This window comes from Alosa sapidissima, chromosome 3, assembly GCF_018492685.1.
Source record: "Alosa sapidissima isolate fAloSap1 chromosome 3, fAloSap1.pri, whole genome shotgun sequence".
NCBI classification, from domain to species: Eukaryota; Metazoa; Chordata; class Actinopteri; order Clupeiformes; family Clupeidae; genus Alosa; species Alosa sapidissima.
This window is the reverse complement of record NC_055959.1, coordinates 5,959,098-6,094,646: the sequence shown is the minus strand read 5'-3', so window position 1 is coordinate 6,094,646 and position 135,549 is coordinate 5,959,098. Positions and strand designations below refer to the sequence as shown.

Genomic DNA, 135,549 nt, shown 5'->3' with positions numbered 1-135,549 from the left:
TATCTTCCTCCATGGAATATATATTATGTGTGAATAAGACTACAGTCACAGCTTACCTGTCTTTTACCTTTTGCCTTTTGTTATCTACACTCCTCAGAAGTGGCCCTCATAAAGAGACCATCCCTTCTCCAGACCTCCACACCCTTTCTCTTTCAAGTCTTTTTTTATTTCTCTTTATGTTAATCTTTCCCTCACTTTCCAGCTGTTATTTTCTTTATCCATATTTCTCTGTATGTCTGTTCTCTCATCCCTCTTTCTTTACCACTCCATGTATTCTCTCTCTTTCTCTGTCTCTCTCTCTCTCTATCCCTCCCCTCTTCCTCTCTGGTGCAGGCAAGCAGTCCTTGATCAGACTGTGTCCTTTCCTGCACCTTGTCGGTGGAAGGGCACACCCAGGTTTCAAAGGCCATTGATGCCAAACAATCGGCCTGCCATATTTGTGTAGCCTGGGAATCCCCATACGAACGCAAATACAATTGCTAATCAGTAATTTTACAGATCGGAGTTTACAGTAATGTACCAATTCAAGTTTACAGTAGTTTCACTGCTAGTTACGCCCCTGCTGGAGGTCGTAAGTCAATGCACCTTTTCCAGACCCTCTCCCAATTGTACAATTATGAAGTTCTGGGTGGGGTGTTTTCAGGCTAATATTTGTCTATCTGAAAGAGAAATCCTTCACACTAAAGCCATGAATTCACATCAAATACACACAAACACATACACACACACTTACACACACACATAAATGTACAGAGAGTGTTAATGAGAACGTCTTCACTGACAACAAATAGGCAGCTTAATTACAGTGGAAAACTCGTCTCTTTCTTATGTAAGACCACAGTTGCATTTTTATCTGCAAATACAGGGGCTTGTGGCTCTTCTACATCCACACTCTCGTCTCAGGGAATAATATGAGGCTGCATCTTGTGAGAGCCACAAAGAGAAGTATGGCACCTCTTATAATAGTCTCACCGAATGTCGCGTAGGATTAGAAAATTATGCTGAGGCTGGGAGAATATTCTCAATACTGTAATGCACTTCAGACAGAGAGAAGGGAGAGAGAAGAGGGGGGTAGGGAGGGAGATTTGGCAGAAAAAAAGAAGGGACATGGAGTCATAAAAACTGAGCGGCAGGGACAGAAGGAGAAGTGACAGCGCACAGGAAGCAGGTCTTTAGTCAGTTATTATGTGTGTGTGTGTGTGAGAGAGTGTGTGTGTGTAAATGACTCTCGAGTCAGTCATTATGTGGTCTGGGTCAGGAACTTAGGCTCTCTCTGCTCCCTTCTCTCTGCTCCAAATATACTATATGAGAAACTTGTCGTAGAGCGTCTAAAGGTGATGATACATGTCACAGGATTTTAAGCAATGTTGCCGGCATATCACTGCACCAGTTCCTAAAATTCTGATTGGATGATCAAACAAGAAGTTGCCTGCTGATTATGTAAATTCTTCAGGTAAAAAAATGTTGGCCTAATATTAATAAGAAAGTATCCACTGTCATATCATCAGTCTAATATGCAAATATGGATCTATAATTTGTACACATCCACCCACACAGACAAGACTCTCTCTCACACACACACACACACACACACACGCACACTCAGAGGTAGGAAACCCAACCTTAGAAAATAAAATGTCAGACCCTCTAATGGTTCTACCTGCAGCTTAAACAGGTTAGATTACTACTTACTTAGTTCAGAAAAGTTGAGTTAATTATAATCAGCTGATTTAGTGAATGGATGGAAAAGATACTTGGTAGGTCTTTTACTTGCCATGTTTCTCATCTCTTCACACACACACACACACACATTCCACCACAAGACACAAACAGTCAGCACAGTAAAGTACAGGGCAGTGGAGTGACTTGTAATTTTAACTTGATGTAAGTAGTTAGTTTAGTATCACTATGCACTACAGTTGTAATATCAAAGAGCACGCCAAGAAAACAAAAAGACATAAGAGTATTTGTCTTGTCACTTCGCACTTAGCATCTGTTTTGATAAATGAATTCTTTGTCAAAGGAGACTTTTGATGGCCTGTGGGCGTTGCACGGAGATACGTCCCGACCGACTGCATGTCTTAGATATGGAGGCACAGATCCAGCCAAGCAGGTTCCCTAGTTTCTCTCATTCCAAGGGTGGGTGGGACCAGTGACCTACCTGTTCAGGTGACACAGCAGCCACCGCCTCGTCCAGTCAGTGCAGGTGCATATTAGGTTGAGTTAGGTGTATATTAGGTGGGTTTCATTAATTTCTAGTCGACTATTAAAACTTGGTGTGATAGGCATCGCATCAGTCAAATAGTCATGGGAAAAAATGGCTAAAGGGTAAATGGGCTAGACATTCCTATTTATTTATGGAAGTAGTGATACCTGTTCCACAGTAGCATGTAAGTTGTGTACATGTGTAAGCTACTAAAGTACAATAAGAGCATGTCTGCTGTGGATAAGCATCTAAAGCTGATACACCCACTGCCTACCTCTAGCACTAGCAGCAATGTTAGCACCAGCACCGTACTGATAGTGACTCTACTAGTTGAAAAACCTGTCAACTAGAAAAAAAATCAGCAGTCTTGAAACCCCCAGTGCATACCCAGCTGTAAACAACAACAGTCAACTACGCTATAGGTACCCATGCCAATGTCACCCACACTATAGGTACCTATACCAAAGTCACCCACACCATGTTCATCCACACGGTCACTCTCAACATAGTCACCCACTCTCTGAGCAAGAGCCCCATAGTTACTCTTATCTCTGAGTAAGAGCCCCATAGTTACCCTTCTCTCTGAGCAAGAGCCCCATAGTTACCCTTCTCTCTGAATAAGAACCACATAGTTACCCCTCTCTTTTAACAAAAAGCCCAGTTACCACTCTCTATGAACAAGAACCCCTCTCACCCATAGGTAAGAGGCCCAAAGCCAAGAGGCACACTGGCCCCACAAAATATTTATTTTATTTTCGCATTTTAAAAAGGCAACGTTTCGATCCACACAGGATCTGGCACATACCTGACAAGTTTTGGATGTGCGCACTCACTATTTTCTTTTTCCGAAAGAGCTCCATTGGTCACCCAGTGACCTGTCCCATTGGCACCCACACCAGAGGCATTACCCAACAAACCCTGCAGAAGCATAGCACTCATACCAGTGACATCAGTCTGCCAAGAGAAATTAAAACATGGCTGACAGCAACTGGAGGGGGCTTTAGCACAGCATTGCAGCGAGGTGGGGTGTGGGGAGTATTGCTTGGGCTGATGGCTGCTGATATGGAGCCTTTGTTTGTTTGATTACTTTATGATGTGTGTGTGGGGGTGTGTGAAGGGGTGAGTGGGGGTGAGGGTGGAGGATTTGCAGCCATGGCTTGTGTCCTGCTGTGCTAGGTTGGCCACGGTTGGGACATCGCAGGATTGCGGCAACACAGCAGTTTCTGTGTCAGAGGGGGGCTTTGGGTCCGGCTGAGCCTTGGGTCAGTTCTCTTTGTCCCAGATCTCAGGGCAGATCCGGGGAGCTGGTCAGCACCGCTCCACTCCATCTCTTTCTCTCTCTCTCTCTCTCTCTCTCTCTCTACCACTCTCTCTCTATCCCCCCCCTCTCTCTCTTTGGGCCGGTTCCCACTCTGCAGGGCGGTGGGCCTGAAAACACTGTCTTTCCGCAGGGACAGGGTCATCCATTGACCCCTTGACAACCCCTCTGAAACACAAAGCTGTGTGTGTGTGTGTGGGGGTGGGAGATAGAGAGAGAGAGAGAGAGAGTTTGAGTTTGTGTTTGCAGGCTAGAGAACGCACAGAAAATGCCATCCAGCCAGCAGAGCTTGAAGAAGTTATTCAACAATGGCACTGTGTGAGTGCGAGAACTGCCCTACAGTTCTCATTATTCCTATGTTCTTAGTTGAGCAAGCTGTTTCAAATGAGCAAATCACCAGCTGACCCAGTGGAATAGTGCAGCCATGGCAACAGAGAGCCCACACCCTCCCTGCTCCACACAGGCACACACTCTATGGGTCAGCTCTGCGCAGTGGTGAACTGACATGGGTAAAGATAATATTTAACAGCCTAGTACTCCACTTACTAGAGCTTCAACAGTTATCATAAGGAGTCTTTCCTTAGCCTTGTGTTATTTTCAACCATTACTAGAGCTTCAACAGTCATGGCAAGTCATCCACCGAACAACTAATTAATGATAATAACAATAACTTTTTATATTGCCTTTCAGGAAACCCAGGGTTACCTAACAAAATGAGGGGTAGGGGAGGTGGGTTAAAGGCTAAAAGCCTCAGTGAACAGGTATGTTTTTTTTGGGGTCCTTTTTGAACATGCCCAAAGAGGGGGCATTCCATCGAGTGGATGGCGTTACATCGAGTGGAGTGGATGTAGATGTTCCATCAAGTGGATGGATTAATAACTGATAAACAAATGCATGGTATTCACGGCACAAACTACTAGATAAATGAATGCATTGCATTATTGGAATGGCAAGGCAAGTGTCCATTAAAAACACCTCTCAGGTCAAAGACACAGTGGAAAGTGACAAGTGTGATCTGAGGAGTGTGTCCTACTCGTAACCAAAGAATGAACCCACTCAGATTTCTGGACGGCTCACATTTTTTACGTTTTTTTTTTTCTCAGGCATTCCTCAGATTCAGTGTATGTGACTTTGGACACACCCTGGCTGGCGTAAGAATAAATGCCTGTGCTCATGTGGTCTTTGGGAGGTGACACTGCTGTCACTAAGAGATTGGTTCACACAAACACCCAAACAAAACAGAAAAATTCTCTAGAATTTAAACAATTTGTTTGAAAAAAGACTTTGGTCGTGCTGATAAGGCATGTGGAAATAATGTATTGTTTACACTAAAAAGTGACAGATGTCACTTGTGTGCTCTTGAGCCCATTTTGAAAACATTATTAGACCTAATTTTCCTTGGAATTTGTTATGTATGCAATTCAGGTGATCCCGCATCAAAGGGGACGCCTTAACTACTGAGAATGTCTCCAGAAACCATCGTATCAAGCGGAATGTGTCTGCTGGCATACCTGTCGCAGAGCTTTGGGACAGAGCCACACCTGGACATGGTTCATTCATGCTGCAGAAAGGTGAGTGGTTTAAAGATGGTCCCCACCCCTCTGTCTTTCATGGAGCGCATGCATGCGACACCACCCTGAGGAGGAATGCCAGGGCCGCGGAGGTGAGGTGCTGAGGTTTGGCTCGGCAGGTATCCCTGGCAAACAGGTGTGTGGTGTATGTGTCGTGCACACAAGCACGCCAGTCACACTTCACTTGGATTGTTCTCTTTAGACTATCTACTGAGTCTTGGATTATCATCAAACTATCTGATAACTGTCACACTGTTATCTAAAATGTATGGTTAAGGCTAGGGGAGGGATTTAAGTTGATGTTCAGTCATTTTTCAACAGCAATATTGCATACTAAACTTATCTCAACAGGATGATACAGTCTCAATTGGCAGACTATCAAAGTAAAGTGTCGACAGGCTGTCAACCTGACTGACTGCATGACTACTTGAGAGAGTGGGTGTGTTTGTGTGTGAGAGAGAGAGAGGGCAGACACACCCAAAGAACCAGCCTCTCCCGTGGGAGGAATGTACTCAGTACAAACACACACACTTTTTCTCTCATGTCTCACTACTCTCTCTTGCGCATGTGTGCTTTCTCTATCTTTTACTTATCTCTCTGTCTGTCTCTCTCTCTATATGTCACTCTCACACACATTTACTAACAAATTCACATTCACACACACATAGATATAATCAAACAACTACAGACACTCTAGCAGTGTCCTGGACCCTGAGCATCAGTGATGCCAGTAACACGTTACTAAGTAACGCGTTAGTCTATTTTGACCACTTTTTTCGGTAACGAGTAATCTAATTACAAACCAGTAATCAGATTAAAGTTACTTATCTAAGTCACTGTGCGTTACTATTTTTGTCATTTTCCTTAGTAAAAAGATATATTCTTTGCTTTCTTCTTGTCTCGGGGATTAACGTCATGTAGGCTATGCCAACCTTTTCAGCATGAGGACAACTCACGTATAAAACCACGCAGCGACACAAACGTAAACAATGGAGGGAGGAGAGAGATGCACATTTTATCTATACAGCTTTGTTAGCGGCGGTCATAAAATGATTGTCAAAGTTTTTTTTATTTTTTTTTTCCTTTTTTTTTTTTCCGTCATCTACTTCCTGAATTTTTGGTCAACGATACCGGGACACCGAAACACCGGTGCACATGAAATTTGGTGGGTATGTAGCCCCACTAGACTTTTACGGAAAAATTTCGTTTCGTCCCCGGGGGCCACTCCCCCCCATGCTGGGCCCCCCGAACCGCAAAAAAAGCAGTTTTTCCTAAATAACTATCTTCAGTTACAGTTTTTCTCGATTGCTTTTACCTGCAACAAGTTGTAGTGTTTGAAGGCAAGATTTGCTTTTGCTGCATGTTTTAAGTGTTTTGAGAGAGTAACAGCCTTTTGCAAGCAAAATGTGTCATTTTGTCCAGAGTGCTTTTGTTCAGACACGGGTGTTAACTGTTTTGAGAGCTGACACAGGTATCAAAACGATTGAGAAAAACTGTAAGATGTTCAGAACTGCACCAAATGTTATGTGTATGATTGACCTGGCATTCTCTGGGGGTATGCCAAGTTTCGTAGAATTTCATCCATGGGGGGTCTAAAAAATGTAGGTTATGTGTACATTTAGTGACTGTACACTCATTGGCCTGTAGATGGCGGTGCACACATATACACATGCACACACACACAGGTACGCACATACTATCGGTATTAGAACTGCCGATACATAATTACAAATTCAGTAGGATTAAAAGAAAGCCAAATATTCATCATCATCATCATGGCTGCATTTCCAGTATTGGCGATAAGTAGTCGTTTGTCCACTAGATGGCGCATCGTTGCAGTGAAACGTAATTTTGTTGGAAGTTAAAAGTGGGTTGGAAAAACAATGGACGCTTCCTACAAGGACTGTAGTTTACCGCAGAGAACGTCTAATAAGGATAGGACGATGTTCACATGAAATGTAATTCCCATTTCTTCTTGAAGCCGAAATAAATCTGAGGAAGTTTATCGGACATGCTTGGTTTTTACTGCAGGTACGTTAATCTTATAATATCAATAAGGACCTAGGTACAATAATGTTACCGTTAGTGTTGGTTGAGTGATGGAGGCCAATTTGATTGCATTTGTAGAAAACTATAAATGCGGTTATACCAAGCAAATTGATAGCAGCACTGTAATTGTATCTTTCGACTGTCATTTGTTGCACGTGCTACAAAAATCATTCTGTGCAATGGAAGATTTACCAACGTTACACCGGACTGATACAGTTTTGCCTATACATGCGTGAGACTGAGGGGCTGTGCACATGAGGTTTTGTTAACGGTTACGCCTTGCATGTACACGACGCCGGCAGTTTAGGAGACTGAAACCGATAGCTTTTGAAACCGGCTTCCGAAGTGGGAACTTTTGAAACCGCCGGCTAACTTTCGCCATGTAGACGCCTGTAGGTGCGAAGCCGGCAACTTTCAGCCACGGCACTCGACCTGACATGTTGCTTATCAAAACAAACCAAACCATTTATTAATCATATTAAAATGTTTTTCTTTCCCGTCATGATTTATGTGCACAATGTAGCCTATCAGCTTTTAGTGGCTAAGTTAGAAGCACACGTTAGCTTAACTTAGTGCATGTTAGTGTTTTCTCCAGTGGTGCTCAGACCTAATGCAATGCGTAGGCAAAGCATTTGAAATTTCACATAGCAGTCACATACCTTGAAAATGAACATTATTAGTTTAACAGTTGAATTGAAAACCGAATTGTCTGTAGTCTCCTTATTTCATGCGACTGCTTAACCAGAGCACTTATTAGACATTCTCTGGCTTAACAAACTGTTTCAACAATGTTTTCTTCTACGCGATTCACGCGAAATTATCGTGAAGCTTCTGCACAGCGGCGCCATCGACTGGTCTGGCATATGCACTACAGCACATTTAGCCGGTTACACCTCTGTGTACACGCGAGGTTTTTTCTTGCCGGAGTCGTTAAAGGTGTGAAATCGTGTAAACGGCCTCTGAGACGCCTGTTTATTTGTTTGAAGTGCGTGCAGGGTGTGAGAGGGGAATCGATGTGCTTTGATTCCAGCTTGGTAGTTGTAGTCTGTGAGATTAAAAAGCACGTGTGTGTGAAGTATCCAAACAATGACACCTTCTTCTCATGGCTGCTTTAGCAACACACTTAAGCTACTGTGTAGTGGGTCCCATTTAGAAGTGGCTTCCTTGACTCATGGAGCTGCGTGAATGTTATTACAACTTTTCGCACGATATGGCAGTTTAAGTCCGCTTGATACTGTAAGGCATAAGCCATTGGTTTCCAAAGGAGATTTTATTTGTGTCGCCAGCATAGCCTATTGACAATTTATGTTGTAAATAGGCCTACCTTAGGCCTACCTGTAGTTTAGGGAAGCTAACAGCTTTCTATTAGGATCTAGTTTGTTAGTTACAGTTTTGTCATAACTCTCTGATGCATTTTTGCATTTAGAATAGCCAGAGCGTGGATGTCTCAATCGGAAAATTAGACAATATCGGGCGCCTATGGACTAGGCTGGGTGAACCCAACCTGATCTGCCCGCTATTTATTTTTTGATTTTTTAAAAGATTGAGCTTGGTCTGGTGAAAGCCAGACAAGCCATATACCTCAGTTACACAATGCAAGGGAACATGAATCAGCCTATATTTGCACGAACAACAACGGACAACAGCTCTTCAACTTTGGCCCGTTAAAATGTGTAGGCCTATGCACAATCTAGCGACGCATTTCATCTAGGCCCATTTGGACATGTCAGTTATTTGCACCACTGGTTAGATGTAAAACAGCATTTCGTTTCAGACTACTGTTACTTAATTTGTGCATTGACAATAAAGTATCACATGAACTAAAAATGACTAAAATCTTATGCAGAAGAAGAAACATTCACAAAAAATCCATCTATCTAAAAATGACCTTTGTTTTTGATAGCTGTTGAAAACGGCATGGAACTGACAGAGATGTTTTTGTTTATTAATAAATAAATACATAAATAAATAAATATATTATGCTGATACCTTTTGCTTTTCCCAAATACAATGTAGCCTACTAGGGATGGCACGGTTTTTGAAAAATGCTCCGAACCGTGCGGCTGGCATGTCACGGTTCGGAGTGTGTGTTCGTCGTACGGTCCTACGGTTCAGGCTAGTTATGGCATGCGCAATTGATTCCCATGTGACAATGTGTTTCCCTTTCGCGCAAGAGTAGGAGTATAGTTTTGAGTGCTGCGCGCGACTGGAGTCTTTAGAAATGGCAAGTGCGAGAGACAAAGACTGCCGGGAGTTGCAGGATGCGCCAGCCTCTTATAGGTCTGGTATGTGGGAACATTTCGGATTTGAGGTTACCTATGATGATAGAGGAGTTAAGACGACAGAAAAGACTGCGACTGTGTGCAAACATTGTGCAACACGTGTTCAGTATGCTCTTGGCAACACTTCGAACATGCTAGGTCATATGAAAAGACGTCACCCCAATGTGTCTGTAGACAATTTAAGGAAGAAAGAGCCGCAGGCTACCCAACAACTTCTGTCCTCAGCATTTAAGCAGCCTCTCAGTGATAACTCGGCCAGGGCAATGGCCATAACGAAAGCAATCGGGATGTTTATTGCAAAAGATATGATGCCATATAGTGTGATTGAGGGTGAAGGATTTCGTCAGTTGATGAAAATACTCGAGCCCCGCTACAACATTCCCTCCCGCCGACACTTCGGCACCGCTGTAGTTCCAAAACTATACGACGAGACACGAGAAAAACTTGTCAAAGAATTGTCCGACACGGCCCACGTAGCTCTCACCACCGATGGATTGCATTTATTGATAGCCACTAGCCAGCATGTTTTTTAATATTTAAAATATTACAGTGGCACTTTTACTTTAGATAAGAACTTTATGTTTCCAAATACTGCACTTTAATTTAAGAATTTAATTTAAGCTGCAAGAGTTACACTTTCTTTCTTTGTGTGCCAAAAAGGGGCATACGTTCCTGCAGATGGCAATAGTACACATTCTGCCTTTTATGCCAAATAAATGAAAAGATTGTTGAAATTATCAATGTCTTCCCTCTTGCTGTATCAAAATCTCAACTGTAGCTTAACGTTTCCTCAGACAATAATGTGCTTTATGTGAAGTCAAATTCAGTTTGTGCATTATTACATGATAACTATTCTTTAAATAGGCCTAGCCTAATTGTGGATGATTAAGCTATATGCTGAAATATGTTGCTGGAGTGTGAAAGATTAAAAGAAAAAATAACAACAAGAACCGTACCGAACCGAAAACCGTGATACGAACCGAACCGTAGATTTTGTGAACCGTGCCACCCCTATAGCCTACAGGTGTAAGTGACCTTTCATCAATCCAGTTGCAATGGATGAACTGTGATGAACTGCCCTACTTGTGATTGTTCAGAGATTTTAAAGGTTTTATAACAATGCTACAACTTCTTTGGCTATTCTACAATCTATTCACCTTTTCAGCGCCAGTAGGCTACTTTCTGTGCAGCCGCACACACACACACACACAGGCATGCCAAACAAGAATACACAAAAGTTTCAAGAGTGGGGGATGGAGTAAAAGATGGAGACAAATTGATTAGTGTGATTTATTTTACGCGGAAAGGATGTACAGGGCTGAGCGGCGGTCATATTTTGTACCGCTATGCGGTACATCTAGTTTTGAGTTTGTGTCAGCTAAACATGACAACATTAAGGTACATTGTACATTCTGTGCTGGCGACAAAGTGCTGTCTAGCTAGACATCCCAAGCAAATTACCTACATAAAATCTCCCGGAACCTAGAGCGAACAAGAGCACGCAAGCCAGACCGGACGCGTGTGCATCTGAGTTAAACGCGCACACAACGGAGAGGGAGAGAGAGAGGAGTGGTGCGTGTGTGCCTGCAAGCGCATCCAAGACAGAGAGCATGGTCTGTTTTGCTAAATCAACCAATCAGTTTTCAGTGTAGGTGGGCTTAGCTTATATCTCTTTTCTCCCGAACTTAATTAATCAGTTCAGTTAGTGTATCTAGGAACAGGAGCGTCATGGCAGAGTCAGTGCCCCTCAAAAAGGAACATTTAAGACCCATTTCACATCAGACTACAAAAAGTGTACCCAATTGTCTCATAAGAGTAAAACATAATGATAGTCTTGCACACTGCACTGTTTGTAACAGTGACTTTAGCATTGCTCACGGCGGGTTAAATGATTGCAAAAGACTTGTTGAGGTGAGTTTAACAAGTGTAATTTCATTTGCATATTACTCAGGCCTATACTAGATGGCTAGTTGCCAAGGCTACATGAAAAGGCCAAACTACAAAATCTACATATTTTACTATCACAATTTATATCAATAGGCCTTCCTTATTTGGTGTACTGACTAGACATTATTGAACAAATATCTGAATTTCAGTATCTAAGTAGGTTAGGTTGGGATGTCTGCTATATGTCTGCTGGGATGGGCACTCTGGACTTGTAACCGGAGGGTTGCCGGTTCGAGCCCCGACCAGTGGGCCGCGGCTGAAGTGCCCTTGAGCAAGGCACCTAACCACTCACTGCTCCCCGAGCGCTGCTGTTGTAGCAGGCAGCTCACTGCGCTGGGATTAGTGTGTGCTTCACCTCACTGTGTGCTGTGTTTCACTATTTCACCGATTGGGTTAAATGCAGAGACCAAATTTCCCTCACAGGATCAAAAAAGTGTATATATATACATTGTTGGCATTACTGTTAAAATGCACTTCCATAGTGAGTATTGGCCGAACCGGTTTTTATTTTTATGTTGAGGCGGTGGGGGTGTTGTTGGCAGCTGCTGAAAGTAACTTGTAATCTAACTTAGTTACTTTTAAAATCAAGTAATCAGTAAAGTAACTAAGTTACTTTTTAAAGGAGTAATCAGTAATCGGTAATCAGATTACTTTTTCAAGGTAACTGTGGCAACACTGCTGAGCATAGAGCCGTAAACGGGACCTTTTGCCCGAATTCTGCAATCCCTCTTTCTGTCATAATCAGGTCTGGTATGCTTTACTTTCTTCCACTGACTGTAGGGCTTGTGAAGAGAATAACACAAGCTTTGTGTATTATATATTTGTAAAATTAACACATCATCCTTATCTAATTCCTCATTCCAGTGAGTGGCGTATCATCAGTCAATTGATCATGTGCCTATTTTTGGCATATTAAGAGCCTTAGTCAGACACCTCCATCTACAAAAAAATGTCACTTTATCAGACTGCAGAATGTGGCAACACTGGTCAAAAAGGAAATCAATGTAGGCATTCCTTACACTGGGTCCCGATACTCCACTTCTCACCTATTTGCATGATTAGATTTGTAAACTTCATAGATTTATAGACTATAGTTGCGTAATACAGCACATTATGCAAATTTAGACTTTAAATGGTAAGCAGAAACAGAAAACACTTTTATTTAACTTTCACATCCATTACTTAGACAGTAAAAAGACATATAACACATTCCACGTCTTGGCACATTTACTACAGTTCTGGAAAGCAGAGATTGCCATTTGGCAATGCGGTTAATTTTTAAACCTCTGAAATGAATGTGGCAATTTTTTTTCTCCAGTGACCTCTATTGCCATTTTGTCAAATAAGTTTATTTGTCGGTATGTCAGGGTGTGGTGGGTGAAAAATCAAAGTTAATTTATTGATTACTAATGACTGCTATTAAATGGCATGTTTACTCATTTGGCAGTAACTTCAACTCAGCCATAAAAGACTGTATATCATACAAAACACAGTGCTGAAGAGTATTTCAGTGCTCCTCAATATCAACCTTATTTTTTTGAGGAAACTAAGCTTTTCTGGGTCTAAACAGATATGACTGGAGGATTCGTGATACATAAAAGGAACATTCAGACTCAGCATGGTTATTTATATTGTCAGCAGAGGATGCATGTACCCTCTCTCTCTGTCATGCAAACACACACACACATGCTGACACACACTCCATCTCTCTCTATCTCTCTCTCTCTCTCTCTATCTTACACACACACACACACACTTTGTCTCTCTCTCTCTCACACTCATACACAGATGCATTTCAAACACCCTTGACATTCATACATGCATGCTGACACACACATAGAAAGATTTTAGTTGTTTTTTACAATTTTCTCTGTCACTCATGTTTACCCCACCCACTCATGTTTCACCCCCCCCCCCCCCCCCCACCCCACACACACACACACACCTCCCTCCATACAGCAGATCTGATGATATATTTGGGCTGTGAGTGAAGACAGATATTTGCAGGGCCTCTAGGCAGTGGCTTGGTGTCTCAGGTATGAGCATGTTATAGGATCCAGAGCTCTGTTTTCCCCTGTGGGTTCATATGTGGTGGTGCAGCAGCCCAGAGGCTTTGTAATGACTATTTTCTGCATCAGAAAAATCTCTCAGAGGATCAGGTGGTAGTTACATGGGGCAGCTGTGGCCTACTGGTTCGGGCTTGTAACCGAAGGTTTGCTGGTTCGATCCCCGACCAGTAGGAAAAATGTGAAGGGGAAGTGGTTGAGCACTGCTCTCCCATGCCCACATCCACACCTGAAGTGCCCTTGAGCAAGGCACCTGACCCCTCACTGCTCCCAGAGCCCTGCTGTAGCAGGCAGCTCACTTCTCTGGGTTAATGTGTATTTTAGTATATTTAGGATATTCTTTATCTTCTACTGTCCTTATTGCTTAGTTGTGTTTTTATATTATATACTTTTAATTACTTTTTCTGCTGTTAGTGAATGTGTGTGTGTTGTCTGTATGCTACTGAGACCTTGAATTTCGCCTGGGGATCAATAAAGTATCTGTCTATCTATATCTATCTACATATGTCCATGCAAGTGGCCATACAGTGAAAGAATGTTGCATGATATTTGTTATACTTCAATGCAGGGAACATGGTCTGTCTGTAAAACACATGACATCAATCTTTAAAGAGACATGCATGTGTTTGCATCACATGACTTAAATGTGAAAATATCAAATGTGAAAAATATCAACCACTGAAACTGCCTTGAAGTTGATAGCTGTTAGCTGACAAATACTTATAGATCTGTTTCTGAAACAAAAAAAAATCACTGTGACTGATTTCTAATCATTTGTTCCTCTTTTGGTTTGGGATAATCCATGCTTGGGGTGTCATTTGACACCTGCTGATTCTGGCCTGCAGACAATGGCAAAAACTGTTTCCAATGGCAAAGACCTTGAGACCAAACCCCTCCAGGAAATAATATGAGGTTTAACTGAACACTCTGCAGTTGCAACAACATACTTATGTGCAGACACACACAAAGTCACTTACACTCACAAGTAACCAGCATTGCAATGAACTGTCATATGGAGGATCCTTTGCAACACAGTTATGACACAAGTTATTACAGTAAATGTTATGTGTGTTTTGGCCTATAGGCCCAGTTACAGCTTCATGCAAAGCCTCTGACAGGTTGAACTTGCCCTGCTAGAGCTGGTCTTTAAACAGCCACACCCTCCACTCAAGGAGAGAGGCGGAGAGCTCACTCTCTTGTTGGAAGATTTGCCGCCTCTAGTACATTACATGACATTACATTTAGCTGATGCTTTTTAACCAAAGCGACTTACAAAAAGGAAAACAATCAAGGTAGAGTGCGATGAGACCTCTGGCAGGTGTCTGCACTGTCCTCTGGCTAGGACTAACAGGAGGAAGGCTACCTTTCCTTTTGAACTTGAATATGCTCCCAGCCCCCTCCCCTCCCTCCTCCTTACCCTGTCTGTCCAGGTGGTAAGTGCTAGAATTAGCATATCTAGTAAAGGTGCCAGTCTCTATGTAAATGCACCTGTCATTACTTGCCAACCTGTCCTTTTCTGCCACTTTTCTGTGCCAGACGTGTTCTCTGGCTGCGTGACCTGGGATGGTTTAGAGGGAATGATTTGATGGGTCATAATCTGCGCCACATATTTTGATAATGGGTCATTGGGGCAAAATAGCATTTGATGATGATGATGCCAGTGCGAAGACCAGCATACAAAACACACAATCTGTCAGAAAAAGAAGACTATTTTTGTGTACAGGTGTATCAACACCTTTGGGAAATAAAACGGTACATAAGAGCATGCTAATGATCATGGTTTATATTAGCAGACAGGTGTTAGTAGCCTACCCCCACCTTATTTACTGTAAATACTGAAATGACATGATACATATATTCATGCCAAATCAAATTAAAGTTTTATTGCATTTTTGATGGCCCCCCATCATTAATTATTACATTGTATAGTAAGTCACATTATATGGCTATAATGACTGTATGTCGTAAATGACCTTCGCACTATTAGTGCGCCATATCCAAACAAGAAGGGCCCACGCCCATTCCACGGAGTGACAGCTTTGTACCACCAAAAGGGGAGGATTCCACATTATATTTAAGCGAAGTTGCAACTGTATCCAATGAGTTGTCTGTGACAGGAAGTGCCACTTGGGAGGTGTCACTTGGAGGACTGACGACACGTATACTCGGACATACCTGTTCTTAGCCAGGTGTTTAGAGAGAAAGGGTAGCCTACTCCACAGAGCAGAGGACGTCAAAGCCCCGTCGTGTTGTGCACCAGGATAGACAGAGCGTGCCCAGTTGAAACAGGTGTTGGAGAAGCCCTTGATATTTAATCAAGATGTTTAAGAAAAAGACCGCCAAAAGCGCTACCATTACGCAGAAAAGGTAAGTGTAAAATGCAAAAAAGTAAACTTTTTTTCTAAGTAAGCTGTGGAAATAAGTGAATAACAGATGAGAACTGTGAGCCCTGAAGAAACGAAGACAGTGGAGGAAGATGAAAGTGAATGAACTTTTCTGAATGTCTACTTCTACTGAAGTTCAACTTTTGTTTCTCATGTGTTGGCGACATTGTTTATAAAGCATGGTACATTTCAAAGCAAGTCGTCTGCTTTTCATCGGTCTCTCGCTTTTCTTTTTTGGAAAACTTTTTCTCTAAAACTCAAGATGTGGTTGTAAGATGGACGTATAAATCGCTACTACAGTAGCCTACGCATCGCATTTTTTAAAAACCAGAAATTTCTTAGTATAGGCTACTTCATGTGTTCTCTGTTGAAGTTTGTATCGCTATGAAGGGTGTGGTGAGGAATGGACTGTCATACGATAAGTAACTTTGGATGTTACGAATTCGTAGGCTACAGAGTTCAATTTTCAGAGAAATAAGTTATATGGCATATAACATATGGCAAAATCCGCAATACTTCTCGGATCAGGGCTGTTTGGCGTTTCTGACCATTTGATAGGCTACTTATCAATCAAGCCTGGAAATGTATTGAATAATTCTAAAGCACTTGTAAGGTTTGTTTAACCTGTGAGATAAGAGAGCACTGGCAATGTTTGCAGTAGGTGTCATAATCTTTTTATGCACACTTAACTCTTAAACAATGTTTCTCACATTAATTTAGTAAAGATGCATGACATCAATACTTATAGCTCTTTGATTAAGGATGTATGTTACCCTTAAGGTACTGACTGTGTAAAAATGTTGGTCACTTCTCTTTAGAATGCATTTGCGATGAAAGCCAACTGGCTGGTTTTGCAGAGTAGGTTTGAACTGGCTCATTCAGCTCCTGTATGAATGCTCATTTAACATTAGATAGTACAAGCTTCATATAAAATGTTAGAAAACCACTAAGCCTCTAAAAAAAATTAAATTAGCATACTGTGCTAAGGAGCGTGTTAAAACACAGGTAGCCTCTCTGTTCCCACAAGGCAAAACTTGGCCAGGCGCCCGTATGATGGTATTGGTCGGACAGGTTCTGTTGCTGGACGATAGTTTAATACCTGGCACCTCATGTAAAGGACTGAGTTGGGTGTGTGTGTGTGTCATGGAATCTGAACAATGTGGATTATCCCCACCCTCCCCATTATAGTCTGCACCCATGTGGCTGTCCTTGTTTGTATTTGTGAACATTTGACATGAAAACATTAAACACCAAGGCTACACACAATAAATCATTCCTCCATCTTGGGTGCTGCTGTGAGCTGTCAACTAATCTATGTTTCGACCAGCTCAGCAGGCAGAGGAAAGGCTGATGACGTTTATGTTCTGTAAAGAGCATCGCTCATTTCATGTCTTACATGACAGACACACACAAAGAATTGACATTCATATATGTTTGAGCTCAGTGTGTTGTCACCAAAGGAATAATTTCTGTAGTAGTAAATCCAGTCGTTTAAGAGTGACTGTCATGCCAGTTGATCTGGGATTTTAAATGAATGCCCAAGACTTTGTTAATGTGTTACAACCTGGATAGGTGTGTCTTATCTGTGAGGGCACTCTCCCCCTTGAGCAAAGCATCCCTTACTTGGTGAAGGGGATTAGACAAACTTTGGACCTCTGTTTCCCAATAGAAATAGATATGTTTGTACATTCATCACCAGTTATCTATGATGATGGCAAACACAGCACGCGGGTTTAGGTAATTGGATTGGAATGATCAGAATGTTCATCCCGAAACTAATCCCGAGGTGTGTTAACCTACCCTCAGACTAGTGTTTCCCGCAGGCATGTTGTTGCCTCCCTTGCATTCATTTTCTGTGTTTTCCCTCAGACTGATTATAACTCTAATACGTGTTTGGGATCTGGTGAAATTACATCATTGAAACCATGTGTGTGAGGGGAAGGGTCCCATGCCTCGGACATATTTCTGCATTTAGGTCATCAACAACACTGCACACTGCCTGTGGTCATTGAGAGTGTGCTCTCGTGGATGTGCTCTTTTGAAGGGCAGATCACTCAGTGTGTGTGTGTGTGGTCTTTCCAAACTAACAATCATCAACAGCAAAGATGTGTGAATTTATTATTTATTTTTTATTATGTATAATTGGTTTACATTTCCATTCACAGATAATGTTATTATCAACTCCAGCTCTTGAATATCTCAGTATGGATAAATAGTGCTTTCTTTGTGCTGTCTGTGGTTTTTGCTAAGCCATAACCATGTCTTTAAGCCTGGTAGGTTTACTTAATGAGCCGGACTTGAAAACCAGCAATGCACTTCTTATATAATAGTAGTAGAAAACCGGTCCAACCTGTTGGGAACCCACATTGAAATTTTGCTGGCAGTGCCCTCAACTGTCTCAGTGTTACCCAAGGTCCAAGGACCACATCTTGGCTCCTCATTGTGGTTCTCTACCCAAACCATATGGATGGTGGATAAGGACTAGTATTGACTTGGCTCTGCTGCAGTGCACTCTGACTCACTATGCTGCTCTGTCCCACATAAGTGAAAGCAGGACTACACTGGTGGGAATGAAGGAAGAGCCACGGAATGAGAGTGGCTGACTCATAGGTGGGAGCATGTGCCAGTACTGCCGTGTGGGATTGTTCTGGTGAACTTTAATAGCTGCTTGGGATGATGGTGGATCATGCATGTTAGCTCTTGTCCGCAATTCTAGCTAAAGACAGCATGACACGACATCAGATTAATGTTCACATCAATGTTGTGCAAGAGTGTGTGTGTGTGTGTGTGTGTGAGACTGTGTGTGTGTGTGTGTGTATGCGTGCTTGTGAGTCTGTATATGTCTCTGTGTGTAGGTGTATGTGTATATGTGTGTGTGTGTGCATGTATTTGTGCATGCACGTGTGTGGACGTGTGTGCATGAAGGTCTGTGTGTGCGTCTGTGTTTTATTGTGTGTGTGCGTGGGTGGGTGGATGTGTACAAACATTAAGTCATGCTGGTATGTCCATATTTGCATGTCAGACTGTAGTACTATAATTTCCTCTTTCAATGTGGTTATCATCTGGCTGGGCTTAAGTCATTTGTAGCCCTGTGCACTGACTCATACTCTGTTGTTTATGCCACAGTTGACTACACAAAGTAAAACAGTGGGGTTGATGGGTTGGAATAGCAGCAGGTGTTGTGGCACTACACTCGTGTACACCTTTTCCCCCCTCTTATATTATCCATGTAATAGCAACAGTAATGGCATGTTACTATTACATGTTGAAAAGAAATACTTCAGCATTGCTTTAGATACATGTATATTTGTACAAGCCAACACTGTGTTCATGTCTTTTAATATCAGTCATGATTTAAGATTTGAATATCAGCCAGAATATTAGAGCCACATACTAAATCTTCAAATGTTTGATGCTTAAAATGCACAGAATATATTGTGATCCCTTTTGTGTCAAACATAACACATCCTCACATTGTCTTATGTGATTTTTGATTGTAGTTTTGAATGGTATCTTGAAATAAGTATATAATTGGCATAATATGTGTTCCTTACAGCAGCACCAAGCCTGCCAGTGAGTTGACATCGCTCATTGAGAAACTTCAGAAGAATGCAGACAAAGTGGAGAAGAACATTCTGGAAACTGAGCAGAACCTTAACCGAGTAAGCATGCATATCTACACAATGAAAAGTTGTACTACTCTGTATACACAAATAATCAGTGCACTGTTTAAGCTGATCCTGTGGGGTGGCCTTTTGCCCCATGCTATATTTATATAAAGAAAAGTGGGGGGGCAAGTGGCTGCACCGTACCACATGTGAGTCTCCTCGCCCGTGGAGACCCAGGTTCGATTCCGACCTGCAGTTATTTCCCGATCCCACCCAGTCTTTTCCTCGTCCCACCTGCCTCCGGACTCTCCCTCCCACCCAAATATACTTTTAAAACAACAATAGAAGAAAAGTGATACTACCCCAATTTACACAAATAATCAGTGCACTGTTTAAACTGTTCCTGTGTGGTGGCTTTCATTTGCCCCATGAAACACTTCACACACTGTAAGTTCAGTGGTAAGTTGGGAACAAATCAGCGCAGTATAAAGTACCTGCAAACTGCCCAATATTTTCTTTGCTGCTTTCGATTCAATGTAAGGACATGTCTGTCTGTGCCGCAGGCACTTTTATATCTCTTTGGATACTTTTCAGTGGAAGCCATGCTTCGTAGGAAACAGGTTGCCAGGATATGTTTTCATGGCTAAAATCTCAATGCGTGCAGATTTCCTTTCACTAGTCTTTGTTTTAGAAACCCTGCACCCAAAAGACCTTTTGAATAAGAAAGTGCCATTGACATGTTTTACTACTATCTATGTCACTTACTTGACAAACAATGTTGATGTGTCCGAAGTGGCCATATAGAAATAACCATACTTTACATACATAATTTACATGAGTTAAATATGAATTAACTTAATTAAATATTAAATAACTTTAATATTAGATATTATGATTACTAATTATTAGTATTAAATAAACACTAAATTAAACATTATTACTGAATAATGAAGACACACACTTAATGAAAGAGATCACACTAATGAGAGATTGAATAAACTGAATATCCCCTGCCCTTTGAGCCATTGTAAGCTTGTGGCATGGCTTGTGGCTTGTGTCACCAGCATAAAGGTGTGTGAATGCCGCAGCAGAAAAGTGAAAATAGAAAAACTGAATGAAAAATGTTAATACCTCTGCAGTAATACAACTATATCATGTAAACTAAATTGATACTTCTTTAGGATGTGGCCAAAATCAACGAGGGCAAGCAGCCACTCTACCAGGAGGACACCAACAAGCGCATCCTGAACTCGCTGGAACTGCTCAAGGCTCTGGACGATGATGCAGCTGCCGCTGTACGCCTTCAACACCCCCAGGCTGAGATGATCGAGCAGGAGTGAGTGTAGTACATTCCTGCAGCTGTGCCACACTGTAGTCTGGTCTGCTATGAGAGAATGTGTTCATACAGGAATTATTATGCAGTTTTTATTTTTTTATTATTATTAAGGACAGCGCTCATCAGTTTAGATTAAGATTTTTTTTTTTTTTAAGTGATTTGATTAGTGGCCTTGTATTTACCATCACAGCCTCAGTTAGTTAAGCAGAACAAGGGAGAGAGACCATACACAATTAGTTGAAATTGATAAATTGCTGAAAAATGCAAAATACTCAGGATCACAGGAACACCAGGCCAAGAAAACCAAATGCAGCAGTAAGTGCAAAGCTCTTTCATGTACAGATATAGATCTTAGTAGGAGCGACACTACTGTATCATCTCTCACCACTGTTTTGTAAAATGTGGCTGTAAGCAAATGAAGGACAGTCGATTGACAGTGGCTACCTTTTTTCCCCCATTTGCCGGAAACAGCATGAAGCAGCTCCGTGACCGCGTCATGAGACTCAGAGAGGACCACGACAAGATCTACCACCAGACGCGAGGAGAGGGTGTGCCTATGGTCAACTGGGGCAATATTGTGGATGAGAAACTGGTCAGTGAGCCTCTTTAGCATACAACAAGCTCACAGGAGCTCATCTCTGTGAAACACAGTGTTTTACATCATGCTGTTTACAGTGCATAAGCATTCACTAATATAACGTCTGGCCCTCCACTTTAAATTGCGTGAGTAATTCCGGGTCACTAACGATCATGTTTTGTCTTGCGGTTTCACAGTCAAATCTTAACAACAAAGGATTCGGACAGGACCTGCCCTCCATTGAGAAAGATGTGGAGGAGCACAACATCTTTCAGAGCGAGGTCGAGGCCCTGGCACCTTACGTCACTGAAAGCGATGATAAGGTGAGATGGCTCTACAGAATGAAAGCTTTTAACTACTTTAATGGATAGTGATCTTCATGTTAATAATTACTTACAGTTCTTACATTGTAGAAAACAATGCCCCCCCCCCCCCCCCAAAGCAGAGCATTTAGCTTTATATGATCTCTTATAGTCTCTCTCTACCTCTTCCTTCCTTTCGCATAACAGGATTATGTGGGAGGACTCCAGATGAAGTACAATAAACTGCTGGTAAGAAAAACCGATCTCCCTCTCTGCTTATGTGCTCCTTCTGTAGCATATTGCACAGCAGTAGCTCAGGAGTTCCTCAAGTCACTATGGATTTACATTTACATTGGTAAATATAGTAGGTGGTGTTAAGTGATAAAACAATGCTGTAACAGGCTACTTAATAAGATGGGGAATCCTTGGGAATTCTACTATCTTCTACTACCTTTTACTACCTTGTAAAGAAACTAGAGTATGAGTACCTACCAAAGATATTATTTGCTCTTCTGAGTCACACTGAAATCAGTTAAGATGTCATCTGAGAAAGCCTCTTCCAAGTTATCCTGTGCAATTTGACAATGGTTTTGACAAGACAGTCATATAGAAAACCGTATTTTTGCATTGGTAAGTTCAGATTCTATACGGTTATGAAGGGCAATATAATGTACTCAGTCACAGGTATATTGGGCTTTATTTCAAGTGAACAAAATGTTCACGTGAATACTGCTGAATGCTGAGCATTATTGACCCAGTGTCACCCCCACCCCCACCACCCCCCCACCTCTCCAGGCCAACTCCACTGCCCGGCAGAAGCACCTGCTTTCCCTGCGTGACTACATGCAGCGCTGCACCAACGAGCTCTACTGGATGGACCAGCAGGCCGAGGAGAGAATCGGCTACGACTGGAGTGACACCAACCTGGACTACCCTGCCCGCAAGAGGCAGTATGAGGTACAAGGATATATAATTAACGTTAAATAACATTTGAGATGACCATAAAAAGGTTATGTTTATGAGGTTTTGTTTATGAGTTTGTGATCTGATGAATTCAGGGTTAGATAAATATTATGTTTTGCAAAAGATTATTGAATTGGTAGTTAGTGTAATGTACAAGCCAGCATGCAGTCAATTGGGTAGCATTACAAAACAAACAACAACGAGTGAATCTGAACATTCTTAGATTAGAGTAATAACAAAGGGACCCTAAGGTATCCTTGCCCTAACATATGTTATAATGTAATAATATGAACTTAGAACTTCATCGGCAAGTGCCTGGAGAGCAAGGAGGCCACCATCACTAAACTGAATGATGACGGGGAGAAACTCATCGCTCAGCAACATCCAGCAAAGAACGTCATTGAGGTACAGTTGTATACATTTGTAGTAATAGTGTTAATTAACTATTTGCAGCTCTAGTGCATGGTTCATTGTGTTTGAGGCTAAAATTGCTCCCTCTCTCAGGCTCATATGGAGGCTGTCCACGCTGACTGGAAGGAGTACCTCAACCTGCTCATCTGTGAGGAGAACCACCTGAAGCACATGGATGAGTACCACAAGGTAAGCACAGCAGTGGATGTCTGTGCTGCTGTCGGTCTGTTTGAGTACACTGGTGTGGCTATTGCATGAGATTGTTGTTGTAATTCATTTGTAATGAAGAGGAGTCATACTTTTGGAACTCTTACCTGCTGGTTATAATAGTCGTGTTATTCAATAGCTACGCCTGGTATGTGTGTGAGAGATCTCCTTAAGACTTTATCTTCCTGCTGAGGGAGTTTTTTTCATGACTTGACACTGAGAAGAAATGTCTTTAGAAGTCTCTGAATGACAATAGGCATTCATATACAGTAGGGTTTCCTTGGGGCTCTCTGATGAGTATGTGACTCTGTGGCTATTTTTCTGCTGAGTTTCTACTTGGCTGCAATTAGTGGCAATGTCAAATTACAATGCCCTCTCCCTCTCCGCCCCCAGTTCCAGAAAGAGGCGAGAGACACCCAGGACTTGTTGAAAAGGCTGGATACCGACATCAACCAAAAATACAACCCTGAATTCAAGGACATGTTCCAGATGGAAGGGCTTATCAGTGACTTGGATGTGAGCCCTTTTCCACGTTCAAGTCTCACACAGAATATATATTTAGCATAGCACCATTTGCCAATTATGTCTTTTCCCCTACATGACTTGTTTTAACTTTCACATATATGCATATGTATTTGTATATGTACAGTATGTATGTGTGTATATATACATATATACCTATATATTTACATTTACATTTAGCAGACACTTTTATTCAAAGCATATGTGTATATCTCTGTGTTTGATTGTTTGTTTGTGTCTATGTGTATGAGTAGGACCAGGCGAAGGCCTTGGATCACTTTGATGATCGCATGAAAGCCCTCCAGAGGCGGAGTCTGCAGGTGCTGCCTCTCAAGTACCGCCGTGAGCCTCCGTCCAAGCTCCTCCCCGTTGAGGCTCTGTGTGAATTTGACTCCGAAAAGGTACTGCAGAAGCCTTAATTTACCATTTTCACACACACACACACACACACACACACACACACACACACACACACACACACACACATACACACACACACACACACACACACACACACACACACACACACACACACACACACACAACTAGGGAACAGGTTAGTTTCCCCACCCTGTCTGTAATCACTCTTTATCTCACACCCATCAACACACATACACACACCCATGCACACATAAGCATGTAGACATGCAACTACACACACAGAAACATGTAGTACACACAGACACAAACACATTTAATATGTATGCAGACAAACCCATTTATATTTGCTAAGGGCTCCTTCTGAAAAATGTGTGGCATTTTGTAAGCAAGCACTATTGAATGTGTCAAATTTCCCCCTGACATCTCTTAAAAGTACTCAAACTTTCTTTTACCATTCTAATGTATTTAAATCCCTGTGAAATACCAACTGTGCTTCCGTGGAGCATCTTATTTTTAAAACCCCTACTGGAGATTATCCCCGGGAGCAGTGGATTTTTGGGGATGGATTTCAGGGATCTGCAGAGTGTTTTTAGGCATTTCCAAGGTTTAACTATCCAAGCAGGTCACGAACTAAGAAGCAACCATCTCTCTTGCTCATCTGCCTCGCCTTTTGTGTGTGTGTGTGTGTGTGTGTGTGTGTGTGTGTGTGTGCGTGTGTGTGTGATGCGCAGGGCCAGATTGCGCGCGACGAGAGGTACACCCTGCTCAGGAACAACGGGAATAAGTGGGATGTGAAGGACCAGTCTGGCCACACGCTGACAGCTCCCGGAGCCTGCTTCTTTATACCCCCTACTGACCCAGAATCTGTCACCATCGCCGACAAGTGAGTTTCCTGGTCAGCGCACTCGGTAGATAACACACACACACAGGCTGTGTCTTTGTCAGCAAGTCATATGTTGCGGTATGCTGCTGCTTTTCTATTCCTTTCTTGAAGGTCATTAAATGGACTTGTTTGCGTTTGTGTCACTTTTAGCCTCCTCAACCAGCAGGCGAACATCAAGAAGAAGGTGGCCACCAGCAAGGGCACTCTGCAAACCCGACTGGGTGAGCTGAGGAAGGAGAGTCCAGCAGTACGTGGTGAGTGTGCAGATGTGAAGAGAGAAACAGAGACTCCAAAATGACAGACATTTGTGCTGGTATGGCATTTGTCAAGGGGTGTCAAGGTGATGATACATGGGGCAACTTTTGGAGCTGTGTTGCTGGGCAACCACATAACCAGTTCCATTTATTCTGATTGGATGATCATGCTGATTTGCCAACTGATAATTAAACTTCTCCGGAAAAGAATATATTTCTGGCATATTTCTGGAGTGAAAGGTGTTTGCTCAAATCCTTTTTCTCACTGTGGCTAAAACTGAACTAAGTCTAAAGAGTAACACAGGAACTGATCCAATCTATGATTAACATGTGATCACAGATAAGGAAGAACAGCAATGTCGCCAGCTGATGGCCGGGCTGGACAAGGTGGTCAATGATCTGGACAAGCAAGAGAAGGCCATCAATGCTCGAGTGCGCCCCCCTCTGGAACAAACCCGTCCACTGCAGGACAGTGCAGACCGACTTCAGGAGATGAGGGTCTGTTTTACTTGATTTTCATCATGAATTTGTTGCAGTGTGATATCCACCAATGGGGTTTAAAATTTGTTCTAATATGTGCAATGCGGTGATTGTATCAGAGGACTAAGTTAGATTTAAATTTACAGTTGTATTTACTAACAGCTTGTTGTATCATTTACAGGATATTACAAATGCTGTCAGGAAAATTGAGCCTGAGAAGGTCTCCAAGACCAAAGCGGCAGAGTCCTTCCTGCACTCCAACCCTAAGTGTGCCAGTGCCCCACTGCTTTACTCAAAGGTGGACGAGGCTGATAAGAAATACAACAAAGTAGACCTTCTGCTCAAGCTCTCTGATGAGAAGTACGTGTAACTTACATAACAGATATAATGTATATTGTAAAATTAAATATATTTATAGCATATAATTTTAGGTTGATTAACATAACCCTAGGTCTTTAATAACAGAGTGAAGTGTTTGACTGTGGGAATCGCCTTGGGTGGGACCAACTATGGAAGCTCCAGTAACAGACAGGTCAAACTTTGCCTGGGCTTTGTCAGGTTGCCCGTTTCATCTTCCTATGGACAGAGTGTGGTGGACAGTTTTTGGCCACATGGCCCTGGGTTAGCTGCTCTTGCACACCGACTAGGCGATTCATTTAGCTGGGCAAGGAGATATGGGTGGAGGCATATATTGTGCGGCAGTTTGCATTTATTCATTTAGCAGATGCTTTTATCCAAAGCGATTTACATATGTCAGTTATATTACAAGGGCCATTGTCCTCAAAGCAACTCAGGGTTAAGTGCCTTTCTCAAGGGCACAACGGTGGAAGACGAGTACTGAACCCACAACTTTTCAGGATACTGCATGCTAGCCCAGCTCCTTAGCCACTATACGCTGACACCGCCCACCGGTTTGGGTCTAGGGCTCTGATTAGCCCCAGCTCACCTATTCCCTGGATACCTATTCCCTACTCTTTAAGGAACTGTACCAGTAGCACCAAACCTCCGTCATGCAGGCAGGGACTTGTGTGGTGTCATTGGAGCTTCTGTAGTTAGTCACACCCAAGGCAATTCCCATAGTGAAACACCAAACAAAGTAAAGAATAAAGAATATTATAACAACATACATATGTATACTGTGACAACAACTTGAACAACTTTTACCTTACCATACCATCTCTGTTCAGATAAGTGAAGAGAGTTTGTGCAATTCTATTTTCCTCTTTTTATCAAAACATTTTCATTCATTGCAATTGTCTGTTTCAGGCTTCAGAACTCCAACCGCCTGGAGAACTCTCTTCAGAAAGGAAAGAACCTTCTCTCCACCTATGAAAACAAGTTGGCCAGAGAGGAGGTTGCACCTGCAGACTCCAGCTCTCTGGACAGAACCCTGCGTGAGCTAGCTGTAAGTCTCCAAGACATTGTGATCTCTCTCTGTAAATCCAAAACAGTACAAGGCTTTTGGTACATTACAACACTAGAATAGAATATTAAAAACACGCTGGAAGTAAGATCTGAGAGTTCAGTTAAAGAAGTCAGAAATTCAAGGCAGATATGAGAAGTATGATGTTTTAAAAGTTAATATCCCCAAGACACTAGGCTACTATATAATGTCACCAGGTTTATGACAATTGTGTCTTCTGTGTTGTAATCTGCACAGGATATGGGATCAGAACTAAAAGCCAAGAAAGGGGTTGTCACAGAGGCCGAGGAAAACCTCAGAGCTGCCAGGAACAGCTGTGACAACATGGCCGCTAAGCTCCAGGAGCACTGCCCTGATATCGAGAGGCAGGAGCAAGAGGTCAACAAGCTCAACAAGCGCTATGACAACCTGAACAGACAGATTGACTCCAGGTGAGTGGAGTTTTGTGTGTGACACAGATTTTATATCATATAGAACAAAGCTACAAATACTAGATGTCCTAGATGTTTGGCTTATGTTTAGAGAGAATAACAGACTGTGTATGTAGAGAGAAAATTATTAGATAGATTTCTCTAGATGTGCTGTGTGTGATATGTGATGACCCTGTGTCCCTTCAGGCCTTCTTCTGTCAGTGCACGGGCAGGGCTGGGCCTGGTTGGGCTAATGCCCTCATTGATTACACCTATGGTTAGGGTGGGGCTATATTAGGGGTTTCCTATCTCTCTCATTAGGCACTTTTCTTCCTTCTTGCAGGCCCTCACTTTGAATCTCTCACACTTGCACTTTGCTCTCTCCCCTCATTTGTATCTCTATACCTCTCTTTCTCTTTCTTTGTCTATAGGCCTTCTTCACTAGCTTCTCACGTACTGACCCTCTTTGCATCCATACATCCATACACGCACACCACCACTCCCATTAATTTGCCCCTAGACATTTTGCTATTGGTAACCTTGTGCTTTACTTTAATAAATTAATATATTTGGTTTGAACCTTGTTGTCCGTGTCCCTCTTTATGTTACGGCCTGGGAATGAGCTGGCCGTAACATAAATGATATTTTGGTGTGATATAATTTATAATGATTTCAAATTACATATATGTTCTTTGGATGTTTGAAAAATTAGTATCAGAGATGGCCATATTGCGTTTGCATTCTGTTTTGTGATGTGTTTTTTCGAAAAAGTAGTACCAGACATTTCGTTTTGACACTGACATTTTGACATGGTGACAAGGTTTCAGGCTTTCATGATCTGGTTTATTTGCTTTTAGGTCACAGAGCCTGCAGAAAGGTAAAATGGCATATAACAACTACCGCAATGATTATGACAGTCTCAATAACTGGCTGTCAAGGGTGCCAAACTATGAGCCACGTGACACTGATGATAAGGCTCAAATAGATTCCAAGCTGAAAAACCAAAGGGTGAGTAGTGAATGGAGAAGTCTAGTAGCTTAACTCACTCAAAATCATGATATTAGACTCGATCAGTCGCGGACAGGAATGATGATTGAGAAATTTGAAAATGCTTCTTTTCACAGAACCTGCTTTCTGATATAACAAGGAAGGAGTCTGATCTCAACAATGTCTCTAAAAATGCACAGCTTTATCAGCAAGCAGTGAAGGTAAGCCATCCCTGATATTTAAAGAATTGTATCATATTTCTTGTGTTGTATAGGCTAGTGCAATGCCTGTACAAAGGGTGCCCACAGGCACACAACACCATCGGTCACCATGTTGTTGAGGTGAATATCCACTAAAATTGCCTGCATGCACACAGTGTCCAGAGGCGGTCATCGTTTTATTAAGGTCAAGAGCCGCAAAATGTTGTCATGTCATTTAACAACATAGCATTTTCCATTCAAATAACTCGATACTTGATACTGCCCTCTCTTGGGTAGTCAATGAAGGCACTTACCTAGAATGAAGATGGTTGGATGAACAGTTCGAACGATATTTTAAGAAGAAGAAACACACACTCAGACAGAGAGACTGACTTGACTTGTCAGACTTCTAATGTGTTTCCCTATGTTTGTTTCTCTGACGTTCACTCTCACACTCTCCTTTTGTGTTTAGGACTACGAGAATGAAAGTGAGAAGTTCAAATCCATTCTTGACCTTGAGGATGGTCTTGTTCCTCAGACCTACAAGAGAAGCAGACTTGAGTCCCCTGCACAAAGAGTGAAAGGAGAGGTATTTAGCCAAAACCCCTTAAACGAGATGTCCGAGTTTTCACATAGATTTCCGTTTCTTGAGGTCAGCAAGTACTGTCAGATCTACGTGAAAATTCGCCGGATTTCTCATTTAACCACTGTCCTTGTGACAACATAAAATGCTATTTCTGTTTCTGGAAATTATCTTGCTGCCCTGTGCTGCCTTTGGACAAATGCAATTTTATGAATACTCTTCTTTTCATTTTTCTGTTAACAGGAAGCTGCTATTGACTCCAAATTTACTGAAGTGCATGCAATAAACAAGCAGAGGTTGCAGAATCTTGAGTTTACTCAGAGTCTCCTGAATCAGGTAACATATAACTGAATACTCACTCAGTGTAATATGCAATGAAACTTAATACACTGGATCCTTATATCTACACTGTTTATCACTATTACAGCAACCGGAGGTTCCAATCATCACACAATCTGTCCAGACTGTGAATGCTTCAGCCCCAGGACAAGAACCTTGGAGAGTCAAGAAGCAGCTGGATGAGGAAACTCAGCGACGTGAGCAACTTGAGAGAGAGATCCAGACTATCCAGAGCGACATCTATGTTCTCGAGGGCCAGAAGCCTCAGGACACCATTGTGAAGAAGGAACTCATCAAGAAGTTGCCAGACCCACAGCTGGACGAAGACATCCACAAGGTCCAGCAGAGGCTGTCCGATGAGCGCAGGACCACTCGCCTCCTGGAAAGCGAGTTGGACACCCTCCGTCTGAAACTACGCGGCCTGGAGACAGAGGTGAAGGAAGGCGCGCAGCAGTACACTGTCAAAGAGGTTCTTCGCATTGAGAGGGACCGCGGGCAGGAAGAGGAGGTGAGGAAGGTGAAGGAGGAACTGGAGGAGCTGAGGAGGCAGAGGACTTTCAAAGACAACGAAATCATTCAGATCAAGAAGCAGGTCAACATCCTATCAGAAGAGAAGAACAAGGAGCAAGAAATCATCACCGAAGAAGAGGTGATCAAGGTGCAAAATGACCCCCGGCTCGAGAGTGAATACAGAGATCTCTTAACGAGGAAGCAAAAGGAAATTGATGGAAGAGCTCAACTGGAGGATGAGCTCAAGTTCTTACAGGAGAAGCTGAAGAGGCTTGAGAAGGAAAAGGCCATGGCTGAGGAGAAGATCTCCATCAGAGAAGTCCTGAAAGTTGAAAAAGACATGGCCTTGGAAAGGGAGGTGGATAATCTCAGAAATCAGTATGAAGACGAGAGGGCTAAACATAGGTCATCTCAGAGGGAGAAAGTTGATCTTGAAAGGAAAATCTCAAGTCTTGAGACCGAGAAGTCAAAGGTCATCATCCAAGAGAAGATGAAGGAGATTGTCCGGCCTGACCCCAAAGCAGAGGCTGAGGTTGGCACGCTCCGTATGGAACTGGTGGAGCAGCAGAGGAGATACAAAGATACCGAGCTCCAACTGAAAACTCTGCAGGATGAGCTCACCATGCTGAGAAATAGGGGCCCTCAGGTTGAGGTCAGAGAAATGATCAAAGAAGTCATCAAATACAAGACAGATCCTGAAACTGAGAGAGAGCTGGAAAGACTACGTAATGAGATAGTGGATAAAACTCACGTGATAGAGAGGTCCGAGGTAGAAATCCTCAGAACTAACAATGACATTATGAGATGGAAAGATACCAAACCCCAGGTGCAGACCAAAGAAGTGATCAAAGAGATTCTTCAGTACCGTGAGGATCCCCAAACCAAGGAGGAGATTGAGACCCTGAAGAGAAAACTCGCTGAGGAACAGAAGAAACGTCTAGACCTGGAACAACAGAGATCAAAGAATGAGGAAAAGATCCGTATTAAGAAGATGGACCTTTCTCAAGTGAGAGAAAAAATTGTCCAACAGGAAGTTGTTAAGGTCGAAGAGGACCAGCTCCTGAGGTCAGAGTGTGATGACTTTGTCAAGACCATCAGCAATGAGCAGAGACAGAAGGAGAGTCTGAAAGATGAGCTTGCAAGGCTTCAGCGGCAGAAGGCAGACCTGGATCTTCAGCTTGAAGAGATTGAACGTGAGCGCAGAGCTCGACGAGACGCAGAGCTGGAAATCCAGCGCTTGAGAATTCGTCTTAATGAACTGGAGATCAGAGACAAAGAAAACCGTGAAAAGGTGACGGTGAAACAGAAGGTGGTGCTACAGCAAGATCCTCAGCAAGAAAAGGAACACTCCATTCTCAGGTTGCAGGTTGAAGAGGAGCGACACAAACGCACAATGCTGGAAAGAGAGCTTAATGTCTTGTTGGAACAACAGTCATCACTTGAAAAGATGGAGGTGAAAGAAAGAGTGGTGCGCTCTGAAAAGATCCAGGTCGAGAAAGATCCCGAGGCGGAAGTGGAAATTGAGAGACTCAAGAAAAGTCTTGAAGATGAGAACAAACGCCGACGCGAGCTTGACCAGGAAATCAATGAGCTCAACTCTAGGCTGCAAACAATGGAGTTCACAAACACAAAGTCGACCAAAGAGCTTGATTACATCCGCGACGAAAGCAACAGATTGCAGCAGGAGAACCAGCGCCTCACAAACGAAATCAGGAAGCTTCAGTCAGAGATTCAGATTACCAGCAAAGAGACCAAACACATCACAGAGTCCATGCCGTTGGAGAATGGCAAAAACCTTGAGCTGCGTCTCACGTCACTTCAGAAAGAGCTCTCGGACCTCAGACGCATAACAACAGATAAAGATGTGGAGATCGAGAAACTCCAGAAGAGCTTGTCTGCGATGAGAGTGAAGAGGGAACAGCGGGAAAGCCACCTGAGACGGTCCATCGTCGTCATCGATCCAGACACGGGCAAAGAGATGAGGCCAGAGGAGGCTTACAAACTCGGACTGATTGACTGGAAAATGTTTGTCAACCTGCAGAGCCAGGAGTGCGATTGGGAGGAAATCACAGTCAAGGGTCCAAGCGGGGAGTCTTCAGTTCTGCATGACAGGAAGTCTGGCAAGAAGTTCTCGATCGAAGAGGCCCTGAAGGCCGGGCACATTACAAATCGTCAGTTACAGCAGTACCTAAACAAAGAGATAAGCATCCAGGAGTTTGGTGTGATGGTGTCGGGCAAAAAGTAAACAAATTCCAAAAAAATATTCATCTGTCTTTCTAAATATATAAATCATATTTCCATGTTTTCAGAATACTTTCAAGAATACTACTTCTCTGTAGTTTTCAGTTTAACACTGAAAAAATGTTTTTCAGCCATTGTGATATTTTCTTCTCACAACACAAAACTGTGTTTATTTATAAATACTCACCTTTTGCACAACTTGGTTGTGCCATGCTGTAGGGCTGTATGGTGAACTTCTCTATGGTCATATCTAAAATGCACACATATGTTGGAGAAAGCGGTTCTGAATGTATGCAAACATGGTGTGCTCTTAACTGGGTTCAGGATATATTGGTGTTATAACTCACTATTCTGAATTCTCTGCCCTTAGTTCTCTTTTACACTGTACTTGTACGCTGTACACTGTCCTAAATAAAATGAAAATGTATCTGAAAATGGTGTTGTGTGTGATGACTGTATGTGCTATGCAATACCAATATCTGGCAGTAAGTTAACAAGATGCAGGCAGAGACTGTATAAGGGATGAAGGTAGGCTACAATAACAGAGATAAGAATTTGAAGAGTGTGGTTCCAAAACCTTATATCCACCATTTTGTTTTCCAAGAAATTTCAGAAGAACTGTAATTGGGTATTGTTATTTGATTTATTTTTACTCAATCAAACAGCAACTGCAATTTGATTGATATTACCTGAAATGCACAATTAAATAGCCTGACTTTTTAATGTTTTTAAAAACGTAGATACAGTAGGCTATAGCGTTTTGGAACCAAACTTTTCATATGTAGGCCCACAAGGATGGCACCAACAAGATTTTAGGTGGCTTGTTCAGCTGCTTTACATTTCTTGGGATCGTTTAAGCTATGTTCATATGTGTTTATATAAGCTATGTTCTTCCAAATTGTCTTCAATTGTCATCACTGATGTACACAATCAGGAAAAGTCTACTGATTTCCACAGGAGAAACTGAAAAATCATATTGCAATGGAATCATAGGATTATGATGATGTTATAAATTAATTAAATGAAATTGCTTTGGACAAAAGCGTCTGCCAAATCCCATGACCATGAATCAATAGTATAGTAGGCATACTTTCAAGCCTATATAATAAATGTAAAAGTAAAACAATCATGAATACCTTTGTTCCTTGACATTCAAATAGGCTAAGCCAGTTTTGTTTTAAGTATAGGCAGTGTTACTTGTAAATAGGCTGCTCAGCAGATATCCATACTAGATCCACAAAGCGGTACAAAATATGACCGCTGCTCAGTCCTGCATTCTCTTTTCAGCATAAATGAAATGCTTGTCTATTTGTCTCCATCATCTACTCCATCCCATACTCTTACAACTTTTGTGTATGTAAATTAGTGTGTGCATAGTGTGTGTTTGTTTTTGTGTGTGTCCATATGTGAACGTGTGAAGGGGGGTGAACAGCCTGACCAGGTGCTTGGCCTTGACAGTGCAGGCTAATTTTAACCTGCTGGTTTTAATGTCATGTCATAATATAAAATAATTTATCTGTCAATTAAATTTGTCTAGGCCAACGCCTATGGATTCTCATGTGAGGGTTTACTCGAGGCGTGAATGTCTGCCATACCAGTGTTCTATGTAGGCCTATACGGTTGTGATAGGTCTTTTTGATTGTTATCTGACATTGTACATTTCACCAAAACATGTTCCTCATTTAGGCTAATTTAAAAACACAGCATGAACCTAGTACGAGAGTGAGTAGACTGTATGCTTTCCAATACTGTATCAAATATTTTGTAAATTCAAGTGCGCCGTTGTTTGTATCCGCTTGGGGTCACACCTCATGTGATCTTTAAGTGGGTGTGTTCTTACCCTGGATTCAGTGCGACGTTTTCAGTACATTTTAAGATGGCGACGGTGCATCTGAGAATCGGGGATTTGGTATGGTAAGATATGCCCTTTCAAAGTGTTAGAATTAAAAATGTACATTATAATTAAAATGTCGCATTGAAAACTAGATTAAGATAAGGCCCTTGAAGGTTTTGGATCGAAATAGTCTCGTTAGGAGTAAAGAAAAGCTGACATATTACTTCACGAGTCAACCCAAACAAATGCAGTCAGCGCTTCCAGATAGGCATAACGTTAGCCGAATTGCTAACCAACTGGTTTGCCTGCTATTTTGGTCGTTAGCTGTGTTAGCTAGCTGTGTGCTTTCCATAACTTATTTTAAGATTTAATAGTGGCCCACAACTTGCCGCACCCTATGTGGTTTTAAAGTATTTCGTATCTCTTCCTTTTACAAGCATGCACATAACGCTAATGTAAAGAAGACCTTGACACAAATCTATCTAAAAGGTGGCGATTTGCTGTGTTAACGTTATCTCTAAATGCAAATGGAAACGGAAGCTAGCCTTGCTAGGCTGTTACATGGGTGTACAACTTATACAAACTATCCAGTACTTTGTTTTATAAAACATACCAACGTATATGTTGTTGGTACTGTAATGGTTGGAACTATCACGATCGTGTATTGACTGCGAGGAATATGCCCAGTATTTTGTTTGCTGTTATCATCAATGTCGCATCATACTCCTGTCCCTGTGATCTCTTTCAGGGGGAAGCTCGGACGCTATCCGCCTTGGCCAGGAAAGGCAAGTTTCTCCTGACCTATCGATTGCCCATTGTATTTGCCCATTGTTTCGGGATTCTCAGCCCAGCCCCCCCGTCTTTTAAATGCTATTTTTAAATTGGGCATTGGCTATATATCTATACATTTTAAGAATTCCACGCGCTGTTTGCTTGCCTAAGCTTTTTGTGTCTTCCTGCAGATTGTAAGTCCACCAAAGGACTTGAAAAAGCCAAGGGGCAAAAAATGCTTCTTTGTGAAGTTTTTTGGAACTGAAGACCAGTGAGTAGAGTTATCAAGCTCAATCTTTGTTTCATGATTGTCTGTCCTAGGTCTTTATCCAGTTTGTCTTACAATGTTCTCTCTGTCTCCCTCACTGCCAAGTGCCTGGATAAAGGTTGAACAGCTAAAACCTTACCACCCCCACAAAGAAGAGATGATCAAGATAAACAAGGGCAAACGCTTTCAGCAGGCCGTAGATGCGGTGGAGGAGTTTCTAAAGAAGGGCAAAGGGAAAGACCAGGTAACTAGTATTCTCCGGCACGGTCACAACACAGTCTTGAACTCTAGCACTGATTTCAATTAATCCTAGTTTTATTGATGATTATGATGATGATGATGATGATGATTATTATTGAATTATTGACAATGAGATGAAAGCCTGTAATCATGGCAGTTGTAATGATGGATGTTGGGGAGGTGAAGATGACCATCATTGGCCACCCTTACATGCTTCTGTTGTCAGTTCAGCACTGCTCTGGGGTGGTGGTGCGCCTGCATGCTTGCATCCTACCGAAAGCATGCTGCCCTCAACAGAAGCATGGTGATTTATTGTCGCAAGTTGGTTGGTGTGCAAGGTTCACAGTTCACACAGTAACGCAGATGACAAAAAGTCCACAGAATCAAAAGGCCGAAAAGCTCCAGCCAAGCCCATGAAGATCATTGAAGAGGACGACGAAGATCCTTTCAAGGGGGGCTCGTCTGACAAAGTGAGTACATGGGACGCCATGTGCATCGTTTAGGCTGTTGTGCAGACAATGTGGGAGGTGATTGTGGCATGAGTATTGGTGGGGGTGGGACAGGTGGCTCTTGTGTGCATGTATTTAAATAGCAATGGCAGTTTGTCTGAGCTGTACTTTAGAGGCCATTTGTTCAGCACCTGCTGTGGTGTGTTGTGCCTTCCTGTGTGTTTTTCAGTTCCAGCCTGATTGTGTAGGATCCCCTCATACCCGTAACTGTGAACCTGTCCATGTTTTTTGCTGGCGTGTTTCATATATATTTTTATACATACATACATACATATATATATGCATCATGACTTTCAAACTATTGCTGGTGGCCATTTGCAAACAGTTGAATGAAAGTAGACTGGACTCTCCTCCCCTCTATTTCTTTCTTCTGTGGTGTATTTTTATTTTTGTATGGAGATGCCATAAAGCCAGAAGATCCTCCAGGTAAACGTATGTCTCTTTCCCCTTAAGGAGTTAACTGACTCAGACCCAGAGCCATCCTCCGCCCAGCGTCTGGTCGCGGGAACAGTCTCAGGATTCAAGTGGGAGAGCAGTGTAGGTGACACTCACCACAGCTTGCTTTGCCTGCACCTATTGCTGTCTTAACCGCACAAAGAGAAGCAGATCTATGCACTGTATGCTGCTGGGTTTTTTTTTAACATTTTTTTTTTTTAAACTTCAGTAAGCATTACTGGCTTTATGCTGAAATGAAACCCAACTAGTATGATTATGTTCTACTGTAGTTGTGCATAGGTGGTAGATAACCTTCTCCCTTCAGGGAAGATTATTTCACTCCTTTTTACTCCTAGTGTGATCTAGTATGATCTCTTTGGCAAGTTTTATTTATTTGAGCACTCGCTTCAGAAATTTGTCTAATTTCCTCTCCTAAAAAATGTGAGCATCCCTTCTTTTCTCTGCTTTTGCCCCCTATGCATCCCAAGCCCTGGCACACACACACACACACACACACACACACACATATATGCAATCCTTTACTAGGTCAGCCAGTTTCTCTGGAGAATAGTTTCCAATTTAACTTTTTTCCATTGTAGCCAGTAAAGGATGACCCACATTTCCACCACTTTCTACTCAGCCAGTCTGAGAAGGTAAGTGGGAATGGCTTTGCTGGGCTGCAGAATGCTTTTAAAGCCTTTTATTTCTATTTATTGTTTATTTTTGTTAGCGCTATCCTCCCTTTCAGACCTGTTTTGAGGTGTCTTGGACATTGCACGGAATACTCTCTCCTTCCTCCTCTCCTTTCCTAACCTGTTCCCTTCCTTGCAAATTTATCATGGTGATTTTTATTATTTGATTTTTTGACACGTCCACCCAACTTGTGTGTTGTGGCACTCCAAACGAGTCCCCCTGTTTAAACGTACATATAGAAATTCAAGTTTGCGGCTAGAAACAGTCAAATAGTGTGTGTGGCTGGTATGGGACCTCTAAAACTGTGTTCTTGCCTACACATGCATGTTGTGGACTGGATTGATGTGTGTTAAAATAATTAGCAGAACTTGTAAAAAAAAAATGGAATGATGTAAAAAATAAATAAGAAGTGTACTGGTGCTGCCAAAGATACATTCCAACACATGAGTCCTTATTCAAATGACAGTCAAGCTGTCACGTGCATAAACTAAAGATACGTTTTGGTGAGTAGGGTCATTGTATGGATCCACCCATTGCTGAGCTCAGGATCTTGGTCATCAAATGAGCAAAATGAATTTGCTGAGCTATTGAATTATCTTTCTTTAAAGATTTCTTTTGTAAATTTTTTGCACCTTTGCACGACTTTGCACTTTGTCCACCATTTCAATTGGGGCCCGTGCTCACTTAATCTGCTGTGTGTCACTCTCCTCTGGTCACTGCAGCGCCAGTGTCCATACCCCTCCTCTGTCTCTTGTCAGCTTCAGTTTGACTCAGTTGTGCAGATTAAAGTCAGCAAGCTAGGCGTGTCTATTATTTCCCCGTTTGAAGAACTGTAACACTGCCCTTCACGTCACAGAAAGTCCACCATCTTGTCTCGTCTGTGCCCCCCACTGTGTGGTGGGACTCTAACGGCTCCTACACACAGTTCCGTTCCGTCAACGCATGCCAGTGGGTGTTCCCGACGGTTGCTATGCAAATGACTTGAAGTATAACCGTAATTTCATTGGTTGGTGCCGTCCGTCGATTGGCTTGATTGGCCGGTGCCGTCTGTCGGTGCAGCATCTGCAACGGATGACGTGAGCCCATGTAAAGTGAATGGGATGCGTCTCCAGCAACGCACGCAGCTGTGTGTAGGAGCCGTAACTAAACTCTTGGTCTGTTTGCTCTAACTGTAACACAAAGCATATGGTTAGACTGATAACTGGTTTACAGTTCCAAACCCCCCCCCCCTCTCTCCTTTCTTTCTTTCTTTCTTTCTTTCTTTCTTTCCCCCCCCCCCCCCGCCCCAGGCGACTTTACCAGATCAGGCCCATTCTGCCCATGTAACTGAGGATCGCCGTGGCTAGACAACCGTCTAGGCAAATGTCTGTCCTTTTAATGTCACACCAGAGCATTATATTGTTTTTCTTGGCCGTCTCTCCTTGATTGACTAGCTAAATCCAATGCGCAAAGGTAGCTTTGAGAAGAAAACCGTGTTCCAGTCTCACTAAACAATCTGGCAATGCCTCTGATAGAGATGTTGATGCAAGACATCTCGCAGAAACGGTCCATTCGGAGTTTGTTTATTGACCATACTGAAGCTGCCAAAATATGGAGGCCCCGGGTAGCACCGTGTGTGTGTGTGTGTGTGTGTCATCCATGTGGCTGTGTTAAGTCCCTTTCTTAATTCCTAAACCGAAAGCCTTAACAATTTTTTTTCCACCTGTCTCCCTGCAGCCTGCTTCATCCATTGAACCCATCAGCAAACGTCTTAAAATCATCGAGGAGGTGAGCTGCTCAGAGATGGAGCTGCCAGGCAAACAACCGGCAGAATTCAGTGTGACTCAGCAAATGGTGGCCTAATTGGCTGTATAGGTTTTTAATTCCAACCAAATTTTGCCTGTCTTTCCTATCTGCTTGCAGGATACAGGGTCCACCTCTATTCAGGCAGCTGACAGCACCGCACTGAACGGCAGCATCACGCCCACAGATAAAAGGTAATTAAAAAAAGGCCGGGGGGGGCGCGTCTACGGGATAAACGGCAGCAGTTGGATCATGTTATGGTCTCCCATCACATTAGTCTTTTTTTCAGCCTGTTTTGCCCTACTTTAATGTAGGTTGTTGGATTTTATGTGCTTTTGGATGTCAGTTCTAAGATTCTTTTTGATGGACAAGCCCCCCCCCCCCCAGTTTAATTAGGATGAGATGTAATGTGCAATTGAGTTGGTCCTGTACCTGCTGGTCCTGTACAAATGAGCCAGCACATTCAAGTTGAGCATTAATGCAAAAGCAGGCTGTTTTTACTTAACAAGCTTTGCAGCACTTGCCAGTAGGATATGTCTTGAGAGGGAATTATGTAAATAGTCACATTACCATTTTCAGGTTTCTTATTTTGACTTGCAAATCTTTTCATTTGATATGTTTTTGACTGCATCATGCCCCCCCCCCTTCCTTTTAACAGAATAGGTTTCCTTGGTCTGGGGCTTATGGGCAGTGGAGTAGTCTCAAACCTCTTAAAGATGGGGCATGTTGTTACAGTGTGGAACCGCACAGCTGAGAAGGTAAAGTGATCGAATGGAGCAGCAAGTGTGACCCTGTGTGTGTGTAGAGTTGTGTTAAAGGAACGTTCCGGTTTTTAGCACTTTAAGGCCCTTTTCTGGTTTGTTTTGGATGAACTAGAGTGGTGGACACCGACATTTTGACAATTGGTCCTGTCTCGTCTTTTCTGACTCGTTTTGAATTGAACCACTCGGTGAGTTGCACAGTTTTGAAAATGAACGTTAAGGGTTGTTTTAGGACATGTTTGAGTAGCCTACTACAGTATGCCCATTGCCAGCCACCCTGAGAAGTCAAAGGTCAAAACGAGTCAGAAAAGTAGAGACGGGACCAATCGTCAAAATTTCGGTGTCCACCACTCTAGTTCATCCAAAACAAACCAGAAAAGGTCCTTAAAGTGCTAAAAACTGGAATTTTCCTTTAATGTAAACTTCTCATAGTCAGAAACAGCTGGTTTCAATCAGCTTGGTCTTTATGCTGCAATCAATGTTTTACAACTCTGTTTAAACAATGTGGCCAGTAATCGTTTATTGTGAATGTTGAAACCAGTCCTCTGGCAACAAGAACTTAGTTTCCTCCCACGCTGTGGCCAATTATGAGTGTGAATGGTGTTTAAAAAGCAGGGAATGCTAATTATATTTGGGTCATTCTTTGTTGTGTGTGGGAGGGGGGGGGGGGGGTCCTTGTGTTTTTTTTTTTTTTGGCGCAGTCTGCCTTTTTGGCTGATCTTTCTCTGGCTGGATGATGGAGCCTGAAAGAGTTTGACTAAAATGTGTGTGTGTGTGTGTGTGTGTGTCTGTATTCATGTGTGGTCTTTTTGCAGTGTGACCTGTTCATCCAGGAAGGCGCTCGGTTAGGGCGGACGCCAGCAGAGGTTGTGTCCATGTGTGACATCACGTTTTCCTGCGTGTCAGACCCAAAGGCTGCTAGAGATGTAAGTTCTGTCCAAAGCTCTGTTCAAAGCCTTTATCACATGTGGGGATTTGGATTTACCCTCTTGGATTCTGTAGCTTTATAAAAAAAAAAAAAATAGATATATAGATTATATATAGATTGTTTTGTCACGTCAAAAGATTACCACCGGTTCTAGTGGCTTAATATCCCCAGACTATGTGGTCTATGTTCTCATAACTGTGTAAAACAGATTGGAATCTTGGCATGAAGACTTCCATTTTCAGCTATGCTGTACTGTAAAAAAACATAGTGAAGGCTCATGAGGGTGCTGTTACTTTAGCCATTAGGCACCAGTAGCAGCAGATTAATATGACCTTGAAAAGAAAAGTAGGGATTGCTTTTGGTCTGTTCGACAGTTCTTCATCGCTTCATATCACTTCTCTGGTATGTCTTGAATGTACGTTAAGCTGCAGCAGGATGTGAGTCGTCTAGAGCCACATTTTGTGTAAAGGCCTGCTTTTCCATGGTACTTAAGCAGCTCCGTGCATTAAAGTAATAAAATGAACTAGAAAACGCAATTCCAGGGAATTACCAGTGCATGAAAATGCAAAACATATGGTGTGAAATATATTGTTAAAACAGATGATGTGCTAATTGGCAACCAACATGAGGTTTAATATAGTTGAAATGACTGAACTAGGTAGATGAGGTTTAATATAGTTGGAATGACTGAACAGATAGGTGGATAGTGTAAAAGGTTAAATTATTTGCTAGGTAGATGAGGTTTAATATAGTTGGAATGACTGAACTAGGTAGATAAGGTTTAATATAGTTGGAATGACACAACAGTTAAATAGGTGGATAGTTTAAAAGGTTAAATTATTTGCTAGGTAGATGAGGTTTAATATAGCCTGGCCACCTGGCCTAGGATTCTAATTGCTTAACGGCAGTCTTAATAGAGCCATATTATATGCTTAAAGCCTGAGACAGAGTATATAGTTTTAAAAATGTAGATAGTGTAATGGATGTTGATAGACAGAAAGTTGAATGGATGTTGATAGGCAGATTGGTTAATGGATGTTGATGGATAGTTTAATGGGTGGATGAGTGAATGGTTTGAAGAGGATGAATGGATAGAAAGTTGGTTGAAATGTGCCTTATATCCTTATAGAATGGAGAGACACAGAGAGAGTTGGCCTAGTTCAGCAGAAAGCAGTTGATACAGGTGCAATCAGTTGAACTGATTCTTTGATGGGGCCTAGATGAGCAGCTGGAAGTTGATACAGGTGCAAATCAAGTTAATTAGTCCATTGGGATGTCATCAGCCTAATGTTAAGTCTATGGGGAAATTTTGAGTAGTTTTTAATAAATAGTTTAAAAAGTATAAAAGTTACACAGATAAAAAATACATTGCCCAGATGTCCTAAGTAAGACCTACGTAACATAGTTTGAATGAAGTTTCTACGTTAAACGGTAGAGAAGAAGCCTAGGAAGAACAGTACAGTGCATTTTCATGCACTGTAATGACGAGTGGAATTCCGGTTTCCTCTGGCTTTCTTGATCTATTGTCCTTGAGTAGCCTCTTGGAAACTCCCCCCTTTCCCCAGTCTCTTTCCCACTCTCCTACTCTTGTATTACTATTACATGTCTTTATGTCTTAACATATTAATACATTAAATCGTTTGTTGTTTCCCATGTACTCACGTTGTACTCATGTAATATCCCCCGCCTGCCCTCTGTCTCATGCTTTGTGTTGTTGCATCATATCCTGTCCCATTGACGTCTGTCTGTAAGAAATGTGACCTGTGTCTCTCTGTCAGCTGGTGCTGGGCCCTAGTGGGGTGCTGCAGGGGATCAGGCCAGGCAAATGCTACGTGGAGATGTCCACCATAGACCCCGAGACGGTCGCAGAGCTATCACAGGTAACTGTGGACCACTTTGACACCAATGTGTCAGTGAAGTTTGGTGTGTATGTCTGTGTGATTTACATTTTAGGTGCTTCTCTTGTTACTCAGCTTGCATGTCAACCTTAACTTAAATCTTCAATTTTGAAATGAATGGGGAATGAATGAATGAATTGAATTGAGTGAAGTTGTGTGTAGTGAAATGAATGGAGAATGCTGTGGGGTAATGGGTTCTTGATTATGGAAGAGTTGAAATGAAGAATGTTCATACCAGAGGTTAATCTCTCACCTTGTTGTTTTTTTTTTTTTTTGGACTTTGCATTTGTTTTTTTTGTCCAGGTGATCACATCCAGAGGTGGGCGTTTCTTAGAGGCACCAGTATCAGGCAGCCAGCAACTGTCAAACGAGGGCATGCTCGTTATCCTCGCCGCCGGAGACCGCTCGGTCTACGAAGACTGCAGCAGCTGTTTCCAAGCCATGGGCAAAACCTCGTTCTTCTTAGGTACACTCCCCTATACTGTTATTTGGAGTCCCTCCAAACACTGGTCTAGAGCCTGCTTACCTGAGCGGTAAGGTACCTGTAGCCATGGCGATTTCTTTTTTCTGGATTTGTAATGTTTTGTTTTTGATTGGAATGAGAGCTAAATTTGATGCGTCCGGATATTGAACCATGACTTGGTTACTACTAGGCTACTACATGCTGGCCCAGCTCCTTACGGTGCTTACACTCCGTTTTGTTGCGTGCAGTGCCGGAGACTCATCTCGTTCACTTTACATGGGCTTACATCATCTGTTGCCCAACTGAATTGTGGGTCGGTGTGTCGCGTTGCTTCCGTCGAAAAGTTGAGAAAAGTTTGACTTTAGCAACACACCCCTAACCGTCGGGAACACCCACTGGCATGCGGTGATGCAACACAACTGTGTGTAAGCAACGTTAGCCACTACACTGCCCATGCAGTACAGCAGCACTGAGGCAGATGCATACTGTACACTGTTGGCCATGAACATATGGCATGACATTGTGGTAGCTAATGGGGATCTGTCATTGTTCACAGAATGTGCTACAGTATGATGCAAGTGGAGAGACCTGCTTGATCAAATCCAAGTCGCTTTGGATAAAAGTGTTTGCTAAATGAATGAACTATAGTAAATGTAGATGGATGTGTTCTTTTACACAGTATCCAGGCATGCGTTTCTTTTACTGCTATGACATGAGTACTAATACCATCTGGACGGCTGTGGGTTGAGATTTATAAAAGCAAATGTTTGTTTAGGCAGGTGCTGCACAATGTACACACAGCCTGACTGGGAAGGTGAAAGCATTGCCTCAATTTGTTTACAGTTTCATTACAGCTTCATGTAAATGTACAGTTCAGAATCAGAACCTGTAGGTTCAGACATTTAACAGACACTAACTGTGTCACTAACAGACACTAACTGTGTCACATTTAACACACTACTGGCCACACGATCACCCATCGATTCAGTGGAGATACACTGACCGTACAGCTGTTTTCTATTATGACGTATCAAAATCACCCAGAAAAATAGAAGGGGGGCGATTAGAGCGACACGACGGCCGTTGTTCCACTTTCCGCATGCGTTGCCCCATTCACTGCAATAGATTCTATTCAATTTTGCCGGTCGCCAGCCATAAATCACCGTCGCATTGCCGGCCGTGTGTGTAGGCCTTAAAACTCTCAAGTATTTAATTTACCAGAATGTCAACCGCTCGTATAGTACATGTTGTAACAGTGTTGCAGCATTCTAGAATAGCAAGAACCACATTGAGTTGTCATGCATTAGCTCTGGTGGTGTACCCCACGTAAACCCTGTGGACAGCAAATGTTGGATGTCATTGAACAATAATACAAAATTTGCCTAAGAACCAGAGAGACCTTACAGCTATCACTGTTTTTCTTTTGGGAATCCCCATGAGGTTTGTTTCCATTGTTAGTTTAGTGTCCATATGTTACCCTCCAAAACATCAACAAGAATAGAGCAGGCCTTTTCCCCGACCAGTGCAGGACTTCCCAAACACTCATTATTTCATCTGTCATGAGGCATGCACACCTTAGTCATACCTGTAAAGTGTGTTTTAAACAGGTGGAGTTTCAGTGGTCTCAATCAATGGTCTTCCATTCAGTGAGGTCTATAACTCTCATGTTATAAGTGTGTTCCTATGGAGAGTCCCCTATATCAAAGTGAACAAGCTGATTTTGACATGCCAAAGGCCTCTAGATAGGTTTCTGTGTGTGTTTGATGGGTTAGTTGTGATGGCCAACTCGATTGAAGGCAAAACAATGACAGAATATCTATTTTTTTTTTATGTTGATTGTGATGGGGGGGGGGGGGGGGGGATAACTCAAATAACTTTGATAATGTAATCTAATTTTAGTGTTCTGCTGTCTCCTTTTCCACATTCTGTTTGTGTGTGTTGTGGTGAGCAGGTGAGGTGGGCAATGCAGCGAGGATGATGCTCATTCTCAACATGGTCCAAGGAAGCTACATGGCCACCATCGCCGAGGGCCTGACCTTAGCTCAAGCCACCGGCCAATCACAACAGACCTTCCTAGACATCCTCTGCCAGGGACAGATGGCCAGCTCCTTTGTGGACCAGAAATGCCAAAGTATGTTCCTGCAGAAGTCAAATGTGTATGTTCCCTCTTGATAGGTCTGGCCTCTTAAGAGCAAAGATAGTCACTTCTCTCAGTCTGATTGGTATAATCAAAAGCCATACTAGAATTCCTAAACCACATTTTGGTGTGAACCAAACTAGAGAAATTCCTGATTTTATGATGAGCAGACCAGAAGGTCAAGTCCATTTTTATAGCACATTTAAAAGCAACAGCATTGCACCAAAGTGCTTTACATAAACAACAACAACAAAAATAAAATAGTAATAGGCTAAATAAAGAAAATAACAAATGTAAAATATCAAAGAAAGCAACAGATGGCCCTTGTATTAATATTAATGAACATAAAAACAAAAATGAAAGAAAATGGAGTTAAAATAACAGAGAGAGAAAAATTGGGGGAGAGGTGAAGGGGTCAGTGAGTGTAAAAAGCTAGGGAGGAAGAGGTAGGTCTTCAGGTTGGATTTAAAGCTATTGATGGTGGGAAATATTGGGAATAGAATTTGTGCATGTTATGATGGTTTATTCCTTTGCATATAATGAAACACCCCTCCCTTATCCTTTTTCAGATATCCTACAAGGCAACTTCAAGCCTGATTATTACCTGAAACACATTCAGAAAGATCTCAGGCTAGCAATCTCAATGGGTGACTCTGTAAATCACCCCACACCAATGGCAGCGGCTGCTAATGAGGTAAGATGTCCCAACATAGACTCAGGTTTATAAAGAAGACTCCACCATGTGCATAACATTTAAGTTAAAAGCCTACTTTTGGTAAACAAATGAAGTACATTTGAATCAGTGTCATGTATATACTGTATTATAGCTATTAATTAAAAGACAACATTGTCCAGGCCACAGATCCAGTGCCCCTAAGGACCCAAGTTTAAGTGTGGCCTGAAGGATCGGCCTTTAAAGCAGAAATCCAGGGATTTTTTTTTTTCTACATACTGCCTGGCTTCTTTAGCTGTTGGAACTAGAAACTCGAGCTAGTTAAAACCGATTGTTTCTGGGGCTTTTCCGTACCAACAGTAATCCTTGACCTCGAGAACTGGAGATCTATGTGAAAAATTGTCAGATTTCTCCTTTGACGTATAACCCATTCGGTCATGTAGCAAACAGGCATACAGATATTGACACCAAGTATTAAGTGATATCAGATGGGAAACCATAGATAGTATAGATGGCAGAATGTTATCATAGTTTAAAACAGGGGGTCAGGGTTATGAGCAATGGGCCAGTATTTGGAGTGTTCGCTTCAGCCATTTAGCATTTAGTTTTTTTTTTTTTGTTTTTTTTTTTGTTTTCACATCATTCATACAGTGCATCAAAACAAATTCTTATGACATAAGGTTGGATAACAAATATGTCAGTCTTAGCGGGTTCAGACAGATAGTCCATGGTTTGAAAGCATAGCCCTCAAGGATCAAATACTTAGACTGATCGACATCATTCATGGTTTGTGGGTTTAACATTGGAGACTGTTTCCAGCATGTTTTGATTTTAGTAGAACAACAGCATATCACATACCATGCGGTCACTTGACTGGTACTATATACTGTTCTCTAACTATGGGTTGTACAACTATACATTTTGATGGAGTGATATTATGTGGACTTATAAGCTTGTTGATATATTTCTATTCAAATATTACATATTTGCTAGGTTCTGACCATGTGACCCCCCTCCCTTGCAGGTCTACAAAAGAGCAAAGGCGTTGGACCAGTCAGATAATGATATGTCTGCCGTCTACCGGGCCTACATTCACTAGGCTCCCGAAGACAAACTCAAAACGTTGGACCACACTTTTTTTTTTTCTTCTAAACTCCTGTATCTCTTCATTCTGATCTATTTCATTTTTCTATATATTTCTTTTCCAGTTGGTTATGAATTTTACCAGGCTCCGAGTGATCATTTCTTCCCATGTGGTTGTGGGAGCTCTGTTGCAAGCTACTGTGAGCATTGCACTGACTTTGATGTTGCTACCCCTAAAGCTCAGTGTGGGGTAATTCACACGTTTTTCTGATTCTATTCCTTTTTGGTGGAGAAAGAGAACGATGTTTTTATTTTGATTTGTGTTTTTTTTTTTTTTTTTGGGCTGTAACACAACACACTGCATCTGTCTGACGCAAAATTTTGTTTTTCTTTTATTTATCATTCGTAGCACCACATTTTAAAAAGATATCTATATTTAATACCAAGTATATTATTTGCAACGAATGTTCAGAATTCCGTAGATTATTAAGGTGTTGGGTTTTTTGTTGGTTGTGGCCTGGGGAAAAAAGCACCAAGAAAATGCTCCTGCATTGCCTTAATAACAGAGCCCAAAAAATGACAGATATATTTATTTATTTTATTGCTGAGGATTCCAGTCCTTTCTTTGGTGTGTTTTGCCCATTTAATGTTTTTGCATCACAGTTTTGAAGAGGACAAATAAGGGTAGGTGGATGGGCGATTTCCAATGCCTTATAACAAAGTAATGTACTTTAAGATGCAGTAACACAAAAACCTGAGTGGATTTATCAGTCTAACAATAAATCAAAAGCCTATCTGTTCTGTCAATAGCGTGTGTATCTATGAAGCAAGCAAAATCAATTAACCTGATTAAGTTGACCTGTAAGTGACATTGCGACCAAGAAGTTAAAGCCAGTGTAAAGTTCTTTGAGGTTGAGGAACTGTGTTTGGACGTTGGTAATGCACAGCAGTGGTGCGTGTCTGTTTACTACAGAATTAATTTTGGGCAACTCGATAGGCTAATGTGAGCATGCATGTTTTTGTTTTTACAATTTTAAGCTGATGAATTCTATACGTCAGTCATAAGTAAGGTTTGTTTTCCAATTTTAATGACCGAGTCAGACATGCATAGATGAATGCATACTTTTGCCTTAACTGTTTCTTTATTGACTTTTGTTTGTTTGTTTGTTTTTGTTGGCTTTGGCGGTTGGGGAAAATATCTGGCGAAGGAAAGGGTCTGGTCATTTAAATGAAACTCATGAATCTATCTTGTCAGGGCAAGTACTGTGATCCTTTATGTTTTATCTGACTATGCCTTTAGCATATTAAATGTTTTGATTTTAATGCAAGCTTCATTTTTATGTCTCTGATCAATCACTTTGGAAATTAAGTTGCCTATTGAAGACTGTAATCAGACGATCCTAGTTTTGCCAAAAAAGGTGAATGGTGTGTTTGGTTGAGATGGTGAGTTTTTTTATTTTTGTTTTAAGGTGAATGGCAAATAAGTGAAATGTGTATATAGTCCCCACGGATGAATTATTCAAGGGATATTTGAGGATATTCAGACTTTCATTTGGGCTTTAATGAGTTTATTAATCAACTGCTATCTTAATATTGTAGTTTGTTTTCTTGTGTTAGGTCAAAATCCTGTAAATGGTTAATTAAGACGTGCTTTCAGACTTGCTATTGACATGTAAAAAAGGAAAAACAAATCAAGACTTCATCCAATTTGTGTAACAAATAAAGCTGTTCTAATCTGATATTTATGATTTGATGTAAATGTGAAAATGTTCTCTTTTTTTTGTGCAGTTCAATGAATCCTCTTCTGATTAAAGAAACAGAGTGATAAACTGTTCTGTGGCTTAGTTGTGGTCGTTTGGTCTTGACTCGTTATGTATTGTACAAATGTATGTTCAAGTAAAAAAAAAAAAGTGTTAGCCATATTATAGCGTGGTATCAGTAGGCTATTATCAGAGAATGAGAATGTCTAATAAGGGGAGAACCGCCACTCTCGGGAAACTTCCGGTTTCTGAACTGGTTGCAGTTCCTTTTCTGGTTCCACATGAGGGCGCTCACGAATAAGTGCAGAATGAATGGAGGCCTATGGAGCTGTACCCCTCAAATCCACTTTTCTCGGGATATAATTTTTTGCCCAGAAATTCGAATGTTGCAGTAAAAAGAGGGGGCAGAGAAAATACAAACCGCGGAGTATTATATTTTTTGAGTCACTTATTTGTTCTAAAAAGCCTTTCGAATGTTTCAATGATGTCATTCATTAGCAGAAAGCTAGTGTGTTGTGGGCAACAACGACCCAACCTGTAAGAAATCGAAAGGGCGTGACTACTCGTTCATTCAACTTTTGACCTATAGTCCATATTGAGCTTGCAGAAACCACAATCAAATCTTCAATTTCTCAACGACAACCAGGTGAAAGAGACACATTTAGCCGTCTAGCTCCATAGACCCCCATTGTTTTTGCACTTATTCGTGATCGCCCCTAGCGGAACTGCAACATATTGCAGGTACAATGGAGTTATAGGGAGTGATCCGGCTCTCCGTAAACGGGCTCTGCTATTATATTTTTTAGACCTCAACAAGAATGAAGGGGTGGGGTCTCATAGCGGAAGTGAGTTGTCGAAGGGGCGGAGGGAAGGATAATTGTAATGTGTGACACCGATGATCCCTCCTGCAGTTAATGTAAACCGTTAGTTGACTCGTAGAGGACAATTCTTGTTGTCGTTTCAGTCGGTAATGCTTAGGAAGCCAATAATACTATTTGTCACGTATAAACTTTGAAGATGACTGCTGCAAGTCAAGCAGAGAGGACTGTGTTGGTAAGGAATCTGTTAACATTAGCTAAATAGCTAACGTTACTTCAGCTGTCAGGATGGCAGTCTAGCCAGTGACGCTAAATAACATTAGCTAGCTTCTGTTGGTGTGATTTAGATTACTTAAGTCACTGTTTATGATTGTCAGTAAAGGGTAACATTTGCTAGCCTATTTAAGACCAGCTGACATAGTCTAGAACATCACCAACTTCACGATTGTATTGTCTTTATTTACAATTGCTGCAGTGTTGTTTGTGTGACCACAACCAAGTCTGTAGGAGTAGGTTGGCGTATATTGGTTAAGTTAACGATAACATTGTGGATGATTGCTAACTTACATGTAATGGTATTATACCACTTCGAGTGGTGTCCTGTTAGAAGTCTTTGATGCTAACGACCCCACAGTTTGTTAGGCATGAGTCAGGTCAGTGGTGGTTGCAATCAAACATGTAATTAAAATCTGGCTACGTTAATCTATTTGGCTGTTCTTGAAGTTAACTGTGATTTCACTGATCAAAGACCTACAGCTTTTACCTCCCGTCAATAAATATACGCTCATAATAATAGTGCAGAAGTCTCATTGTGTATCCACCTTGTCTTATGTAGTTCACTGTTGAGTATCTGCAAGTCACATGATGGGTGTGATGAATAGATTTTGCAATCCTCTTTTCTTCAGGAAGATGAATTCAACTGGCTGCTGAAAGAAGAAGTGCATGCTGTGTTGAAACAGCTGCAGGATATTTTAAAGGTCTGCTGCTGTGCTACATTTTCTGAGAATTTATGTAATGTACATCAGTTCATACACTTATTTACTGCAAGTAATATTAGAAAAGTTCTAAACAAAAACGCAGATGTTTCATTCTGCCTGCGCAGCTCTGTGAGGCTAAAGTGCTTGTTGTGTCAACAGGAAGCATCCAGGCGTTTCTCAATGCCAACACCAGGATTTGAGGGTCAACTTAAACAAGAGAATTTTATTCTTGGCAGCTCAACGTAAGTGCCATGTGAAATCTTATTTTAGAACTGATAAAATCGTTGACATTTGAAACATTCCAATCATGCCTTTTAGAAATCTTATTATTTTATCACCACTACTCATCATTATATTATCTGAATAATTTTCAGATTTGGGTAAAGTTGTTAACATCTAAATAAATCATAACTGTCATTTCATTGTGAACACCAGTTCACCAGTTTGGTTCAGCGTTAGACACAGACTCATGACAGAGACACATGACTAAAGTTGCTTTGATATGTTGCTGCTATTTGCAGCATGGACCAGGTGAAGGGAGTGTTGACTTTGCAGGGCGAAGCATTAACACAGGCCGTAAGTGCTTTTCTCCTTGCCATCTTGTTTTTGAAGTCACATTTATTTGTACAGCACATTTAGAAACGGGAAGAGTTTCTGGAAGGTGTTTCCACATGAGTTTAAACTATTTTCTTTGTTTTGTTTTGTCTTGTTTGATAGTGATTTTTGGGAGTGGTGTAGCCATGTGTGTTTTACTTAACAACTAAGTTATTTTTGTTGTAGGACATTAATATAAAAGTGGCCAAAAGCAGTCAAGTCATGCATTTTGCATTCCGGGATGACAAACAGTGGAAACTGCAGCAGGTATGAACTCTCTCTGTCGTTTCTCTTTGTGTTGACGTCTATTCAGAGACTGCAGTGAAACGTTACTTTATCACTAACTGTGCTGGTGATGGATTCAAATCCTCGTACTAAGTGTCACTCACTATACATCTTAACACTTTTAATGAGCTGAAGTGTCATTCTGTCATTCTGTCAGTGTGTTGTTTTGTTTTATTCTGTAATGATGGCTGTGACTTGACGGCGCCACTCTCCATCTCTGTCCAGATCCAGGATGCCAGGAACCACGTGAACCAGGCTCTTCAGCTACTCAACAGCCGAGACGACAGTTACCATTTCAAAACTGGGGCAGAAGTGAACAAGGTCCGTCAGTGCCACTGAAGTCAATGCTTAAAGCAACTATAAATTGTGTCAAAAACATTCTGTCTTAATATGAGACAGCCAGTTTGTTCTTTTCGCCTGCTGTCTTATTGCCGATGTGAAGTTTAAGGGCACGTCGTTCATATGCTGGCTCACTAACTGCACATAAGCGTCATCCATCATTATAACCATAGTGCCTGACGTGTATATGTTGGCAGTAGGGCTTGATTATGACAATGATTTTTGGCCAAGGGGTTCTGTGTTGATGCCTCTAGCAATTCATTGGAAAAGATCAGATATTGTTTTGTGGCATTGCACCAAAGCAGATAGATTTTTGCTTTTTTTCTTTTCCTCACATCACATCATATTGTGATATTGCTTAGCAAACTGACTCCTCAGCTCAAAGTAAGAAAATAAACATGTGTAGAGGCACACCTGTCGGTGACTGTAAATGAGCCATAACAGATGGGTCTTGCTTTATTTCACTGCAGCTAATGGATGCGGTGATGCTGCAGCTCACCAGGGCCCGTAACCGTCTCACCACTCCAGCTACCATGACCCTTCCTGAGCTTGCCTCCAGTGGACTTATGGTAAGTGGACCCACTGAGGTGTGGCCCCTGTAAAGGTTTTTGCACAGTGCCCCAATTGGGTCAGTGTGTGCTGTCAGTCTGTGTTTATTGGTGATTTGTTGAAGTTGTTCAAGCTTGACATGTTCTAAAGTTAGTCTTCAATTACTGCCTGGGCCGCATGGGACTGGCAGTTGGACTGCAGCCAACAACCAGTGAGGGTTGAAGCGGCTTTGCAAAAACTGGCAGCTTTTGTTAGAATGTTGGAGTTTGTTGGTCATTGTCTGGGCTTTGTGCTAGCACCTTGTCATAAAGGCTGATTTATCCTCGACACTCAATATGGATATAGACTTGGATGGAACCTTCTGTCCGTAGTCTGTCTGTCTTCATTCTGTCTGTTTTTTGCATGTTTTCTTAAAACACACGGCGGCAGAGAAAATGGGCCAATGTTTGAAAATGGGCGGCTCTGTGTTCGTTACAAAAGGGAGCATGTGTCAGGCTTAACCTGAGCGTGTCACTGTTCATCTTCTCATCCTGTGTTTCTTCCTCTCGTCACCTCCCATCAGAAGATGTTCTCGCCGCCCATGCCCGGCGACGTGCTGGTGAACTTCTACATCAACCTCAGCAAGCTCTGCTTGATCGTGTATCAGCTCCACGTACTGCAGCCAAACACCACCAAGGTAGAGCCGTCTTTTCCTACCCGGATGAATGATACTTGAAGGATAGGAAGGTCAATGTGTGAGTGTTAGGGTGTGAGTTTGACTATGTATTTGCCTTATTCACACGGTAGCCTTGTTCTAGCCACCAGGTGAATAAGGCGAATTTAGCCAATGTGTACTATGGCCAGAGCAAAGTCAGACGCACAAAGTAAGTCCGGCCCAAGTTAATTAATAAAAGATAGATAAATCAGAATTGAACACTAGTTGAATGTGATCGGTTTATTCAATTCCACTTCACCGGAGAGGTCTCGCCTACATGCATAATAAACCTTACTGGAAAAAATGTTCAACTCTTCAGGCATTCAGACATGATAATGCAATGTAACCTTATATGCTTCCTGCTACCCATATCGCCACCAAACTCGGGGCCTTAGAGTGTGAATGGCAGGAATACAAATATGGCTTGTGCCTTGATTCCCTATATGTATATCCATTTTTCCTTACAGAACTTTAAGCCAGCTGGGAGCTCTGTCTTGCATAACCCAGGAGCCATGTTGTAAGTATTCATTTGTGTAGATATTTGCAGCATAAATCCATCTTTCCTCTGCGCCTTATATAATTGTATTACTGTAATGAATCAGAATTGGATTTTCATCGCCAAGTATGTTCTCACGTAGAAGGAATTAGGTTCCAGTTGGGTTCCTGATTCTGATTCTAATGAAGTCTTAAAAGACTTGTAACTTTTTATTTTATTTATTTATTTATTTTTTTTAAAGAAGTGTTTGCCTTTCATGTTGAATGCTTAAATACGGATTCCTCCCTCCTATTCTTCTTGGGTTTGTCAGTGAGAACAACAACACTAAGTTTGAGGTCAGTCACGTCCACAAGGTGGAGTGTGTGGTGCCATGGCTTAACGACACGCTGGTCTTCTTCACCATCTCTCTGCAACTGTGCCAGCAGCTGAAGGATAAGGTGGGTTTTCTTGTTATGCTAAAAAAATCTTTGTGTTCTTGCTTTGTTAAACACACTGTTAAGTATTGCGCCACAGGCAGAATGTAATAAAAGGAACACCTTTGGGATGAACTAGATGAGAGATTGCAAGCCAGGTCTCCTAGTGCATGACTTCAGAAATAGTCTTAAATATATGGGTAAAACATTGCAGGCACTCTAAAATCTTGTGAAATTCCTTCCCAAAAGAGAGGAAGCTGTTACGGCTGGGGGGACCAGCTCTATATTAATGCCTGTGCATTTAGAATGGGATGCCATTGAAGTTCCTGTAGATGTAATGACAGGCGTCCCAATAATTTTGTTTACATAGTGTATGTGTATATATCAAGCAACAAGTAATGCCATTAGCAAGCTAAAAAAAGTATACCCTGATAATATGACTTTAGACAGCAAAACACCAGATCTTTGTTCATTGGTTATGGATGGGGAAGTGTATATGGTAAAGGTTTAGTACACGCAAGTCATCTTAGAATTGTGCTTGACTGGATTGGACAGGTTTATGAACATGTTGCTTGTGACAATCACCTCAAGGTTGAATAACTAACCTTGTGGACATGAAAGAATGCTAACACTGTAGACATACCCATTAGTGAATCATTAACCTTGTACTTGGTTTTGCCTTGTTTTCTCTTGTCCCGCACAGATATCCGTGTTCTCCAGTTTCTGGAACTATAGGCCATTCTAAACCGAGACAGCCTCCAAAGAGCTTAAATCACTACAGGTTCTCGTAATTGTGCTTTGTAAATTTCCCCAGATGTTTACCGGTGTAATTGGAGGTATGAAAGCAGCTCTGTGATTGTTTGTCCGTGTGGTATTCAAATAGGGTCAATAAGCTATATTTTGATGAAGGAGCATGCAAAGCTCATTGTCCATGGTGCAGTTAGTATAGAAATATATGTATATGTGTATACAGAGGCATATATGGGTAACTTGAGGTCCTTATTGGTCCAACATTTCGTCTTTTTGTGATGTGTAGCATTTTACCCCTCTCTTTGTGCTGGACTACTTAGCTTTGTTTATTTTGGGCCACATGTTGTAACGGTTTGGACCCTTAGTGAAAGACACTTTATGAAAGAAATGTTGATAGTCACGCTATGTAATTACATTGTACAAAGATCGTCCTGATTGTCCTGATCGTAACTGTAAATCTGGATCTTAATCTTAATATAATTCTGAGATTTTAATATTTGTTCCATTTCAGCTGGATTTGTTTTTTCTGAATCATGAGTTTGTTTCCTGTTTTGAACAAGAGTCTTGTGTTAATGAACACTAAAGTAAGAAGCCATTTGTATCATTCCGTACCACTCCAGGTTTCCTGTAATACCACCAAGAAAGGGTTGGAAATGAACACAAATTCACTTTCACTTCAGAAAGGCTTTTTTTTTTTTGCACATTGTTCAGTTTGTAGCCATTGTTGGTACAATTCTATCATTCCAAAGATGGTGCATGGTGTCTATGTTTTTACACTCATACAGAAGGGATAAGGATTAACTCCGATCATTCCATGACAATAGAAGGATGTACATACATAGCACAAATCAAAATGGCTTCAGGTGTCTAACCAGTGGTGAGGGCAGCACTTAAATTTATGTTTGTTTGTTTTTTCTGCACTTTTATTCCTGTGCTTTTATTTATTTATTTATCCTTCAGTATTGACTTATTTTGCACTTTCTGCATGGTTGTCTTGATGTTCAATTTAATTTCAATGTGGAACAAAGAAAGTCTTACACTATTTTCAAATGAATATACATGGACCATAACATATACTGTGCTATAAATAAATGTGATAAACACTATGTAATTGTCATCTGATCCCTTCGATTAGTCAATTTTGAGTGAGTTTTCTTTGTACAGAAGCAGAGAGGAAGCAACCAAACTGGATTTACAAGTAATCAGTGTATTCGCCTTCTCCTTAACTATGAATTCTTTCCCTAATTCTCAACTCTAATGAAAACATTTTTTTGTGTTTTAAGGTGTACAGAGAAATCAAATTCATAAATGCTAATTTGATCCACAACAATTGGGGTTAGCAATGATACTGAATACACAGAATCCAATTATATTTATTGACATAACTATAATTAACTTAAATTGATCAGCTAAGCTTAGAACATTTTATAAGCAAGTCCACTGGAAAAAGTTGGGGGCAGACTCCATGACCAAGTTCTGTCAGAGTAAACAAACAGGCCAAGAAGGTTGGTTGTCAGGGAACTAAGAGCCGAACTACAACATCCGACCTTCAGATCTCTCTGCCATGTTCTGCAGGCTCAATGGCAAGAGGGAAATCTGGAGTTGTGTGTGACACAATCTAACATTTCATATTTTATGATCTGATGAGACTGTGGTTGTGGTATTAGAGTCTAAAAGTAACTGGTAATATTATCAACAAAGACTTCTGTTAGCAACATTGTGTCCTTTATTTTCCCTTGGAAATCTGACTTGGCTCAATCATAAATTGTATTTTCAGCTAATTAGGTGTTCAAAGGAACTTACAAGTTTATACAAAGTCATAGACCTATCAAATTGATTATCATTTAGGTTATCAAAAGGTAAAAAGAAAATGACAACACTCGCCATTACTTCATTATTTTATTTATTTATTTTATAAATAATTATATTTACATGTGCACGTTGGTGAAATTGGCATGAATAACACAATTTAAAAGGAAGTGATGTTTTGTTTTCGTATAAGGGGCCAACAAAGGAGTCAGTCACATTTGTTTATCTCCACCGGTGACTTGGCAACAGCCTGGACTTCAGACAGCAATGCACACAGGACGAGACATTTTGGAGATCAACAGTTAAAAATACATTTGTGCACATATTGACTTAAGGCAAAATAATGATTATTAAATGTATAAAAGTGCTCAGTTTAGTAGCAACATGGGTTGAAAGATCTCTTCAGTTGAATGATCGTCATGGTTCCATCGCCATATTATCTATCCCAACTTTATGTTTCCTGGGCTGAGAAAGTTGAAACCAAAAGAAATATTTTAAATATTTAATGTGGCTAATTGTATCTGTTCAATTTATTTGCAAAAGAATGTGACTTACCTTCTCATCATCACAGCAGCAGCAACAACAACAGCGGATGAGAACCAGAAGAACAAGTAACAGAATCATACCTGGACAAATACAACACCAACAAGAAACAAAATATGATCATTAAGATAACCTTGACCAGGGGTGCTGTAAGGCAGGGGAGGGAAGCTGTGAAGATGTTAAAAGATGTTAAAGTTGTTCTGAATTATGCTGCATTATGCAACTCTAGTTCTGGTTCTTACCAATGAAGATAAAGAACATTGCGAATGAGGCAATGTCCCAGTCAGACTGAAACAGATTTTTTGATTGAAGTCTTGAGACCACATCATTGAACTGATCCTCAAACTCATCCTTGAGGTCTCTTGGAGTCATGGTAGTAGCCTACTGTCAATAAAGCTGTCAAGGAGAAATAATTAATGAGGTTAAGTGGTCAAAAATAAATAAATGGGTGAATGTAGTATCAACATCAGCTCACCGGTTGCTCCTAATGTGAAAACTGCTGGCTATTGATTTCATTGTATGAGGATCACTTAAGTGTCTAATATTCTATATAGGCTCATCTATATACAGGCTACAGTTGGGAGTTGAAAAACTTATTTTGTAGAGGAAGTGGGCTGGAATACGCAATCACTGCCATGGAAATGTCTGCCTCCCCACACACCGTGTCAACTTAACAAATAGCCTACGAGTGGATTGTGTAAAACGATTCAAAGAAATATTTAGGCTACGAAATTAAACAGGATTCATGAATTTATCCATATTTCTTATAACACAAATATCGTAAGTTGTTATAACAGAGTGCTTACCTGCCGTTGGTTTGCTTCCTCCTTCCTTTTTTTCCGGGTACAACCACACCTGGCTGCTGTCGGTAACCTACTTTGCATAGGTCATAAAGGGGATTTTTAGATTTAAAGAGGAGTGTCGCTCACATAATAAACCAAGGGAAAGAAATTAACTTTTAACCATCATCGCCTATTGTAGAAAGTGCACAAATGAAATGGCCTACCCATTATTTAATTTGAGCACTCCCAAACTTTTCTAATGCATTAGGTGGCTACTGACAGCACTAAGAGTTATGTACAAATGTATGTGAACTTGAAAAGGAAATTACGTTTTCCTCTTTAATGTATGAACTAGAAACAGGTACAGGCTATGGCATCATAATAAACATTTTATTTTATTTTATTTTAGTGCATTGCATCTCCCTATACTATAGGTGGCGCAGCCTCGAGCCCGTTTTCTCTCAAGATGAAAACATATGACCTCTGACCCCTTGTTTACGTGGGCAATTTCCTTGCTTCCGGGTTGTAGTTTAGTTGGCAGTTCTGTGTTGGTATGATGGCAGTTGTTCCAGCTCAGTCTCTTCGGGTCTCCGAAATCAAAGACCCGACGATCCTGTTTGAACGTTATAACACCGAAGAGATTCGAGCGATAGAGCGCAGGGTACGTGGTGAAATAGAGCAAAAAAAGGAGGAACTTCGTCAGATGGTCGGCGAGCGCTACCGGGATCTCATAGATGCTGCTGACACCATTGGCGAGATGAGGCAGTGTTCCGAAAGTGTCGTGAAATCTATCCAAAACATGTACAGTTATTGCAACAAGTTAAAACAAACGAAAACCTCACCTCAGATTAACAGCAAAGAAGAGGTAACGTTAAGTCATCCTGTTTTTAGACCTACATTTAAAATGTAGTCCATAACAGTGAGCATCGTCATGCAAAAAGGACACACCTCTTGTCTTCTAGTTAAATGTTACTTTGGTCATGCCACAGACACTGGCTATTTCAGCATAGTGACCATCCTGTGTATTCCTATGATTTCAGTGTAATCAGTAAATGGTTTAGTTTGAAACTTGTAATGTGTTGTGAAATAGCCTACCTGTGAGAATGTATGTTGCATAATGTACGGTCATTCACAGTAAACAAAAGAAAAAAAAGCCATTAACGGTTACAGTGGGTGTAGAGATGCTAAAAGACACTGGCCCTTTCCTGCTGCTGTCATTTTCATTTGTGAGTAACTTACTCTTGGACAAAATGTCAGTTCCCAGAATGGATCAGAAACCTCTGTGTCTTGTTCATTTTTCCAGACCCAAAAGCAGTCCCAGGAGAAATTCTACACCATGGCAGCACAAACCAAACTGCTCTTGGAAATTCCAGAGCGGATCTGGAGTGCCATGGAATCCTCCCAGTACCTGCAGGCTACCCAGCTCTACCTGCTCTGCTGTCACCTGCACAGCCAGCTCCACCTGGAGGGCGGAGGACCACACTACAGCCCAGTGCTCACACGCTTCCCCATCCTGGTGAGACAGGTGGCAGCGGCAGGACACTTCCGGTATGGGATTGCTCATAGAGGGAATCTTTTATTGCATATTCCTCTTTAATGTTACTGAACCAAACTAGGCATTATGTAACAATAGTTGGAAACAACCCCTTTTGAGGTTTTACTGGTACAAGATGGTACTTGGAATGTCAAGGCCCTGAATTACACTTAGAGAGTCTGGTGAGAATAGTTGCTCACTAAAGAACATAACGAAGCAAACAACGTTTTATTGCTTGTTTGCCAGATCTAAACTAGTAAACGACAAAACTTTCCTGAAGTGCACAATCCAGTCCAAGGCTCTCTGCACTTTGTGTCCCCAACATACATGATAATACTGATAACAAACAAATGTGAAAAGAAAACCGCAGCATTATTATTGTGTCTGTAATTGTGTATCTTCGTCACTTATTAATCGTGTTTATTCATCCCATGTTTTTATTACAGGTCCACCATTCTGCTGGACAGCAAGTCTCTGCTGCGTGGCCGCGCAGTGTCGGACCAGGCCATCGCCGAGGCGCTGGTCTCCACCATGCTCCTGGAGGACAGCTCCCCGCGCCAGGCGCTGGCGGACTTCCTGCTGGCCCGCAAAGCCTCCATCCAGCAGCTGCTCAACCAGCCTCAGCATGGTGCGCACTGGAGCCCTGGCTTATCCATGCCGATTGAGTTTTCTTTTTTTGTGGGGGGAGGAATTCATGTTAATGCCGTCTGTAGTAACATTTATTAATTTAGCAGATGCTTTTTAAGTTACTGAATGGAGATCATTTGAATGTGATGGGAAGTTTTTGTCTGCAGAGTCATCTTATTTCAATCACAAAGTATACTGTAGCTAAGGAGATTAAAAGTGATGCATTTGTTTTTGAATATTGCCTTAGTGGCCTTAACTGCATAAGAGCACAGTGTAAGAACTGTTTGCTACAACAACATGTCCTTTGAGATGAGATTGCAACCAAAGACTTGGCAAAGGTTTTTTTTTGTTCTTTTTTATGGGTCTGTGGCTGAATTGGTCCTCTGTTTTATTCAACCTCAGGTGCTGGCATCAAGGCACAGGTGTGCTCTCTGGTGGAGCTGCTGGTCACCACGCTGTACCAGGCGTACGCTGTGTTCTACATGCCCCCGGAGGGTAGACTGGCAGAGACGGGCCTGGGCTCTGGTCTACTCTTCACCACCCTGGAGAACGTCACCTCCAGCACGTCTGCCGGTAGGCTGAAGCTCAATCCTTCTCAGACAAAAACAAAGGATAAGGATCACAGAGATTACTGTTGATATTGGTCAGGCTGTGGGTTTATTTACTCTCTAGGGTCAAGATTTAGGCCATTCTCTCTATTTTTTAAACATAACGTTTTCAAAATCATTTTGATGGCATATAACCTCATAACGTCTGCCATTGTCTGAGCGGCCCCCTATAAACGATTACCGACCGAGCAACTTTCTATGTTCTGGTAGGAACACTGCCCCCCACTGCTACAGGAATTCTGAGATCTCTTTCTACAGACTGCTGATGGTGCATTCCCCTCTATATTGTATTGGAGTTACAGTGCAACCGGAAAGTATTCAGACTCTTTTCCAAGTTGTTCCAAACCCGAATTGGATCCATTTCAAGATGAGTCTCAAATATAACAAAATGTGGAAAACTTGAAAGGGTCTGAATACTTTCCGGCGCATATTTAGTTTGTTTATGATAGCACTTCTCAACTGTAGGGGGACCCCGAGAGCAAATCTTCTTTAGTGCTGCTTTAAATGAAAATACTGCTTAGAACATGCCATCAATATCTACAGTTGAGATAATGATTTCTCACTCAGTAATACCATTACCATTAATATTACTGACACTTCATGGCTGAGTACAAATGGCTGAATGGTTTAACATGGTGATTGTTCTTCTTCTAGCTAAAGGCAAGAAGGTCCTCCATGAGGACATGAGCGCGGGCAGCTGGTTTAAGTACCTGCCCCCATCTGTGACGGACTTCCAGCCCACCCTACGCACCCTGGCCCAGCCTATCCAGAGTGAACAGCTGCGCGACACCCTGCAGCAGTGGATCGACACGTAAGTGGCCAGCTATACCCTGTGTAGCATACTAATTCAAACAAATTCATTTACACTAATGTTGTTAAACTTAATACTTGATGTTCTTATACGCAGGGTAGAAAAGGGTAGAAAAAGTTTTTACCGTTACATGTTTTGAAGTCAGCAGTAGAAACATGTAAAGAGTTTCTAGCCTGTGTATGAGCATAGTAAGTTATGTCATATGAGTATATGTCATACTCATAAGGTGAATGTCCTCAACTGGAAAGGTCTTCTTGCTAAACCTCACGGAATGTTTGTCACAAGATCTGCTGTTGAATCATCATCCTACAAAAGGGTCAACTGTGTGCCAAAAACTGTGTTGACCAGATGTCTAGACAGGATGGCATTCACATATGAAAGACTCAGGTTTCTATTTATAGAACACCGCACAAGTGAGAATGTGTGTGTGTGTGTGTGTGTGTGTGTGTGTGTGTGGGGAGGGGGGGGGGGCACTTCCTACAAGAAGACTACTATTCTCCTCCTGCATCCCCGCTGAGTTATGGTAAAACAGGTCCCTCTGTCCTCCCCCGGGCAGGTGTAAGGAGGACATCCGCAGCGGTGTGAGCAGCTTGCTGGTGTTCGTACGGAGTCTCAAGGGCCTGGCGTCCATCCGGGATGGCGTGTGGGACCTGCTGTCCAGCGAGTCCATCAGCCAGCACTGGGCCACCGTGTGCCAGGGCCTCCTGGACGAGCCCCTTTCCCTCTGGGACGACCTGCTGCAGCAGCTCTTCCTTCAGCGCCTGCAGGTAAAGGATGGAATAGCATAGTATAGCATAGCACGTGGCCTACTGCAGCCGTGGCCTACTGGTTAGGGCTAAGGACTTGTAACCGGAAGGTTGCCAGTTTGAACCACAACCAGTAGGAACGGCTGAAGTGCCCTTGAGCAAGGCACCTAACCCCTCACTGCTCCCCGAGTGCCGCTATAGCAGGCAGCTCACTGCGTCGGGATTAGTGTGTGCTTCACCTCACTGTGTGTTCACTGTGTGCTGTGTGTGTTTCACTAATTCACGGATTAGTGTGTTTCACTAATTCACGGATGCAGAGACCAAATTTCCCTCACGGGATCAAACAAGTAGATATACTTACTAACATAGCATGTCATAGCATAGCACTGCATAGCATATCATAGTATAGTATTGCGCAACATAGCATATCATAGCATAGTGCAGCATAGTATAACATATCATAGTATAACAGTGGAACATAGCATATTATAGCATGCGGGGGTCCATGCTCATACTCAAAGTTATAGTATCACACTTACAACCAGGGGTCAGAGCACACCAGTAAAAAGTGGGTAGACTAGGACACATGACATTTTCTCACCCAGCCTTACGAGTTGTCTGTTTGTGGTGAACTCTTGACACCATAGGAAAAAATGAAAACAAACAACAGTGTTTAATGAAATACACGATATATTACAGTCATGAGGCTTTAGGCAACACCCCTATGTGGTAAGTCAACAGATCATGTTTGCTGTTGACGCAAGTCACATAAAACAAGTCACATAAAACAGCACCACCCAACACACAAGTTGAGCTGTGAGTGAACACAGCACTGCTGCAGTCCAAGGAGGTATTTTAAGTATGTAGAATTATATCTACTATTTAGTGACAAACCTGGGTTAACCCAGAGGAAAGGGCAAATGGGGTTCATTCACCCAGCAAAACAATGATATTCTCTTTTTGGAGGTTTGTCACAGACGATGACTTAACTTACCCAGGGTTGTCATTGAACCACGGATATAAAATATCCCCTCACGTCTGCTGCACAACCCTCTTGACAAACACCATGGGTCCTTGTAAAAATAACAGCAGAAACAGTTTGACAGGTTTGCCTCCTTTTATGTATGTAGGAATACTATACTTAGATTGGGCTGATATTTTTAGAATGTTGATTATTTAGTATCATTTTATTTAATATATCAATTTATATAGCACCTGTTGTGCATGGTGTGTAGGTGCTTAACAAACAAGCAAACAAGCTTGACAAAAGCATGACATTGACAGACCTGTCAGAATAGCTTAAGAATTCCAAGGCATGATAAAACCTTGTTAGCACAATGACATTTAGGTTGTAACAACAATAGCATCAGATAAAATAAGGCACTTAAGACAAATAAAAAGAGCAATTAAATAAGATTAAAAGGTAAAGGTAAAAGTAACGTAAAATAGAAAACAAAAAACAAATAAAGCAAGAATAATACGATTAAAATGGTGATGAAAAGATAAAAGGTTAGGGGAAAGCTAGGCTAAAATTTCAATGGAAATAACTAAGTTCCAATATTAATAATAATTAAAATATTAATTCCATTAATTACTCCAACAGTTTCCTTAATGCATCAAACAACAGCATTGATAATAATGCCTTCATGTAGTCTCAATCTAAACAATTTACGGTACTTGGACCAAAGAAAGCCTGACGCAACAGAAACAAGCCTATGTGGTGATCTGCATTTTAGTGCAAGCTGTGCATGATGCATGTGCTGTGATTTGCCAGGTGGTTTAGGGAGTGCTTGCTTCACATAGAGCTCTTGCACCCTGACCGAGTTCTCAGCGCGTATGAATTTGGGTCATCATCGTTTACTGTTCTTCTTCTCCGCACGCTATGCCTTTCTCACACTTTCATCTTCGTGCTATTTAAAGGGCCGTTCCCCAGATGAAAGGGTATGAAACCAGATGTGTTCAGGTTCACAATCTTAGATCAAGTTAAAGATGGTTTCATACATTGCCATAATTAGATTAGATTAGATTATTGTCATTTTACACAGTACAAGTACAGAGACAACGAAATGCAGTTTGCGACTAACCAGAAGTGCAAAAAAGCAGAAAAGTGTGATATACACAGTATAGACAGGTGGTGCAGTATAAACAGTATAAGACATATAGTGCAGTGTGGACAGTAGTACAGGTGGGTCTCAAACAATTAGAATATTGTAGGAAAGTTCACCCCCCCCCCCCAATCTAGTTTTTGTTGTAATCTTGATGATTACGGTTTACAGGTCATGAAAAACAGAAATTAGTATCTCAAAATATTAGTTTCCTGAGCCTTTGAACTCTTAGTCTGGTTCAATAAACACAACCACAATCATGGGAAAGACTGCAGACTTGATAGTTGTCCAGAAGGCACTCAAGGAGGGTAAGCCACAGAAGGTTCACAAAGTGCTGTATGAAAGCATATTCATGGGAAGTTGACTTGAATGGAAAAGTGTGGTAGGAAAAGGTGTGCAAGCAACAAGGATGACAAGAGTGTCAAGCAATGTCGATTCAAAAACTTGGGGGAACTTCACAAGGAGTGAACTGAGGCTGGAGTCTGCATCAAGAGCCACCATGCACAGACGTGTCCAGGAAATGGGCTACAAGTGGCATATTCCTAGTGTCAGGCCACTCCTGAATCAGAGACCAGGTCAGAGCGTCTTACCTGGGCTAAGAAGAGACAGAACTGGAACGTTGCTCAGTGGTCCAAACTCCTCTTTTCACATAAAAACAGAATTTGCATTTCATTTGGATATCAGGGTCTAATCAATGTCCCAAGCGTCTGGAGGAAGAGTGGAGAGGCACAGAATCCAAGTCCAGTTCGATGTTTCCACAGTCAGTAATGATTTAGGGTGCCATGTCATTTGCTGATGTTGGTCCACTGTGTTTTAAGTCCAGAGTTAATGGAGCCTTCTACCAGGAGATTTTAGTGCACCTCATACTTCTATCTGCTGATTTCCTTTTCCAGCAGGACTCGGCACCTGCCCACAGTGCCAAAACTGCTAGTAACTGGTTTGCTTACCATAGCATTACAGTACTTAAAGCAACACCAAAGAGTTTTATGTACCTTTATAAGAATCGTTTCAGTGGTTCATCAACTCGTAACAGGGTGAACGGCACTAATGCATTCGCTTCGCGGCCCTCTATCGGCTATAACTGCACTATATAAGTTTGCCAGATCGGGTAGCGGCTCTGTAGTTCGCTGGAATGAGACATAAGAAACTTTCAAAAATTTGATTTGCATCTGATGTCTCAATACATCGTACTTTCATAAAATCATCCAACATATTCTACCTTGTCTGTGGACATCGTTATTTGCAAAGCCGGTGCTGGATAAACAAATAGCGTGCGTGTGACAGTGGAAAAGTTCTTTGGTGTTGCTTTAATTGGCCAGACAACTCGTCTGACCTGAACCCCATAGAGAATCTATGGTTTATTGTCAAGAGAAAAATGAGACACCAGACCCAACAATACAGATGACCTTAAGGTCTCTATCAAAGCAACCTGGGCTTCCATAACACCTCAACAGTGCTACAGGCTGATTGCCTCCATACTACGCCACATTGATGCAGTAATTTGTGCAAAAGCAGCCAGAACAAGCATTGAGTGTATACATTTTTTTATACACTCAATGCTTTACTATTTTAGATTAGTCAAATTAGTCAGATTAGTTCATTTCTTTTCAAAAGATCGACATTTCTGTATTATAACCTCCTTATTCTAATATTTTGAGATACTAATTTTTTCAATGTTTTCATGAGCTGTAAGCCGCAATCATCAAGATTACAACAAAAATGGCTTGACACATTTCACTCTATATCTAATTATATATTAAAGATCCACTTTTTGAACTAAATTAGGAAGTAACATTTTTATACGATATTCTCATTTTTGAGGCCCACCTGTATACATTTATAAGAAAGTGTTATGGTTTACAGTAATACAAATTGAATATAAATATGTGCAATTTATTAGCAGCCTTATAAGAGCAGAATAGATATGGATATGCAGTATGAACAATGTATGAACAACATTACAAGAGTAGTTAAAATAATATAGATATATGCAGTGTATTAAGAGTAACATTATAAAAACAGAATGAATATGGATATTCAGTATGAACCGTATAGACAAATATGTTCAGTATGTACAGATATGTGCAGTGTACTAACAGTAACATTATAAGTAAATTATGAGTAGTAAAACTAAGTGTATGTGCAGTATGAACAGTATAAAGTATTTTATGACACAATGCTTCTTATTCCTTCATTCTCCTTTTCTCCCTTTTCTCTCTTCCTCTTCCCCCACCTTTTCTCTCTCCTCCATCTATCTATCCCTCTGCCCTCTACCTATCTATCCCTCTCTACTGTCTCTCACTCTTTCTTTCTCTCTCTCTCACTTACTCACTCACTCACTCACTCTCTCTGTCTCTCAGGCTATCACCCGTGAGGGAACTGAGAGTATCTCCAGTAGCTGTAAGCAGCTGTTGACCTCTGCCCTGCATGACCTGGAGACCCAACCTTCGTCCTCATCTCTGTCCTCATCGCTGTCCTCCTCCTCTTCTTTATCCGGCGGGGGCTTCGGCCGGGGGGCCCATTTCGAGAGTGACGTGGCCGCCTTCCTGTGGTCGGAGTCGGCGGGAGACCTGCAGAGCGACACGGCCTGGGTGAGCGTGGCTCAGCGCGCCCAGCAGCAGCAGGCCAAGAGTGGCCTGTCCATGAAGACCCAGGCGCTGACGCCCTGCGTGCAGAACTTCTGCTCCGCGCTCGACGCCAAGCTCAAGGCCCAGCTGGACGACCTACTGCACTACCTGCCCGCAGAAAAGAACGGCAAGGACGCCGCCGCCCTGTCTTCCTCTAACACCTCTGTCCCGCCAAACACTTCAACCTCGTCCTCCTCGTCCACCTCGTCGGCGTTCAACCGTTTCCGTGACGCTGGGGCCGTGGAGGAGACGCTGAGAGAGCACTGCCTGTCGTGCGTGCGGGACGTTCTGGCCAGCGTGCGCTCGGAGCTGGCCTCCGCCCAGGACAGGTGCTCCGGTAGCGCCGGACCCGGTTCCCGCCTGCCCCGCCTGGGCTCGGTTCTCTTCATGGCACGCCTGTGTCAGTCCATGGCCGAGCTGTGCCCGAGCCTGCGGCAGTGCATTCTGGGAAAGCAACAAGGGGTTGTGGAGGTGCCGGGAAGAGGCACGCCCCGACAGGGCAGGAAGCTTGGCAAAGGGGGCGGCGCCAAGGCGGTAGAGGTCAGTCCTGCGCAGGCCAAGTGGGCAGGGCTGAAAGAGGAGCTTCTCAACTGTTGCATGGAGGCGTACCGCATCTGGAGTGCAGCACTCTCAAAGGTAAATAACCTCGGAGTCGGGTGCAGGCTTTGAACACAGTAAACCAAAGGGAATAAGGCCTCCAGTTGTAAAAAAACAGTTGAAGAAGGTTCAGTGCAATCTTATTAAACACTTTACAACCTCAGATGGTTAATGTTTAGCTCACGGTACTTTCAGTGTTTGATGAAATGAGTAAAATCCCTTTGCTTTGAGTTTAATTGGAATCATGTTACACAATGTTTTACATGACACAAATTGCCATAAAAGGTAAATGTGCTCATGGCTTTTTCATTACTCTCAAGTGACACCTCTCTTGCCTTCTACCGCAATTACATAGATTGAGAGATATCTCTGTTCAAACGTATTGGTGACAGGTTTTAAATCTGTTTCAACCAAGGCTCGACATTAATGGTTGCCCGGTTGCCCTTGGCTATCACATAGTTACAAGTGGCAACCTCTTGCCTGATTGCCAAGCTGGCAACCACTTTTAACCACTTTTAACGTCGAGCCCTGGTTTCAACATACATATGCAATATATCAACAAGCAAAGTTCTTTTGCACATGTGGCATGTGGGAACACCATGCTGACTCATCAGTGTTTGCTTTTAATGTCTTTGCCCACACAGTTCAATTAGCAAATCAACTTTGCCCACGCAGTTAAATCGACTTTGCTTGGTTATCAAATTCGCTTTAGTTAGACTTGCTCTTTGCCCACCATTCACATTTACGGTCCATAGTATTTTTCCAGTAGTCCAGTATTTCTCTCAGTTAGTCCTATGTGCCCATGTATTTCCCCCAGTCTTCATGTTTTAATCAGTATATCATACAGTTTAAGCTGCAGCAGTTTGTGAGAGGAGGCTGCAGTAACTAGTGCACTTGTGCAACTCTGTGCTCTGTGGTTCACCCTGTGGTGCGCTCACCCACTCCTCTCCTCTCTCGCTCAGACGGTGGTGGAGCGCTTCTCGGCCGCGTTGCACAGCGACTCCGCCGGAGCCATCCTGGGCACCTCTACCAACTGGGAGGAGTTAGAGATCCAAGAGGAGGCAGAGTCCGGAAGCAGCGTCGTGTCCAAGATCCGCCTCCCGGCTCAGGTGAGTGGAACAGCTGAGTGGATGTCGCTTGCATTTACTCAGAGAATCACCATAGTCACAGTATACACAATCGCAGTCACAATATTTGCCATTGCAAGCTCTGCATGTGTTTTCCCATGGAGTCATAACCAAGGCTTGCTTCCAAGGAACGCGATCTCTGTGGACAGCCCAGGCTCCAAAAACGGCAACAAAAACAACCTGGGCAAACATAGCCCATAAAAACATAAACTGTTCCAGCAAATCACAGACGAGATGCGGGTTTAGGAGAGTTTCAATTGCACGGGAGCAGCACGGGAGGGAGGGGGAGGAAGTAGCGAGCTAGTTCTCTGTTTTGTTTGAAAGTCAACAGAAGTGACGTTACCCAACATCGCTTAGAGCACGCCCTGAAGAAGCCCAATCGCCGCTACGCGTGGGCAATTTTAAAGTCCTTAGTGGACATGTCATAATAATAGACATTTTAAAATACTCCTTGGAGTGCCTTGGTGAAGAAAAGTTTTTTTCTTTTCAACTAATTTTGGATCGCTTAGAGCACCTTTAATTATCCCAGTTCCATAATGTATTTACTGAGTTACACCCATAATATGTTTAGGCGAATGAGACTGAATGCAGTTAAATGAGATTTGTAATTGTTTATTTTGTTGTTGTTCCTGTTCTGTCAGCCCTCCTGGTATGTGCAGTCTCTCCTCTTCCACCTGTGCCTGGAGGTCAACCGGGTCGGAGGTCACGCTCTCCCAAAGGTCACGCTAGTGGAGCTGCTGAAGGGCTGTCTGGAGCAGCTCCTGGGCCAATACGAGACGCTCACCCACAACTGCAAGGGCAAGGTGTGTGTGTGTGTGCGCGCGTGTAGCAGGATTTATCATGTCTATTGCTTTTCAAATAATTTGGAATGGATTTCAGCTCAGTATTTTACAACAATGTCAGCAGCCAAAGAGTATTAGTTGCACACCATTCCCAACCCAACATGTGACTGCATGAATACATATCTAATCAGATATATGAGGAATTACCTCACCATATCATTCATACTCACACTTTTTGAGGGTAGTAGGCATGAGCTAGTGTTTTACGGCTTGCATGTCCCCTGAGTAGTTGTGAGTTCATTTCTGAAACCTGTTCTTGCCTCTGGTCTGCTGGATATTTAAGCTTCTTGAGATTCTTGACATTCATCTCTGTTTCCTCTCCCTGTCCCTCTCTTTATTTTGATCTCCCTCTTTCTCCTACTCTTTCTCCTTTTGTTATGCCTATTATCTCCCTTCTCAATCCCTTCTTTTTTCTTTCTATCTTCCTCTCTGTCTTCTCCATCACCTTTTTGTCTCATCCAGGATGTGGCGTGCCTCATGACCCAGAACCGAGCGCTGCAGCTGCTGTTTGACGTGCGGTACCTCAGCGCAACACTTGGGGCTCGTCTGGAGGAAGGCAAGAGCTCCCGGAGCCAGCAGGATCCCAGGTACACAAGCGACACGTGACGTCACGCGCCCACACACACTCAATGACACTCTCTGAATGTTCTTATAATACAGTGTCTGTGTTTGTGTGTGTGTTAAACAAGTTTTCTACATGCGTTTGTACAGGGTCCAGGATGTGTGTGATTCCCTGGAGGGCCACATTGATCCGTTTGACCTTGACGTCTTCACTCCTCACCTGAACAGCAACCTCAACCGTGTATCTCAGAGAACTTCAGTAAGCACCTGACAAATCAATACACACTCGTAATGGACCATCCGTAACCTATACACACACACACACACACACACACACACCTGTGCTTTAAGAGATGCTATACACTTAAACCTTTTAGTACAGTTCATGTGTACTCTTCCTTACAGAACCTTTGAAAGAAACGAAACACTTCATAATTGTATCAATATGCTTCAGAAGCTGAAAGCTTCAACCTATCTCTCCTTATGCTGAGCATATGTAAGTGAAGGCTTTGCTCCTGAGCAGGGGCAACTCACGGCCCATGTGATGTGTTCTTTTCCTTAGGTGCTCTTAGGCCTGCTGGCTGGCACAGAGAAGCAGTTCAGTTCCCGTGGCAACACCGTGAACACCCAGGAACCTTACAACATCCTGCCGCTAGCCAGCAGCCAGATCCGGTGTGTGTGTGTGTGTGTGTGTGTGTGTGTGAGATTGTGTAATTTGTTAGAAGAGTGCATTTCCTTAGAAAAGAGAAGTGTCCAGCTTTGACTGTAAGAATGTTTCTCATTGATAAATGTGTAGTCACCTTGATACCATGTTCACAGATATTGTATTGCTCCATAATGGCACAGTACACTTGGTGTTAAATGAAACTCAAGGTCTTTGTTTTTAAATGAAACTCAAGGTCTTTGTTTTTTTAAATGTGACTCAAAGTCTTTGTTTGTTAAATTAAAGTGTTGTTGTTTTCTTTTGCTCAGGTTTGGGTTGTTGCCACTCAGTATGACCAACTCTCGCAAAGCCAAGTCTGCCACACGGGGCTCGGACATCACCAGGCCACTGGTCAGTCACGTAACTGTGTATGTGTGTGTTTGTGTGAGAGAGAGACAGAAAAACAAAGTTTTGCTAAAGTCTTTGTAACCCTCAGAAGAGATTACATGATGTACTGTATCTGTGTTGTAAACAAGCTTTAAGTGACTGAAGAGAGAGTTTATTTTTGCTTTGAGATACGTCATGCAAGTGCAAATCGGTCATGTCTTACTCTCTCTACACACCCAGTGGTTTTGAGAACAGAGATGCCTGAGATGTGAGCCTCTGGATTCCTCTGTACTAGGTGACTGAGTGTGTGTGTGTGTGTGTGGTGCTTGCTGTGCCTTTTGCTAAACCACCTGACAGCAGTCATTGAGTGCAGGTGCATTGACTGCTTTGGGCTGCCACTAAAAAGCATAGAAGCCATGCTAAAGAAAGAATAGGCTATTGTGTTCTGGGCCTTTAAATCAGTTATTGCTTTATTTACTGGTTTTGGGTACTGGGTGTCTGCAGTATACGATTCATTTAAAAAGATTAATAATTTTATGAAAGATTCATATTTTTATCTTTTATAAAATGATTAATCATCATTTATCATGTGGAGGGGTTTATTTTACGTTGTGGACCATATCCTCTATCAGGCTTTCACCAAGGTAAGGTAAGTTGAGGAAAAGGAACTTGTTAACATGCTGTGCAGTTTTCTAACATATCAAATAAAACATGTTAAAGCTGCTGTAAGCAAAGATAGGATGGCCAATGAATGAAGGTGAATAGAATGCACCAAAATATTTGTTTCGCTGTTCCTCTAAAATTGCTTTATGGTGACAGGTCCAGAAACTTTATTTATTTACTTACCTACTTTACAAATTATTTGTTTATTATAATCAGAACATGGGGGGCCGCTTGCAGCAGCTTTAAGACTACTTCCCCACTTGAAAGAAAATACTGTTCTGACGGTTTAGGTGTTGTTATTGTCTGGTAAAGCAGACCTATTTCCTAAACCTTTTGCATGTGCTTCATGGTGACTGTTTCTGATATCAGAATGTTTATATTAGAGTGTTGCGAGCACTACAGCCCAATGGCCTCAAGAAACACCACAAAATGTTGATTTGCTTTTACTTGTTTTTATCCCAACAGGCAACACCAGCTTCAACTCCTGCACCCCAAGACAGCTTCCGCCCTGGCAACCTGTTCAGACAGCTAGCCAATCAGGAGGAGGAACAGTCTAGCTCCTCCCTTTTTAAACTCGGTTGGCTGTCCAGCATGTCTAAATGATGATATTTAACTCAAGGGTTATGGGTTTTTAAACGTGTATAAAAGGGTGTACAAAATAATATATAAATACATTTTGAAATTGTTAATGATGTGTGTGTGTTTTTTTTAACAAGATTTGAAATTGTATTCATTTTACACAATTCAACAACACATGAACGTGAACAGAGGGTTTGGTTTGTGAACTTTATTGTGTAACTGACAACATCCTTGTATTTACATAGGATATTGTGTTGACAGACAAAAAAGGAAGTTGAATTAATTCAGTTGAAACGCACACACACACACACATGCATAAAACAAGCACACACCACAAACACAGTGTCGGTCAACAAACATTTACATTAATGATGGGTGATAGGTGAACAGGTGTTATGTCAAGCTGTAATCTGCACTAAGATAGAAAGGTGACTGCAACCAGTAATGAATTATGCTGTAATGGATACTGTCAGGTAAAAATCAAACCTCCACCTGATCCGCTCACCCAGGTGAGGAAAATAACCTCATCTCAATATATACCTTAATGTATATATTCATACTTCTCATATTGTAAAGCTTCAATAGATACCTTAATGTATATATTCATACTTCTCATATTGTATAGCTTCAATATATACCTTAATGTATATATTCATACTTCTCATATTGTATAGCTTCAATATACAGCGGGGAAAATAAGTATTGAACACGTCAACATTTTTTTCAGTAAGTATTCTTCCAGTGAGGCTATTCGCATGAAATTTTCACCGGACATTAGTATTAACTTAGGTAATCCACACATATATAAAAATCCAAACACTAATGTCTAAAAGTAGTGTTATGAGTAAAAAAGTGGAATGGCACAGGGAAAAAGTATTGAACACGCTAAGAAAAAGCAGTACACAAACGCAAAGAATGGCAAGGAACAAACTGGAATCTATAAGTAGTTAGAGAAATTATCCCTCCTATCTGTACAAATTGATATAAGCTGGGTTAGTACACACTGGTGGGCTATAAAAAGGTTTTTTGTTAGCAAGGTGTCACACAAGAAACATTTCATGATGGGTAAAATCAAAGAGCTCTCCCAAGATCTTTGCAACCTTATTGTTGCAAAACATATTAATGGAACTGGTTACAGATGCACTTCAAAACTTCAGAATCATCCAGCAAGCAATATTGGAGCCATTATTTGCAAGTGGAAGGAACATCACTACATCATCAACTGGCCATGCACAGGATCTCCTTGCAAGATTTCTGACCAGGAATCAGAAGGATAGTCAGAAGAGTAGCCTAAGAGCCAAGGACCACTCTGAGAAAGCTCCAGAAAGATGCAGCAGGTACAATTGTTACAGAGAAAATCATTGGTAATGCACTCCACCGCCATAGCCTCTATGCACGCTCATCCCGCATGACTCTATTGCTGAAGAAAAACATGTCAAAGCTCGTTGAAAGTTTGCTTCACAACATTTGAAGAATCCTATGAAATACTGAGAGATTGCATTCTGGTTAAAAATGTAACTTTTCGGATGTCATACTACACACCATATTTGGAGGAGAAATGGCACTGTGCATCACCCTAAAAATACCCTACCAACAGTGAGGTTTGGAGGTGGTGGCATCATGGTGTGGGCTGTTCTTCATCTCATGGTACTAGCAGACTTCATACAGTTGAAGGAATGATGAATGGAGTAATTTTGTTCCGGAAGAATCTTTACATCCACCAGGATGATGAGGATGAGACATGGCTAGACCTTCCAGCAGGACAATGATCCAAACCATTCAGCAAAGGAAACTCTCAATTGATTTCAGAGAAAGGAAATCAAGGCCCTGACTTTAATTCAATTGAACAGTTTTGGAAGTTAACTAAAGATCAGGATTCACAACAGGGACCCCTGAAATCTTCAATATTAAAGGACTATCTGTTTAAAAGAATGGGCCAAACTCACACCAGAATACTGTGACTGATTAGTTTCATCATACAGGAAATGCCTTAAAGCTGTCATTACGAATAAAGGCTTTTCCACAAAGTATTTAAGAAATTTCAGCAGGCGTGTTCAATACTTTTTTCCTGTGTCATTCCACTTTATTGCACATAACTCTACCTATGGACTTTAATGTTTGGATTTTTTTATATGGGTGGATTATCTGAGTTAATACTAATGTCTGGTGACTGATTTCATGCAAATAGCCTCATTGGAAGTATACTTACTGAAAAAAATGTTGACGTGTTCAATACTTATTTTCCCCGCTGTATACCTTAATGTATATATTCATACTTCTCATATTGTATAGCTTCAATAGACGGCACTAGATTGTGCTGTATGCTATCTATGTTACGTTTTGTTTGTGGTACCATGACCTCATTATAATGATCTCACTATTTAAAAATACATTTCATTCCATTTTTTTAAGAAGTATATCCATCCAAATATATCACTTCCTCACATTTCAAGAAGAGCTAAACAACAACAAAAAACTAAATATGAATATCCTTGTAAATCCATCTGAGTCTACCTTAAACTCCTGCTCTAGAGGCCACCATGCAATGTCATGACCAGTTTCCACAGCCAATCAGATGGACTAAAGGGGCATTCATGGGTAGTTGTAGCTCATGCTGCGCGTGTTCCTGTTTGGTTGAATCTTGTACGGGTGAACAGACCTACACTGTTTTTTTTCCGCTTTGTTTCGTGTCTTCGTGGGGGTCATGGGTCATCTTGCAGTTTACTTGCGGTCCAGCTTGTTCTTGATCTGGCTGATGTCCACGGGTCTCGCTGCTGCCTCAGCCGTCATGCGTTCCTCCTCACTGCGTTGCCAAAGGATGATGGGGTCGACGCCCGGCTTGAGGTTCCTGCCGTTTTGCTCCACCTGGGCATCGCTAAAGGTCAAGGGGCAAAGAGAGAATAGGTGAGATGAGGCCTGCATTCTGCGGGGAAACACCCACCAACTTGAAACTGTTCCAGAATGTAGCCTGTTGCCAAATCATATGCTTATGATTATAATTAAAAGTGCTTTGGGTGCCTTGGTAAAGCGCTATATAAATACAAGTTGTTGTTATTTAACTCCTGACATAATAATCTGGAAATTACACTAAGAGGAGCTTGGTTTATCAGATTTATGAGATGAGTCAATCAGTCATCATTAGAGAGGGAGTGATAAGTCCTGTCCCTTTCAATCAAACTCTGAGAGGAAAAGCACTTTCATTCTGAAATGAGACAAGTGACCACAGATTGTAGATCGCTTAAGATTGTAGAGTGCCCGCTCAGTGACCAAAGATTGTAGAGCACAACACTCTCTATTTACTGGTGACCATTAAGTGATAACCCTCCTGTTGTGTTCGCGGGCAAATGTGACCGATTGACAATTATTTTCTCTCAAAAATATTGTTAACTTATTCTGACTACCATGATTTTGTTAACACAGGGCATCTGAACACACAAAACAAATTTTGATCATTTTCATAAGAATTTGAGTGTTTTATTTAACTTTAGAACACCCATGTGTATTCCTGGTCAAAAATGACCAGCCATTATATGTACCAGCCATGTATAAAATTGAGTCCAGGCACACACCTATTTATCAGATGGACTGTATGTGATTCTGTACATTAAAACACAAACACAAACACACCCTCACTCCCCCCTTTTTGCTTCCATGCCAGCCCCCACTGGAACCTTTCCCCCTTTCTGACTTGCATGAGCTCAGGTCAATGAGGCCTGCAGGCCATAAATAGCAAATGGAAGTTCAAAACTGGTTATACACAATAGAACATAAGTTGATAGAAAGGTGTATCACAAAATTGTGATGCAAAACGTCACAGACGAAATTATTTAAACTTTGGAGGAAAAAAAGGTGATGAGTAAAACACCAGCAGATACAGCTTAACTGAATACACAACAATACAATATGATGTAAATGAGATATGATCCAATTATCAGTGCAATCTGCTCCAATACCAAAACTGATATTGTGTTTGTGTGACTATCAAGTCAAGTAAAATTTTAAGTCAAGTCAAATTCTATAGCACATTTACAGACAGCTGAGACGTACTAAAGTGCTTCACAATAAAGTGCTAAGTGCAATAAACAAAGGAATGACCTCAGGCAGGAGGAAAAAAACGAAAAGGGCAACAAGACAATAACTGTAGTAGTTAAAATAATGTAAAAAAAGAGAATATATAAAAAGGTAGCCAGGGGACACTATGCACTGGCACATAAAAAAGGAGACACTAATGTTTATATTTAGGTGTGTGCTTTTTGTACGTGTCTTGTGTCACTATGTAGGATGGATATTTGCCAAGTATCAACAATAAGTAGAAAAAAGCGCACATAACATTTCTATAAGAGCATACCTGTAGTTGTGTGGCGCAGGATCGATTGCTTTCTTCTGCATATCCTTGTAAGTAGGTGACTTTAGGTACCTGAAAAAGGTGTCCTGTGACAGAAAAATTGTGGTTCCTCAAATCCAATCTATCACCTATAACACTTACCAGGGATGGGCAAAAATACATCAAAATGTATTTTCAAATAAAATATCAAATACCCTGATTCTCAACATTCTGATCACAATAAGTGTGAGCAAATTACAGAGTCAGCACCAGTCAGAGGCTACATTCATTGTTTTGCACTTTTATGATGTCAAAATATTTTTTATAGTTTTAAACTACAAAAATACACACCTATAAAGTATTTTGATACAAAACACGTAGCCATTTTCTTCAACCCAGTAAAATACAAATCACAAAATACTATTTTGTATTTAAAATATGTATTTTAAATATATGTGTTATAAATATTGCCCATCCCTGCCACTTACAATGAAAAGCCATGCACTTAGTGTTTAAAACACACAACCATGAAGATGGCAGCTACTTCACCTTCTTCATTAGCAGGAAGACATGGGTCTGAGCAGCATCCAGGACGTATCTGTGAGGATGGTCCAGACCTTTCACAGTCAAGCCCATGGTCCTGCCGTCAATGTTGATCCAGCGTGGGGCTCCGGGGGCCAGGAAAGTCCTGAGGACACAAGCAGCAGAGCCAGAGTTCAGACAATGAGGTCAAACAGCCTTAGGGCCCTATTTTGGCAATCTAAAATGCATGGACACTGGCAAATAGCTTAAATACATTTAGGGGTTTGTCCAGTCCACATTCTGGGTGGTTTTGGTATCAAACGTCGGGCGCTTGGCGCAAAAACGTGGTTCTTATGTTTATTAATCAGCCATGGGTGTGTTTTTGTGCGTAACATCCTTTAAACCAATGAAAATTACATCTGTCATTCCCTTTAACAGCAAGCAGCGCAACTTCAAACAGCACATCGGTATTTTGATAGTCAGCGGCACATTTGAAGGAATCTGCGTGTACGCAAGACCGAATGGAACAGGTATTCCACTAAACCATGCTTTACTAAAACTAGCAGAGTATAGCCTACAAGCATCTGCACTCGTCTGTTATTTGAACTCATAGGTAAAGTGAAACTAACTTCACCGTGGTGTCATAGTCAATGACAAAATAGTTATACACAGTTAATTATTTTCACTATTGACTGACAATAGGTTACCATCGAAAACATAGCCTGAAAAAAGCAACACTTACCCCAATAATGTTCGAATGACTGAATAAAAAACCTAAGGACATTTATCCTGCAGAGGAGTTGCTGCTTACATCTTACATCTTGTAAGATGCTTACATCTTGTGACAGTGCGTCTTCAGATGTGCTTCATATGCGCCTTTCGCTATAGACCAGGTTTTTCTTGGTCAGTGGCATAATGCTTTTTAGATGGTGTAAGATAGCGATTTTTAGATAATGTGCGAGACCACACCTGATCAAAATAGGGCCCGTACACTGAAGATCAAAACAGCCATACATAGAAGGTCAAAACAGCCACACATAGAAGGTCAAAATAGCTATGTGGAAGTTCAAAACAGCCATACACGGAAGGTCAAAACAGCCATTCACAGAAGGTCAAAACAGTCATACACGGAAAGGTCAAAACAGTCACACATGTAGGGTAGAACAATACTACAACTCCAATCCCTGAGAAACTACATTTGAAACATTTTAGGTTATTTTGGATCATTCAAGGTAATTTCCAATAGAATTATATTATATTTATACTTTTATACAAACGTCCTTGGAGTGACACTTCAGGTGGGCTGTGATATAAATGAATGTAGTCCAAATCACAACATTGGCATGTTATATTTCTATTATATGTTTGTTTTGCTTTAGACTGAGTCTATGTTCTATAAGTTGTCTCTTTGTCATGACTTTAGGCAGGGGTGGCCTATATTGTATTCCATAGCCTTTTTTCATTACCTCTGTCATACTAGGAGAACACATGAGATCAGATCAGTATAACGCACAGAGAGAGGCCTAAATTCAATGGCGGACGAAGTATTTTGTGGCATGTAAAAGCTTTGAAGTGACCCACCAAAGTTTGTGCTTAGGATATGGTAATGGTAATAAATAAGCAAATAGATTTTGCGTAGTTATCAAACTAGCTTTAGACTGTGCCCATCATTTAAATGAAGTCCCTAACACCAGATCAGTAAATAAAAAGTTCTTTGACACAGAATACAATCAATTGATTCAGCTTTGCCTTGTAAACTTTTCTAGCACCTAAAATGTGCCAATGTTCCTCATGGACAAAAACTTCCCTAAGGAAAAATCCTAATAACTAGTAATGAGATCAAGAGGGACAGTCCAGAATTATTTTTATCCTCAGAGCAGTTTTTCATCCCTGAGGCCATCCAGAGTGTTGCTCAGTCAGACTTAAAGAGTGGTTTGTTTCTCTTGCATTCATGCGTTTATTAGCGTGTTTCCGCCTCTGCCTTGTAAACCCTTTCAACACTTTACTGAGCATGTGTCCGGTCAGAATCTCACTTGAAAATGGCCTGGGACTGTTCGGCCATGGATCCAGCAGACCCCCACTTCATCACCTCCGCAGCTTCCCAAAACGCCAAGTTCTCACCTGTGGTCAGAAGTGGGGAAAAGTCAGCCAATCAAGTCCTTTTTGAGGCATGTAACAAGCCATGTCAGAGAAACTGGTCATTGACTGTGTTTTTGATTTGCTGAAATGGCGAACTGAATCACACACATACCGCTGAACTCCTTCTTTAAGAAGACCTTAAAGTCCTTGCGACCACGGGGGTCATTGAGCAGCTCCATGAGGCTGAAGGACCAACGCTCCACTCGCATTTTAGTAGGAACTTCCACACTAGGAGAAAACACACACACACACACACACACACACACACACACATTTGAAACACATTATAATGTAATGTATAATACAACCAGGCCCATTATTAGGGGTGGTCAAAGGGTACTGACGACCCTCTCCCAAGGCTCAGTTGGCAGGTGCATGCAAAGGTCTATGTTTTGCTGACGGTGCTTGGTGAGCGGTTGTGGAAGAGGAGCCTAGTTTGTGACATTATGTCCTCTTCTCGGTTATGTCGAATGGCTTACCTGTGCATACAGTGTGTAACACATGCATCATTCCACTATCTCCATCTAAGACGCATCAGCTGACCTTTGCAAGTTGAGCTCCCAGTAAGCGTCGTCATTGGACAGCCAAGGGTTGCTGGGGATGCAGGGGGCCAGGAAAGGGTCATGGTTCTTGTACTTGGTGATATCCTTGACAAGACTGTAAGAAAGAAAGGACATGTGGAGAAGCTGTGGGATCCAGTAGCAGCATCAAGTAGTAGCATCCTGCAGGCGTGTAGAATTGAATTAAGAATGACTCCTAAATTCCAATTCAATTCTTGAATTTGAATTTAATTTGAATTGAGGTCAAAAACAGGATCTAGAATTACAATTTGAATTTGAATTAGAAGTGGAAGTAGATTTGAAATTCAATGAAATTCAAAGATGTTTTATTTTTTACATTGTTTTACATTTAAAATATGTTTTGTTGCACTCTTTGTACCACAGCCGTGGGTATACCCTTACCAATCCCACTCGTGCCATATTGCTTAAATGACTTACGCTCCCAGAGATACTGTTGATTTGACCCTTGACCTCATCATGGCCTGATTCAGATGGATTGTCTGAAAAATAACAAGTGACAATTTAATGTGTGCAATTTGGATTCTCTGTCTAGAACTAGACCTACAGATAATATTTAAAAATGATGTCACCCAACTACTTACAGTCCTTCTGAAGTGGTCAAAGGTTTGTGGCTGAAAGGAGAAAAGGTTAATTAGTTAAATCTGTGGAAAAAGTAAGTAGATAATCAGAAAGGGTTGGACTGGTAATGGTAGGTATTCAAATTATTTCAGTAATGATAGAATGCTGCTAGTATTGTTGGTATTGTCCTAATGACTTGGTTCTGTTCAACCACAAGCAACACAAACTATTTAAAATGTTTAGGAAGATGGGTTTTGCAAGACACATGGAATACTATAACTACTGGGTCACTTAGACTTTGAAATAGACACATGAGAGAGAGAGAGAGAGAGAGAGAGAGAGAGTGTGTGTATGTGTGTGTGTGTGTGTGTGTGTGTGTGTGTGTGTGTGTGTGTGTGTGTGTGTTTCTCTGTGTAACCTGTCCTCTTTGGAAGAAAAATCTGTATGCATGAAACAAAGAAAACAAGGATCATCAACTAAACAAGACATAAAAACACACTTTAAACGTTGAAAATTCCTGGTATGACGCTAAATTATGTAGTATAAATCAAATATTCACTCCCTAACCACCAATCAAAAGAGCACCACTATAAGCCAAACGTCAGCCTTATCTCTAATCCAATATAGGGGAGCATATCAGGGACTCTCTGTTGTTTGCACGCAAGCTCACAAAACCAAGTTAATCTGTATAAAGGTAAATAAACCTGGCACATGCTGAACTCATTTAAGACTGACAGTTTCATGCTGTGTTTTGGATTACCTCAGCTCTGCCTAAAGATGGTGGCCATATGAGCAAATAGTTTTGGTATGGGGCCTGAGCTGCAAGACTCTTGCTGCTCATCATGGTCAAGCTCTGACAACTTGAAGGAGCTGCTTTCACAGACCCCTCCACCTCCACCCCCCAAGGGTCAACACTGTGCCCAGTACATCCTCTCTCCCTATAAGCTGTTTTACAGTGTATTACAGTACAAGGAAAAGTCAGGGGAGGAAGAGGGAAAGCATATGCTGGACTGGAGAGAGAAAGAGAGAGAGAGAGGGAAAGAGAGAGAGGGGGGAGAGTGAGAGGGGGAAAGAGGAAGAGAGAGAGGAAGAGAGAGAGGGAGAAAGAGGGACAGAGTGAGAGGGAGGGCTGGACTCTCTGGAGGAAGATCAGCAGGTCATGAATCCTCTTACAGCTGAGTAATCAGATTGAGAGTGACTGGGGGCACGTGGGCGTTCTGGGCCACGGCAGACACACGGCTAAGCCGCCCTATTGGACTTATACGTGGGGCTGCAGGTGGGAAAGCACTCCTACTTACTGTCATCCACCCCACCACAAACCACATCACAACCACCAGGGTTCCGGCCTCTCAAATGACCAAAACAGTCACCACCCCCTCTCTTACTTTTTAAGACCTGTGGAAGTGTTCACACTACCTGTAAAGTTTAAGAACCGCAATACTACTGCGCCCCAGGGGCCATTTGTACTGCTACTTCCGTATACCTATGGTGGCATGGCAAGAGCTCCAGGCCTCATCGCCCATCAGACTCACCTGTTACCTCCTCGTTGGGATCAGAGAGGCGGTCCAGACAGTCCATGGCACTGTGTGCTCTTGGCTATAGAGTGACAAAAGAAAATGATTCTGGAGATATGCACACGGATGAAATCCAAGCCACAACAGTATCAATACAGATAGTATCATACATGAACTATACTGAGTGAATCAATAGTTTTTTCCTTGTTATTTTACCATGGGCAAGTTCACTCTTCACCATGGGCAAGTTCACTCTAAGATTTATGTGGATTTCTTAAATACCACATGGATAGCCATTGATGTACTTCAGAAAGGCCTATATGTACATTATGATATCAAACCACACAAGCCACATAATAGAATTGATGGATGTGGTAGTATTATTGCTTTATCATACTTTGGGATTTGAGATTTCAGTTGTTTTAAACTTTTTAACGACTTACTGGTGGTCGCTGTACAATCCAGTAGGCCCGCTCCTGACAGTCAAACACCACACGGTCAGCCTTCTGACGCTGCTTGTTTGCCCTGATGAAAGTAATTGATCAAAGTCATTTTTCCATTAAATATAACGTCCTCATAGTGTGCTGTTCACTAATGTATCAGCTAATGTCATCATACCTACTCAGACACTGATATGAATTTTACTCCTTATCTGAAATACAATATGTTTGTGTATTTCTTCAACATATTAGAAATTAGAGGTAAAAACGAATGCCTATAACTCTGCCATTAACATACTGAAAGTCCTGGCAAAAAACACACAGAAACCTTAGAAGCCCTCTGCACAGTGGCCTCATGTGTCTCTAAAAGGGGATTGGATAGTAGTATCATACTTGTATTGCTCTGAGGCTTGCATCACAATGAAATCCCATTTGGGGTTCAGCCATTTGTGGAAGTTATTGTAGCGTGTCTAAGTATAACAGAGGGAGAGAGAGGGAGAGAGCATTAAAGGATTCATCTTGTATGATTAATACTGTAAAGTATAATACCGGAAATTGTCTGTTAACTTACTCACCTGTTCGTACACCTCCAAAGATCCCTTTTTGCGAATGTTCCTCTTGGCCAAGTAAATTGCTGAAAGAAGAGAAAGAGCATTGTGTACCAAACTAAATCTGTGATGTGTGACACATGCGGTTGAAATAGATGTGTATGTATAATCAAATTCAAATTTGATTAATGGCAATAAACATACCATAATCTAGATCCTCAGCTGGCCACTTCTGCACTGGCCAGAAATAGGGCGTCTGCACAATGGCATAAACACAATCACAGTGCTGTAAACACAACTGGCAGTGTAGAGAAAACAACTGAAGCATTTATTTATAGATTAGTCTGTGTGATGACTCGAGAAGTTAAGTCACAGGAGAGAATGTTTACCTGGAAACGGTAGAAACTACCATCAGGTTTAAGAATCAGTTTCTTGTGGTCCTGCAGGGGGTAAATGTAACCATACGCCACCAGCATGGTGCCAAAAGCCTGGGCCTCTGACAGACGAAACAGGGGAAACGTAAGATGACATATAATATCAATATAATGTCCCTTTTGAATTATAAGGTTCTATCTGCATTCGGAATAGTTCTGAGATATTGAACTTCATAGTTGTAGAATTACGTAGAGTTACACTGATAAGGGGAACAAGCCTTTTTAGATATAATGCCCAAAAATGCATACAACTTCAACCTCACCTCACCTTATTAAGTTGTCACAGGATAAGAATATGTCGATAACTCTATTTTGACAAAAATGTCAGATAAAACCATTTAATTCTAAGGGGACGATAATTTAAAAACCAAGTGTGCTATAAAATTACAGATAGCCAAATTACATTGCTCATAAAGGATGTAGGTGACACGGTGTAACAGTATTACCTCATTATAACATTGGCTCCTTTCTGTTAAAAAAAGATTATCTTGACAAACACATGCTGTTTCCTTACAATCACTTACCTTCGGTTTCCATTTTCATTTTGTTAGCAATCCATGCCAGAATCTCCTGACCTATAAGAATATAGACCTGAATTACATATTCAGGTATGTACTGTTTGCAAGCGATCAGAGAAGGTTACTTTTGTAAAACATTTAATAACTGTAGGTAGTAACTGTATTGTAATAATTAAAGTAAAAGTGCATTGTAATAATTAAATAAAAGAGCATACATACTCTCTATTAGTTATGTATTCATTTAGTTAGTTTGGTAGTTACTCAGATAGATAGATAGATAGATAGATAGATAGATACACACATAGATAGATAGATAGATTAGATATCATATACCTAATGAGTTATTCCTTATTAAGCATTTAATAAATATGTCAGGAACACATACTCTGTAAAGCACACATTAATAACAGTTAATTTAGGTTTTTTTATAATGATACCACATGGGTCTCTTTATGCTTCTAACCAAATGGGAGTTTTGTTTTATTCCCAATAACTAGGCCATGTCTCTGCAATTCCATCTGAGTTCAGGTGAGTTCGGGCAGCACTGATCTGTGCTGTGGTCTTAGCAGCGCTTAAGGGGACAACTTTAGAGCACACCGAGTACAGAGCTCATCCAATTGTAGGCTTGCCTTATATAGCCAGTGTTAGCTGCTTACTACAGCCACAGCATGAGCACCGCTCCCTGATCTACATACAACACCTCCCGAAGGAGCCCTACTGTGACTGGGGATGCCCTGAAAGCTGTCTCATCATTTGGCATACATCCTAGGTGTCTAGGTATTTAGGTAAAAACTAGATAAGGCAGGATAGATACTTGTCCACTAGACATATTTTCACTCTTATACATCTGGTGTTTTTCTTCTTTATTTAGAACAAACAAAAAGCACAACGTGTGATTAAAATGTCTAAAAAGGGTCAGCACATTGTTGCACACTGGGTACGAGAACCTCAGCAATAACAGCTTGGTCCTGACCAAAATGAACATATTCTGTTCAGCAATTGTCAGCTGTTTTGTCTGTAGTACCATACAGTTCTAACAGTAAGAGATTTTACAATTGAAAGTATATGGTGCAAGTAACCAAGTGAAGGAGTACCAAACCCACCTGTCAGTACATGGGGGATGGTGGTGACATTGAGCTTCTGGTCTGTTCCCTTCAACCCACTCTGCATTTCCACAACCAAGGCCTCCAGCTGAGGGCAGAGAGAGATAGAGAGGGGAGGGGGGGGGGGGGGGGGGGGGCACTCGTTCACTCAAATCTTGCCCACATCAAGGGCGCACAGGTCTGGCTTTGGGTTCATGTAGATTTGAAAATCACAGTCTGGGTCACAGAGAAATGGGTTTACCATAAGCACTGTCTTTGTTTTAGTTACTGTGGAGGCTATTCTGTGAGTGTCAAAGAACTATAAAAACTGTTTTGATCCACACGGATGTGAATCAAGAATATCTAAATATGTTACCTGATTTTAAAAAGTCTCAAAATAACTGTAGCTGTATTAACAGGCATCGAAAGCAGACCATTCCATAACACAAAACTGTAAACACTGGTTTATCACATGCACAATGTTTAATGCAGGACTAGTGTTCCATTCAAGCACTGATTTCTAAGACTATTTGCAATATCATTGTACAGCAAATGAGTATTGAAATGCAAAATTGAATGAAATCAACCACAAAACTTTCACAGTTCATGTTGCTGTTTGTAGCCTGTTTTAGGGGACAACTTTTAGCAATGTAGACCAACAGCTATACAATGTAGGCCCCCAGTAAAGAACATTGTAAGGCTAGCACTTTGTCCTGGGGATCTTCATATTTAACCTGTGAATTTACTGCAACTAACAAAGTTGTCCTGCTTTAAATTACTTGAAACTCCCAAATGTCAGAGCTTGTCTGATGCTACACTAATTGGCTTAGAGGACAGATTCTGACTTTGGCCAAGATTGGCTCAAAGTCTGCAAGCTTTTAGTAGCATTAGTATCTAGCTTTTTAGTATCTAACAACAGTGACTGTCCATACCAAAACATAAACTGGTCAAATGTATTCTAAATTGCTTTTGTGGGCCTTGTGTTTCTGTCAAGACAACAAATGTAGTCTAAACAAATTTCGTAACACCTAAACAAATTTAAATAAATTGCCTCCCAAATATAGGCTACTGTTTGATTGACTGACTACTAGGCCTACTATGCATAGTCTAATGATACAATAAGATGTTTTACTGGATAGTTTAAAAGGAAGAATTTCCATGCTGGAAAGCAAACATTTCAAAGTTCGACAAATACAAATATGAAACAGAAACTGTAAATGTGGTAAGCCTACATATGGCAGGCGGCAGGCCACATTTTGTATTGCATAATAATAGGCTATATATTTTTGTAAAATAGATCTAGTGCTTACCTTTTTGAGACATGACATTCGAGGCCGATAGTGCTGTGCATGATCTCGATTTGACCGTAGGCCTACCGTCATGTTTGCCGTTTGATGGAGTTATATCCAGCTATAGGCTTAATTTCAAACAAAAATTATTTGTTTCATTTAAAACAAAATGATGGAAGTGGTGCGCCTCGCTCTCCGCACGCACACACGGGAACATAAGGAGCTTGCAGGAAAAAAAGAAAGTGCAAAGATGAGTCTCCACCAATCACGGAGCAGCTCTATTCCTACAACCTGTTATCCCATAAACGAGCATCACCTTTAAACAGCGGCATGTTCAATAGGCGGCGACATGGAGCACATGAAGACTTCCACACAATACATAGCCTACTTTTCCAAGTGCGTTCAGTGCAGGTTCAATTAATCAGATAGGCTACAACAAAACAAAAATAATAGTAGGCCTAGCCTAGGCCTATGGAGCTATATAGACAAGAACTTAGGCCTATTGGATAATTCTTGCAGGGAGGACAAACACATGAACACTCGTGGCTAACGGCCAAATGAAATAACTATAGACAGTAAAGGAAATAACCCAGGCTACAGGCTAATACGTCTTTTGGGTGCAAGTAGGCTAATTTCCTCTTTATTTTATTTCCAAAGACAAATACATGAACAGTATCTGAGTATAACCAGTAGCATAGAGACGATTGCTGGTCAATGATTTAAACGTTTTTTACATTATTGTCGATTCTTTGCCAGTTATTTAGACTCATATTGTTTAGTAGCAGAGAGGCTTCAAGGATCTTTGGTAGTAGCCTCACAGTCGTCAAGTCTCTCGCAAGAAGAGCCGCCCAAAATTTCATCACAGAATGCCGTGCGCGCCCCCAAATTGGAGTCACGCCCCGCCCGCCAATGGACTCACGGACGCGCTCTAACCCTCCCTACTGTATCGATGAAGTTGTTTCAAAGATGGCGGATTTCCTGCCGTCCCGGTCCTTTTTATCTGTTTGTTTTCCTAACTGTCTCCTCACTAGCAGTGAGGCAGAACAATTAAGGAAATCTAAAGAGATAGATAAGTGTATATCGCGGGATAAAACGTATGTGAAACGGTTGGTGAAGATATTATTACTCGGAGCTGGAGAGAGCGGCAAATCTACTTTCCTCAAGCAGATGCGCATCATACACGGTCAGGACTTCGATGAACGGGCAAAAGAAGAGTTCCGGGCTACAATTTACAGCAATGTTATCAAAGGTACGGTTTTAAAAAGAAAGTCTACACTCTGGCCGATTACTTTTGGTATTTTTGAATTTTCGTAGAGCAGGCTATTGTTTGTCTTGGAAGTTCAAAAGTTGTGCAAGGGTGGTGTGGCTAGTCGGCTGAAGTTGTGCGACGTCGAGCGGAGGCATTCACTTGTTTCTGAACCCATGCATTCTCAACCAGCAAGCAAACAGAAGAAACGCCCATGTTATTCGGCTAGAAGTGTTCTACCACAATGATTTTCAGAACAAAGAGATGGCTCATTTACACCTCACCTGTAGTGGTCCCTCTGTGATGCCTATGTTTTATCTTTTTACTTGAAGAACACACATTAAATTGCTGGACTCACGTTGACTATTAACGTTACTAACACTTTGCTAAGTTAGCAAGGCTGCTAAGTAGATGGCTATGTCAATTGCAAGTATAATGGCAGATAGCTAACTAACGTGAGGCTGATTAGCTAGCCAGCTGTTCGAGATAGTAAAACATAAGAAAGAAAATCTGGGTGATGAGTACTGTGTCACACAATATGAGTTTGAGGATTATAATTTGTAAACTAGAGCGTTGTTTGCTGGTGACCATAAAGAAACTGCAACGTTAAAACTTAAAGTTGGTGACGAATGGAGATGATCTTAATGTACAGGGAACGTCATAGATTAGTTGTCTGATAGCTATTTTTTCCATTTAGTCATAAATACGATTATAAACCGGAATTAGTGACGTGTAAAATATGCATATTTTGTATAGAAAATATGCCCACCCAAACATACATGGTACTGTAGGCTGTAATCATCTATGGATTTGCAACCCTTTTTTGCTAACAACAATGGAATTGGTGTCTAGCGAAAACAAGACAAGGTGGCTGTGTTCCGAGTGTTGTGGATGGGCATGCCCATTTTATTGTTTACACGCCTCTGCAAGATGACCACCCTCGCCATGTAAAATAGCCATATTATTAATTTATGAACTAAATGTTTTATCCTGCAGCGCAACATAAAGGTGCAGGCAGTGAGAGGGTGGTGTCCACTGTTAAGAGTTCACATGAGGCTCAAGAGGAACTCCATGAGAAACGGTCACAAGAGATCCTGCCATGTGTTACAGTTGTCTAACCAGTTAGCGAATTGAAGTGAAGAGCTATCGATGCCACTTATTCAAATGAACTGTCCCGATTGATTTGTTGTTTAGTACAACAATCCAAATTCTAACTTTGGAGTTCTAAATGCTAAACGTCGTGCCCATCGTTGATCATACATTGATATGATACCTATCGTAATCTGGTTACACAAAGAAGATACATAGCACATTAAATGTCTCCTCGACTGAACTTCATTTGTGTTAGCTATTAACGCAGTTTAATAACGTGTTTCAGCATAAAACGGGGGAAGACCCCTTTGAGGGTTTCACTGGGGGTTTCCAGCACCGTCATAGCCGACATAACCTCACCCAAGCACCACATCGAGAATGGAACCACAGTTGTAGTTTCTGATATCTGGTGGTATTTTTTTTTTTTTTATTTCGATGTTGGAGTCACTCTTACTTGAAGCCAGTGCCTCGCCTGTTACAGACAGGAAACGTTTAGTGAAATGGGCTGGCTGTTCTTGATGTAGCCTAAACCTTAAGCGGCTCCACGGAGCTGAAGGATTTACCCGCACTAACTTTCAATTGAGCTGTTATGGAGGGCTTACAGGGCAAAGCTCGCCCTTTCCTTGCAGTGGAATCCACCCGTGTTCGTGATATTACCCTGCGCACGAGAAGGGCTCAGTGTAGGCCTGAATAGGAAGCTAAGCGAGTGTGGGGGGATACGTTTGGTTTGCATTCGTTCTCCTTCAAAAAACACATCCGACAGAGTGGGTCTTCCAGTGTCTTTTTGCCTGTTTTTTTTGTATACCTTCATATACACATTTAGGAGAATTACATTTTCTCTCAAGATGACAGGAGTCACCAATATTGACACTCACTCACTCTGTCACACTGATTCTCATTCTCTTCTTACACAAACACACTCACTCACACCAGTATCTGCAGAGTTTATCAATTTCAGAGGAGATGTGATGTTGTCAAAAATTGTTGATTCCATGTGTGGGGTTGGAGGCTGGTGATCTCTATGGGAGGAGTTGTGAACGGTGTATATTTGAGAGGGTGGGGACGACGTGATGGGAATTAATTTTAAAGTTATTGAAAAGTATGAGAGAGAGAGAGAGACTTTCCGCATCCGCTGAGTTGGGAGGGCAGCACAGTCATGTACAGAGGCTCATCTAAGTTCAGTGAAAGCCAGCATCATACACACCGTCTTAAAGACATAATGTGACATCATTAGCTCCTCCACACACCCCCTTCTTACTTCTGCGTGTATAATTTTTATGACTGAATGAAGGGGGAGAAACATTTAACTCCCACCTCTCTTGTTATTACACTGTATGAATGAGTCAGTGTGTGAGACACAGTCTCTTACTCCATACAACGGTTCATGGCATTTGTCAAAGACAACAGCTGCCATGGAAAAAGAAAGATTTTAACAGTGATTATGACAACACAAGGGCAGTCCCTTATTGGATCAGAGACAAAGATGACTGTTCTATTTATTTATTTATTTATTTGATATCTGCAGTCATGGTTTTTGTGGAAGAGATCACTTTTGTCATTTAATTGTGTGTATGTGTGTGTGTGCGCGTGTGCACACGCTTGTGTCTCTCTGTGTGTGAGGGAGTATGATGACGGGTAGTTCCTGTTTGCGACGCCTCAGTTCCACGCACGCCATCTTGGACCCCCGTCAGCGTTGGTTGTGGTGGTGCTGTTGTTTCTGTTATTTATATTTGTATTTAGTCATTGTTCCAGGCTGCATTCCTCCTGGCCCAGGGCTGGCCTTAAGTCTTTGGGTAGCCCTGACTGGCAGCTGGGGCTGGGCAAGCGAGCGCTTGCATCCTGCGATTGTTTTGCTTCTTAAATCAGAGGTGATCTGATAATCCAGGCATGCAGTGGCAGGGGCACCTCCTGAGCGAGGGAAATCTCCACGGTGCCAAAGGCCCCCTTAGTTGTCACGGCAACACCAGAGCTTTGCCTGGCCTCCTCTTTGGAATTCTGGCCGGGGCGGCCAAGACTCTGGTGATGGCTGGCCAGGCCTCCTTGTAAGCCGTTTGATGACCAGCTGGTCCTTCGATGTGTATTTGAGACAGGCTCGTGTAGTCATCGGTTTCGGTTAAGGATGGATGCTGTTTTCCTCCCATGGTTGTCTGTGACTATCGGTCTACAACACTGCTCAGCCTGCCAGCCAGCCAAACAGGCCACGAAGATGTGCTGAGAAAGAATTGTTCCTTGGCCCTTACCCATCTCTCCCATCAGTGCCCAAAATCCTTCCGCAGTGCAGTTCTTGAACAACCTAGTAAAATAAGCCTTTCATCAACAATGGAACAATATAACATTCCATTGGATAGATCTAGGAATTCTATAGAATGTTCTCTAGAACACACTGGTGTGACGGTAGCTGTGCTTCTCACATTGGCTCACGTCTCTTGAGTATTCTGGGCCAGCCACATCTCCTGTTATCTCTCTTTTTGCCGGCATTTGAGGTCTGAAATTGAAGCAGTGAACACCCGCAAAAATCATTAAAGATTGAAAAAACATTCACACTCTAGGCACTTTATCAGTAGTTATTTACGCTTCTGCTCTGTAGCTTCACAATGCCTCTGCTGTTGGAGTGCATCATATTTGCCACAGGCGGTCTGAGCTGAGTGTATTTTAATGCATCTCATGGTGGGCAGCTCGTTATCGCCACAGTAATGGCCCTCTATGGACCCGTGCTATCGATCTAGCGCCCCAGCTACCAGTCATCACTCGATTGACCCGCGTGTCCGGACATGATGGTAAAGCGGGGCCCTCCATACTGTAGGCCTGCTCCAGAAAGCTGACCTTCCAGGGGTCAGACACGCTAGTTCCAACTGCTCTCTCAACATTATGTGTGCATGCTTGAATATGCACTGTCTAACCTACTGTATGATGGTGTGCAAGTACTGTATACTGTGACGATGCGTGCATGCTTGACAGTGTAATGTATAATGTATTGTGTGCCTTTTTGATTGTGCTGTAGGCCTATAGCCTATGGTATGATGCTGTGTATGCTTGAGTATTTACTCTGTGATGGCTTGTATATCTTTGACTTTCTAGGAGATCCCTCCTCCTGCATACCGTCTCTCTCTCTCTCGCATGCATAGGGAGTATGTGCTCTCTCCTCCCTTTCTCCCTATGTCTCTCTTTTTCTCTCAGTCTCTGACACACATACACACACACGGCTAATTCAGCTCTTACTTAGCACCACCTCCCCCTGTGAAAATTCTCAGGCAGAGTAGGTATAGGTCTGCCTGCCTGCAAGCATGTCTGCATGTGTATGTTTATGCTATCAGGTGACAGCAGGAAACCGCCGTCTGTAAATGTTTCTTCAATTTAATTTGTCCCATGCTGTCGCACTTGTAACCGCAGCTACAGAGTGCAGGCACACGCACACACACACACACACACACACACACACACTTTCCCTGCCTCATATGCCTGGTGGGGAGACCAGCAGCTGCCTTCTGTGGTCTGTCAAATGCAAAGTGTGTGTGTGTGTGTGTGTGTATCTGAGGGGAGATAAAAATCCTCAGATAAACATCAGAGGCAGAGCAGACCCGTGGTGGGGAGAGCAGCCAGGGAACTGGTCCACCCTGCCCCCCACCCCCCCAGTTACCTCCGCTCAGGATGGGGACAGGAGAGAGCATGGACTTATGTGGTGCTTGGAATATAGCCAGTTAAAGGTGCAGTCATCTCCTCATGACCCCCCTTAGCTGCCTGTTCTGTGAGTACACTGTAAAATGTTGTCTTCAAGGCAGCGCTGCCTGGAAGGCGCTAGGGTTAGGCATGGGTTAATGTTAGGGTTGGGGTTGGGGTTACGTTTAGGATTAGGTGCCTTTTAAAAGGGACACCCGGCAACGTTTTCGTGTTTAATTAATCATCTTCGTAAGTCGGTATATGGTTAAATGACTCATTACGGGGCGAATGAAGGCTCTCTCGCCCGCCCCTAATGCCTGTAGAAAGAATATCCCACTTGCAAGTTTATAATGGCAGAGCCGGCGAAGAAGCAGCGAAAACCCTTGACGGAAGACGCAAAGAAAAGGAAAAGAGCTTCAGACCAAGCGAGGGGGAGTTTCGTAGAGAAAAAGCATCAGGCTTGCCTGGTGTCCCTTTAAGTAGATGGTGCAGTGCTGCCTGGAAGATGACGTTGGGGACTTAAACACCATCGAGCGGAGGCAGTCTAGGCTTCAAAAACTGGAAACAAACAGTGAGGGCAGCCTGTCCCTCAAACCAAAACAAAACCCTGTATGGAGATTCTCTGGGAATACTGAAGAGAGGGGTGAGCTACCTCCCTTGTGTGTTTTGTTTGGTCCTTGGTTAAGATATAATGAATGTTGTTGTTGGAACATACGCAACATCCTGCACAATTGTTGACTGCACCTTTAAGACAGACTAAGGGAGACAGAGGGAGAGGGACAAGAAGTGGTAGAGACCGAATGAATGAGGATGACAAGAGTTGGTGGAGGTTGAATAAAATGACTTTAGCTGATCTGTGTGGGGGTTCTGTTTCTCACTACCACACCCCAGCACCCCCACCCCTCTAAGTGCTTGCACCAAACAGGAAAACAACAGCACAGACACGCACACGTTCATGGGTACTCGTATGCAGATTATGCACTCACACACACCATCTTACACACACACACACACAGCAACAGTAGCAGTGTGGGTGCTTCTGGCATGAGCTCACCTAACCTCACCACACGCCGCAGGCACACCTATTTTTAGATTTGAGTAAAGTGGGGAGACTGGGCAGGTCAGTCTTCTCTCTCCCCCTCCTCCCCCTTTCTCTCTCTCAGTTTCTTTCTCTTTCTTTCTCTCCCTCATTGTTGACAATAAACAAACCTCTTTGCTTTGAGTTTCCTGTCTGCGCATTTGTAAAGCCTGCAGGGGTTGAGCTTGTTTTTTTATTGCTCTTTTTTAAATACGCTTTTTATTGTGTGTCCCTTTCTTTATGAATGTGTGTGCCTGTGTGTGTGTGTGTGTGCGCGTGTGTGCTGCATATAACTCTGACTAATCAATATGCCATTCTCAGGAACTTGAGTAGCGTTTGTGTGTCCCAAAGGACTGAAGTTTGTTGTAACACATACACACAGAATCATGTTTGCTGCTGGGTGGTTAGTAGTATTTACAAAGGTGCTGACACATGTGAATATTTTGCTGCATGATGTTTTTGTTTCTGTCAGTACCACTTGGTATCACATGGCACTCACTTAATCTCCTCTCCCTCCTTTCTCTCCCAGTTCTACCCCATCTGGTCACCTAGCACCTCCTCTGTCCACCTCTAGTCTACTCTGTTGACTCTTCCCATTTGTGTCCCATCATTACCTTCTATTCATCCTGTCTTTACTGTAGGGATTGAACTTAATTTTATTCATTGCTTTTTTTGAATGTGTGTGTGTGTGTGTGTGTGTGTGTGTGTGTGTGTGAGAGGGAGTGAATGCATATGTGTAAATGCATATGTGTGAACTTTGTTTTTGATTCATCACTCTTTTTAAAATTGTGTGTGTCTGTCTATCTGATCTAATGTGGTTCTATTCTCTGGGGAGACACCCCTGCAGATGCACAGTCCTTACCATCCCTCCTTTTCTCCCCCCTCATTCCCTCAGGTATACGGGTGCTGGTGGACGCACGCGAGAAGCTACACATCCCGTGGGGAGACGTGTCCAATCAGACGCACGGCGACACCATGATGGCGTTCGACACGCGAGCCACCTTGGTGGCACAGGGGCTGGTGGACACTAAGGTCTTCATGCAGCACCTGCCCTCCATCTGCGCCCTGTGGGCTGACTCGGGCATCCAGAATGCCTACGACCGCCGCCGGGAGTTCCAGCTGGTACGTAGGTGGACGTAGAGGGACGGGCGAGCAAGTCTTCATACAGATGCGCACATATGAAATGGAAGTAGTTTGGGTGGGGCACACAGATGTGGTTGGTTGTGCATTAGATGTAGGAGTATTAGTTTGCAAAGGGTTATGGTCAGGATGCTGCATCTGTTTGGGGTTTGTGGGGGGAGGGGGTGTGGTCTGGGATCGGGCAAGGTGTTATGTAGAGTAATGGACGTTTTGGGCGGATGCTTCCAGTGCTCTGATTGGTGGGTGATGGTGTGGTCGTGGTGTGATCTGTCCCTGTCCCTTCCCTCCGCTCCCTTCCTCTACTGTGTCCCCATCATAGCTGTCACAACACAGCTGGCTCTGGGGCTATGACGTACTCCACGTGACTCACTCCTTGATATGTCGTGACCTACTCCTTGCTGATGTACGTATCAGTACAGATGCTGCTGTATCAAAACAGTATGAAAAAACTAAAAGCATAAGGGACAGCAGAAACAGGTAATCTGAAGTTAATAAAATATGGAATTTGCTTTTCAGATCACTGTGGCTCTGAATATGAACTGTTTGAGTTTTTCTCAAGTTTAAGCACAGTCTTTAACAGCACTTGTAAAGTCTGTCTAGGACCACGGTCATTATTCAAAATCAGCATGTTTTGCAATATGTATGGTACTGTGGCCTCTATCGTCATGGCTATGCAGAGGAGTCTGACACTGTAGGACGTCTCTGTGGAGTTTGGCTTTTTGATTTGAACAGTAACTTATGGTGCGTTCCATTTGTACTCGTAAGTTGTTTTCTCAGTCGTTTTTCTCAGTGTTTTTTCAAGCAGAAAGTTGCAAGTGGAACACCCCAGCTGACCTATTTGTCAGCTCGTTTGAACACTGAGAACCCCCGAGTTCCAATTTCCAAAGAGGCTGCGCCCATTAACAGTAAATGAGAGCCATAGATATGCACTGTTTCTTAGCATTTCTGTCTAGATTATTTTGGTCAATATTTAGATCAGTTATTTAACATGATTACGCAATGATTTTGGAAAAAGCCATCAATTATGTAACTTTACTAAGATGAAACTGAAAAACAAATAAGAAGCAAAAGGGGTGTTCTGAATTTATAAGTCCAGATCAAGCAATATCATCGGTACAAAACTAAATACATAATCTTTAAGAAGTTGGTCATTTCCTCTGCTTGGTTTGTTTAGGTAATTTAAAAGTCCAGTGTTCTTTTGGCTGTAGTGCTTCTTCTGACCCCTTCAGATAAACTGTCTGCCCTCTGGCTGCAGTCTGCTGCTGTTTATGCTTCTGCTACAGACTCTCTAGCATCTGCTCAGCTGTGTCTTCTGACACAGTCTTTTCAGTAAGGAAAGAAATATGCAAAAGAATTAGGAAAGAGAAAGAAATCTGGTTCACTGGACTCAGATCAAGCCTTGTTTTGTTGTTGCGTGTGTGTCTTTTATGGACCCCTGAGGTTTTGGGTGCGTTCTGTTGCCCCTCTGTCTGACCACCCTTTTCTCTCTCACACACACAAACACAAAACAAGACGTGTGTGTGTATGCAGTTTATGTTTGTTTTGTTTTTTAAAACCTACCCCAGAGAAAAGAGCAGATCTGTGCACAGACATAACCATTTCCTGTTTGTGTGTGTAGTGGCTTGGGCTGGATTTGAGGTTTTTTGTTTTGATTTTGTTTCAGTTCAGGGGGTTATTTGGTGTTTGTGCCAGTGATGCTAATGGTTAGGGAGCCTGTGTGGTGTGTCTGTTTTATCAGGGTCTTAACACACGCACACACACACACACACACACACACACACACCTGTCTTTCTCTCACTCTCCTGCTATTTCCCTTCGGGGGACAATAAATTGTCGATTTTTGTTATCTGACTATCTGAACATTTTTTAATTAATAATGCAGTGCTTTTCAAGTACCTCTGTCTCTGCTGTGGTGCTTTTCTTTGTGTCTCGTCTGTGGGTGTAAGTGTGTGTGTGTGTTTGCCAACTCGTTCTCTTCATGACTCATCAGCCCCTGCTGCTTGTGAGCGGAACGATGTCACGTGATGTTCTGACTTCTCCCACTCGCTTCTCCTTTCCCGCGCTCGTCCCGGTTCCGTATTCCTCTCCTGTTTCCTTTTCTCTCGCTGTCACTCACACACTCCACTCACACACACCGTTGTCACCTGCCTCGCCACTTTGAGATTTCAGTGCTTTTCAACTTGAAACACACTCACCGTGCCAATCACTAAACCTAGAGATGTTATTGCTGTGTACCAGAAAAGGCACCTCCAGCTGGAAGGCTCTTGGTTTCCTGTGGTGGCGTAGCGTTCATCCACAGATGAGTGCAGGGAGGCCTCATGGTGCCCCGAGCTCTGTGGCCTGCAGTGCTGGCACTGTGGTGGACCGCAGGGAGAGCAGCAGGCTCAGCAGCGGCCAGTTGGGAAATGTGCACCCCAGCACTGCTCACATGTTCTCTCTCTCTCTCTCTCTCTCTCTCTCTCTCTCTCTCTCTCTCTCTCTCTCTCTCTCTCTCTCTCTCTCTCTCTCTCTCTCTCTCTCTCTCTCTCTCTCTCTCTGTCTCTCTATATCCTTCTCCTGCTTCTTCTCCCAACGTAGATCCTCCCCACCCAGTTCACACCACACACACACTCACTCACAATTATGCACATTATTTCCGCTCAGGTTTAATAAAATAATGAAGTGTAGGTCTGTGCTATGGTCTGTGATCCAAACAATCCACCAGCAGGCCACAAACCGTGTATTGGAGTAATTGCCATGTACTGTGGCAGTAATTACACACACTGTGTGTGTGTGCGCGTGCGTGTGTGTGTGTGTGTGTGTGTGTGTGTGTGCGCGTGCATTTATCCATGTGGACTTGTCTGTTTAGTGTGTGCATGCAGCATTTATGTGTTTCTGCAAGTTTGTGTGTGCATTAGAGCAAAAGAACCCAAATCAAACTTCTTGCTTTCTCAACATTTTCACATCCAGCTTAATGCAGGAGCTGGGCTTCAGCAGAATCCCCCACCCTCACCCCCACCCGTTCTCCCCTTTCTCTGCGCTTCTGGAAACTGTAATCCTAATCCGCCGTATTAGCCCCACCGTTCCCATGCACCCTGGGCCTCTGCCACAGCTGGCATGTGAGTGCAGGGGCTCTTAAGGTAGATTGTTAACTGTTGTTGTTGTTGTGTTTCAGTAATTGACGCTATGCTTCGCTTTTGCCTTTGCCTCCAGGCAGGATACAGAACGCTGGCAGAGCCTGGTTCAGTCCGCTATAATCAGCACACTGATGAGAGACTGGACTACCTTGGTTCAGTTTGGTGGGAATTTGGATCCAGCATGCCACGGGTCATGTGTACAGTTTCACAGCCTGTGCAAAGCATGTTTGTCTAGTCTAAAAAGATGTGTGTGTGTGTGTGTGTGTGTGTGTGTGTGGTGGCAGTGATGAAATGGGGATGCTATGAAAATGAAGCTCTTGCCTTATGGTCTGGTCTGACCTTTTTCTAAAGTCATTCATTACTTGTAGGCCGAGGTGCCAGGAAACACCTTTCTCCATATGTCAGCTCAAATATTGGTCAGACCACATGTGCTCATTTATGAGGGGCGTGGTGACCAGCAGTAGCATCGTCCGCGGAGAAAGGTCCATCCCTGGTTTAGATCCCAATAGTTGTCTTTGTCACTTTAGATAAAAATGCCTGCTAAATCCTACTCCTCTCATTTTACTTTGATTTAGGACACTGTGCTAGTTTGGTGTGTGTGTGTGTGTGTGTGTTGGCTGTTTTTCAGGCACGGTGGTCTTTATAGCTGAGGCCTGCTGTTACAGTGCAGTATGTGGTCATTATGACCCAACAGTAAATCACGTCGACCTTACACAGGGTCGTGTTTAGATTCTGAAACAAAAAGCCCTGTGTGTGTGTGTGTTCACTGAGCAAGACTCTGTACTTGTATGCAAGGGATGGGCATTGTTTCTCTCTCTCTCTCTCCCTCCCTCCCTCTTTTGCTGGCTCTCACTTTCTTCTCTCTCTCTCTCTCTCTCTCTCTCTCCCCCTCCCTCTCTCTCTCTCTCTCTCCCCCTCCCTCTCTCTCTTAGTGTGTTGTAATGGGATTTGTGTTTGTGTATACTCTTATCGGACTGCAGTGGGAACTGTATGATGTGGTCATGTGAAAGGGAGTGTGGCGTGCCTGTATTTGTGTAGGTTTGGATCGCATGTGCTCAGGTTTGTGCGTGCGAGTGTGCTTTACTTACTTTACCTTAATTGTTTACCATGTTGAGTCACTTTGGTTAAAAAGCGTCAGCAAATGTAATGTAATGAATGTGAATGCACTGTGTGTGTAACTGTAGGAGGTACAAGACTAATCACTATAGAGACCAGAGTAATGGTTTTCTTAGAAACAGTCATAATCTGACCACCCCCGCCACCTGTGACCATCATCATTGTTGTTGTTGTTGTCACCTCCAATTCTCTCTTCCCCTCATCATTTCACGCTCTCCACCCCTTCAGCACCTTTCTGCGGTACATGTGTGAAAACATACGCTTGCTCTCGCTTGCATGAGTGGTCTCACGACAGGCAGGTCACCACAACTTTCCCTTTCCTTTCTCTCTCTTCTTTTTTTCTCATTTATTTCTTTTTTTCGACTCCTCTTGTTAACTTCTCTCAGTCGTTCTTTTCTCCTCAAATTTGTTCTGATTGAGCTTTCTTCCCTCTTTCTCCGCATATTACTATTTTGTGGTTCTTCTCGTTTTTACATCTCTCTCTCTCTCGCTCAACTTGTCTTCCCTCTTTCTCTCTTCACAGAAGAACCCCCCCCCCCATTTTCCACTTCCTCTGACATTGCGCAGTCACACACACACACACACACCAATCTCACACCCTCTCTACTCCTCCATCCCCCAATACTAGCATAAAGGCTAGTTTAACTACACTGCTTAAAGTACTCTTGCATTGTGATGGATGTGGTTTGTGCTGTTTAAGATGACAAAATGCATAATGTAACAGCTTCAAATATGTCTGTTAACAGGAGTTTTCCTTGTTTAAGTCATGTAACTGTTTGGTATGTCATCCATTCATCTTGGGGCTGTGCAATTATTCAAAGTTATTGATAAATTGTCAATTATGAATTCCAATTATTACGAAAACAATATGATTGAAATATAATAATTATTTGTCTGCAGTGTGTTGTGCAACTATCCTCTTGTTTTGTCTTAGGTTATTAATCCAGCACACCGTTTGCTTTACAGTGGTAACTAGTATAATCTTGTACAATCTTTTTGGCATTTTTGTTTTCCAGTTGAATTATATTTAAAATGCAAGTTAATTCACAGTTTTTAGAAAATTGATAATTCATATTATCAAACCACAAACGGTTTGTCTTTTAACTGACAATTGAATACACTCGCGTTGCGCTTTGATAGTTGAACAAATTTCAATGCTCCGCTTGTTCAACGCTAGCGTTACGCCAGTGTTACTACCGTTATGCTGCCGAACCATAGAGAACAATAGGAAACCTGCCGCTTGCCGCTGGTCAGTGTGATCCCGCATTACTCCTCAAATACTTCAGATAGTTGACAGTATAGTGGCAGCTGGAGTGTTGATGAGCATGAATAGGTTAGTTATTGATCAGTGTCATGAATAGGTATGCCTTGCCAGGGATATGCCCTCAATTTGGGTCAATGCTTATGGTCAAGGCCACAGTTGCATTGCAGCAGGGAGTTCCCCTCTGATTAAGCTGTAAATTCCTTACCAGCCTTCCTGCATCAGGCAAGGCCCCTCTGACTAACAGCCAGCAAGCGTGGGCATTCCTGAGCAAAGCAGGACCACGCCTGCTCATATCTGCAGCGAGACATATTTCGTACAAAATGACATGGAAAGTCTATGGAAACCATTACCCTGATGTAAGCAGCCCTTAGAAAGCAGTCCCAAACAACTTCTCTGCAGGATAAATAGCCTTAGGATTTTTATTCAGTCATTACAATGTTATTGGGATAAGAGTTGCTTTTTTCAGGCTACTTTTTCGATTGTAACCCCTTGTCAATCAATAGTGAAAGTAAATAGCTGTGTAGAACTGTTTTGCCTATGAGACCACGGTGATGATAGTGGAATCCCTGTGTTCTATACATGGTCTCGCATGCAAGCAGATTCCTTTAAATGCGCCGCTGACTGGCAAAATACTGATGCGCTGTTTCAAGTTGCATTGCTTGCTGTTAAAGGGAATGACAGATGTCACTCTCATTGGATGAAAGGATGTTATGCCCAAAACACACCCACAACTGATTAAGAAACAGAAGAACAACCTTTGATAACAAAACCACCCTGAATCTGAACTGGACTCACCCCTAAATGTATAGCTTTTCGCCACTGACCATGCGCTTAAGATCATAAAAATAGGGCCCTTATACTCTATCCATTGAAGTTGTAGGTAAGGCTGAACATTACTGAGCCAGTTGTAAACCCAGTGAGGAGTAAATGAGAGAAAGAAATTTGGGGGGGGGGGGGGGGGGGGGGGTCCTGAGAGGGAGAAAGAAATGGGCTTTAGCACCACAGCAGACACACCACCACTGTATAACTCTACTCAGGAAGTGAAGATCAGGGTGGGGTGAGGGGTTGTGTCATTGTCTCTACCACTTCCCTGACACACACGTACTGTACAAGCATGCACACACACACACACACCACACTTCTATGTTCCATACTGCCGTCATACGACTGACGTGCAAAAGTATCCCCAGACGACGACACTGCCACAATCTAAAATAGGTCAGAGCCTCAGGCTCTTGAGTGGTTGTCCTCGCCATGCAGCTGTTTGTAGCTCAGTCATGCTCTGTGTTTGTTTGTGTGTTGCTCTGCTCCGTCTGTTTCATTCTGCTCCGTTTTGTCTGATACGTGTTCCATCTGTAGCTTTCTCGATTGTGTTTGTTTATGTGTCACCTTTTATCTTCTTGTTTATGTTCTACTTATTGTGACTAGGTGTAGTCTTGTGACCTTTTTGGTTTGTCTCTCCACCAGTGTGTGTGCATGTACTGAATACTCGTGTTGGTGTTTTGTTGTTTCCAGTGGTTTCTACCGACGTAGCCGAGCGAGCCCACAGAGTTCAGACCCCGTCATACGTGCCCACAGAGTTCAGACACCTCATACAGTACATCACCTGATTGGTGGTGAATGGGAACAGGAAGTTATTACTTCTTGTTTTAGATTTAGAGTTGGTATCGGTTGCTATGGTTTCCTCTCTTTTGTTTCTACCTGTCAGGGGCATCCTTAATTTCCCCTCCTCATGTTGGTTTCTGTCCATTTCTTCAAGTGTCAAGTTTCACTGAGCTTAGTAGAGGAAGTAGTCTCCTAGTAGCTTATCCAAGGAAGGAAAATAAGTATGATCGAAAATAAGGAAAAATCCAAAAATATGACCTGTTTTGTTCCCGTCTGTGACTCTTCCTGAGCTTTTGTTGTTGTCCTTTTTCTAAGTTTCCTTTTTTTTGTTTAAATCGGGATACTTGCACTGGTGTGTGTGATGTGTGTTTATTGTTCAGTGGGTTTTATATTTCTTTTATTCTGTGCTTTCGGACACACCCAGCATTGAAAGTGAACGGAGGTCGTGCAGAGAGCACACCGTCCGAGAGACGGGACTTTCCTGTGGTCACGTCATCTCATAAAGCATCACAGTCTGTTATCCTGGACTGTACCATGTTCTGTTCGTGCTTATGACGCGTTGCAGTAGCACAGGTGCATGCTGGGATGGCTGTGGGTATTGACAGTGACACCACCGCGTCCTCTGGTCTCTGAGGGGGAAATGCTGTGGAAGGAAATGGGTGTGTGGTGCTGACTTCGGGGGTCATCTGTCTGGGGCGCACACAACATCCAGTCTCTCTTTCAAACACAGACAAGCACGCGCACACACACACACACACGCAAGCACGCACAGTAATGCACACCCATCCTCATTACCACACACACATACACTCAGTAATGCACACCTAAGTTCATTACCTCTCAAACACACACACAGTTGGGAATGTGCTTTCGATATTGAAATATCAATATCACGTGTCTCCGCTGCAGCCAAATATCAATATTGGTCTGGCACGTGCTAGACTTATGTCAGTGGGCACGGTGCCATCTCGCTGGCCTAGCCTGGTCATGCCCTCTGTTCTCAGAGCGGCTCCTTCGGTGTGGGTGTGTGGGGTCTGCTGCTGCCCACTGACTTCAGTCACCCAGCCAGGCCACCCCGGAGCTCTTCTTGATTTCTCAGAGAGTCATGGAACATTAGGACGGAGCCTTGTTTGCTCTTCCGCTCACTTTAGCCGTTTCCTGCGCAGCCTGTTCCCATTACTCAAGGCTTTTCCTCCCTTCCTCCCTCTCTCTCTCTCTCTCTCTCTCTCTCTCTCTCTCCTCTCTCTCCTCTCTCTCTCTCTCTCTCTCTCTCTCTCTCTCTTCAATTCAAGGTTGCTTTATTAGCATGACTGTAAGTACAGTGTTGCCAAAGCACAATTAAAACTGCATAACAATTAGAACATTGACAGCATTAAGGGAAACAGTAACATGAGAAATTGCGTGTATACCCTCACTTTTTCTCTCTTTTTACACACACACGGGCAGCATACACATTATAATACATTGGATTAAGTACAGACATTCTCTCTCTCTCTCTCTCTCTCTCTCTCTCTCTCTCTCTCTCTCTCTCTCTCTCTCTCTCTCTCTCTCTCTCTCTCTCTCTCTCTCTCTCTCTCTCTCTCTTAGTTTTGTGCTTTGTTTCCTTCTTGTAATATCTGTATTGGCTTTTGTTCTGCTGGACTGTGTCTTTGAGGTCTTTAGGTGTGTGTGAGACTGTGTGTGTGTGTGAGACTGTGTGTGTGTGAACAGGGTGTTTTCTCTGGCTGTTCATTAGACTGGACAGCTGGTGTAGGCGTGGAGCGTGTCCCGGCTTCCCAGGGACGGGAAAAATAAAACAAGTCCACTCGCTCACTCTGGCTCAGCTCGACTTCCAACCGATGAGCCGGCGCACTCGAGGCGATCTCGCCCTCCTCTGACACCCAGCCGGGCCTCCTCCAGGGTCAAAGGTCACAGTAGAGCATGACACCGGTTACATGAACGTACCGTTCCTTTCTGTGCCCAGGGGAACGCAGCATCAGGCGGCAGGCAACAAGTACAATCAGAATCAGAGCTCTTGTTGATCAAATATTTTCCTCACATTCTGCTACACTAGTTGTCCATTCAGTGTATTGGAGTGCGGTCTGCAGTTTCTGTTTCCATTCAGTGTATTGGAGTGCGGTCTGCAGTTTCTGTTTTGTAGACGAGGGAGAGCCGCCATGGTCACCTCGGCAAGCAATCTGCCTGTTTAGTGTCTAGCCAACCCACCGCTCAGGGCTGAGCCTTCAGCGCTACGAGTTGTTTGGTATGGACACTCATGGTCTGTGGTCACTCATGACTGTAACCCTCCTTACACTTGTAAGCCACCTGCCCTAACGGCTATATCATCATCATATCATCAAGGCTACATATGACTATTATGTGAACATTTGGGATTTGCTTCGTGGGAAGAGTTTGTGGTGTGAATTGTCGTGTTAACTCTTAATCTGCTCCAGGTCCTCAGACGGTGAGGTTCTGTCTGCCGTTGACTATACTGCTGCTAATATGGTTATCAGGGTTCCCACGGGTCATGGAATTTCTGAAATATCATGGAATTTTGGAAAGTCAGGGAATTTTATCATTTTTGGGGCAAAGTCATGGAATTGTGTTGTAGCAGTTTAAAATTACCTTGCCAAAATGCACTTAGAACTGGTGTATATCTGGTTAATAGCTTTACTGCTTGCTTCAGTAGCCCATTTGCCCATTTATTCATCTCCCACTCTAAAAGATTTTTGGAATGCTACGAGGCTGCTCTAGAATCTTTGGTCGGTATATTGTACCTTTCATTATGTAGTAAGTCATGGAAATTCAGGTTTTTTGTCCGGGAAAGTCAGGGAATTTTACATTTGACTTTGAGTGGGAACCCTGAGTTATGTATTACAGACTGTGTTGACATTTACATTACATTTATTAATTTAGCAGATACTTTTATCCAAAGCGACTTACATTATGTCAATTACCGGTATATTACAAAGACCATTGTTCCCAGAGCAACTAGGGGTTAAGTGTCTTGCTCATGGGCACAACGGTGGAAGCCTTGAATTGAACTAGAAGCATATTGGATTCCCTCCGTTGGTTGTGTTAGTGTATGTGGTTCAAATAATGTGCATTTGCATTTTTCTCAATTTTAAGTGATGCCATTGTTTTATTCTAAGATCAACGTAACACCAAAATAAATTAATAATTTATGGATCTGTAATAACACTGAAAGGTCAATACACTCTTAACAAACTCTCAATTTCATTTTTGAAAGCGCAGAGGTGTGGGGCGTTGAGTGAAATATTTTGATGGTGATGTCGGAGAAGCCATGATGGAAGGATGTAGGTGGGTGTTTCTGCTGTGTGGTGGCCAAGCAGGCCAGACAGATGTGCAGGTGGCAGGCGGGGCACACAAGGGGACCGATGATGACAGAAGGAGATTCATGACTCATCAGATGTCAGGAAGGAAGACAAAGAGCCCGGCGACACACACACACACACACTCACTCACAGGACCTGTAGAAATTAGCAAGCCGCTTTATGTGCACATAAACACATACACCCACACAAATGCTATGTCTGGACCAATGTAGTAACCACGGCTGACGGTACAAGGTGTTATTGGGTTGTATCTACATTTGATCTCATGTGAGCTCAGTATTAGTGACTTTAAGAGCTTAGCTGAAACAAATTAAAATGTAGAGGAATCCTATAGGACAGGGGTCTCAAACTCAAATGAGCTGGGGGGCCAATTCTGCCAACGTCATCTGATTGGAGGGCCGGCTATTTCTGAAAATGCAATGTTCTTTTTTTCAAATACCACACAAAACTGCAAACAGAAAGTGCAAGTGTTTTTATCTAGTTTTAGACACCTGTGCTAGCAACCTTAGCTTATAAACAAAATAATGATAAAATAAATATTAATACAAATTATAAAATAAATGAAAAACATAAAAACAGGTATGTGTGTGTGTTTCACACCAAATAAAAATATTTCCTCTCATAACTTTTTTAAACCTGGCAAACTAGGCATCAGGGTTAAGAAAGCCATTGCCAACACCATTGGATTTTTATATCAAAATGTCAAAAGGCCATGGCTTGAAAGTGGTCAGAGATAAAGTCCTACTGTAAATGTAAAAATCTTTGAGTAAAACAAAAGTTTATGAAGGGGGTAAATTTACCCATGTAATTTGTCACTGGATGGCAAGCACCTCAAATTATGCACCTTTCAGTAAATACTGGATGAATATATTTAAGCAGGTTTACTTTCCTTTTTTCATATTACCCACATAACAAATTACATAACAAGTTGTGGTTTAGTAATAGATTACTACAATATAGGCCTACAATAATGTATTCTGGTCAAACAGTTCCTATCGCGGGTAATCTGCAGTACCCAGAAGTTCGCATCATATTGCGGGTGACTTTGTAGTTCTTTAGAGCCCTATTTCTACTAGCCCTGCTGTCTGTACCACATCCATTACGGACACTATCACGATTACCACTGCAACCTCCAAGCTATGTTGGGCAGAGGGTCGAAACAAGCATGGTATGCTTAGTGGACACCGTTGTATACACGCACCTCCATTCACAGACGCACCGTGACTATCACTGTCATAGACGATCGATCATAATCTCCAAAAGGATATTCTCCTTCAGAATTAGAATAGGTGAATAACATAGCTTACCTAAGACTTCATCACACGTGAACGTTTTTCAACATTTGGTGTAGGCCTATTTCTGCTTCAATTTCTGCAACACTGGCCTGCATCGCTTCTGCGTCATTATGCACGTCTTTGTGTTTCTCGCGTGTAATACAAGTATTTCCTGAAAACTTTGCGCAGCGATTTTGGGTTTGAATCAAGCTCTGGATGTCTTGCACATAGTGGAGCAGAGTAGGCCTACAAATGAGATGTCACCGTACCTGGATCTATCTTCTATTTTAATCAGTATCGTTGTTTTGTCGCAATTAATAGCCTCAAGGGCCGGATTACATTATTATTTTGTCATACGTCGCGGGCCGGAATTGGCCCGCGACGTATGAGGTCTACTCATACGTCAAGCAGGTCTACTTATTAAAGTGTGTGGGTGTTTTTAAGTAGTTTTCTTGTTTGTGTGTGTGTGCGTCTGCGTGCATGTGCGCATGCGTGCATGTGCATGTTCATGTTTTGCTCTGGGGCGAGTTAGTTGGAATGGCTTGGGAACTTGGCTGTAATTGTGGTGTTTGCTAATAGAGGCCCATGTTCTCTTGATGGGCAGCGATAAACAATTCATGCGTGAATACTGTTTATGTTGCTCATCTGGATTCAGCACTCACTCTCTCTTCTTTCTCTTTCTCTTTCTCTCTCCCCCGCATCCATTCGTCTGTGTCTGGGTCCCTGTCTCACCGTTTTCCTGTCCAATTTTTTTCAAAATGTTGTCATGTTTTTTTCTCTTCTTATTTTTTCTTTTCTTTAGGTTTTCGGTCACTATGTTATTGCAGTTGTCTTGTCCTCTCTCTATATCTCTCTCTCCCTCTCTCTCTCTCCCTCTCTTTCTCTCTCTCTCCCTCCCTCCCTCTCTCTTGATTCTTCCATGTCCTCTCTCAGTTTCACTGTAAGAAAAACAAACATGCAGACAGGCATTCAGACACACATTTTGTGTTTGACCTCGCTTGTTGGTATAATATTTTATGGGGATGGAGGATTATTTTAAGTGGATATATTTGCCTTGGAACTGCATCTCTAACATCGTTCCTCTCATTCTCCTTTTTTTTTTGCTCTCAGGGTGAATCAGTGAAGTATTTCCTGGACAACTTGGAAAAACTGGGAATGCCGGTAAGTGTCACCATCTCAAGACTATTTCAGGCGTGTCTTGCAGGAACACAAACACATTAAAATATGTCTATTTCCATGTACACCTGCATAGTGCATACATAGACTCATCAGTGATGAGGGTTATATAGAGGGTTATATAGATTGGTACTGGCACTGTATATGCACACAGTGTAAAACTTCAAACACATATGCTCACAACACACATGCACACATTCACACCAGGAGTGATGCACATGCAAATACACGCACACGCACACACACACACACACACACACACGCCTGGAGTAGGGCTGATGCAGCTGTCCTAGCAGTGTCCTGTTGTTGATGCAGACAAACTGCTCTATTCCTGTGTGTGTGTGTGTGTGTGTGTGTGTGTGTGTGGGACTCATCCCCACAGGGAATCTTAGGGGCGTCCATCGCCCCAGTTTCCCTCTACTCACATTTGTTGTTGTTGTTTAAAGCTGGGGGGGATTTTTGATGTTGTACTTTTGCAACATCAACCTAATTGCTTTTGCATGAAGCCACATCATTAATGAGTTGTCGGGGGTCAATTTTTTGTTTGCATGTCACATGACCAGAACACAAGGTCAAAGGTCATCACACAAACGTGTTAACTTAACGTTAACTCTTTAGTTTCAATAAGAGATGCATCGCAAAGCTGCGGTGTCTAGATACACAGACTAGATGAGATATGGTTAGATAAGCAGTGGTTAGATGCCCCTGTCCCCTCCGGGTCATGTAATGGCACGTTCAGGGATCATCCAGGAGTCATTCTAGGCAAGGCATCTTCAGTGCCTCTTCCACAGATCCAAGTGCTTCTCTGCATAGATTAAGTAAACAATGATGACCTGTGAATGGCAGAGATATGCCAGCCACTTCTGCTGAGCTGTAGCCCAAGTTGTGCCTTTTCTTAAAGGGTGTGGGGATCATTACTGAGGAGCATCATTTGCAGTGGCAAGATTGCATCAGACAAGATGCAACCAGAGGCTTTGTTGCTGAACCATCAAGAGTGATGTATCACAGGGGTCACTCATTTCATTCTCTCCACATTCCATGAAAGCACAGGAAGATATATGGTTGAAGAGAAAGTGTAAATTCGAGAAAATTTTGTTATACATAAAAATGAAATTCTTTATTCATCTGTCTCTTTTAAAGACATGGTCACAAGACAAAAGCCACTATTTTGTTTGTTTGTTTGTTTTTCCATCAAGTCACTAAAAGACATCATTATTCAGATTGTTAGATTTAAAATCAGATTGTCTTAATAATGTGATCAAATCCTGATGTCAGGTTATTCAGTAAGATTAGATTCAACTTTATTGGCATGGCACAAGTATAATACCAGTGTAGCGAAATACAGTTTTACATCTACCCAGTTGTGCAAAAGTAGATAAAGTAGCGTTGAGGCCATATCTACAGGATATCTAAATAGTTGGTCATATATCATAGATATTAAATAGCAAGTGCCAACACACAACTGATAAATGGCAAACATATGAACATTACAACACAGGTAAAGATTTCCTTCTTGAGTTTAAGGTCAAAGCCTGTAACTCTGTCATCAGAATTCAGATCAGATGCCTGTGTTATTTCCCCTGTAGCATCATCTCTTCCTGAGAGGGAGAAGGGGAAACTACTATGTGGTGGATTGGTTGATTGGCAGGTGGTTGACACCAGACTGATGACCAAGTTGGGGGGCGCACACACACACACACACACACACACACACACACACACTAACACCCACACACATTCGCTGGGTGTGGCTCAGCAACTGCTGTCGGCGCTGAGGACCAGCTTAAAGAGGAACTGAAACCAATGGGTTGGGCGTCATCGACACAGAAACAAATCACTAACCTCTAGCCTCTCACGCACGGGATATTCCTCACCTCTCTCTTACACTCACACATGTGCTCTCTCTCTCTCTCTCTCTCTCTCTCTCTCTCTCTCTCTCTCTCTCTCTCTCTCTCTCTCTCTCTCTCTCTCTCTCTCTCTCTCTCTCTCTCTCTCTCTCTCTCTCTCTCATACACACACACAAACCTACTCAGCAAGGAAGAATACTATGCTATGAGTCCCCTGTCCCATTACCCAGCCACAGCCAGCCATCAGGCATTGCAGAGATGATATCATAAAAAAATATTTTTCTCTTCTGTTTTTCCCTCAGGAAATTTGTTAGTTAAGGTGGTGGCTGGCTATGTATATATGAAGAGTTCAGATGCAAAACCCTCTACATTTGTCTGATCACTGATCACATTTTTTTCGCTATTTACGGTAGCCTTTAACCTAATAACCTAATAAAATCCTATTTTTCGCAGAAGCCTGAACGTTACCCTTGATTGTATCATGTGGACGTCGGACTTTAAAAACCAAATACTTTTGGTGATGTGATGACATCATAAAAGCCTTTAAATTTAGCATTTGACTGGTGCTGCTTTAGTAATTTGCGATCTATTGAGATTCAGGAAAACGACGATAAAATAAATAAATGAATATAATTTTTTTTTTTTATTATATCATTAAAATAATGATGACAAAAAGTTCTTCCGTTCAAATATAACCTATGGCTAATTCACTCCAGCTCCAACTCTTAGCTAGTCTAACTCTTAGCATTGTTTGTGCCACATTTATAGCAATATTATACAATATTATTTTATAGCATAATATTAAGTTGGTATAAACAGCCTTCATTGCTTTGGAAATGGAAGCATTTCAATGACATGATGCTAGCTAGACATTTTCTGTTTGCAATTAAAAGTGAATTATGAGCCTGGTAGCCTAGCCTATCTGAGTGGAATGCGTTTCAGTCAGACCACTCTTTATATTCTTGTCCTTTTTCCAAATTACAGTTAGTGTAGCCTAAGTGCCCTTTCACAGTTTATAAATGGTCAGTAGTGCGAACCGGATAACTCCTAAATCTCCTCTAGCCTCATTTTTGTTGCCTTCATGATTTCCTTAAAGTTTCCTATATCGAAAAGGACATATCAATTATCAACAATAACAAGCAGCGTGGAACTTTCCTCTCTCTCTCTCTCTCTCTTTCTCTCTCTCTCTCTCTCTCTCTCTCTCTCTCTCTCTCTCTCTCTCTCTCTCTCTCTCGTGCATGCTAAATGGAGTAGCATAACATTGAAATTAGATCTGCTGCATAGTGGAAATTGAGAGGTCCCAAAAAGTATCATCCTTGCAAGTAACATGCTGTTGCTGCATTTTGACATTGTAAACGTTCGGAAGAGTGAAAAACAGTTTGAACTTCTCACATTTATTGGCTAAATATTGGTGCCCCCTCTGCCCCTTGGTGCCCTACGTGAAGCGCCTGGTAGTAGCAGCGGAACTGCAGGAAGATGATCCAGTGCAAGATGAGTAACGTGTAGGTTGCTCACACACACACAATACACCCCCCCTCCCTCACACCAACCTTAAGTTTCTTCATCATTTTAACCATAAGTTTCTTGAGAACTTTTACCATCAGTTTCTCGAACGTTCACAGTAGAAGCACCAGCATTCCATAACTACTAGAACTGCCGTAAGTGGCCATTTTGCCCCCTAGATTTCAAACTCTGTATTTTCCTTTGCCTTATGTGTAAGTGTCATGAAAACCATTTAAAACGGAAATGTAGACAGTAATTGGGCACTCAGTGCTTACTTGCAGTATGTGTCTGTGTACTTCCTCCTGGAATGGAGTTGAACTTTGCCTTAAATGGTAAAGATTCTTGGACCATGTAAGTTTACTATTAAAAGTTAAAAGTTGTTGCAACTGGTCTGATAGTTGTAAAAAAGAAAGTTTATATTCATAATTTCAACACTGCACAACTAAATGTGTGTAGGCATCTGTTCCTGCCTCCAGCACAATCATTACTTTAAGCCCTATATGCACAGGATTAAGGTGTTGTATATGGTCATCTACTTGATGGTTTGTGGCACCAACTAATATATATATATATATATATATATATATATATATATATATATATATAATTCCTAAGCTGTAAAGTGCTGCGGGAAACACTGAATTCATTGCTGTTGTGTTGGAGGCCTGACTGGTGCTGTGAGTGTGAGTGTGAGCACTGCTGAGTCATGATCCCTGTGATGGTGAGTCGGGAGGTCTTGAGTGCTCAGGCCTGCTGCTGGAAGTGGATCTGCAGACTGCAGGGATCCTTGCTGAAGTGTGGTAGAGCCTCTGTATGGAGTCACAGCTCAATTGCATCATTTAACCTCACTGCTCTCAGCGCCACCTCTTACTGTTAACAAACACATGCTCAGTCTAGATTTCCGTGCATGCTTCCGATGGCAATTGCTTGTTTACACGCGCACACACACACAGTGTGAAGTAGCTTTGAAGAGTACAGGCTAGTGCCAACGCTATCTTTCTTCAGAGTTTTCTCCCTTTCTCTCTCTGTCCATCTGTCCTTCCTTTTCCTTCCCCTGGTATTCTGTTTGTGAAAGAGGAAGTAAGCCCTGGCTGCTCTCTCCTTCTACGGGCCCTTTTCCCCACTCTTCTGATCCTGTCCCCTCCCTCAATGCCCCACCTCACTGTGTGTGTCTGTGTGTGTTTATGGTACACACCTGATGACCGAGATCGCTCCCAAACCCTCTGCCTACTCGTGCGCGTGCGTGCGTGCGTGTGTCACAGGCATCTTGGCTCATGGTGGTGGCCTGTACGCCTGTCTCCTACTCGGGTTTGCTGATACACAGGAGTAGCACATAGCATAACAGGAGTAACACTGGGCGCTGGAGCTAATACACAGGAGTAGCACATAGCATAACAGGAGTAACACTGGGCGCTGGAGCTAATACACAGGAGTAGCACATAGCATAACAGGAGTAACACTGGGCGCTGGAGCTAATACACAGGAGTAGCACATAGCATAACAGGAGTAACACTGGGCGCTGGAGCACTCTGGGCTTCTCCCTGGGACAATTTTCCTAGAGGGGAACTAGGAAGTAGATGTGGTTAGAGTGCACAATCTAAATCACACACACACCCACGTGTGTGTGTGTGTGTGTGTGTGTGTGTGTAAGGATATCCTCTCCCCTTAGACCCTTAAGCCTTATGGCTCTAAGTGCTGGAAACTTGCTGGGCAGCCCTCAGCCTTGCTGATGTGGGTGGGCTTGGCATTCAGCCAATCAGCGTCAGCAATGGCTTTTCCATTCTGCTCACTCACCTGTGATGTCATCCTGTCTGGTATTCCAGGAATGCACCTACAGCCCTCTATTTCTATTCAACTTCTCACTATATTTCTCTCTCTCTTTCTCTCACTTTCTTTTCTCTCTCTCTCTCCCTGTTTTCACTCACTTTCTCAGTCTCTCCATCTCTTACTCTCCCTCTTTCTTTTCTGTCCCATTCCCTCTCTCTGTGTCTCTCTCACTTTCTTTCTCATCACTCTATTTTCCCCATCCCTCTCCTGCCTCCAGTCCTGTTCTTGATCTTTTTTTCCTTTTCGGAGTCACACGGGCCCAACTGCCGCTGACCGTCCCCCAGGGAGCCACAAACCTGCAACCTACGGCCTTTCTGCCAGTGACCTTCCTCCTCCTCTCTCACCACCCACGCAAACAATCTGCCCCTAGTCAGGGGGCTGCTATTTCAACTATGCAGAGAATGGGGCATTCCCTCCTGTTTACAAAACCATATGCTCCCCTGCGTGCAAACTCTGCTGCTTCTTCAGTACTTGTGTGTGTGTGTGTGTGTGTGTGTGACTCATCAAGCACTACTTCTTTTGTAAGTGAGTCCCAGCTGTGTGTGTGTCGCAGTGGGAGTTTTTCAGTGCATTTGTGTCATTCTTTTGCCTCCGCAGGCACATCTGAGGGACACACACACATACACACATTCAGAGACAGACATACATACACACAGACATACAAACATGGTAAAAATAGTGCCATGTGGGGGAAGTGAGCATTTTTGTGTTTTGGGTATGAGCCAGTGATGCTGGGGTGCTTCAGATTTTTTCAGAATGATATTCCATTGGTACAGCAACACCAGTTATCAACATTTATTAGTCTAACATTATGATTTTAATACAGTCGCACATTTCTGTACTCTGATAGCATTCCCTCAGAAGTTCACAAGATGACACAAGACCTTGTTCTTGCGTCACACAGCGGAAATTGGAAAAGAAGTCAGAGTTGAGAGCAAATTTACTGTGCCAAGATGGGCATGATACTCCCAGTATTTACAAAATGTTGTCACTTTATATGTGGTAAATAAATGAGTTACACTGTAACTTATCACAGAACTGAACCACAACTGTAATGTGAAGAATCCAAATAATATATTGTGAGCCAGATATGGTGACCGTATGGTACTGCCTCTGTGGTGACCGTATGGTACTGCCTCTGTGGTGACCGTATGGTACTGCCTCTGTGGTGACCGTATGGTACTGCCTCTGTGGTGACCGTATGGTGCTGCCTCTGTGGTGACGCTCATCCCTACTTTCCCTCCCCCATATTTTTCTTGGCTTGGACCAATTCAGGGAAGGAGAGTCATTTGCAGTCATCTGACTCAACTCCGTTTGAACGTGCCCATGAGTATCTAGCCGCGAACTTTCTTTCCATACAGTTGAGTGAAGGATATCAGATATTGTAGATACTGAAGTTGCTCTTGATGGTAAATCCGTACTGAAAACATTACCATCTGGTTAGAAATGTTATGGAAAATATTTCAAGGATTGTTGTCGACTTGTCTGAATACCTTCCTGATTTGGATGGGTGTGTAGGTTTTAAATTCTAAATCGATAACTTTGGCATTGCTTGCAAATTCTTACCTGTTGGCCTCCCTCAGTGGGATCAGGCCCCGGCAGCAAGGCCGATCTGAGCCAGTCTTGTCCATGCCAGCAATATGCAGCGCTCTGGGAAGAGCCGACGGGGTCATAGGTCGTGGGGAAGAGATCCATCTGCTCCACCGGCATGATCTCCATTTGCTGTAAACCCACCTCACCATCAGGTCATCAGGCGTGCGTTCTGTCCTTCCTGTTCTGCTTGGGCACAGACACTGTGGCGACACTGATGAGGCTCATGGTATTGTATTAGTGTGTAGGAGGCCCACTCCCAAGCCTTCACTTTAAGGCTCTTTATACCTGTTATATAGATTTTCTACAGTTTTTTTTTTTTTTTTACATCTATGTATTTTTATATTATTTGTATCTGTGAACTACTCTATGTGGTTGTACAACAACTTGCCCCTTGGGTATAAATAAAGTGTTTTGAATGAACAAATGAATGAATTCCTTATAGCTAGCAGGTTTGCATGCTATGCAAAAGGAAGGCTGTGTGGGTGTGGGGGAGGGGGCTTATGACTACTGACGTAATGTGTGATATGAAGAGCTTTGTTTGGTCAGAGTTATTTTGTGAACGCAGTGGTTTTGTGTTTGGAGGTTTTGTGTGATTGCTGCTGTAGGAGGAACACATTGGTTTGTCCAGAAACTGGTAAGCTTTAGTTTTTTGCCCGAGTCAATAAGGGGAGGCCTTCAAACAAAGAATTGAAACTGGTTAATGCGAGTTCCTCAAAACTATAGTGAACTTTAGTTACATGAGTTCCTTTTGGTTCTTTGTTTCTCTGTTGTCTCTCTTTTTTGCATTTTCCCTCAGCACTGCAGTGGCATTTTATAATTTTTTAGGCTCAATATCATAATGCCACTCCAGATATTTTCACCCTTTTACAGAACCTTTTTTAGTGTGGGCCTTCATCGACTACATACACACACACACACACACACACACACACACACACACACACACACACACACACGAATTTCTTTATTAGTAAAAGTTATTGGCCTTTTTTTTCTGTCTGTTTGATACAAAACCCCTGGTCACAAACTGAACAAGCAAGCTAGGGCTGCACATTTAAGCAATTTGTAATCAAAATCATATAATACAATTAGCTAATCGCAAAGGCTGCAATTAATCATTCAGCTCGCAACTCTGACCCAATGTTAAATCTATGATTTTTATATTCAGGTCATCCTCCTTGAGTTACAGACACTAAAGCTCACCCAACAGGAGTGCTGTTCTTCTAATGCATAAGGCATTCTCATTGCTCACCAATCAGAAGTGGCCCAACTTCAAGTGAAAATTTGCCATATTGAACTGAAGCTTGAAAATTCTATTGAAAATCATTTCTCCAAATCATGCAGCCCTAATATGCGCGCGCGCGCACACACACACACACACACACACACACACACACCAAGCAGTGACCACATCCTCTTTGTAAAGCCTGTGTCTTGATGTTTGTCCCCTCTGCAGGACTATCTCCCGACACAGCAGGACATCCTGCTGGCGCGCAAACCCACTAAGGGCATCCACGAGTACGACTTTGATATCAAGAACGTGCCCTTCAAGATGGTGGACGTCGGAGGGCAGCGGTCGGAGCGGCGGCGCTGGTTCGAGTGCTTCGACAGCGTCACGTCCATCCTCTTCCTCGTCTCGTCCAGCGAGTTCGACCAGGTGCTGATGGAGGACCGGCAGACCAACCGTCTGACGGAGTCACTCAGCATCTTCGAGACCATCGTCAACAACCGCGTCTTCTCCAACGTCTCCATCATCCTCTTCCTCAACAAGACAGACTTGCTGGAGGAGAAGGTGAAGACGGTGTCGATCAAGGACTATTTCCCCGAGTACACGGGCGACGCGCACAGCCTGGCCGACGTGCAGAAGTTCCTGGTGGAGTGTTTCCGCAGCAAGCGGCGGGACCAGCAGCAGAAGCCCCTCTACCACCACTTCACCACCGCCATCAACACCGAGAACATCCGCTTGGTCTTCCGCGACGTCAAGGACACCATCTTGCATGACAACCTCAAGCAGCTCATGCTGCAGTGACGTTGCCGATGCAAATGCACCCCTCACACCCCACCTGACCCCCAAGCCCCCTCTGCCTACCCCTCACCTGTGCTTTGGTCCAAACACCACTTCACCCACCACCTGTCTCTCCTGTCCTATCTGCAGGATTCACATACATTCACACACATATACACACACACACACACACACACACACACACACACACACATACACACACACACACACACACAACTTTCCCCCTTTCCCTGATCTCTCCATGTCCAACCACTATCCCCGTTTTGCCCCACAAATCCCCAACACACACACACACACACACACACCTGAGATGGGATGGTGTCCCCAGCCCTTGTGCCTGGTTTTAACCAACTGTGGTCCCTTTCTCTGTAATGCTCTGACCCGGGTTAAGGGGGGGGTGGTCAGGCAGAGGGGACTTTGTAAATGTGCGGAATCGCCACCGCTTTCCCTCCCCCACAGAGACTTGAGTGGCAATGAACCGCTCGCTGCATACTGATGCGGGAGGAACGTCCGTCTGTCTGTCTGTCTGTCTCTGTCTGTCTGTCTGTCTGTGTCTGTCTGTGTGTGTTTGTTTGGAGAAAGTAAATATGGTGTACAAGCCCGCACTGTCAAACTGTATACCGTTGCCTTACCCCCCACTCCCCACCCCCAGCCTCTTAGTGGCCGCTCTAAGATCGACAAACGGTCCTGAGAGCTTATCTTCTCCTCCTCCCTGTCTACCAGATGAAAAACTGATGCAGAGGGCAAATCGCAAGCAAACCGAAAGACAAAATGTAGTAACAGTGTAAGTGAAAGCTTTTTTTTGTTTGTTTTCTTTCTCTTTTTTGGTTTGGTTTTGTTTCTTTGTGTATTGTAGGATCCAACGGAAACATCAGAGCACTGTCCTTAAATGTCGCCTTTTGAGCCTTTTTAACACTGACCAACTACTCGCTAAGCAGCTGACTTGATGTTTGGAGCTGACCTGTGTGCCAGTGAGCTGCTGTCTGAGTAGCCAGGGTTCATAAATGATTATTAAAAACCTTCTGGTGTTTGAACAGTTTGTTGTATGGAAAAAGAGATGTTCTGAGCCTTTGTCCACACCTTCCAGGCCCACTTTTGTTTTGCTTTTATTTGTAGTTGTCTAATCAGCTGTTTTAAATCTTGAATCTCTTTATAAATAGGCCTATATATATGAATATATTTACCTATGAGGAAAAAAAAACTTAACTTATATTTCAAGAAGTTTACACTTTTTTGGCTCTGGTGGATTTCTGTTACAAGCAATTGGAGAACCTTTTTTTTTTTTTGAGGGGGAGCCCTCGTTTCATGCGTTCATATGTTTAAACATGCACACACAGAAAATAAACTGAATACCTACTGTTTTCTGGCACACAGGGCAAGAGAAGTTCTGGTATGTCTATGTTTTTGATTACTCTCAGGGCTCCTCAAGATGACCACTTTTGTGTTTTCCTAAAGCCTACATTCAAATCCATTTGTCACGCAAAAGAAGTTCACCGTTCTAATTGACGGGTCAGTGTTTTGACTGGCTGGACTTTGATTGGCCCCCTGCTGCTGGCTTCAACCTATCACTGCCCTGCCCCAACCTTTTCCTGTAAACCAGCTGACTCCTCCCTCTTTTGTTTTTGTTTACAGTGGTTCTTAACGCCAGAAGGTTACTTTTGAAGTGGCGACAGCCAGTGGCGTTTAGAATTTGCGTTTTATTTCTTTTATTTAATTTTATCTTATTTTATTACTTTTTTTTTTTTGGTTTGTTTTGCATGTTTGATCATGGCCACAAGGTTTCATTGTCCTGTGACTTAAAAAACGCATATGTGTACCTGACCTGACAAGAACCACTGTTTTTATTTTGGAGGTACCAGTTGAAGCATCGCCTCCATTTGATGTTTCTTTTCCTCTCCCATTCTGTGGTGTATGAAACAAAAAAGGGACTGAGTCGGCCTTGTGAAGCCCGCTCCCGGGTTCCAGGACATTTTGTACAGCCCCCTGCCCACTTGCCTTGTTTGATACAGGTGTCGTTCTAAGCCCTTTACTCTGGAAAACTTTACTGTAAAGTGAGGATGGATGTTGATTTGTGAGCGTGTTGTTGTCGTGTTGTTTTTGCTGCTCCTGCCTTTCTCTGTTTATGCAGATGGTTACTGCACCTCTAAAGCGCAGCCTTGCTGGTGCCTGAAGTGCAAGGGGCTGGCTCTGTTCCTATAGGAAATGACCCCTTAAACACACACGCACATACACCACGCATACACACACCACACATTATTTGTGAATGTTAAGTTCAACTTCCATATAGTAATGCATGTGCACACGTACACACACATTCTCACGCTCCTGTTTTTAACCCTACTCTTCCTTATTTGTACAAACACGCGCGCACACACACACACACCTTGGAAAGCCCTGCTGCCTGTGGCGGACATGTTTGGTTGGAGGAGGGGTTGGTAGGAAAAGCAGAGTGGTCTTCTGCCTTTTGGCTCCAAGCCCAGAGGAGAACTCTAACGTTCAGATTCAGCCTTTATGAGACCTCTACATTGGCCTCCCTTGTCCTCACATACACAATGCCCCTCACACACAACACACACATTCACACAATGTCCCTTACACACACACACCATCACCACCACTCTTGACACACTCCAGTCTGTGACAAACTAGAACAGACATGCAGGCAGCACATTTGGACTATGAAACCTTTTTCTTTCTCCGAACAGACACACACACACATGAAAAGAGGTCCTTAGCGACCCTTCCCCCAGCCCCTGGTGCCTGTCTGCTGTGCATACTGACCCTTCTTCTGTGCTGCACTTTTTTTTTTAACTGTTCAGAAAAAAAGCAACAAATTAATTGTAGAGGCCTTTATTTTTTATTTTTACCAAGCAAAGGTTAAGGAAGAAAAAAAAACCCAAGACCTTGTTGTCTGTATGTCGACTGTACAGATGCTGGTCCAGCAATGGGTCGCCCTTTCAGTCTCTTCTCTCTGACTTTGACTGCCCTTGATGACTAACCAAAGGACCCCTCTGACCAAACATAGAAGGTCCTAGTCTGTTCTAGGTTTCAGCTTGCCTTAAAAAGTTGACCGTTAGCCTGAATTTTTTTAAACACAAAAAGCGAATGACTACTCTTTTTGTACAGTGGAAGAAATAGAAGAAAAAAATGAAGCTAATTCTAATGTCGAGACCAAATGTGGAACAGGGTTTACTACCGTAGGCAGATGAGGATGAGTCACGTCGTGTCACTGTGTCATCTGGGCCGTCGTCGGCCGCGGGAGGGAGGGAGGGACATCTCCGTTTCTGTGTGTGCCCGCCTAGCGTGAGAAGGAGCCCCCCGGTGGCTCACTCACTCCCCCAGTCGCTGCACACAGAGTGCCTTTGCCCAGTTCCCTTTCAGTGCGTCAGAGGCCGGAACACAGCCAGACGTACCCAGCACAGAGTGCACGGGGAGGTGGTGACGGTGACGCCGCTGTGTGGGAGGGGGGAGCACAGCTGCCAACCATGCAGTGCCCTTACCAATAGTCCAAGCCACTCGTGCCAGCACCACACCACGCCACTGTGCCTGTCTGTCCACCTTCTAAAAAGCGCCATGTGTACCGCCATGCTGCCCCCACTGTGATTCACTGGGTCACGTGGTACATTTTAGAGCTGTCAAAGTCTGACCCACTTCTCTCTCTCTCTCTCTCTCTCTCTCTCTCTTTCTCTTTCTTTCTTTTTCTTTCTCTCTCTTTCAGCAGGCAATGATGTTGGGTCTGGGAGCCCTCTGCTTTGAAATGTTGTAATTATGACCAGTACACTACTTCAGTGCTCTCTCTCTCTATGCACTGTGACTGTGTGTGTGCCACATCACTGTGCCATGTTGGGTGAAAACAGCACGGGGGAAAAAATGAAACAAAACTGTAAAGAAAATTATTGTGTGTCCTGAGCTTCTTCCAATAATGCCACCAGATTTTTTATAATGATTTTTGAGAAGGCCTTGGTTGTGTGTCCCTTTTGTGTTGTATGTTGGGGGAGGGGGGGTGGGTTATTTTATCACAATGTTTATGCAACTGATTCAGTCACAAAATGGAAGACAAATTATTCCTAGTGCCTATGGATGGCTTTGTCTCTAATTTTCTAATCATGCGTGTACATGTACAATGTAGAACTTTCATCACAAACGGTAAAAACAGTTGCCCCCATATCAGGATTCGTGTTACTTGCTGTTGAAGTCATTGTTCATAAATGTTCGTTCATGCAAAACTGCTCTTAATGTAACCTCTTAACAACTGCCTCTCACCCTGCCATCTTCTAAAATAAAGTGAAAGAAAAGAAACCCTGAAACATTGTTTACTGTTTTGACCATTTGGCTTTTTAGTCTTATGTATCAGAAACAACAATGATGATATATCAACATGGTCACGGGTGGGAAAGGAACAATTACAGCATTAGCAACTTATAAGATTTTTTTAAAAATCCTGACTCCTGTCTTGTCTATGAAGGCGATGTTGATGTTAGGGATCAGTCCAGAGGGGGAACCTTGAATGACACTCCATACTTAAGTTACTACTGTAAGTATTCAACACACTATTTCTGTTTCAGCAGATAGTGTCCCAACAGTAAACTCACAATGAAGGAATAGGATAGCTTTTGTAAAATATGGAGAAAATCATATCTCACTGATATTTCTCAGAAAGGTGCAATTGACTATGTCCCGTCATAAGAGCAAACAAATTTAGGAAGGAATGCTTGGGAAACGGTGCCAAAGTGTTTGAGAGATAAGGGGAGAGAAAGAATAAAGAGCAAGAGAACATCAGAACAGACGGCTAGAAGAGAGAATAAAAGTGGCTAAGGGGAAGGAGAGTCCCTTATTTACCCACTCAATGATGCAGGTGTACTTGCACATCCCACGTGTACTGACAGGAAGAGGCCTGAAGAGGGCACAGGGGGTCGTAACATGGTATCAGAAAGTCCATGATTTGTCTGCGCCTCCTGAGTGGTGAGTTATTAACAGAGTAGGCTACACAGCTTCATTACTTGAGTAAAAGTACAGATACCCTTTGCTAAATTTTACTCAAGTACAAGTAAAAGTACAACAGTCAGATGTCTACTTAAGTAAAAGTACTGAAGTACATGTTTTTAAAAGTACTTCAGTATCAAGAATACAAGAGTAGCCTACATTTTCTAAATATTGCATTACTACTGCCGCAGTGCTTACATTTATGTACAGAAACGTCCGACGTGGAGTTATGAAAAATGTTAATGTTTATACCTTGGAGAATGTAAAATGAATTGGAATTAAAATCAAGTCATTTTCATCTTTTTACCATGTTGCCAGGGATGGGCAGTATTTCTAATACATGTATTTAAAATACAAAATACTGTTTTGTAATTGAAACACTTGAAGCGAAAACTATCATTAACTTGTTTAGAAAATTGAAATAGTCTGGCGAGGTGGGGCCACAGGTTGGCACATTCCCGGGATGGACCTGCTGCGTCTTCATCCATTGTTTCGTCCATGGTTTCGTCTCTTATCTAAATCTGACCATGGAGTTGACTTTGGCGGAAAGCTGAAGGTGATTGCTGATAGGCTGTCCCAATCAGTGGCGCCTGCACAATCCATTCACGTTTGAGAGGGAAACAACAAATTGAGGGTTTCCGAGATTTTTCTTTTTTCCTTTTTTTTTTAGAAGTAGTAACGGGTACTCACGGTTATGGATAGAAATGTAGTCGAGTAAAGAGTACAATATTTGCCTATCAAATGTACTTGAGTAAAGTCATGAGTACTCCCCAAAAATGATACTCGAGTAAAGTACAGATCCCTCAAAATTGTACCCAAGTACTGTACTCAAGTAAATGTACTCCGTTACTGTCCGGCTCTGGTTATTAATGGTGTGTGGACCAACAAAGATGAGTATCTTCTGCTTCAGCTGACTACACGTCCAGTTGCTGGCTGTCGCCCAATGATGAGAAGACGAATAAAGCCTGCTGAGTGTCTTGACTCTTAAGCCAAGCTGGAGAGGCAACTCTCCTCTCCTTTTGTGCTGTGAATTAACCTAATCTGCATGTAGCTCATCTCTAATTTGCCATTTCCTCCAGTGTGGTCTAGCACTCTTTTGAAACCCTCCTGTGGATATAGCAGTTCTCACTGGGAGATGTGTGCTTACATGAGATCTTCCCGTACTGGGAGGCGCCAGGGAACATTGTTTACCTACAAATATTTCCACTGCTGGTGTAGGCTACCTAATTGGTTAAGTTATATCTTAATGCACTGCAAATTCACTGAAAAAGGCCTAACAATGTTGTTGTTTCTTGTTTCTTTCTGATCATGTTGAGATCAGCATTGCAATGGTAAGAAACTGTATACGAAGCAAAATCATACTCTTAACTTTAACAGAAAATGTGTTATGTGGTCTGCAATGAGGTAACCACACCAAATCCCCAGCTTAATGAATAGCAAGCCACAGGGGCTACACGGCCTAAATTACCAACTTTCTGTTCACATTATTGTCCACAGAACATTGACTTTTTTGTCAGATATTCAGAGAGAGGGTGTTTTGCTTACACTGTCATAATTGGCCTGTTTCTTCACTATCCTATCATAGTAATAGGCTACTTTGTGGGGTAACTCCTGGGAACATTTTGTCTCCCTAACTCTGTCTGAATTTGAGCAAGCCTCCTGAAAGGAAATCTGTCTTTATCCTATTTACATTCCTCTGCTTGAGTGGTTGTTTTACATAGGGGCAGAGTTGTGCTTTGCAGTGTTGAGTGCCAAGCCAAGCGCATAAGGGATAAGGACTGATTAGCAATGCTAATGCTTGCTGGGGAGGGGAGACTTCTCTTGTCTACCAGAATGCAGCATTTAGAAAGCTGCTTAGTTAGGGATGTTGGGAATGTCCATGCATATTCTAAATGTAAAACTATACAGAATATTTATATAATGTTATAGATTTATATTTGACCTTGGCTTGAAGGTTTTTCTTATTGCAATTGGCTGACATTTATGTTGCAGTATCCTCCAGCCACCACGCGAGGACACTGTTGGCCTATTCTCCTAGGTCTCATTTAGGTACATCAAGAGAGGATATTAAGGAGGAAATCCACGGGGGAATTATAGTTTTAACAATATATTTATCTGATTGTTTTTGTCTTAAAGGGTATTGTATTCTTTTCATCCAGGGAAATGGAACTAAGGGCAGGCTATTTAATTTAAGGCATTAATAATTTTAAACTGATTTGGCCTACTCTAAATTAAAAAAAAACCTTAAATAACAATCGCAGTTTTACGATCCAACCCGTTTTACAATCTGTCTGTTTAGAGGCAGGCTCGTGCCCTCATGCGCGGTTGAGGCAGACTTCAGCTAGAATGTGTCTGTCTGACTGGCACATAGCCTATGCTGAGAGGATCCCTGTAGTCACGTTGAGGGAGACACATGTCCAGCTGGTCCGTGCCGAGCAGCGTTCGTGAACCTCAGAACTGAGGCCAACGCTGTAAGATAATGTGGACGAGTGGATAATCTTGCTGACATGACATGAGAAGGGAAGGCTGAATCAAAGGAGTGATATTAGGATAGGGTATTGCATAGACATCCTCTATTGCTACTTATCGGTATTACGCACGCAAGTTACTTTGTATTAATGTTGTGCTCTGTGAAACATTTAAAATATGGCAACACTGTAAGTAATCCAATTGATAAAAGCATAGTTGTAAACAAGATTTAATCAATATAAAAAAATCAATTGTAGCCATTTCGTCCCCTTAGAATTATAAGGTTCTATCTGACATTTTTGTCAAAACTGAGTTATTGATATATTTTTATTCTGTGAATAAATAAGGTGAGGTAAGGTGGTTCTTGAAGTTGTATGCATTTTTGGACAGTATAAAGAGGTTGTTTCCTCTTATCAATAAAACTCTATGGAATTCTCTAAAACGTGTAAGCTCAATATCTCAGAACTACTCAGAATGCAGTTAGAACCCTATAATTCTAAGGGGGCAAATTTTGTGTCAAGCATTTCCAGGCATTGACATATATTACATTGAATTTCAAAACGTTGTCTTTCATCAGTACAATTTAGAATGCCCTCATAGATGCCGTAAGTAAAAACCTATACAACCTATACACACACAAGTGATTTCATAATTTTACATAAACTATACTGATGACAATTCAGACACTGTGCTAAATAAAGGATCAAGTCTTCAGGTGATATCCGATTGTTCAGCAGGCTCAGTTGAGGACTTCACTGTTTTAAAAACAATTATGAAGGAGGTACATTGCATACACTGATTACACTTCTTCTGAGCCAACCAAACATTGTTCTCTCACACAGCTTGCTTTATATACTCACATACACACACTCTATTACATACTTTTATATGATGAAGAAATTCAGTGCTATGGCATAACATCAGTAAAAAAGGGATGGTGTTTCAATATTGCATTTTCCCCCTTCAACATCAAGCCAATAATACAGAGTTCACAAGGCAGACAGAGCTAGGAACCTTAAATTAAAAGGCACAAGAGAGTCAACCACAAACCTTTAAAGCCTCATCTGTACCCCTGGACACATGACATGACTGACTGCTACTATCTTTGGCGGTGAGTTTAAATATCATCAACTGCATTTATAAATAAGATAAAGGGAAATGTATCTACAAAATAAGATAAAGGGATATGTATAATAGAAATGTAAAACTCCTCCCTTAAAAAAGAAAACCCCTCATTTAATGTGAACGATGTGGGAGAAAACATGGTTGTACAACTCAGGAATTCAGTTAAGTCTATACAAGCACTGGATGGACATATAAGCACAAAACCGTGGTGATGGGATGGAAATATTCTCTGGTAAACACCAATGCACCCGAAGTCCCACAGAATGGTTAAGACAACACAGATGGTGATTCTGGAATTTTGACCCTTTGACCTGCATCTGGTGCCACATCAGGCCCAACATCACCATCTAGATCAGTGCCACCATCTGGGTCATGGAAGACCTGCGGGTGCTCTGTGGGAGTCTCCATCGCCCCAGGTACTGACATAAAACCAAGTGCATTGTGGGTCGTTGTCATAGAAACTCAGGGGCGTCATTAGAACCATTAGAGCTTCACAGCATTAGAATGTGTGACATCAAAACCCAGTGTCTGACCAAAGTCAATTAATGATTAAGCCAGTAAGAAGAGACCAAATTAGCCTTCCTTCTTTTCCACACACTCACAAATGGATTGATAGTGACCCAGTGGTGTCTTCCTGGCTTAAATATGTAAAATTATACAGTACATTCACACCACACCCCACACCATAGGTTTATAAATAACTTATCAATTCCAGGAACGTCTGTCTATCTGTCTGTTCTTCGCACATCTCTCTTACCATTTGTCTGACTGATTTCACACTTAGCATGTGTTTCTCTAAGGGCACAAGTCACTCTGTGTCAACTCTGATGTCTGATGAGAAATGCGAAAGAAATCATTAAAACGAGCATTTGGAGTGATCAGTTGGATCATGCGGTCTTCACTGAGTGGTGTGCCTGTCCCCCATGACTCATGCACGTTAAAAGCAGCGACAGGATGTCTAAAACGGAAACATCTGAGACACTGTGGTCTCTTATGTATGTCTATTTACCTTCCGATGGTCTGCATTAAAAACACAAACCATCTCCACCTCATTGTTCTCCTGCTTCATCTTGATATCTTTTCCGTTCTTGTCTTGGTTGGTCTTGTTCCCAATGGCAGGTGACAGTCTTGTGAGGGTGAACTCACACCACACTTTGGTCATTGCTTTTGGTAGGGCTTCCCTCACCCGCCAGATCCACATCCAGGAAGTCGACGGGGTCATCCGTCGAGCTCTGCGAGGGGCTGCTCTCCGCGCTCTGGCCCTTCCGCCGGCCTTGGCACATTCCCAGCTTCAGCGGGCGCACCAGGCCCAGGAATAGTGCCCCCAGGCCCATGCCCACCGCACACGAGTAGAAGGCTGAGCCGTAGTTCCCTGTCTTATCCACCAGGACACCTACAACAAACAAACACACACACACACACACACACACAATAGATCTCATTAGAGAGGTTAACAGAATTTTCATTTAGCTCTGTTCATGCAAAGTGCTTCAAAATGACTCTTCCACTGAGAGCTGCTCAGGGATCACAACAAAACTAGCTTCCCATGCTGTCATATAATCTCCAGGAACCCTTTAATTAGGGGGAGTCCCTTTGGAGTTAGAGGTTCATCTAGTAACCCCCAACCCATAAATCAAGCTGTTAATGCACCCCCCCCCCCCCCCAATAAAAAAACAGACACGCTCTCCTAGATGATTTATTTTAAACCATAACTATTTTAGGGCAAACCCTTGTTGAAGAAAATCCCCATTTCCCCCTCACCTCCAAGGGGTGGTCCAGCCAGCCCGGCGAAGCTCTGGATGCAGACATAGACGCCGACGGCCGAGGGCATGCGCTGGATGCCCAGCACGTCGTCCTCGGCCAGCATGGGGATGTGCGTGGAGCAGACGGTGCCCAGCAGGAAGCCGTAGAGCGCGCAGCACACAGCCAGCCCCCAGAAGTCCAGCACCAGCGTGAAGGCCACCAGGACGCCGGCCAGCAGCACAGTGCACAGCAGCAGCACGTTGATCTTGCGCAGGGGCAACCGCGTGAGCAGCCAGCCCACGGAGAGGCGCCCGACGATCTCGGCCGCCGCCATGGTGGAGAGCAGGGCGGGTGCGGCGTCGCGAGACATGCCGCGCGACACGCCCAGCTCCATCACGTAGAGCTGCGGCGCGAAGAAGCCCAGTGTGGCGAACAGGCCGAAGAGCGAGTAGCACACAAAGCCGCCATCGCGCAGCACCGAGAAGTCCAGGAGCTTGGAGGTGGCACTAGCGTCGGTAGGCTCTGACGGTTCTGCTGCGACCTTTCCGTATCCTTCGTCCTCTTCTTCCTTATTGAAACAGGCCTGCTGCTCTTCTACCTCTGCCTCGGCGAGGCTATTCTTGTCGGGGGAGGCCCCCCCTTGGCTGTTGTTCAGGTTGGTGCGTGAGCTAGACAGCGACTGCACTCCTGAGTCCACAGAGTTGATGGTGAGCTCGTTCTCCAGCTCATACTTTCCCTGCGGCTCCTTGAGAGGGGAGCTGGACGAGTCGGCATCAGTTTGTTTTGGCCTGATGATGATTGGACGAAGCAGAGCTCCACAGACAATCACACTCATCTGAAGGACTCCAATGACCACCATGCAGTAGCGCCAGCCAATCACATCCTTAATGGCAGTGAAGGCTTGGGGAAGGAAGCAGAGAAGTACAGAGGCCATAAAGAATGATTGTTAGAAGTTAATTAATAACAGGTTCGACAAATGTTCAGCAAAAACCTCATTCTCTAAAAAAAATGTGTCGATAAAAAAAGCTTCACATTGTTAGGCTGGACTAGGCAAGAGTTAGCCTGACGAGCCAGACCCACATTAAAATGTAGGGTCTGGACACTCACCGTTCGCAGTTCTCAGTCCGAGGGGCGGGATAATCAGTTGTCTTTCAAATTCCCTCTGCACGCAATAGGACAGCGGCAGCGCTATGAGTCCCATGCGTTTCCCACCAGCGGAGCTAGTTGGCTAGTTCAAACGTTTGCCTACTTAATAAAAGCTTAACTCGTGTCACACTGTTTGCCAGCAGCAACATCCATCTTATTTGTTTTCAAGTAGCAGGGAATTCAAGCCAAACCGTTGCAACTCTGCCATCAATCATTATGTTAAGCCCACCTAACGACTCTATACACGATTTCATTGGCCTGATTAAGTTTCGATTTCTGGAGCTCACAAGCCAACGGAGAGTTGCTAGACTAGCCCTGGCAGCAAATGTAATTTGCGGCCGCTAGGGGCGCGTCTAGATTTCTAGGCTAGGCAAGAGTCTCAGTATAAAGGGCCATTCACACCAGGCACAATAATTATAAAGATAACTATAACTATAACATTAGCGTCCACACTGGGAATGGAAAGTCTCTTCTTGTGTTGATGAATGTGATGTCTAGAATTTGATGGATTCTTATTGGCTGTTTTAATGTTCTCAAAGTGATCCACAATGATATCGTTGTTCATGTCGTTATCGTTTATATGTGTGGACCCTGTCATTCATATTAGCTAGAATGATACTTTTTCTTGTTATCGTTATAGTTATCGTTCTTGGTGTAAACGGCCCTTAAAGGGGAATTACGGCGATTTTTCACATAGATCTTGAGTTTCTCGAGGTCACCAAGTGGGGGTGCTACACTCTGGGGGCATGAACATGGGGGCTCATGAAGAGTTTAGCTGTTGGCTGCAGCAACTCGAGCTAGGTAAAACCGATTGTTTTCAGGGGTTTTTCGTACCGACAGTACTCAGTGACCTCAAGAAACGGAGATCTATGTAAAAAATTGCCAGAATTCCCTTTAGAGTCTTAAACCAGTCTACGAACATGGGCTATCTTTTAATTAATGTTCCAGCCTCACAGTGATGGTAATGTCATTTTGCAACATTAAATTTAGATTTCATGGAAGGAAAGAGCACACAAACAATCCACTACACCAATGCTCAACTACAGCAGTTCACTTGCTAGCCTGGTGCTATTGGTGGTGGTTAGTGGGGTTCCGCCTTCACTGTAAAGCACTTTAGGTGCCTTGATAAGCTCTACATAAATCCAATGTGTTGTTGTTGTTGTTGTAGTCACCTGGAACCAGGGCGAAGACGGCGACACACTCCCCAGAGGAGGCGATGGAGGTGACGATGGAGCGGCGGCGGCCGAAGTACTGCGAGAGGATGGTGATGGTGGGCAGGAAGGTCATGCAGTAGCCCAGGCCTGTAAACAAAACAGGAAGAGAGCGACATGACAGCCACGGGCCTTCCTCTAGCTGCAGGAGGGAATAGGAGGCTCAGGAGACTCTAAGGCCTGGGGCCCCGAGGCACCGGAATGATCCGTCTCGTCACTGTGGTCGAGGAAACATGGTGGACAAAGCTGAAAGAAAACTGCATTTAAAGAGACAAAGAAGGGGAGAAAAAGACACAAAAGGAAAGGTAAAGAACAGAAGTTGTACGGTTAGGGAGTGTCTGTGCAAAATGTAGAAAGAGAAATAGAGAAATAGATAGATGGAGAAAAGTAAAAAGAGTGGGGAAGGCTAGCAGTGCATCATGGGTACTTGCCAAGGAGTGCTTGGCCACATGTCTGAAAGGCAAGGGGTTTATTCACATAAACATAATATTGCAGATGATTCTTGAACTGAATAATAATAGTAAAAAAAAACATGAATGATGAATTTGTACTGTTATCTGTTAACACTTGACCCCATTGCCATATGAGTTCTCATTGGCATAATCACTGGCATTCAGTCAGGTTTTGGAAGGTTTTTTTGAATTCTGATGTCCTAATCAAAAACCAATTCTGCAGGAGACAGTTCAATTCATCAATCAATCATTCTGTCAATACATTGTCAAAGGCAGTGCTGGGATTCCCCACCAGTGCATTTGTGTGGCAGAGGAAGGGTACCTGAGACAATGCCCACAGTGATGTACATCTCGTTGATGGAGGTGGCGAAACCGCTGCAGATGGTGCCCAGGCTGATGAGGAATCCGCCGACCATGACAACGGGCCGATACCCGAAGCGGTTACTCATCATGGTGGAGAGGGGAGCTGCGGAGACAGACACACACATGCACACACACACAAACATACAGGAACACACATACACACACACACACACACACACAAACACACACACACACACACACACACACACACACACACACACACACACACACACACAGAGAAAGAGAGTGATGACAGGAGCAGAGGATGAAATGGTTTAGGCAGTGCATCGGATATAGCAGATTGCTCTCATTGTGTGGTGAGGGGGTGACGCAGCACTTTCTCTGTCCGTGTCGAGGGCCCCTGTGTTTGCATGAGCCACAATGCGCAAGGATGGAGCACTGAGGTCAGTATGCCCCTCAGAGCTGAGGCTGATGGTACATGGGCACCGGCGGCTTAGAAGGGATTGTGGGTCATGAGAGAAAACTACCAAAGATACACCCTGGGAAAACAATTAAGATCCACACAGTCTTAACATGAGAAGAAGCCCCGCCAAGCTCTAAAACACATCTATATAATTCTAATATAGGAACCTTTTTAGCCAAAGAAAGAAATCTCCATATCACCATAACGCTTTTGCTCGAGATCAGAAAGGACGTTGCTTTGACTTCCACTCAACTGGAAGGAAGTTGACTCTCCCAGTGCGGCATCTATGTTGTCTCTAGCCAGAAGTATCTGAAGTGGCTAATGTCTCTCACAGTAGTCAGCAGTTTCAACTAAGCAGAGAGGAGCCATTAACTTTGGCTCAGTCCACAAGCTCATGTGGATTGGACTTGTTTTGAAAATATGCTTCTACAGTTTTAAAAAACCTCAAGGACACCAGTACAATAACAAAACTGTCTGTGTCCTACATACTAAAATAAAATCACAGTATGATAACTGCATGAAAGTTATTACTTTGGAAGCTGTAAGCTAACTGGTATAACCCACTTCCAGTGAATTATGCTAAGCTAGGCTAACAGTGGGGTGTCAGGCTTATTGCACACACAGAGAAGAGAGGGGCATGTATCCTCTTATCTAACTCTGGGGTAGACAGCAAAAAAGCTAGTTTCCCTAATAAGTTGGCATGTTCCTTTAAGTAAGTTACTCTTTTTATTTAGCTGTTTGCAGGCATTGGCATTACTGCTTCTGCATTAATTCCCAAAATAACACTAATGCAATGTTTACATGGCCACACTGACACCGTTCTATCTAGCAGCATTTACCGGTATGCCGGTATGGTCGAAATCCATACCTAAGGGCAAATTCCTATAGTTTATACCTTAAACATTTTATATCTTCCACCCCTCCTTTTTCTCAGCCTTGATACAGATTCTAATCCAACACACTCTCCATTAAATTCAGCTAACTGTTCCCCACTGTTCCCCAGCTGTCCTTTAAGTGTGTGTACTCAAGTGTGTGTTTGCACACAGTCCTGGCTCTGGACATGGGATGCAAACAGAGTGGCTCGCATTAAGCCGTTTACAGCACCAACCCGTCGACATACTGCTTAAGAAGAACTGATGGCAGTGGTGCAATTTCATTGATGTTTTGCACAAACATCAAAAACATTTTGCCAGCATCTCCGACCGTACCTTTAATGTTAAAAAGACTTGCTTTAAAAGGGACTCTATCTGTCCACTGGCTACTGGTCATTTAGCAGATAGGGGTGCGTTCAAGCTCACCTGTGAAGGCCATGATGAAGACACAGATGGAGACCACCCATGAGACCCGGCTGTTGGTCTCGTTGAACTCGCCCATGAGGTCCTGCAGGAAGATGCCGAAGCTCTTGATGACGCCGTAGGTGAAAACCTCCACGAAGAAGAACGCCACAGCCACCACCCAGCCCCAGCCTCCATCGGGCACTTCTGGGTACACGTTGGGCCCCATGCACCCCTTCACTGAGGACATCATTCCCATCATAGTTGCCAGTGCTGCTTGTCAAGGACACAGAAGAGACAGAAAATGCATAAATAAACAGGAGACTGCTACTTTAGACAAGGACACAGAGACAGCAATAAAGCCCCCCCCAACCCCCCAGTTGTGTTTTAGTCTAACGTAAAAGGAACTCTCTGCCTGGTTTTTCATCTGGTAAGCTTACAACGATCTCACGACTCTAGACCTCAGCATGTAAAGAGGAACAGAGTAGCAAAGGCAAGCAATGCACGCCTGAGAGAGCTTACACCCTATCGCCGTCCTGTCCGCTGTCCCAGCAGCACACCTGTCACCTGCAGCCCTGTCTCTTATCTGTGGACCAGCCGGTCAAGTTCAGATAGCGGAAACCCGCCAGTCTGTCCGCACCTGATGAATCACCTCATGCCCAGTCATTTATGGGGAGGGGCGGGGATCTCGGATAACACACCCCACACAAGCCAGCCCACTCCCCTGTCCAACCTCTCCCTGCCTAGCTGCCTGCCTGCCTAACTGCAGTCCCAGGTGTTCTGTCTATGCATACCTAAAGTGGTGTTGTAATAGTCAGAATGCCTGGTTAAACTTCTACTAGCTTAACTGGAGGAAATCATTTTTTGCACACATTTTCTACTGAGGGGTAATGCCCGGTTGTCACACATTCTACATGTTGACTCCAAGGGCCACCATATGCTTTTGCAGGATGACACAATTAGGCCGCTGCTGGGTTTTCAATTGCGCTATAAAGTAACAGCTTCATATTAAGTAACTCAACTAGATAAGAAGTGACAATTCGAGGGACAGTAGAAGTCTATGTGTGTTTAAACATCTGCGTGCCATCAGACGCACGACTGCGGAAAAGGAGAGCCTTAATCCTTCAGCAGGGGAGTTTTGAACATTCTACCTGAAGATTCTGTTCTGCAACAATTCAATGAACCCAGATTTAGAACGTTCAATTTTCAACATACCCGTCACACCGGTGACGGTGCCGGCTTAAGGGTTAAAAGGGATTCGTTCATGATCAGCGCCATGGTTCCGTTAAACACAGCTTAAGATGCCTTCAGTGTCGGAACTACGATTGGCACACGATCGTTTACTCTTGCAATGTCAGAGATAGTCATAGCCTACAATCAAGCAAGGTAACAATGATCATAGTGTGAACAGTTGAAACAAAGCTGAAGATGGTCTCAGAAGACTGCTGTAATGCATCTATGACATCTACGCAGGCTATTGCAGGCTAGGTTATTTCCAAAGGAAGTAACGTTAGTGTGCACTATTCAACACTTACCAGTGTCGTTCGAGGTTTTTGTCGATCAACTGTCGACTGTAAAAGCCCGCACTGTTTTCAGGAAACTAATCACTATGCTATACCCTATGGGGGTTTTTTTATACACAGTCTGCTGTGTGCTAGCTTGCGATCATAATCAGGTATTTTGAAAACGTCTATGAACAATGTTGATAGGGTAGTTTGACTTTCCCTTTACGTTTTGCAGCAACAGAAAAAACTATCCATGTAAACGATTTAAAATAACACATGATAGAGCATTTTCCTTTGCAGCCAAAATAAAAATGTCATCTTCAGAACCATCTACCCATGTAGCAGCTTCCACTCGATCCTAGTCTTAAAACAAACTATACCGGCTCAAGCCGGTATTTATACGCGGGCGCGCAACTGCTGCTGTAGTATTGTGCGCGCGAGCGGGCAAAGCTGTCCTACAATGTAGCATAGCTGTGTTCATCTAACCCGCCTACAACAAGGTTAAAAATTATTTTTAGTCTTTAACTCGTGGAAAATTCAGTAGGCATATGATATAAATTACTGATAAACATTGTGAACATGTAATCAATTAATAGAAAATAACAGGGAGGAAAAGCCCATCAGTAGCCTACGGATGACATTGCAAATGTCTTATTTTAGCTGTATTTCATAAGCATGCGTTTGGTTGATAGGAGGAAACGTGAACGCGCCTTGATAGGAAGTTGTGATGATGTCATGACAATTGCGAGGGCGCCTGAAGCCAACAAAACTGGGTAGAACAGGTTCGTTCCAGTTTGCCACAGTCAGGCGATTATCATTTCAGTTGCCTCGGCTGACGACTGTTTTCCCGGTTCTACCTCTGCCGTGTGGCACTGTAAAAATATCTCTCCGTCTGAAAAGTGCTGGGTTAGTTCACATAGCCTACCGTAATAATGTTTACTCTTGACTTGACAGTGCATTTATTTATTGCCTATTGTCAATCTATGGTACAGTATGTTACTTATCAAGCCAATGCAGAGCAGACAGCAGCCCAATTCAGGAAGAGTTAGTGGCTAGAGAGAGAGAGAGCGGATGGGGCCATAGAGTTCTTTCCTATTCTTTACTATTCTAAAGATGATCTGCTACACTGGTATGGTGACCCGCTGCATTAGTTTCATCCAGGGGGCACAATTCTCTGGACCAACTGGTTTTATTGGCAGTGATGGAGTGCCATAAACCTAATGCCCAACTGTGGGCGGAGGGCCCTGTTGAAGGAAGCCACTATTGATACACACACAATATTCAAATAAGTACTAACATTGTACTATAGGAACATGGAATAAAGGAATATGCTACCATATAACTATAGACATTGAGGATTACAGTTATTTTTCGTAAGGGTAGTTCATTATACACCCTCAGATGTAATCAGGGTTTTGACACTGCTTGGATGATATGATGGCTGCCATTATGCACCAGGATACTCGTCACACTATCTAATACAGTTCTGAATTTGAAATGAACTTTAATTTGAAGTGGTGAGCAGTACTCACCAGTAACAAGTACAGTATATGGCATATATGGCAACATTGTATGTTTTCGTATGTTTCATTCTCTGTATGTAAATTCTAGAAGGTTCACTGTGATGTGGCCCTGGAAGTTTGAATGATGGTTCATCAGGTAGTTAAAGGCATGCATGACTGCTGGTCTAATGAGGCCAGATGTATCTTTACCTAGAGACATTTTAGCCTGAGCTGTTTAATATATTACACCTATTTCGCACATATCAGTGAACACTTATCCTGTCCTGTGCTGTGCAGTCAAGTTCATGGATTTTCGGATGATCATAGAAAGAAGTCTACAATTTATTCAGAGGTGTTTTTTATTTATTTTGAAGATAATTCAGGAACAAGAACTGGAGTGATGTTATAAAGCTGTAATATATAATACCTCATGGCCATAACAGGGCAGTTAAAACAGAGAGCGAGCTGTTGAGTAACGGACTGAATGAACACATAGTCGTAGATTTCCAGCTTTTGCCAAACAGTTTGTCATTTGCATCTTGTACTGCGGCCTATCATGAAATGCAGGAGTGTGTTATGTACCAGGGCAAAGGTTGATCGTAAAACTGGAGTTATGTGTTACAATACTGTACCAGTGCTGCCTGGACATTGCAGTTTTACTGCCATCTTTGCCTCAGTTTTGAGATAAGTCCATTAGGCTGCATTAAACCATGTCAGACAGGGGAGTAAAAACATGTCCCCATCTATGTCCTCAGAGTTTTATATGTTATTCTTTAACCAAAGCAAACAGGCTCATGAATTAGGCAAGATGGACGGTGGTCATTTTTAAACTCCTTTCCCTTTCTCTGGAAAGATCGAATGCTGAGCTGGAAGCCGGAGAGGAGCCTCACTGTGACCACTCCCTGCAGCCCAATGCCAAATTCTGCCTTCAGTACCCTGGACAGCTCATAGAGACCGCCTCATCAAACCGGCCTGTCAGGAAAAATAAACAGGTGCCGTCAGATAGAGATCTTTTTTTATTTCATCTCGGCATTGGGAAAACATGTGTTTTAGAAACAGCACTGAGGTAGGAAGGCCACTTGGGACTTTCAGAGCTTTTTTTTCACAGTCGTCATTCAATTGATCAATAGTTCAGTGTAACATGTTTCAATCAGTATTGATCACAGGCACAATAAGCATCACACATGCAACTTATGATGCTGTAAAACCATCAGAGGACAACAGGTTCACCAACTGTTCTGTGGAGACAAGCCAAATTATCGTAAAATCTTGATAGTCAAGTGTAGTTATCGTCATCTCAATTATACGTGTGCAAACCTACATCAAC

The 135,549-nt window shown here is 42.6% G+C and overlaps 8 protein-coding genes across 16 annotated transcripts; 5 read left to right on the top strand and 3 right to left on the bottom strand.

The window, feature by feature from the left end:
• Positions 1 to 15,549: 15,549 nt before the first annotated feature.
• On the top strand, positions 15,550 to 32,875 carry ppl (periplakin). Of its 2 annotated transcripts, none has more exons than XM_042084805.1 (22): positions 15,550 to 15,806; positions 19,383 to 19,485; positions 20,613 to 20,767; positions 21,239 to 21,359; positions 21,542 to 21,667; positions 21,854 to 21,895; positions 22,442 to 22,603; positions 22,907 to 23,014; positions 23,114 to 23,209; positions 23,621 to 23,743; positions 24,004 to 24,150; positions 24,862 to 25,013; positions 25,164 to 25,267; positions 25,608 to 25,765; positions 25,929 to 26,107; positions 27,014 to 27,152; positions 27,408 to 27,601; positions 28,438 to 28,588; positions 28,705 to 28,788; positions 29,240 to 29,356; positions 29,594 to 29,686; positions 29,778 to 32,875. In XM_042084805.1, exons 1-22 carry the CDS (start codon positions 15,760 to 15,762, stop codon positions 32,442 to 32,444), a joined length of 5,268 nt encoding a protein of 1,755 aa, XP_041940739.1. In that variant the 5' UTR covers positions 15,550 to 15,759; the 3' UTR covers positions 32,445 to 32,875. The 2 variants fall into 2 exon arrangements, with proteins under 2 accessions (XP_041940739.1, XP_041940738.1); XM_042084804.1 differs by having other exon boundaries at positions 19,380 to 19,485.
• A 1,380-nt stretch (positions 32,876 to 34,255) lies between these two features.
• Positions 34,256 to 48,747, top strand: glyr1 (glyoxylate reductase 1 homolog (Arabidopsis)). 3 transcript variants are annotated; one of them, XM_042084806.1, is made up of 16 exons: positions 34,256 to 34,354; positions 35,023 to 35,059; positions 35,237 to 35,316; positions 35,419 to 35,557; positions 35,928 to 36,023; positions 36,516 to 36,599; positions 37,097 to 37,150; positions 38,907 to 38,957; positions 39,093 to 39,166; positions 39,631 to 39,730; positions 40,549 to 40,659; positions 42,440 to 42,541; positions 42,863 to 43,025; positions 44,974 to 45,153; positions 45,729 to 45,853; positions 46,857 to 48,747. In XM_042084806.1, exons 1-16 carry the CDS (start codon positions 34,317 to 34,319, stop codon positions 46,929 to 46,931), a joined length of 1,509 nt encoding a protein of 502 aa, XP_041940740.1. In that variant the 5' UTR covers positions 34,256 to 34,316; the 3' UTR covers positions 46,932 to 48,747. The 3 variants fall into 3 exon arrangements, with proteins under 3 accessions (XP_041940740.1, XP_041940741.1, XP_041940742.1); XM_042084807.1 differs by lacking the exon at positions 37,097 to 37,150; XM_042084808.1 differs by lacking the exons at positions 36,516 to 36,599; positions 37,097 to 37,150.
• A 764-nt stretch (positions 48,748 to 49,511) lies between these two features.
• rogdi (rogdi atypical leucine zipper) lies at positions 49,512 to 55,696 on the top strand. Its single transcript, XM_042084809.1, has 11 exons — positions 49,512 to 49,728; positions 50,399 to 50,470; positions 50,630 to 50,712; positions 50,992 to 51,046; positions 51,251 to 51,331; positions 51,575 to 51,670; positions 52,159 to 52,257; positions 52,800 to 52,913; positions 53,399 to 53,448; positions 53,738 to 53,864; positions 54,544 to 55,696. The coding sequence occupies exons 1-11, from the start codon at positions 49,693 to 49,695 to the stop codon at positions 54,583 to 54,585; spliced, it is 855 nt and encodes a 284-aa protein (XP_041940743.1). The 5' UTR covers positions 49,512 to 49,692; the 3' UTR covers positions 54,586 to 55,696.
• Positions 55,697 to 56,476: 780 nt separating this feature from the next.
• Positions 56,477 to 57,923, bottom strand: smim22 (small integral membrane protein 22). Its single transcript, XM_042087103.1, has 4 exons — positions 57,749 to 57,923; positions 57,185 to 57,338; positions 56,955 to 57,025; positions 56,477 to 56,864 (listed from the first exon to the last, which is right to left on the bottom strand). The coding sequence occupies exons 2-4, from the start codon at positions 57,312 to 57,314 to the stop codon at positions 56,817 to 56,819; spliced, it is 249 nt and encodes an 82-aa protein (XP_041943037.1). The 5' UTR covers positions 57,315 to 57,338; positions 57,749 to 57,923; the 3' UTR covers positions 56,477 to 56,816.
• Positions 57,924 to 58,236: 313 nt separating this feature from the next.
• Positions 58,237 to 72,291, top strand: cog1 (component of oligomeric golgi complex 1). Of its 2 annotated transcripts, XM_042087089.1 has the most exons (15): positions 58,237 to 58,589; positions 59,028 to 59,272; positions 59,705 to 59,886; positions 60,288 to 60,458; positions 61,148 to 61,304; positions 61,861 to 62,071; positions 66,516 to 67,418; positions 68,342 to 68,488; positions 69,148 to 69,309; positions 69,811 to 69,935; positions 70,060 to 70,168; positions 70,472 to 70,581; positions 70,882 to 70,963; positions 71,180 to 71,234; positions 72,068 to 72,291. In XM_042087089.1, exons 1-14 carry the CDS (start codon positions 58,278 to 58,280, stop codon positions 71,186 to 71,188), a joined length of 2,925 nt encoding a protein of 974 aa, XP_041943023.1. In that variant the 5' UTR covers positions 58,237 to 58,277; the 3' UTR covers positions 71,189 to 71,234; positions 72,068 to 72,291. The 2 variants fall into 2 exon arrangements, with proteins under 2 accessions (XP_041943023.1, XP_041943021.1); XM_042087087.1 differs by lacking the exon at positions 71,180 to 71,234.
• Positions 72,292 to 74,380: 2,089 nt separating this feature from the next.
• rgs9a (regulator of G protein signaling 9a) lies at positions 74,381 to 86,877 on the bottom strand. 2 transcript variants are annotated; one of them, XM_042087095.1, is made up of 18 exons: positions 86,447 to 86,877; positions 86,152 to 86,258; positions 84,863 to 84,950; positions 83,766 to 83,816; positions 83,197 to 83,303; positions 83,012 to 83,063; positions 82,835 to 82,893; positions 82,653 to 82,729; positions 82,263 to 82,344; positions 81,845 to 81,901; positions 80,329 to 80,358; positions 80,165 to 80,226; positions 79,710 to 79,823; positions 79,279 to 79,394; positions 79,061 to 79,148; positions 77,055 to 77,193; positions 76,530 to 76,612; positions 74,381 to 75,056 (listed from the first exon to the last, which is right to left on the bottom strand). In XM_042087095.1, exons 2-18 carry the CDS (start codon positions 86,221 to 86,223, stop codon positions 74,903 to 74,905), a joined length of 1,431 nt encoding a protein of 476 aa, XP_041943029.1. In that variant the 5' UTR covers positions 86,224 to 86,258; positions 86,447 to 86,877; the 3' UTR covers positions 74,381 to 74,902. The 2 variants fall into 2 exon arrangements, with proteins under 2 accessions (XP_041943029.1, XP_041943028.1); XM_042087094.1 differs by having other exon boundaries at positions 86,152 to 86,877.
• Positions 86,878 to 86,911: 34 nt separating this feature from the next.
• On the top strand, positions 86,912 to 120,332 carry gna13b (guanine nucleotide binding protein (G protein), alpha 13b). Its single transcript, XM_042087102.1, has 4 exons — positions 86,912 to 87,379; positions 94,099 to 94,325; positions 107,164 to 107,214; positions 115,456 to 120,332. Exons 1-4 carry the CDS (start codon positions 87,040 to 87,042, stop codon positions 116,026 to 116,028), a joined length of 1,191 nt encoding a protein of 396 aa, XP_041943036.1. The 5' UTR covers positions 86,912 to 87,039; the 3' UTR covers positions 116,029 to 120,332.
• A 3,358-nt stretch (positions 120,333 to 123,690) lies between these two features.
• On the bottom strand, positions 123,691 to 133,160 carry slc16a6b (solute carrier family 16 member 6b). Of its 4 annotated transcripts, none has more exons than XM_042087092.1 (6): positions 132,751 to 133,160; positions 131,240 to 131,491; positions 129,477 to 129,620; positions 128,664 to 128,792; positions 126,364 to 127,245; positions 123,691 to 125,995 (listed from the first exon to the last, which is right to left on the bottom strand). In XM_042087092.1, the coding sequence occupies exons 2-6, from the start codon at positions 131,475 to 131,477 to the stop codon at positions 125,745 to 125,747; spliced, it is 1,644 nt and encodes a 547-aa protein (XP_041943026.1). In that variant the 5' UTR covers positions 131,478 to 131,491; positions 132,751 to 133,160; the 3' UTR covers positions 123,691 to 125,744. The 4 variants fall into 4 exon arrangements, with proteins under 4 accessions (XP_041943026.1, XP_041943025.1, XP_041943024.1 ...); XM_042087091.1 differs by having other exon boundaries at positions 131,240 to 131,479; XM_042087090.1 differs by having other exon boundaries at positions 131,240 to 131,488; positions 132,751 to 133,157.
• Between the last annotated feature and the right edge of the window lie 2,389 nt (positions 133,161 to 135,549).

What these genes read in the sequence shown, in the direction of transcription:
- rgs9a (XM_042087094.1), bottom strand. Translation starts at nt 86,223, where the DNA reads ATGACGGTAGGCCTACGGTCAAATCGAGATCATGCACAGCACTATCGG. An exon ending in CTTTGGAGGTGTACGAACAG is followed by an intron (nt 82,730 to 82,834) that starts GTGAGTAAGTTA and finishes TGTTATACTTAG; the next exon opens with ACACGCTACAATAACTTCCA. An exon ending in TCAACAGTATCTCTGGGAGC is followed by an intron (nt 79,824 to 80,164) that starts GTAAGTCATTTA and finishes TCTTTCTTACAG; the next exon opens with TCTTGTCAAGGATATCACCA.
- smim22 (XM_042087103.1), bottom strand. Translation starts at nt 57,314, where the DNA reads ATGACTCCAAGAGACCTCAAGGATGAGTTTGAGGATCAGTTCAATGAT. An exon ending in AATGTTCTTTATCTTCATTG is followed by an intron (nt 57,026 to 57,184) that starts GTAAGAACCAGA and finishes GTATTTGTCCAG; the next exon opens with GTATGATTCTGTTACTTGTT. An exon ending in GCTGCTGTGATGATGAGAAG is followed by an intron (nt 56,865 to 56,954) that starts GTAAGTCACATT and finishes CAACTTTCTCAG; the next exon opens with CCCAGGAAACATAAAGTTGG.
- glyr1 (XM_042084806.1), top strand. Translation starts at nt 34,317, where the DNA reads ATGGCGACGGTGCATCTGAGAATCGGGGATTTGGTATG. An exon ending in GATTCAAGTGGGAGAGCAGT is followed by an intron (nt 36,600 to 37,096) that starts GTAGGTGACACT and finishes TTTCCATTGTAG; the next exon opens with CCAGTAAAGGATGACCCACA. An exon ending in GGAACCGCACAGCTGAGAAG is followed by an intron (nt 39,731 to 40,548) that starts GTAAAGTGATCG and finishes GTCTTTTTGCAG; the next exon opens with TGTGACCTGTTCATCCAGGA.
- ppl (XM_042084804.1), top strand. Translation starts at nt 15,760, where the DNA reads ATGTTTAAGAAAAAGACCGCCAAAAGCGCTACCATTACGCAGAAAAG. An exon ending in GCTACCATTACGCAGAAAAG is followed by an intron (nt 15,807 to 19,379) that starts GTAAGTGTAAAA and finishes TGTTCCTTACAG; the next exon opens with CAGCACCAAGCCTGCCAGTG. An exon ending in TGAAGTACAATAAACTGCTG is followed by an intron (nt 21,896 to 22,441) that starts GTAAGAAAAACC and finishes CCACCTCTCCAG; the next exon opens with GCCAACTCCACTGCCCGGCA.
- rogdi (XM_042084809.1), top strand. Translation starts at nt 49,693, where the DNA reads ATGACTGCTGCAAGTCAAGCAGAGAGGACTGTGTTG. An exon ending in GCGAAGCATTAACACAGGCC is followed by an intron (nt 51,047 to 51,250) that starts GTAAGTGCTTTT and finishes TTTTTGTTGTAG; the next exon opens with GACATTAATATAAAAGTGGC. An exon ending in TTGCCTCCAGTGGACTTATG is followed by an intron (nt 52,258 to 52,799) that starts GTAAGTGGACCC and finishes ACCTCCCATCAG; the next exon opens with AAGATGTTCTCGCCGCCCAT.
- gna13b (XM_042087102.1), top strand. Translation starts at nt 87,040, where the DNA reads ATGGACTCACGGACGCGCTCTAACCCTCCCTACTGTATCGATGAAGTT. An exon ending in TTACAGCAATGTTATCAAAG is followed by an intron (nt 87,380 to 94,098) that starts GTACGGTTTTAA and finishes TCATTCCCTCAG; the next exon opens with GTATACGGGTGCTGGTGGAC. An exon ending in GCCGCCGGGAGTTCCAGCTG is followed by an intron (nt 94,326 to 107,163) that starts GTACGTAGGTGG and finishes TTTTGCTCTCAG; the next exon opens with GGTGAATCAGTGAAGTATTT.
- cog1 (XM_042087087.1), top strand. Translation starts at nt 58,278, where the DNA reads ATGATGGCAGTTGTTCCAGCTCAGTCTCTTCGGGTCTCCGAAATCAAA. An exon ending in AGATTAACAGCAAAGAAGAG is followed by an intron (nt 58,590 to 59,027) that starts GTAACGTTAAGT and finishes TCATTTTTCCAG; the next exon opens with ACCCAAAAGCAGTCCCAGGA. An exon ending in GCAGCGGCAGGACACTTCCG is followed by an intron (nt 59,273 to 59,704) that starts GTATGGGATTGC and finishes TTTTTATTACAG; the next exon opens with GTCCACCATTCTGCTGGACA.
- slc16a6b (XM_042087092.1), bottom strand. Translation starts at nt 131,477, where the DNA reads ATGATGGGAATGATGTCCTCAGTGAAGGGGTGCATGGGGCCCAACGTG. An exon ending in CTTCATCATGGCCTTCACAG is followed by an intron (nt 129,621 to 131,239) that starts GTGAGCTTGAAC and finishes CTGTCTCCGCAG; the next exon opens with CTCCCCTCTCCACCATGATG. An exon ending in CACTGTGGGCATTGTCTCAG is followed by an intron (nt 128,793 to 129,476) that starts GTACCCTTCCTC and finishes TTTTGTTTACAG; the next exon opens with GCCTGGGCTACTGCATGACC.